Source organism: Mya arenaria, chromosome 16, assembly GCF_026914265.1.
Source record: "Mya arenaria isolate MELC-2E11 chromosome 16, ASM2691426v1".
Classification (NCBI taxonomy): domain Eukaryota; kingdom Metazoa; phylum Mollusca; class Bivalvia; order Myida; family Myidae; genus Mya; species Mya arenaria.
In genome coordinates, this window is record NC_069137.1 from 29,227,649 (window position 1) to 29,371,827 (window position 144,179).

The 144,179-nt window shown below is 36.4% G+C and overlaps 5 protein-coding genes across 12 annotated transcripts; 4 read left to right on the forward strand and 1 right to left on the reverse strand.

Annotated features, from left to right (window-relative positions):
• Positions 1-717: 717 nt before the first annotated feature.
• Positions 718-28,375, forward strand: LOC128222182 (tropomodulin-like). 4 transcript variants are annotated; one of them, XM_052931065.1, is made up of 10 exons: positions 718-783; positions 9,756-9,948; positions 10,201-10,357; positions 12,228-12,368; positions 12,742-12,828; positions 20,237-20,367; positions 21,003-21,110; positions 21,474-21,617; positions 22,060-22,207; positions 24,959-28,375. In XM_052931065.1, exons 2-10 carry the CDS (start codon positions 9,805-9,807, stop codon positions 24,994-24,996), a joined length of 1,098 nt encoding a protein of 365 aa, XP_052787025.1. In that variant the 5' UTR covers positions 718-783; positions 9,756-9,804; the 3' UTR covers positions 24,997-28,375. The 4 variants fall into 4 exon arrangements, with proteins under 4 accessions (XP_052787025.1, XP_052787024.1, XP_052787027.1 ...); XM_052931064.1 differs by lacking the exon at positions 718-783 and adding an exon at positions 4,497-4,607; XM_052931067.1 differs by lacking the exon at positions 718-783 and adding an exon at positions 4,497-4,607 and having other exon boundaries at positions 12,255-12,368.
• A 619-nt stretch (positions 28,376-28,994) lies between these two features.
• Positions 28,995-34,764, reverse strand: LOC128221256 (uncharacterized). Its single transcript, XM_052929795.1, has 7 exons — positions 34,464-34,764; positions 33,625-33,768; positions 33,225-33,311; positions 31,989-32,183; positions 30,809-30,958; positions 30,335-30,455; positions 28,995-29,923 (listed from the first exon to the last, which is right to left on the reverse strand). The coding sequence occupies exons 1-7, from the start codon at positions 34,674-34,676 to the stop codon at positions 29,820-29,822; spliced, it is 1,014 nt and encodes a 337-aa protein (XP_052785755.1). The 5' UTR covers positions 34,677-34,764; the 3' UTR covers positions 28,995-29,819.
• A 5,955-nt stretch (positions 34,765-40,719) lies between these two features.
• LOC128221958 (cytoplasmic aconitate hydratase-like) lies at positions 40,720-69,385 on the forward strand. Of its 2 annotated transcripts, XM_052930675.1 has the most exons (23): positions 40,720-40,796; positions 41,639-41,734; positions 44,998-45,166; positions 47,833-47,970; positions 49,820-49,990; positions 52,080-52,149; positions 52,569-52,752; positions 55,097-55,236; positions 55,906-56,077; positions 56,431-56,531; positions 57,419-57,547; positions 57,961-58,108; positions 58,560-58,695; positions 59,289-59,373; positions 60,360-60,516; positions 61,220-61,284; positions 61,782-61,841; positions 62,546-62,650; positions 63,001-63,143; positions 63,418-63,565; positions 64,320-64,442; positions 66,218-66,403; positions 68,002-69,385. In XM_052930675.1, exons 1-23 carry the CDS (start codon positions 40,778-40,780, stop codon positions 68,119-68,121), a joined length of 2,865 nt encoding a protein of 954 aa, XP_052786635.1. In that variant the 5' UTR covers positions 40,720-40,777; the 3' UTR covers positions 68,122-69,385. The 2 variants fall into 2 exon arrangements, with proteins under 2 accessions (XP_052786635.1, XP_052786636.1); XM_052930676.1 differs by lacking the exon at positions 49,820-49,990 and having other exon boundaries at positions 40,721-40,796.
• Positions 69,386-76,730: 7,345 nt separating this feature from the next.
• Positions 76,731-81,864, forward strand: LOC128221542 (cytoplasmic aconitate hydratase-like). Its single transcript, XM_052930148.1, has 3 exons — positions 76,731-76,736; positions 78,523-78,708; positions 80,448-81,864. Exons 1-3 carry the CDS (start codon positions 76,731-76,733, stop codon positions 80,565-80,567), a joined length of 312 nt encoding a protein of 103 aa, XP_052786108.1. The 3' UTR covers positions 80,568-81,864.
• A 3,363-nt stretch (positions 81,865-85,227) lies between these two features.
• Positions 85,228-103,555, forward strand: LOC128222444 (uncharacterized). 4 transcript variants are annotated; one of them, XM_052931448.1, is made up of 3 exons: positions 85,228-85,291; positions 88,736-88,868; positions 100,546-103,555. In XM_052931448.1, the coding sequence occupies exons 2-3, from the start codon at positions 88,737-88,739 to the stop codon at positions 102,235-102,237; spliced, it is 1,824 nt and encodes a 607-aa protein (XP_052787408.1). In that variant the 5' UTR covers positions 85,228-85,291; position 88,736; the 3' UTR covers positions 102,238-103,555. The 4 variants fall into 4 exon arrangements, with proteins under 4 accessions (XP_052787408.1, XP_052787411.1, XP_052787409.1 ...); XM_052931451.1 differs by lacking the exons at positions 85,228-85,291; positions 88,736-88,868 and adding an exon at positions 97,001-97,307; XM_052931449.1 differs by lacking the exons at positions 85,228-85,291; positions 88,736-88,868 and adding an exon at positions 97,317-98,674 and having other exon boundaries at positions 99,052-103,555.
• Positions 103,556-144,179: the final 40,624 nt, after the last annotated feature.

The following is a 144,179-nucleotide window of genomic DNA, read 5'->3' on the forward strand; positions in this document are numbered from 1 at the left end:
TTTTAATTTTCATTGATTTTGCGCAGAAAAATGTTAGATTGGAAGAGGATAAAAAATAAAAGAGAGATACAATAAAAAGGTTATTCAGAAATTGTTGTCAATCAAAATTTCTCACGCAATAAACATATTTTAATAATAATTATTACATAATTATAAACACAATTTGCAAAAAGCAACGTGATGAACTCTTTTGGTTGAAGTTACGTGTACATGTAAACAAACATAACTTTTTAATGTACAAAACAAATGAGTTAATAATGGAAAATCTTTATTTATCTCTTTCTGGAAAATGCAAATATTTTTATTTTCATTAAAATTTTGTCGAAATGATTTGCTATTATAATTAGTTAATTTAGGCAATGTGTGTTCAAAAGCTGAATTCACATTTGATAAAAGTTTGATAGACTATAACTGTCGAAACTTGGAGAAATCCAGTGTAGCGACAGTTCTCACGAATTAGTCTTGATTGTTCATTTTATTATTTTATAATAAAATATTCAAAAACGTACTCTGAAAAATCGTGTTTAAATTTGCATTTTTAATACACATAAGGTCAATAGAAATTATTTCCATTTGAATAAAAGTTCAACCCTAGAAAGCGTTTATATGCGCACAATTATACAGTGGAAATATAGTACAGTCAGGGAGATTAACACTGTTTTTTCCGTTGTGTTTTTTAATTATTCACGTTAAAATATGGTAGTCTGTTACCGTTGACTTTGCTACACCCACAAACAAAATTATTGCAAAGGTGAAGGCTGGTTGTGCATTTCCGGTTTGAAGGTAAATATTTTTCTTCTTCGACAACAAATGCTTAGAAGTTACATATCCTATAATTGTAAAACTAAGTATTTTAAAAACCTCCATCCTTTATTATGTTACTCCAATTGATAAACTTCTATCATTGTTCGCAATTTTGCTGACAATTGATGTTTACTGCAGGGGGTCTGTTACTGAATTATTGCCTTTTATGGTTAATTATTACTGTTCGGGATGGGAAATCATCGACAAAAGTGTGCCCTGATATAACACAATGTGGTTTGTGATATATAAATATGTTTATTCAACGTATGGGGATGCCTGTTCAATAAACTTTAGCCCAAAATGCTAATCAAATCATCAGTTAAACATTGATTGCAATACTAGTTTGCTTTAAAGGCATTTTCAGGCAGTCAGTTTCAACTCCTTAAACTACCTTTGTAACTGCTTGGTTAGTGTGCTACAATTTTTGGGACAGTTCAGCAAATTGTAAATGCATAAACTGTTAGCTGCGTGATCAAAACACTTTGCCGTTGGATTAATATAGATCAAGACTGTACCAAATAATACTGTGATCATAGGACACACTTTTATGTACTGCACTGCATTTGAACAAAATAATTCAATTTCCTGCATCCTATCTAAAGTATTCTTCTTCTGAACATGTATTCCTTAACTCCATTTCAGGCAGAGTTTTGCTCAAAATTCAATAAATGGAAAAAAGGGTGTTTGTTTTAACTTCAAAGGGATATTTCTTAATTGACTAGATTGTTTATATCGGCAGCGGAAAATCAGGCTATATGGTTCAATATTGTACGATGTAATTTATGTAGTGTGATTCCCTTTTGATATTATTATTAAGAATCATGCTAAACATACTCTAAAGTGGCATCATTTTGCGCCATCAACTCCCCCCCCCCACCACCACCAACAAAAAAATAAAATCCCCCTCCCAAAAAAAGGGAAAGACCTGTTCAAAAGTCCGATTATATAGAAATGGCACCCATTTTGCGACGTCTTTTCTGTCAATATTTTTTCCGCGATGTGGCAATTCGTAAAAGGGCTCTAGAGCCAGTATTGCCTATTTAGATAGTCATTGATACAAGCTTAATTTAAATGAGATTCTCTCAGGCACTATATGTAAACCCCATCAACCTTTGAATATATTTCCGCCTAACTGTCAAAGTGAATAGACTTCGTCGATCGATATATTTCATGATCCAAAGCATCCACGCTACATTTACTGTTGCTTTTATTTCTTTTAAATTTATAATGTTATTGTTTTTCATACTTATAGACTTAATGAAATCTGTAGCGTGCTTGCCGAATGGGTAGTACCCGATGGTGAGGGTAAAAATACACGGTGAACAATGTCAAAATTATTGGACAGCTTTGTTATCAAAACGGGGCCAGCACCTGATGAGTCTTTCCGTACCCCCCAAAAAGAATAAGCAATCTTAAAGTTCTAGTAGTCGACTCACTCAAGATTGATACTTTTTAATATTTATAATATGTCTTAGGTGTAAATTTCTACTGTAATAAGACAATATTATAAATAATAAAATTGCAAGTTGATTTTTTTGTTTTGCGAGTTGCTTTGAACTCCTCAAAGTTAAATTCGAACCCTGGATCCATTAAAAAATCATAAGAGAAAACAAATATGGTGGCTTCTGATTTGTTGTTGTTGTATAAAATATGAAAGTGGTTCGGAGAAAACTGGTGTTTATTCTTACAGTCTGAGATGCATTAAATATCACTTATGTTTCAGACTGCCCTGTAATGTCTAGGTGCCTGACTCATGGGTATAAAATTCCGTCAATTGCACATGAAAGTTGTATCTGAAAGTTTGGCATTTTGATGAGACTGGTATTCTGTTCTTTAAATGCGCCTTAATCCTTCAAAAAAAATAATACTCATATGCCACGGCATGCCATTACAGTCGACCCTTGGAACACGGCCATAAGTGACAGGTTTTATGACATGTCATGTGCCAGGATTAAGCATGTCCTTGCAAGCTTTCACAATAGTTTTATTAAAACTAGCCATAAACAGTTATATGAAGCAGGGGTGTAGAAATGGGCCGGAAGCCGGTAAAATAACCCGGCTACTTTAGCATCTTCACCCGGCTATTTTCCCCGCATCAACAAAAATAAAATTATTTTATGGTCATGTTTTTATGTTTACATTCGTTTAAAACCCCGATTGTTGGTATTGTTTATTTTGGTTTCCGCATGTTCGGACTACGATACAGCATTAGCTTGATACGTGACGTCATTAGCCGCATCCCCCTCTGGGATGTTTTCAAGTACTATGGTTTGGGTTTCCCAGCGTTTGGAATACAATAACATTAGCTCGATACATAACCTCATTAGCCGCATCCCCCTCTGGGATGTTTTCAAGTACTATGGTTTGGTTTCCCAGCGTTTGGAATACAATAACATTAGCTCGATACATAACCTCATTAGTCGCATCTCCCTCTGGGGATGTTTTGAAGTTGAAGTTGATTTGTGAAGCAATGGAGGGTGAAAAAAAGAATATTTTTTTCCAGACACCAAAAAGCGTAATAAGTTTGCAACATTAGTCAGGGCTTCTGTTAGTCCTATTTCCATTTTCGCAACAGTCCTTTTTGTATACGCGTGTTACCCGGATGTAAACAAAATGAAACAAGCTTGCGGTGATGTCACTGCTAAACATAATCCATTATTTTGATGAATTTTACATGTACCTTTGAAATTTTGTACACTTTAAACGTCACAAAGTGTCCAGATATTTCTTTTGGTTGTTAAAACGGAATAAGTTAGCTGCAGGTGAAATATCTAGAACCACAGAAAATGAAGTTAGATGTTTAATTTTCAGAGGATCAGATTGATTCAGTGGCTGAAAAGTATATAATTGGTATCCTGAATCTGAATATGACAGTAATTTGGTTTATTAGTAAGCCCTCACTGGTGGTGGTGGTGGTGGTGGGGGGGGGAGGTACTCAGATTCAGTATCATATTCAAGTACATTTATGTTAAGGTTCCCTGTTACAAAATAAACATGCACCAGAAAGAAGACAAGAAATTTTGGTTAAAAAAGGCTTAAATTCTTACATTCATCCCACAAGGAGCCTTGCCCCCTTCTCCCTAACTGGGGGAGGTCACCCAGACCCCCCCCCCCCCCGCCTACTTTCAGGATATTTCCTGCTACTTCAATTAATTTCTACACCCCTGATGAAGCATTTAACTGAAATGCACTGTATTTGGTATGTATCTTGTAAGAAATTGTATGCAACAAAACAATCTAGTCTACATTTTTCCCAATAACAGTCATTTTTCATTTTAAATTTATACAGGGAATGTTCATCCCTAGCCAGTACACTGGGGAATGGATAAAAATCCTGGTATTTCAGTACAAGGATATTTCGGGAAACAATACTAACAATTTCATGATGATATCTCTAAAACTGCAAAATATACATGTTTACAAATAATACCATGCTGTTGCGCATTTACTGCCATCACACAATCATGATGTTAATAACTAAAGTACATTATTGAAATGATATGCAAAACTAGCGTATCAATATTCCAAATAAAGCTTATATTCATGTTGTTTTTTTCTAACAAAATCTCTAATGAATATAGATGAAGAAAAGCTTGGTGATTCATTTAAGTATTTTAAAACAATCAGGATGTTTGAAACAGACACTATGAAGGCAGTTGAAATAAGTTAGAAAAAAAGCTGTTGTTGCAATGGAAACTTGAGTTAAGTACCGGTATTTGTCATAAATTGTCAAGAAAATGGTGTTCTAATAACAATTCTTTTAAAGAAAGGAGTTTAGAAGAGTTGAAAGGGAACAGCTCATGGTTTGTAAATTGCACTTTTTTATTAGGAAATAAAGTGTGGCAAATAAGATAATGACAGCTGGAACCCTAATCGGCAAATGTTGATATTCACTCATTTAGGTATCATCTTTGAAGACCTCAATTTTCAATTGCGTTACTAAACAGAATTCAGATTTCTGTATGGGCAGAGATTCTCTGAATATTATAAGTCATGTTATAAAAGTATGTGTATTACTGTTAAAACTCAAATCTAGGTCTAGTTTGGTTTTTAGTTTTTCAGGAATTGCTTTAGTTTTCACAATATTAAAGCTCAAATGTCTTCATAAAATGTTACTTCCTTGTTTACAAAATTGGTAATTATTTCGCTTTTAATAATGACATTTTCCAATATTGAAATAGCTGATCTCATGGCAGACATATGATATTGGGATCAAAATGTCTGTTCTCTAACAAGTATGGATAATTGTTATCCAATATTTACCAAAGATACAATGTCTCTGGCTGAGGCATCACAATTATTACTCAAGATATACATTTATGGCACTTGAAATGTCGAAATTTAGCCAAATTCACTTTTAACCATATTCATTTTGTCCGCTCCATACCCTGATAGTTTCTTATTCAAAAGCTGAATGCCTATACACTGTACCTGTTATTTCCAGAACATGCCATCTTAATACAGCTTAGCTATTACCTGGTAATAAACATCAAGTATAGTAAATATATACACATGTGTACATAATAGATTACATATAACTGTGCGTGTGGAGACATTGTGTTTTCAACTTTTGAGATACAATTATAAACGGATTAATAGTAAACTTTTATAAGAGGCATTATATTATCAATATTTGCTGATATTTGTGCTAGGGTAAAGTCAATTCTTGATTATGCTTTTGTTGTTATGTGACTAACTTAATGGATATTCCACAATATTGTATGTATGAACTATCAAACTTTGTTATGTACAGAGGTATAATATTGTACTACATAAATATATGCCTACATCAATATACCACTGTCAATATACCTCTTAAATAATATTTGTTTGTCAATATACTTTTTGAGAATATTTTTCTGTATTAAAGATTGAAACGAAAAGTAAGAGCCAATTTTAAATTATATTGATATGTTGTATTCATAATAAAAACATTTGCATTAAGGAATGAGTTAATTATTCTCAAAACATTAAGTTTATCGTTTGTTGTTCTTTTCAAAGAAACAAGTGAAGCCTTTGTTTACTGAAGGCAGCTGCATGCAGTAATGATGTTATTACTTAACATATTGGCCATAATCCCAAACCATAAACCGTGCATTTAAATGAATGGTGTTACACACAAGTTGCAAACAAATTAACATTAACATTAAACAAATATGCAAATGCTTATCAAGGCCCAATGATATGGCTTACATAATAATCTCTGGCCTGACCTAATTGTGAGTTATGCCCCTTGATAATGATTGTTAAACAGATGAGCATCTACTTGGGGTACCCTTGATTTGTTTGGATTTTTAAAGCATTTTTCTCTCCACTCCTTTAATGCAGTGTTGTCTTCCTATTTCTTTCTGTCAGATTTTAGCCCTGATTTTAGTGGCCTATATCGTAATTTATCAAATGTCTTTTTTTCTCACCACATGTCAAAAGAAATTGGGAGTTCCAATTTTGCCTAAAAATGTAAACAAAACAGATAAAACAATGTGGTAAGGTTTGTTTAATTATGGACAATGTCATGTATACACCAATTCTTCCATACATAAATTGTTTGAGGGTGTAAATCCCTAATGAAATAAATGAAATCAACAAAAAACATCTTAACAGTTATCTATTGGAGATTCATCGCATCTCGGTATTAAATCATAGGAAGATTGCTTCAAATCTGAAGCCAGTAGAGCCAACAAAAGTACTATCTAATAAGCCTGTTTTGCTTCTGTTGCCAAAAGCTTCTTCCCCAATGACCCCTTGGGGGCCTGAAGCACCCCCTCCCCAAACCTCTTACCTAAATATATTCAGCCCTTTAGCTGCCAGGTCAATCATCCCTGGTTACGTTTGCACTAAGATTGTCCTATGAAAATCATGGAGCAGGACCATGACATTTTTAAACAGTGTAACTGGCTATTCACCATTCATCACAGCTTGCCAAGACCATTACAAAATAATGCTGTATCCTTTATGACTATTTCCACAGTTTGTTAAGATTCACCTGTTAAAATCAAGAAAGTAAGAGCCTCTGTAAGAGGATTCACTTAAGTTTTAACAATAAACTTAAGCTGGCTATAGTGTGATCTATGATTATGATGTTTGTTATAGTTAGTTTATTATAATAATGTTACGTTTGCATTTTATTATTATGTTGCAGGCACTCTTTTAGAATAAATGAGTTTCATTGGTAGTACATTATCATATAGCCTTATATATATGTGTGTGTGTTTCTTTTGGACTTTATATAATAAATAATTAGTAAAATGAAGTCACACATTGTAACTCTAATAGAGGCTAATACAAGGATGGCCTGTGTTATACCGGGTAATGTTGGTTAAATATGTTGGTAAATAAAATTTGCATGAAAACTGAGGTGGGGGGGTGTTGGTGAACATACATGATACTCTGGGCTAGACCAACATGTGAAACACTCAGGTGAAACACTTAATGTGAATCACTGTAATCATTAATGGACATTCCTGGCTGATATGTAACATGTATCACTTACAATATTAATGTAGAAATTTACTAAATACCTGAGGACCTGCCCTCAATGAGTCAAAGGTTGTGTTTAATTAACTGGACTTGTCTTTCTACTAAGGTTTAAAAACATCAATCCAAAAGAGCTACTTGATTTTATTTTTACCAGTACTTATATTTGTAAACTTGTTACTTTGGAAAATTACATGAATATTTAAGTTTAATTTGTGTTACTTGATGTGTATATTTTACATGTTGCATTATAAGCCTTACATGTTAGATGGTGTTGGTGATTAGTAGGTCATAATTAGGCTACATGGGTGGTTAATTAATTACATACATGTAACTATCACCATACATTTACATTGCTCTTCATATTGCTTAAGTGTGTGTAAAGGATTTCAAAGGATTTGTAACAGGCAAGATTATACTTATTATTTATTTATAATATTCATAGAGAAGACTTGTTTGTTTTAATCTTTAAGATTGCAATAATTCTTTTTGAATTTGTGTGAGCATCAACAGTTATATTTCACATGTAGAAGATGGTTTTTATGTTTTCCTAACAGATTCATTATCTGTTTTGTGTATTCACATCCTTTATATTATTGATAAACATGTACGTGGGAGCTGCCGCTAACATTTTTTTACTCATTTAATATATTTGGTATTGAAAACTTGCTATATAGTCTACTGTCTTAAGGGCCTGTACAGTAGCAAACAAATTTTGGGATGGGTACAGAATGGCAGCTAAAGGGTATCATGTCACTGAGTACACTGTCAGGACAAGTTGTCAGATCATAGACGAAAAACAGGCATGGCGGATGAGAGTATTAATTTTTGAACATACTGGAGTGAGCTTGATGAGATTACACTGCAGTATAACAGCAGCACACCAGCTTGATGAGATTACACTGCAGTATAACAGCAGCACACCAGCTTGATGAGATTACACTGCAGTATAACAGCAGCACACCAGCTTGATGAGATTACACTGCAGTATAACAGCAGCACACCAGCTTGATGAGATTACACTGCAGTATAACAGCAGCACACCAGCTTGATGAGATTACACTGCAGTATAACAGCAGCACACCAGCTTGATGAGATTACACTGCAGTATAACAGCAGCACACCAGCTTGATGAGATTACACTGCAGTATAACAGCAGCACACCAGCTTGATGAGATTACACTGCAGTATAACAGCAGCACACCAGCTTGATGAGATTACACTGCAGTATAACAGCAGCACACCAGCTTGATGAGATTACACTGCAGTATAACAGCAGCACAGCAGCTTGATGAGATTACACTGCAGTATAACAGCAGCACACCAGCTTGATGAGATTACACTGCAGTATAACAGCAGCACACCAGCTTGATGAGATTACACTGCAGTATAACAGCAGCACACCAGCTTGATGAGATTACACTGCAGTATAACAGCAGCACAGCAGCTTGATGAGATTACACTGCAGTATAACAGCAGCACACCAGCTTGATGAGATTACACTGCAGTATAACAGCAGCACAGCAGCTTGATGAGATTACACTGCAGTATAACAGCAGCACAGCAGCTTGGCTTCGTTTATGTCGATAGAGCACTGGTAGGGTCCCATAATGGATTCTCAGCTCTCTGGTGGCCTCAGTGTGTACCATACTAGTACAGATGAACTACCATAGTCCTGCCGATGTACTTACAATGTTTTACCTCTCTTAGCCTGTTCTTATATAGTACAATGGCAGCTCAACAGTATTACTCTGGTAGGCACATCGGTAGAACAACGACGGCACCTCCGTATAACATCGGTGACAGAAAACTTGTATTTCAGTAGAACATCAGCTCTTGTGCTGGTACTACAGTGTACATGGGTATTGTTACAGTCAGTTGAGAGTTTTCAAATACTTTCTCAACGGAGCCCTGCCGATTTTCTTGCCATTGTAAATTGTGCGCTCCTGTTTAGTTCCGGCGAGGTAGTGTGTAACAGGCCCTTTATGTGGGGGCATTTCCTGTTTTCTAGTTTTTTGCCACAGAAGAAGAAAACAGTCAGTGAATATTGAGGACATTACAGTTAACAATTAGAAAGTTGACAAACATACATATTTTCGTTTTGTTGTGGTGTATAAAACACTAAAATGATGTTCAATTTAACAATGATAATTATATATACACTCAAACAAAGCTGGATTGAAGTTGCAGGTAAACATACAGTCAATTGCACATGGCATTTTATATATAGACTGAGAATTACATGTCCAAAACCAAGCTGTGAGGCGACAACCCTCCCGGACTCACCTCATTCGTGACCTTATTGATATTGCATTGAACCTTCCAATTGACCTGATATATAAATAAATCCCACCCTTAAGTCTGGTTATATTACAAGATTAACTGATGATGCAATCTCTAGATTATGTTCAGACTGAAGAGCCTGAATTTTTTATCATTTATTCCAAGGTAAACAAAGGCAATTTCCTTATTTTCAGATCCTGAGACATACAACATCAGAAGACACCCACCTAGCATCCAGTAAACATGACAGATTCGGCAGAATTTCTAAAACTGACAGGTCAGAAATCGGAAGATGTGCCCGATATTGACCTGGACAATATTGATGAATTACTTGCTCAACTCACACAAGAAGAACTGGATGAGCTTAACGGTGACTTTGATCCTGATGTACGTTGAAGTTTTCTCTTCTTTTAACTTGTATGCTTTTCAAAGACATATGAGTAATTCAAGGTGTTGTCATAGCTTTGGTGTTGATGGTGTTGTTATCGGTTGATTTCAATCTCTGAAAATCGATCAATAAAAATAATTTGGTCTCGTTCGCAAGACTAAGTAATGTTGAAACCAACATAATATATATATATATATTTTCAGTTTTCATTCACAACATCTTATGATACTATGTTACTTTGTACATTTTAGAATTCCTTCTTGCCCCCATCAGAACGAATGCGCTCTCAGACAACTAAGGATCCTACCGGTCCATTCAGCCGTAAAAAGCTGCTGGCCTTTCTAGAGAAGAAGGCTAAGGACGAAAAGGACTGGGAGAACATCAAGCAGTATGTGAAGAAAGCTCCGGGTAAGAGAAACACAAATATGCTATCCATTTTTTTAACTTTTTTGGGGTTTTTAAAGAAGAAAAAAATGAAGGTATAGAGTTGGCGTTTTCGTCATTTTCGTAGAAATTGTTGAAATTAACTTACTACACATGTTGTCAGAGACATTACACACTTGCACAGCAAGGCTGTTTACTCTGACTTGAATGAATGTTGAGTTATGAGCCTTTTTTCGACCAATAAAAATACCAGACAAGTGTTGGCATTCAATCTTCAGCACTCCTGTTGGTTGTTGAGTGTCAGTTTAAATTATTTTTTAATTGAAAAAAACTGTCATTTCGAGGTCTGTTCGGATATTTGTATATCTAAGATATGAAACATTAGAGGGAGTGGGGAATATTAGGCATTTTTGTAGATTAAACCTGTAGGAATGAATGATTGAAAATGACTTAACTCTTTCTCTAGCTGTTTGAATAGATTAGGATAAATATTTTATTAATATTTACCTTTTGTATTGAATACTTAAGATATTTACAGCATGTGTCCTTTCAGCTGAGATTTATCGATTCAATTTTGTGAAAACTTTAAAGATAATAGAGTCAGGACTATTAGGTGGTCCTGACCATTTCCTTTGGTAAATATTGAGCATGATGTGTCACTTCCATTGTAGACGAGATATTGATAATATGTTCATGAAAGGGATGAGTTTTGGCACAACTACTAGAACTAATGCATGAACATGATTGTGGTAGCTTTAATTAGACAACTTATTTATATGGTTATCATAAGTTGTATTAATAAGGTTGATGTTGAATGCAATGTTTTTGGAATGAAAGGTTGTTAAACATTAAGTTATTTTTATCATTAATACATGGTGGAATGAGATTTTACTGGACTTGTGTTTAACATTAAAAGTTTATGTCTGTTTTGAGGCCTGCCTTTTTGTATTTAACCCTTGAATTATGTGTTAACAAGTTAAACATGGTTGATAAATAATGTTTAATCCAGAGCACAACCCCTTTGAAAAATGTCCAGAATAATTTCACATGAATCACTTTGTATTTCCCCGACTTTTCTCTCCATCAGATCTCTTTGTCAATAAACATCTGACATTTAGCATGCCTTAAACGATGATGCAATCATTATATAAACTTGGTGTGATATGCAGCATAGTTTAGTTTTTCAGCATTTTACAATTTTGAGTGTTAGGACACAAAGCTTAAAGTGTTTTAGATAATAAATTATTAAACAATACTTGCTATACATATCCATTTTGACATAAGTTTGACTAGTTTCATCACTCTACTTTAAACAGTTTTACAGGTATACTTAGTATGCTTTGCAACAGTTGAAAATGACACTGATCTGCTTTAATAACAAAAACATTTTCAAATGCATTAATATGGATCCGCATTAGTTTCTCTTTATTCCATAGTAACAAGATGTTTCAAATGCAAATGTCCATTTTGAAGGATAATTATTTGGACTTACCCAATCCACCTGCCATTGCCATATCATAGCTTGCATGACATCATAACATTTCCTGACACACTATTATTTGGACTAAATGTACATTCCAAGGGCTCCAATGTATATTTTTTCCCCTGGCACTGTGTTATTGCCTTCCATGAATTGTCCCCCATGCATCAAATCATTTCTGACATACAATTACAGGTATTTGGACTATATTACATGATTTGTCCCCTTATGCATCCTAAACCTCACACATCTACTAATGTAAAAAAAATAATAATTCTGAGTTGCAAAATGATTTATACTACATAAAAACTGTATGTTTTGTGTTGCATTTACCGGTAACATGCTTTGTGTTCCCCAATGCATCTTGTGCACGCCCCCCCCCCCCCCACTAACCATTAACCTTTGCTCACCCAGGGTCTTCAGATGTGGCAGATATTTCAGAGAAGACCTGGAAAGCTAAGGAAGTGCCAAAGACTCAGGAGGAAAAAGACATAGATACAGAGTGGGACGACATTCTGACACAGGCTACAGAGGATGAGCTTGTCGATTTAGCAGGTAAACACTGTGTATCTAGGAAATCAAGTACATCCAGCATGTTAAGCAAGTTTTTTTAATCACAGACCACTCACCTTCTAAAACTAGAGATGGTCTGATGTGGTGTAACCATGCTTTGATTCAGTGATTTTGAACATTAATAGAATGCATGTTTCATTTTTGCGAAGTTTTGTGCCTCATCACCAGACAATCATACTTATTTTAAATATTATTGAAAAGGTTTATTTAATTTAATTTTTGCACATTGTTATAAGTTTGTTTGTTATCCCGTCTCTAGGTTAACATTTGAATTTGTTGTTTATGTGAATGTAAATACCTCAAGATGACTCATTTTCACAGACACCATCCAAATAATGTACTGACCATTTTTCAGCTGTGTTGGGATTTCATGGGATGCTGAATCAGACCCAGTTTTATGCCTCGGAGAATAATGAGAAACTGGAGAGTGGGGGCTTTGCAGGTAAGCTTAATGTGTACGACTTCATACAAGCATACATTGTAATGGCAGACTGTTATACATCTGAATGCCAACTGACTTCATACAAGCTTACATTGTAATGGCGGACTGTAATACATCTGAATGCCAGCTGACTTCGTACAAGCTTACATTGTAATGGCGGACTGTTATACATCTGAATGCCAACCGACTTCATACAAGCATACATTGTAATGGCAGACTGTAATACATCTGAATGCCAACTGACTTCATACAAGCATACATTGTAATGGCGGACTGTTATACATCTGAATGCCAGCTGACTTCATACAAGCATACATTGTAATGGCAGACTGTAATACATCTGAATGCCAACTGACTTCATACAAGCATACATTGTAATGGCGGACTGTTATACATCTGAATGCCAACCGACTTCATACAAGCATACATTGTAATGGCAGACTGTAATACATCTGAATGCCAGCTGACTTCGTACAAGCTTACATTGTAATGGCGGACTGTTATACATCTGAATGCCAGCTGACTTCATACAAGCATACATTGTAATGGCAGACTGTAATACATCTGAATGCCAGCTGACTTCATACAAGCATACATTGTAATGGCGGACTGTAATACATCTGAATGCCAACCGACTTCATACAAGCATACATTGTAATGGCGGACTGTTATACATCTGAATGCCAACTGACTTCATACAAGCATACATTGTAATGGCGGACTGTTATACATCTGAATGCCAGCTGACTTCATACAAGCATACATTGTAATGGCAGACTGTTATACATCTGAATGCCAACTGACTTCATACAAGCTTACATTGTAATGGCAGACTGTAATACATCTGAATGCCAACCGACTTCATACAAGCTTACATTGTAATGGCGGACTGTTATACATCTGAATGCCAACTGACTTCATACAAGCTTACATTGTAATGGCAGACTGTTATACATCTGAATGCCAACTGACTTCATACAAGCTTACATTGTAATGGCGGACTGTTATACATCTGAATGCCAACTGACTTCGTACAAGCATACATTGTAATGGCAGACTGTTATACATCTGAATGCCAACTGACTTCATACAAGCATACATTGTAATGGCAGACTGTTATACATCTGAATGCCAACTGACTTCATACAAGCTTACATTGTAATGGCAGACTGTAATACATCTGAATGCCAACTGACTTCATACAAGCTTACATTGTAATGGCAGACTGTAATACATCTGAATGCCAACTGACTTCATACAAGCTTACATTGTAATGGCGGACTGTTATACATCTGAATGCCAACTGACTTCATACAAGCTTACATTGTAATGGCGGACTGTTATACATCTGAATGCCAACTGACTTCATACAAGCTTACATTGTAATGGCAGACTGTTATACATCTGAATGCCAACTGACTTCGTACAAGCATACATTGTAATGGCGGACTGTTATACATCTGAATGCCAACTGACTTCGTACAAGCTTACATTGTAATGGCAGACTGTTATACATCTGAATGCCAACTGACTTCATACAAGCTTACATTGTAATGGCAGACTGTAATACATCTGAATGCCAACTGACTTCATACAAGCTTACATTGTAATGGCGGACTGTAATACATCTGAATGCCAACTGACTTCATACAAGCATGCATTGTAATGGCGGACTGTTATACATCTGAATGCCAACTGACTTCATACAAGCATACATTGTAATGGCAGACTGTTATACATCTGAATGCCAACTGACTTCATACAAGCTTACATTGTAATGGCGGACTGTTATACATCTGAATGCCAACTGACTTCATACAAGCTTACATTGTAATGGCAGACTGTAATACATCTGAATGCCAACTGACTTCATACAAGCATACATTGTAATGGCGGACTGTTATACATCTGAATGCCAACTGACTTCATACAAGCATACATTGTAATGGCGGACTGTAATACATCTGAATGCCAACTGACAGCATACATTGTAATGGCGGACTGTAATACATCTGAATGCCAACTGACTTCATACAAGCATACATTGTAATGGCAGACTGTAATACATCTGAATGCCAACTGACTTCATACAAGCATACATTGTAATGGCAGACTGTAATACATCTGAATGCCAACTGACTTCGTACAAGCATACATTGTAATGGCGGACTGTAATACATCTGAATGCCAACCGACTTCGTAAAAGCATACATTGTAATGGCAGACTGTAATACATCTGAATGCCAACCGACTTCGTAAAAGCATACATTGTAATGGCAGACTGTAATACATCTGAATGCCAACTGACTTCATACAAGCATACATTGTAATGGCGGACTGTAATACATCTGAATGCCAACTGACTTCGTAAAAGCATACATTGTAATGGCAGACTGTAATACATCTGAATGCCAACTGACAGCATACATTGTAATGGCGGACTGTAATACATCTGAATGCCAACTGACTTCATACAAGCATACATTGTAATGGCAGACTGTAATACATCTGAATGCCAACCGACTTCATACAAGCATACATTGTAATGGCGGACTGTAATACATCTGAATGCCAACTGACTTCATACAAGCATACATTGTAATGGCGGACTGTAATACATCTGAATGCCAACTGACTTCATACAAGCATACATTGTAATGGCAGACTGTAATACATCTGAATGCCAACTGACTTCGTACAAGCATACATTGTAATGGCAGACTGTAATACATCTGAATGCCAACTGACTTCATACAAGCATACATTGTAATGGCGGACTGTTATACATCTGAATGCCAACTGACTTCATACAAGCATACATTGTAATGGCGGACTGTTATACATCTGAATGCCAACCGACTTCATACAAGCATACATTGTAATGGCGGACTGTTATACATCTGAATGCCAACCTGACTTCATACAAGCATACATTGTAATGGCGGACTGTTATACATCTGAATGCCAACCGACTTCATAGAAGCGTACATTGTAATGGCAGACTGTTATACATCTGAATGCCAACCGACTTCATAGAAGCGTACATTGTAATGGCGGACTGTAATACATCTGAATGCCAACCGACTTCATACAAGCATACATTGTAATGGCGGACTGTAATACATCTGAATGCCAACCGACTTCATACAAGCATACATTGTAATGGCGGACTGTTATACATCTGAATGCCAACCGACTTCGTACAAGCATACATTGTAATGGCGGACTGTTATACATCTGAATGCCAACCGACTTCGTACAAGCATACATTGTAATGGCGGACTGTTATACATCTGAATGCCAACCGACTTCATACAAGCATACATTGTAATGGCGGACTGTAATACATCTGAATGCCAACCGACTTCATACAAGCATACATTGTAATGGCGGACTGTTATACATCTGAATGCCAACCGACTTCATACAAGCATACATTGTAATGGCGGACTGTTATACATCTGAATGCCAACCGACTTCGTACAAGCATACATTGTAATGGCAGACTGTTATACATCTGAATGCCAACCGACTTCATACAAGCATACATTGTAATGGCGGACTGTTATACATCTGAATGCCAACCGACTTCGTACAAGCATACATTGTAATGGCGGACTGTTATACATCTGAATGCCAACCGACTTCATACAAGCATACATTGTAATGGCGGACTGTTATACATCTGAATGCCAACCGACTTCATACAAGCATACATTGTAATGGCGGACTGTTATACATCTGAATGCCAACCGACTTCGTACAAGCATACATTGTAATGGCAGACTGTTATACATCTGAATGCCAACTGACTTCGTACAAGCATACATTGTAATGGCGGACTGTTATACATCTGAATGCCAACCGACTTCATACAAGCATACATTGTAATGGCGGACTGTTATACATCTGAATGCCAACCGACTTCATACAAGCATACATTGTAATGGCGGACTGTTATACATCTGAATGCCAACCGACTTCGTACAAGCATGCATTGTAATGGCGGACTGTTATACATCTGAATGCCAACCGACTTCGTACAAGCATACATTGTAATGGCAGACTGTAATACATCTGAATGCCAACCGACTTCGTACAAGCATACATTGTAATGGCAGACTGTAATACATCTGAATGCCAACTGACTTCGTACAAGCATACATTGTAATGGCGGACTGTAATACATCTGAATGCCAACTGACTTCATACAAGCATACATTGTAATGGCGGACTGTTATACATCTGAATGCCAACCGACTTCATACAAGCATACATTGTAATGGCGGACTGTTATACATCTGAATGCCAACCGACTTCGTACAAGCGTGCATTGTAATGGCGGACTGTTATACATCTGAATGCCAACCGACTTCGTACAAGCATACATTGTAATGGCAGACTGTAATACATCTGAATGCCAACCGACTTCGTACAAGCATACATTGTAATGGCAGACTGTAATACATCTGAATGCCAACTGACTTCGTACAAGCATACATTGTAATGGCGGACTGTAATACATCTGAATGCCAACTGACTTCGTACAAGCATACATTGTAATGGCGGACTGTAATACATCTGAATGCCAACTGACTTCGTACAAGCATACATTGTAATGGCAGACTGTAATACATCTGAATGCCAACTGACTTCGTACAAGCATACATTGTAATGGCAGACTGTAATACATCTGAATGCCAACTGACTTCGTACAAGCATACATTGTAATGGCAGACTGTTATACATCTGAATGCCAACTGACTTCGTACAAGCATACATTGTAATGGCGGACTGTTATACATCTGAATGCCAACCGACTTCGTACAAGCATACATTGTAATGGCGGACTGTTATACATCTGAATGCCAACTGACTTCATACAAGCATACATTGTAATGGCAGACTGTTATACATCTGAATGCCAACTGACTTCATACAAGCTTACATTGTAATGGCAGACTGTTATACATCTGAATGCCAACTGACTTCATACAAGCTTACATTGTAATGGCAGACTGTTATACATCTGAATGCCAACCGACTTCATACAAGCATGCATTGTAATGGCGGACTGTTATACATCTGAATGCCAACTGACTTCGTACAAGCATACATTGTAAAGGCAGACTGTAATACATCTGAATGCCAGCTGACTTCATACAAGCATACATTGTAAAGGCAGACTGTAATACATCTGAATGCCAGCTGACTTCATACAAGCATACATTGTAATGGCAGACTGTAATACATCTGAATGCCAGCTGACTTCATACAAGCATACATTGTAATGGCGGACTGTAATACATCTGAATGCCAACCGACTTCGTACAAGCATACATTGTAATGGCGGACTGTTATACATCTGAATGCCAACCGACTTCGTACAAGCTTACATTGTAATGGCGGACTGTTATACATCTGAATGCCAGCCGACTTCGTAAAAGCATACATTGTAATGGCGGACTGTTATACATCTGAATGCCAACTGACTTCGTAAAAGCATACATTGTAATGGCAGACTGTAATACATCTGAATGCCAACTGACTTCGTAAAAGCATACATTGTAATGGCAGACTGTAATACATCTGAATGCCAGCTGACTTCGTAAAAGCATACATTGTAATGGCAGACTGTAATACATCTGAATGCCAACTGACTTCGTAAAAGCATACATTGTAATGGCAGACTGTAATACATCTGAATGCCAACTGACTTCGTAAAAGCATACATTGTAATGGCAGACTGTTATACATCTGAATGCCAACTGACTTCATACAAGCTTACATTGTAATGGCAGACTGTAATACATCTGAATGCCAACTGACTTCATACAAACGTACATTGTAATGGCAGACTGTAATACATCTGAATGCCAACTGACTTCATACAAGCGTACATTGTAATGGCAGACTGTTATACATCTGAATGCCAACTGACTTCATACAAGCTTACATTGTAATGGCAGACTGTAATACATCTGAATGCCAACTGACTTCATACAAGCATACATTGTAATGGCAGACTGTAATACATCTGAATGCCAACTGACTTCATACAAGCATACATTGTAATGGCAGACTGTTATACATCTGAATGCCAACTGACTTCATACAAGCTTACATTGTAATGGCAGACTGTAATACATCTGAATGCCAACTGACTTCATACAAGCATACATTGTAATGGCAGACTGTAATACATCTGAATGCCAACTGACTTCATACAAGCTTACATTGTAATGGCAGACTGTAATACATCTGAATGCCAACTGACTTCATACAAGCGTACATTGTAATGGCAGACTGTAATACATCTGAATGCCAACTGACTTCATACAAGCGTACATTGTAATGGCAGACTGTAATACATCTGAATGCCAACTGACTTCATACAAGCGTACATTGTAATGGCAGACTGTTATACATCTGAATGCCAACTGACGTTTGATTGCCAACTCATCTCAGGAAGGATGTTGAAGGATTGCCTGGTGTGTCAGTGCTATGCCCTACAACCTTAAAAGACTGGTTCTGTCAATGGATAGTTTTGAAGTTTTATAATATCATTAGACAAACTTATGCATCTCCACATACATATAGTTCACCGGCCAAGCTTTGAGCCTTTCTCCCACTTTATTTTCAACTTGAACCTGCTGAACCTGGTGTCATCCAATAAACAAACATATAGCGCCAAATGTCAAAATGTCAAGGCATGCAGAACTTGGAAGATAATACTTAGATATAGTGAATTATCAAATAGATTTTACAGATTTAGTAAAGATTTATGATTTATTAACCTACATGATCTCATTAGAATATGCATTGGCATTCAACAGCCATACCTAAGGTCCTATATATATATATATATATATTATAAATATCATATGGCAGCATGTGTGACATTGATATTGTCAACCCCATGGCAGAATGTCACTTGAGGCGTATTATTTTAATATACCGAACACAATTAAGTACATAAAAGGTTTAAAAATGTTTCTTAATTAATTTAATTAAACAGGTTTAACAAGGTCAACAAAATATAACATAATAAAATAATTATATCTAGAACAGAATTCCACCGTTAATTGTGATAAAATTTCTTAAACTGACAGTTCCTTTCGTCTGAAGTTTTTTTGTACACATTGATGTGATGTGACAGCTGTATGTGTATAAGGGAGGCAAATTTAGCTCAAATATTGATGCTGTTATTTGCCCTTATATGACATTCAAAATATCACTGCGGTCACATGTGAATTTTGCTTGGTCACATGTCAAAAAGGTTGAAAAAATTTCTGACAGTCAAAATATCTCTTTTTTCGGGTAATGGGATTTTACCATTGTAGACAAAAGTGAGGTATAATGAATATATATATAGATATATATGTAATGTATTTCATCTGTATTACAGGTTTGGCAAAAGCAGAACAACTGAAGGTCGCCCCGTTTGAGCCACCAAATACAACAGACGTCGAACAGAGCATAAGACTCATCAAGGATAACGACTCTTCGCTTAAACATCTGAATCTGAATAATATTAAGGTAGGGGGCATAGGATCATTAAACCAAAAATGTCTTTGAAGATGCTTAATTTGAGTGAGTTACATGATGTCCATCGTTGGTTTTACATTGTATTCCTGTGGGTAAATTTACTGAAAAAATCTTGTTTTTCATGAATATTAATGAGGTAGGTACTCTTTGACTTAGATTTACCTTGACTTATGGAAGGATGATGCTACTTAATATTTAAAAGTAATTTCATTGGCTTAGATTCCGAAAATGCCTCGTTAATTTTTCATGATTAAGAAATTTTTGTAGTCAAATGTCCGAAGGTACTCAGTGGAGCATATTAACGACCATATTTATTACAAAAATATGTGACATAAAGTTTCCTGTTTAACATTTATACATCACACCATGCATAGTCTAAAAATTAAGCAAGATTTTTTCTTATTATTTAAACAAAGGCTTTTCTGTAAAGCTAAAATGTTAATCATGGTTTTACTTGAGAACGAGTCAAGATATACTCCCTGATGATTAATTTCAGTGATACAACATTTTAATCATAATATGGGATTTATTGTTCTGACAATGTCTTTGTTTGTAAAATTTTCGAACATATTTGAAGTATTTTGAGTAAACTACACAAAAGCATTCACATTCTTTTCTTTCTTTAGAATATTTCGTATGAACGTTTGGAAGCTGTGTGTGACGGACTCAAAACAAACACACAGTTAGAAACCCTTGAAATGGCGAGTGTTGCTATGACAGACAGAGTCGCAAAGGTAATTTATTTGTTCAGTTATAATATACCGATTGGCTAACATAATTGTTCATTATTGTGACCGTTTAGTGGTGAGAAACAGAGAAAACGCCAGCAGTGCTTTGACAGACGGAGGTTTTTTTTTTTTCAGTTATGTCAGACAGAGTTGTTGAGATAATGTATTAGTTGAGAACATTTCACATGAATGTTTGGAAGCTGTTTGGGTGGATTTAAACTGATTAACAGCCATATTTTCTGAATTACAGAAATTGAAGGTACAACAATGTACTTCACTGGCTGGCTAGTGAGTTCTAGGGGATTATGATTGATTTTTGTAAAAGTTTTCTTATTTTTAACTTAAATGTACAAGTTGTTCTGTTTACAGAGACTTAGTGAAGCATTGAAAGAAAACAAAACGCTTACTTCACTGAACATAGAGTCTAATTTCGTCACGGGAGAGTTGATAGTGGAAATACTGAAGTCCATAAATGTCAACAAGACTGTGACAGAGTTTCGAGCCACAAATCAGGTTAGAATCAAAAGTTTTATACAGAGTTATGGACAAGTTTGATGGTAATTGATTGATTTTAAATTGGTTGATAGTATAGATCAATAAAAAATGATCAGTTTGATACCATAAGCTGACGTGTTTATTAAAATGATCTAGGCTCATATCTCAAAAAAAAAAAATGAGAAATTTCATCCAATTTCACCTTGTTATTCAATAATGATGGGCGTGGATCAGTTGTGTATTTGGCCATATACTTTTATGTTTTACTCTGATACAAACACTTTGTAAATAATGAGCTCAATAACTTTACATGATTATTTAACAGTGGTGAAAATGATTTCTACTATTTACAGTATACATTGTACTGATTTGAAAAACACTTGCTCAAAATAGGAATTTTTAGCAGATTGAAAAGAAAGTATTTTTCATTTGATGAAATATTTGAAATAATTATTTTCAGAAACCAGAAGCCCTGGGGAATAAAGTAGAGACTAAGATTATAAAGTTGGTCCAAGAAAATGACAAAATGATGAAGTTGGGACTTGCTTTCGAATTCCCGGAAACTCGGGTGAAAGTCACAGAGAAACTACAAAGCAATTATGATCAAGGTGAGAGCATTAGCTCCCTTTGTTGTGTTAAAATCTCTTATAAGCAGTAGTTTTTAGGTGTGTTATGTCATTGACAAGCTTGTCTGCAATCCCAAGAAAAAATATTGAGGTATTGTCATAGTTATAGTGTTTTTGAAACTTCATCATCAGCATTGTTGTGAAGTCAAAACTTGGCTAAAACTAGAAAAACTTTCTAACTATTGACATGAAACTTTAAAGACATGTTCACACAGCCAATAGCGCTAAATAGACATAATAATGAGGACAGCTTCTAGAACTTTTATAAGATTTTTGAAAAACATGGCGGAGCCTTTTGACAGGGAAAATTTGAGTTGCGAACTTCTAAATTGCAAATATTAAAGTTTAACATAACTGGTTATTCTGCGACTTTTTTATCCCCCGCCTTGAAAAGGCGAAGGGGATATAGTAATGGTAGGCGCGATGCCGTGCATGCGTGCATGTGTGCGTGCGTGCGTCCGTCCGTCGGTCCCACATTCATTTCTTTGCATCTCCTCTTACATTTCTCATGCGATTTCTACCAAACTTTCACAGATTGTTAATCATAAAGTGAAGCAGCGCATATTGTTGGGCTTTTGCGATTCAACCATTTTTGTAGGAGTTATTGCCCTTTGCTTATTTTACATTTAAAATTGGTTTCTTCGCAACTCCTCTTTAAGTTTTTTATGCGATTTCTACCAAACTTTCACAGATTGATGATCATAAAGTGAAGCAGCGCATATTGTCGGGCTTTCCTGATTTGAACATTTTTGAAAGAGTAATTGCCCTTTGCTTATTTTACATTTAAAATTGGTTTCTTCGCAACTCCTTTTATGTTTTTCATGCAATTTCTACCAAACTTTCACAGATTGATGATCATAAAGTGAAGCAGCGCATATTGTTGGGCTTTCCCGATTCAACCATTTTTGAAAGAGTTATTGTCCTTTGCTTATTTTGCATTTAAAATTGGTTTCTTCGCAACTCCTCTTACGTTTTTCATGCGATTTCTACCAAACTTTCACAGATTGATGATCATAAAGTGAAGCAGCGCATATTGTCTGGCTTTCCCGATTCAACCATTTTTAATAGAGCTATTGCACTTTGCTTATTTTACATTTAAAATTGGTTTCTTCGCAAATCCTCTTACGTTTTTTCATGCAATTTCTACCAAACTTTCACAGATTGATGACTATATAGTGACGCAGCGCATATTGTCGGGCTTTTGCAATTTGACCATTTTTGAAAGAGTTATTGCCCTTTGCTTATTTTACATTTAAAATTGGTTTCTTCGCAACTCCTTTAATGGTTTACATGCGATTTCTACCAAACTTTCACAGATTGATGATCATATAGTGAAGCAGCGCATATTGTCTGGCTTATAAGCGATTTGACCATTTTTGAAAGAGTTATTGCCCTTTGCTTATTTTACATTTAAAATTGGTTTCTTCGCAACTCCTACGTTTTTCATGCGATTTCTACCAAACTTTCACAGATTAATGACTATATAGTGATGCAGCGCATATTGTCGGGCTTTCGCAATTAGCCATTTTTGAAAGAGTTATTGCCCCTTTTTTTACATTTAAAATTGGTTTCTTCACAACTCCTCTTACGTTTTTCATGCAATTTCTACCAAACTTTCACAGATTGATGACTAGATAGTGACGCAGCAAATATTGTGGGATTTCGCGATTTGACCATTTTTGAAAGAGTTATTGCCCTTTCTTTATTTTACATTTAAAATTGGTTTCTTCGCAACTCCTCTTACGCTTATGACTATATAGTGACGCAGCGCATATTGTCAGGCTTTTGCAATTTGACCTTTTTTGAAAGTTATTGCCCTTCCTTAATTTTACGCATTTCTTATGTTCCTGAGAAACTACCCTTACCATTGATTGGCTTTCGTTACAAAAAATGCCCCCCATGAGGCGAGGGATATAGCTGTCTGTGACCGCTCTTGTTTCAGCAGTTTCTTGAGCCATTTCTGCTAAACACTTGTCTCATGTACAGAACTAAATTATATACAGCATTGCTGACCTAGAGTATTGAGTTAAAAAGTTGTTTTTGCTTAAGTTGACCTTTTGTCATTCCATCAGTCTGTCCATTATAAAAGGTGTCTGCTTCATATCTCTTGAACCAATTGGTTATAAAATAAACTTGCCACGAAATGTTCAAACAGTTTAGGGGGCATGTAAAAACTAGCTTGGTTTAAGATCAAGGTCACTCTTAAAAGTCAAAGGTCATAAGACTATAATATGACTATATTTCATGTCTGATGTGAGGATGTGCAGAGAGCATGTTACATCAAGCTTGGTTTAAGTTCAAGGTCACATTTAAAGGTAAAAGGTCATATGACTACACTTCATGTCTGCCCCTCTCTCATGAACCTCTTGAAATAATTGAAAAAACTTGCCACAAATGTTTTTCATATTGAGGCAGTGTGCATGTTACAACCAGCTCTGTTCATGGTCAAAGGATTATGACTATATTTTGTGTCTGAAGTTCACCATATTGAGAATGAGACTGTGTCAATATGTTACAATCAGCTTGGTTCAAGGTCAAGGTCACACTAAGAGGTCAAAGGTCTTATGAATAAACTGTCTAGTTTAGGCCTGTTAATATTTCCATACTCTCTGTTATTATAACTACTGCTGTACTCCTCTGTTGTACCACTGGTTTAGCTTAAAATAGGTTCCTTGAGTTTTAACATGAATATTGTTTGTATTAAATATTACTACTATTTTGATATTTTTTCAGTACGCAAGAAGCGAGTATCAGACAAAGGAGAAGCATAAATAACATAACCACGGAGAACCTTAGTCAGTGTGGCATGATAACTACCTTTTGTGTATCTTGATACCCGTGACTGTGTCCTTTATTCTTCTGGTTTTATCCTCAAGTCATTTTACACCTGTGGACAAAAACCGTTTAACACTATTTGGAAATATACCTAGAGATACAAATTATGGATGACTGTGTACAGTTATATGGATACTAAGATATAAACAAAGGAATACAAATTATTGGACATCGATTCAAACCTGTGGAAAAAATCTGAACATTTGGCTAATACATTTACCCAATAAGTGCTGTCTATACACCTGTGGGCAAACTTTTGAGGACACTTCCATCAGACATCTTCAAAGAGATACACATTGTGAAATTGGTTCACAACTTTGGTCTGTGAACATTATCCAGGATAGAAATTAGCAAAGAGTCATTGATTTACACCTTTGAACCAGTCTGAAAACTTTTACTCTTGAAACTTTTTAATAAAGAAAGTGTAGTTACATCACATAGTATGACATGTATTGGATGTGAGACCTTTTTTTGAATAAAACTGTTTTGATTGTTGGCACATTTAGAAGTATAGTTTACACACTTAGATGAAGATCCCATTATTTGTTGTTATTATTTCGATAGAACCTTGAAATAGATCAGCATTTATTAAGACTTTGACAATTTTTGCCTGATATTTGTTTAGTTCATATAAAGGATATCAAGTCTCAGATCAATGAATTTGGTAAATGTAACTGGGATTTTAATATCATGGTTAGTTAAATGTATACACCCAAGTTTTTTGTTTTTATTTTTTCTATGAACAATGCCATTTTCCTTATATAACCTGTACCAATGTATTAAATCAGGATTCTGTGTTTAGCTTTATATGAAATCATTTATCTCATTACAAGAGGATTCTTGTTTTTAATTTATACTCAATGTCATTAAGATGTTTTATAAAAATTAAATTTAGATCTTATTTCTAAACTAAATCATGTTAGTAAATTTGTCTTTTGCGTCATGAACAATTATATTGCACTGACATTTAATTAACATGTATTAAAATATTTTAAATATGATTGAGAATACAATTTAAAGCTGCACTCTCACAGATTGAACGTTTTGACAATTTTTTATTTTTTTTGTCGATTGTTTATATTTTAACGAGCCGATTTTTGTGAACATCAAAAGAAACCAGTTATATAAGACTCCTGACAAAAGAGTAGATCACAGATTTTTATATTTAAGTTCAAAAATTGATGTTTTATGCATTTTTCTTAAACCATTAGTAACGGTTTAAGCCATAAAACTATAATTTTCGAACGGATATATGAAAACCTGTGATCTGATCTTTTGTCAGCAATCAATTTTATCGTTGGTTTGCAGGTATTTACGCCAAAAATTGCTCTTTCCAAGACAAATAATAAAATTTGTATTAATGGTAAATCTGTGAGAGTGCAGCTTTAATGAATATTGTTATTTTTGTTAAGCTTGTTGTTTTTTTTAAGATGAAAATGGTACTGCCGGTTATATATGTATTGCTTAGGATTACAGAGCTTAGATGTATTGTATTAATTTGCTTTCTGTAAAAAAAAATAATAAAGATTATATATTAATAGAGAAATAATTGCCATATTATATATTATTCATATATATAAATGATTATAAAAGAGGTTACTTTATTATAAAAGAGAGAAAAATATAATACTTTAATACAATCTCAAATCAATGAGGCTAACTGATTTTGTCATGTTTGCTGTGGTTATTACTTTGAGGTTAACTAACTAATCTTTAATTCAGATAATTGTAAAAGTATATGTTTGATATATGTTGTTTTTATTTTTTTTGGACATATTTACTCTCAATGTTTTTAGTGAACTGCATTTACGGACTATAATTCACATAAAGTCACAGGTACTCGTTGTGATATGGGTACTCTGGCACTCATTGTGACACCAGTACTCAAATGTGAAAGGGTACTTCTTCGACCCCAGTACTCATTGTGAACTGGTACTCCATGTTAAATATTGCTTAACTTAAAAGCCCACAGAATATGTCTCCATTCTTTTATAGTAATTTCTCAATAGTGTATGCCTTAATCTGTGATCCAATTCTCTGAATTATGCCATAGGACTCAATCAAGATTTTACAATGTTTAATATGGTCAAATGTCAGAAGATATTTTGGAGCTGCTTCATCAAGTATCCTTGGAGTGTCTTTACCCAGAAGGTATTGTCACCAGTGCCATTGAACTGTTAAAAAGATCTCACAGGGGAGCTGTGTATCATTCATAAACTTAATTAATGACTGTTTGCAATATTTATGAAGATAGCTAGGTTTGTTTGACCAGCATCTGTCAACACACACACAAGAAATTGCACCTTAGCTACATTTATAAAAAAATATTTTAATGTAAGGATTTTCATAACTAGATAGTTCTCATTTCTATTATTGAACATAGTAGAAACTTGATTGAGTTTTAGATTTATTCTGGTGAGCAATAAGTATATATTCTTTTAGTTTTAGCGCCCATATTGTACAGGCTTTACATGTTCACACGTAATTTTGCATGAAATGTGTACATATATTTATTAAAACATCCTTCCATAACATGTTTATTTTGATTGATCAGGTAATACTTTACCATTTTTGTATGTCTTTATTCAGTACTGTAAGTTCATGAATTATTTGTTGTCGAAAAACCCAAAAAAGGTTTTATAATGTACAGTCTATCTGTACCGAAGAAAAAAAGCAATTATTTTGAAAAATAATTATTTCAATATCTACTTGGAAGTTACTTGTTTGGTAACACCCACATTCCTTGTCAATTGAAAAATCTGAATGTTTTTTAAGGTCTTAATACTTGACCGTATACATATGTGTCTTTGCTTAAATCTTGCCCTGTCAAGGGGCTAGTTAGTCGCTTTGTGTTAAAAGCAATTTTTTCATTGTAAAACAGTCAATCGATTATGTGTGTATCAGTCTAGTTAGTAGCCAATTAAATACAGCGTTAGATAGCATTGTGTATCACATGTACTCTGCTAGCCAATCATAATTATTGTTACTATGATTTTCAGAACAATATCTTACTATAAACATTGAACGAGAAAAAAGACCTAAAAACAGGAAAATAAATACCTTATAGAATGATTAAGGAACATTTGGAAACAGCTGTTTTATTGATTAAATAGATGTCAATGTTGTTATAATTATGACAATTCAGATCTGATTTCAATTTTACCAGATGTGTCATAACAGTTAAACTTATATTCACACGTTGTTTTTTTTTTCCATTGTTGCTGTTCTATATATAAACCTTGTACCATCATGATTTGTGTTTTAATAGGTGAACCTAGGAAAAGATTTTTTTAAATAAATAAAAACTTAAAAATATGCCTCTCATTTTGTTTCGTTGTATGCCTATTGAGTCATAAAAGTTTATAGGTAAGATTAGAATAAGCACATTGATATTCCTAATAAGGAATGTAATTGAGTTTCCTGTGTATGGGAGTGGTGTTGATGATGAAACTGCTCTTCTGAACAGAATGACAGGTATCAAGATAATATAGCACACTTCAGAAATGAGTGTATGGTTGAGTTTGACCTTGACATTCTCATCACCTTAACATTTTGTATATTTCCATTTGTACTCATGACCTTGGCATACAGTGTTTTCACTGTTTAACTCAAGTATGAACTTAACATTTAGAATATTCCCAATCATACTCCAAGCATGACATTGACATTCGTTTTTTTTTCACTGCTGTACTCAAACATGACCTTAAAATTTGGTAAACACCCGTTGACCTTGACATTTGGCGTGTTCACCTTTGCTCTTTCAGTATGACCTAAGCATTTGGTATTTTTACATGTGTATTCTTAGTATCTTCTCTATTAAAGGATAATGAATTCAATAATTAAATATGTCTATTTTAAAGCATTAAGGGGATTTGTCCGAGGCATATAAAGGAATTCCTTACATTCGAATGGGGTTAAATATATTCAACAAAAAGCCAAAACAGCAACTTTTATTGAAACTATTTATTGCTATAAAATATACAAGCATGACATTTAGATTTACAATAAAAACTGCACCACAATTATTATAGTTATCGATAAATGAATGAATGGTTATTAAAACAAACTCTGGGTGAAAATGTCATCCATTTGTAAATATGTGACTTTGTTTCACGCTTTGTGTGATTCATCCAATATTAAATGTTGATAATGATGACACTTCCACTCAAATATAACATTTTTTTATTAAAACAAAAGAACACCTTAGAATTATTAAAGACTTTGTGAATGTTGTAAAGACATTAATTATTAAGAACATAAATAATGATTTTAAAATTTATCATTACAAACAAAACTGTCCGGTAAAAATTATATTAAAAATTTAATTAGTGAATGTCATGATTTTTTTCTCTACAATGAAAAGATATAAAATATTACAGCTGCCTTTATGCTAGCACTGGAGAACACATTATATATAATGGCAAACTTTCTTTGACAAATGTCAAATATCAAATATCATCATTTTTGTTAAAATATGGTTTCAAAACACTAACAAGAACAGGACTTGAACAAACTCCGTCCATGATGGTACTCAAGGAAAAAGAACTATTAAACAAAATGTTACAAAACAGTAAGGCAATTCTGTCTTGCATAGCAATTTTTCAATATTCCTGGTTTTGACAACATTCTAGTCTCCAATGTCTCATCACTCTTTCCAAATACTCTTCTCATCTCCAATCATCCTTTCCGAATACTCTTCAATCTCATTTTACCAATAGGCTCCAATCTCCCTTTTCTAATCTTTACACTGTTATCACCCCTAGACCCTCTTCAGCTTGAAGGTGTTGCAGATTTCTCCAGGAACGGCCTTGATCTTCGGGAGGAGAACCCTCTGGAACACGCTTAAGTCGTAGTCGAGAGCGCCTGTAAAATATCCAAAACCCATGACACAGGAAACTGCCAAATAGTCTTGTCATTTTCACACTTAAAACTGTCACCATTTGAAAGTTTGTCACTTGGTAATTAAAATGTTTTGTTTATAATTATACTTTATTTTAGTTAATCATGAAGACAGCTGTAGGCTGACGTGAATCACTCTCCAGTTTGTTCCGAGTGCAAACAACTACTGATCTGATATCAATATTGAGAGGCTAAGAATAAATGCCCTTAGTGGGACTACAACCTGAGACCGTTTTGGTAAGAGGCTGACACATTTACTACTTGACCAATCTCATACTTAATCATCTTTGAAACATAGTTTTTAGAATAGATTATTGTGAATATTAAATGGAATAAATGGCATATGCTTAAAAATTGCAGATAACTAAATCATACCAGTTATGTTTGTGATGGCTACAACATCGCTGACGAGTTCCATTACAATCATTCCTGTAGAGACTTGGGCCCAGTTCATGGCGAACCACACCCAATCCATGGATGTTGCGACCACACACAACTAAAACATACATGAACACATTTTGACAGATAAAACCTTTTTCAGCTTTAATCAATTAAATTACATACACAATGAAGACATATACAGATATTCTCCAATAATTAATCCGGACACTTATTCTCATTTGATTGAATTACTGATAAATTTGGGGTTTTAAAAAATTCATATTCAAACATTCAATAAACATACCAGTACATATACTGCCAATAATCATTAAGCGGTCAAGTTTAATCATTTTGTAGGTAATACTGGTCAAGTTTAATCATTTTGTAGGTAATACCGGTCAAGATAAATAATTTTGTAGGTTATATTATTTTATAACTATTTAGCAACATAGGGTGAAGTGAACATACCAGCCAATTAGCAGCAAGAACAGCCTCCTTATCGCCAGTTCGCAGGAAGTTTGGTACTCTTAGGAGGAGAAAGGAAGTCCCAATATTGATGGAACTTGCAGCTCGAGTGAGAAATATAAGCACGGAATCCACCTTCTCAAGGGACGGAAACTGTTGAGGGAAAAACACAACATAAATGACAAACAATGCAAACTGTTGAAACAGACACCCATCCTATTTTAAGGACCAAAATTTAGGGAGGAAACCATCTTTGTTGATTCAAAGGTCATAATGCACCAGTCATGGGGGCATGGTTACTACGTGGCTGGTTATTGATCAGACAGGATTGATTTTAGTTACTTCTATAATTAAAGGGCCATAACTCAGTAGCAAAATGGCAGGTTAACAAATTTGTTGAAGATATTATGGTAATATACATTCTGACCTTATTCTAACCTAATTTGGGGGTGATTGGACAAATGCTTTTTAAGTTATTGATTGGACAACATACTCGCTGCTGCCTGACTGCCTGCCAACGTTTCGCAGGTAAGAGTACAGTATGTCCCATTTTATAAATGTGCATATAAAAGTGACTCCTTATAAGTGATGGCTCTTGCAACATGCATGATAAACACAAGCAAGGAATCCACCTTCCTGGAGAAAAACATAGAATCAATGACAAGAATTAATGCCCTTATATTGATGGGATTTGCAACACGCATGAGAAACACTAGCACAAAATCCACCTTCTCAGGGGAAAGAAACTGGGCAAAAAAGGAATCGATGACAAAAAGGATGCCCCAATATTGATGGCACATGTGACAAGGATAAAGAACACTACCAGGAAATCCAACTTCTCCTGGGACAGATACTGGGGGAAAGCATAGAATAAATGACAAGAAATGACTCCCTAAAATTAATGGCCATTGCAACACATATGAGAAACAGTAGCACAGCTTTAACCTTCTGAATGGATGTAAACTATTAGGAGAAAAATCTTGGAATATATGTGTTTTACCTGAACTTGCAACTTAACCAAACGAGTGACCGTACAGGCATCGTCTTTATAACAAGCTTATCATACAATTTATTTTTTATCAAATTCATAATGAACATGTATACTTATTGTTTAGTCATCTTAAATAAAATTTAACGTGGATATGGCCAGTTAAACCTTGAGGTTATTTTGTGCCTTACTTACCATCATACGTACACACCAGCCTGGCATTGCGTACCCCACAACTGATACAAGGATCATGATGACAAACTGTAGGCGGATGTGGAAGTTTGCCCGTGATGATATTTCTCCGTATCCACCCCAGTCATTTGATCGGAACATGTGAAACAGGGTACCCACAGTGGTTAGCAGCATCATGTAGAACATCTGTGTTACTTCCTGTAAATATCAAAATATGCAAACATATAAATAAAGCCATCACCAATTTATATAAGTTTTGAAATATGAAGTACTACTCTTTATCAAAGCTAATTGCATTATACACAAGTGTAAGGCTGTTGTGCGCAGGTGTATTGAGAAAGGCTGTTGAATGTTGTATAAAGGTGCATTGAGAAAGGCTGTTGAATGATGTACACTTGTGTTTCGAGAAAGGCTGTTGAATGCTGTACACATGTGTATCGAGAAAGGCTGTTGAATGCTGTACACATGTGTATCGAGATAGGCTGTTGAATGCTGTACACATGTGTATCGAGAAAGGCTGTTGAATGCTGTACACATGTGTATCGAGATAGGCTGTTGAATGCTGTACACATGTGTATCGAGATAGGCTGTTGAATGCTGTACACATGTGTATCGAGATAGGCTGTTGAATGTTGTACACATGTGTATCGAGATAGGCTGTTGAATGTTGTACACATGTGTATTGAGATAGGCTGTTGAATGTTGTACACTTGTGTATTGAGATAGGCTGTTGAATGTTGTACACATGTGTATTGAGATAGGCTGTTGAATGTTGTACACTTGTGTATTGAGATAGGCTGTTGAATGTTGTACACGTGTGTATTGAGAAAGGCTGTTGAATGTTGTACACGTGTGTATTGAGAAAGGCTGTTGAATGTTGTACACGTGTGTATTGAGATAGGCTGTTGAATGTTGTACACGTGTGTATTGAGATAGGCTGTTGAATGTTGTACACGTGTGTATTGAGATAGGCTGTTGAATGTTGTACACATGTGTATTGAGATAGGCTGTTGAATGTTGTACACATGTGTATTGACAAAGGCTGTTGAATGTTGTACACATGTGTATTGAGAAAGGCTGTTGAATGTTGTACACATGTGTATTGAGATAGGGTGTTGAATGTTGTGCGCATAATGCGGCATGTGCATTGAGAAAGGCTGTTGAATGTTGTGCACTGGTGCATTTTTGAGCGCAGTTGCATTGAGAAAGGCTGTTAAATGTTATACAAGAAAACCTTACCTTCTCCTCAATTCTGGTTGGAACTTTCTTGCCTTTTGGATTGTGCGTCATGAGATAACCACAGGCCAGGAACTTGCAAAGCATAGCCTGTAAGACAACTGATTGCAAATGAAACATGATCAAGCATACATATATGTACTTAAAGATAAAGGTATCAGGTGTTAATCTGAGCAAAAGTCAAAAACTTTTGTTTGTCAAACAATTCTTAACGTAATAAAAATGGTCCACAAGCCCCAAGCAGAACTGTGGTTGTACAAAAATCTGTTGCATAACATTTTTGTAAATTTCGGGCTTTGACCCTGTCATTTTCATTATAGTATTAAAGTTATACGAACATAAAGAGTTTTCAAACTTTATTTTTTTTCTCATTGACTACTGTATAAATTATGTTACAACATACCACGCAGCAGGAGAGGAGAAAGCTAGTCTGTACGGTGGAGTCAGTGCTGTTTCTCAGGAGGAAGTACTGCAACATCCAGAACATCCCCATCATACCCAGACTCCGGCCCAGAAAAATGTGAGTTCCGTCTATTGGCCCCGTTACCTGCAGAATAGTTATCAACTTATGGGATTAACATCTGTATTTATAGGCAAACAAAATTAACTACAAAAACTTGAGGAACTGTACAACTGGTTTTGGCCTTGATCCTGTCTCGTGCAAGATATGCACCAAATTTTGTTTGAAAACCTTTTTGTAGTTTTGAGTTTTGGCCAAAGCTGAAGCTTTTAACAATGATGCCACTGAAAACACGAAGGCTATGACAAAATTTGCAGAGGAGACTGCATGTTACAGCAGAAGGAAACTCAAGAGAATTACCAAGTATGGTCAGCATGGTTATGAATCGGCAAAACAGTTAGTGCAGTCGAAAAATTCAAGCATTTGTTTGATCAAGCATGATACAGGGTTGTCCAAATAATACGCGGACAGATTGTTTTACATTATCTTTTTATAATATCCAGATAAAAACAAGCTAAGCCTAAAGTACACTTAAAGGTTATTTCATATCAGTTCCTTGCGTTATTTGACAAACCTGTTTAGACATTTAGGGATTAGAATCATGTTTTGATTGTCTTTTATTTTAGACTAGGCCCAGGGCCACTATAAGGTAAGATCTTTCTTTTAAATATATGCAAGGTGCATGTATTTAAACATAAGCTCGTAAAGCGACAGTAGTCTGTAGGCACAGTCGGTCATATCAATGCATTTCATAAAAAAATTCATAGTTTCTCACAACATACCCATAGTGACAGTGCTGTCTCCGGACATATCAAAAATACACCCGCATTGATCAATCCGAAACAGTGAATGCAATCGAACCAAACTCGCTTGCCCTGGGTGATCAGAACCAAAAACACAACGCTCGCTATGATCTCGAACAGTTTCGACTTTGTGACATCAACGAGGTCATCTTTAGCTTCCGTCAGCCAATCAACAACTGTTTTATTGTACATCTTCTGAAATAAGTTAAGAGATTTATGGGGAAGTTAACAATATTTTGATTTTGGCGGATGTTTTGATTTTGAAGAGTGACGCGCAGGTTTGTAGGTCACAAATGCGCCACCTATAGGGATGGTATAGTTAAAAATATATTATGATATTCATGCCGATCGAATCAATATAAGGATGATGATGAAGATGATGATGATGATGATGATGATGATGATGATGATGATGATGATGATGATGATGATGATGATGATATGTATGTATTTATTTCTTTAGACCTTGCGGTCAAGGATAACACGTGAAAGTGCAAGCACTCATTTCCAACGGGGTCCTTTGTTTTTGCTGAAGCACGCGGAAGAGACAGTGGTGGGATACAAGAAGGGCCGGGTGCGATGCACTAGCACTTTTTCGAAGAGACCCCTTGGTTCTATTACGTGCTCGGTGTAAATCACCGATACACGGGATACAACTTTCCTGGGTTAAACCAGTACTGAGTACACCACTTTTCCAAGCACTATACAGTACCCTTTAAATGCCAAGCGCCAGGCAAAGGAGCTACTTGTACCAACTTTTAACGTCTTTCGGTATGACGCGGCCAGGAATCCAACCCTCGACCTCCCGCTCCGTATGCGGATGTCAACCACTGTGATGATGATGATGATGATGATGATGATGATGATGATGATGATGATGATGATGATGATGATGATGACGACGACGACGACGACGACGACGACGACGACGACGACGATGACGATGATGATGATGATGATGATGAAATTTACGCCGTGGGCATGACTGAGTTGCGGGCGATGGCGTCACTCGAAACACGTCACTTTATTAGTTGGTGGAGGACTAAGCCACATTTTGTTAGTTCGGTGGTGGACTAAGCAACATTTTGTTAGTTCGGTGGAGGACTAAGCCACATTTTGTTAGTTCGGTGGAGGACTTAGCCACATTTTGTTAGTTCGGTGGAGGACTAAGCCACATTTTGTTAGTTCGGTGGAGGACTTAGCCACATTTTGTTAGTTCGGTGGAGGACTAAGCCACATTTTGTTAGTTCGGTGGTGGACTAAGCCACATTTTGTTAGTTCGGTGGAGGACTAAGCCACATTTTGTTAGTTCGGTGGTGGACTAAGCCACATTTTGTTAGTTCGGTGGAGGACTAAGCCACATTTTGTTAGTTCGGTGGTGGACTAAGCCACATTTTGTTAGTTCGGTGGTGGACTAAGCCACAATAAAGAGCTTTCATTCAGGTTAACATTTGATATTGATCCATGACTCAACTTTTTTATCATTAGGTCAATTTTATGTTTCCCTGTATCAGTTTTCCCACGTGCGGCAAACATAAAACAAATCGTAAAAGAGACGCCTGCAGTTATATGAATAAGTGGATTCAGTTCACAGCCGCTTTTCCTTTTATATGTATCTACAAAATATCATTATACATAATATATTTACATTTTTTTGTTTTCTTTTTTTCTTTTTGAGACTTCAATGAAGTCCCTTTTATTTTCCCCGAAACATATGTGCTACCAGGGATCGGGGCAACACTTACAATTATACATAACAAATATAATCAATCAGTGTTTCAACAAAGGAAGTGTTTCAAAGAAATATAGTAGATATACATATATATAATTTTATTATATATATAAATATATATGCTATGTCAGTATGATGACCTGTGCATGTAATTCGGTATAGTGGATTGCCGTATACTGTATAGGCTGTATACACAAAAGCTAAAAAAAAAATGCACAACAGAGAGACTAAATTTGGCGATCACACTACAGTTTATAACATAACACAATTCATTCGCAGTATTTAGAATACAACCTACATTTTACGCCAATGAAATTGCAGAAAAACAACCATTAAATAGTATACTTAATCATTAAGAATTTCAACTTTCCCGCGTGTTATTATTCGATACACACTCCCTGCGTCAGGTTTTGCCTTGACAATGTATTAGCCAATGAGGTTGTATTTTAAATCAGTTAGATGACATGAAGTGAATTCTTAATAATTATGAAGGACTCGTTCGCTACGCTCACTCCGCCCATTCTTAATGATTAAGAATTTACTTCATGTCATCTAACTATTACATAGCAATCTTAATCTGTAAATATGACCCTAATATAACACTCAATGGTAGCGTCAGTGCTACATTCTATCTTATCAATTTAAATAAAATATATAATGTTTAAAACATCATACTCTTGTGAGAGAGCAACAACAACGTGACTACACGTGTGAACGACCACGTATATATGAACACAACAAAACGCATATTTTTGATGTTTCCTTTCTTAAAGGTAACCGAATTAAAACAAATCTTTCACCGCACGCCACTTGATTTCGGCTACCATGCATTGTGTTTTTTGTTTGTCATTCTCGATGCTGTACATTTTGTAAATACTCAAAAACAAATCTGGAATCGGCGATACAGACGGCCACACAGTCATATTGTATAACTTTAAAACAATATTGACACGACTAGTTGCAAGTGGTTCCGTTTACCGACCAATTTTGAATGTAGGAGTTAACATTTTAGATTCTGAATAAGGTCAAGGAAATAATAGATTATAAAAAAATAACTATTTCCTTGGTCTTATTTATACAAGACCATCCTCGGCAGCCCAGCGTATCATAACCTATCATATAGGTAATGATACGCTGGGGTGCCGAGGATGATACAAGACTACAACCAATGAAAACAGGTTCCCGTGACAATTTATAGCCTTAAATAATGCTGGGAGAAACACGGGTAACTGTACACGCTCCTACCTCTCTTATACTTATGACTGAGAAAGGCCGCAATGTCCCGTGCCTCTCGTCAAACTACCACAGCCCCCCGAGTACAGCCTGGACACCCTTATAAACCAAACCTAGCCCTTATCACGATATTTAGGCCTAAAAAAAAATATGTCTGTTTCCTGTAACATGCTGAAAAAAAGATGGGTCGGTAGGTAGGGATTTTTTGTTTTTTTGTTTGTTTTTTTTTAAATGTCAGAATGATCCAATATTCAAGTTTATTTCAGGTGAATTATTTTAATAAGAATTCAGTGTGATATATAGATTCAATCTTTCTGCCACTTATAAGCTAAAACTGCTAGCTTGACAGCCATCAAAACATAAAATACATCATCATTGTAATAAATCAAGACTAAGTGATTTTTTCACATCTATATAATATATAGGTGAAGCTTGACAAAGAAACAGCATTGTTTATCAGTTATTTTTAGCCATGGTACATGTATTTCAGTTGTAGAATGCATCCTGTTGAAGGGCAAGCCATGGGTTCGACTCCCAGCGGTGGCAACATTATGTGCAATTTTGAGCATTGTCAGTATGTTCACCAGGGAAGCAGTTCATCTTTAGACTTTGAAAATATAACCCAGTGAAAGAGTGAATCAAAGAACATTTAGACAATTTATTTTTGGCATATGTTTTAAACAAAACTTTCAAAATGCATACATTTTCTAATAATAAAACATGATATTATTGCACAGACTATTTTAAGATAGACTGTGTAATAATATCAAGTTGTATTACAATTAAATGTACATGACAACTATTATAAAATAAAATGCTGTTACAACAAGAACAGGCAAGAATCTCCACAAAACATAATTTTATATAAATCAATACTTCGATTGATAAATGACTAGAATCAATGACTAAACCATTTAACTCTTAGAGGCTGTCAGAATTGTACAGATCTTTGGGACCAGTGTAGCCCCATGGTCTACGCTGTTCACTGCTTGGACACTTAAACCTTACCTGCTGACTCGACAGCGAACAGGGTAAAATAACAGATTGTACTGGAATATGTTTAAATAGCCTAAAATCAGTATCAAAAAAGCTTAGACTGACTAATAAAAAGTAATACCATTTTCTTTTTTAAACAGTAAAACAGCAAAACTAGTACACGTACAGTACCTTAAATAGTTTTCACAACCTATTTTTTTTTTAACAATTTTCAGTGTTTTAAAAAGATCTGCTGTATTAGATCCACTGTTCATTCTGTAAAAATCTCAAGCACGATAATCAATGTAACTTTCAATAGAATACCCTGTTGTTTTTTCCTTTTCTGGACTACGGGGGTTAAAACATTCCCAGAGTCAAAACTTGGTAAAATATGTTCTGACTCTGACGAACATATTATTTAGTTAATGCATCTTCGTTATGTAATCCAGTGCATCCTTGTCAAATTCCAATATGCACCAGCGATTGTTTAGTTGCAACGACATCTTTCTTACTTTAACTTTCACTTTCAGGTTTATCTTTTTTTCCGGAAGTAAACAAAAACATTTAACGTTCCTATTGCCAGTATTGCAACATCGTATTTTTCATAAATGGCAAAACCATAACAGTTTTGTTATAGAACCACGGACCTATAAACCAGGTCCGTGATAGAACTAAACTATAACACTGACAACGATCTACGTAGTTCTCCTTTCACTTTCATTAAAATTGACAGGAAGTTGGCGTGCTCCTGTTTTCCGTGCTTTTTAGACCATGTGGTATGAAAAATGTTTATTTTTCTGTTAACTCATTAAAAACTTATAAGAATATTTTTTAATTAACTGGAGAAATAATAAAAAAAACTTAAAATAAATGAACAAAATATATCCTAGCATTGTTGTTTTTCAAAACCATTGCACTTAGCGAAAAAGAGGAAGGTATCCGTTAATTTGCATAATGGGCGGAGTTAATATTACGTCATTGAGTTTGAGTGCTGCTAATTGACAAGGTTACCGATCAGATTCCAGATCGATAATCACTTGTCACTTCGGGTGTAAATTGCTCTTGCGGGTTAAACAAACATTCAGATCATGCATTGAGGCTCCTTTCAGATGATACCGACTCTCACACCGAAATATCCCGTGTCAAAACTGATGCATATTACAAATGGATGATGCGTTGATTTCGGGTCATTTACGATTCCTGTGCGTCAAAACCCGGGAGATCGGGTCAATTGAAAGCCCTGCAGTTTAATGTCACAGCCATTAAGGTTTTTGCCATTGTTTCAACTTGCCAAACAGGAAACGTTTGTAACTATGCAACGATTCGGACACTACCAAAATACTTAAATTATCGTTGTCATCATAGGCCAGAGATCGCTAAAAATCTGACTTTTCGAATTTTGGGGCATAAAAAAATTGCGGTCGGCGGTAAAAAATTACGGTCGGTCGGGTTACAGGAAACAGACATATTTTTTTTAGGCCTTAATAGTTTCAGCACGAAGTGGTGTACATAACGCTGGTTCGTGGTAAAATATCATCCATTCCATTCGGCTGCGATTATCATTGGATAAGATTGGCTCCGAGCCTCCCTTTGGGACGATGCCTTGCGGCCGAACCAAGATGACACACACAAACCTCTGTCGGCCCTCAATTTGTTAAACCCAGGCTGACTCTTTTCTCGTTGGCGTAATGTTTCGATGTTTTTCGTCGTTACACATCGAATACTTTTTGGGGATTTCATTACCCTCTTAGTGTTTATACTAAATTTAAGTAAGGATGAGGCCCGGTTTATGTTTAAACTTTGGGCTACTGAGCTTGTTTCTGTAGTTTTTCACATAAGTATTCTAAATTCCTGGTTAAAATTTTTAGACAGACCTTAGCCCCTATTTTGGTCTTAATTGGATCTAATATTAATTTAAACTACCGCGTATGTATTACGAACATGCCTCTCAATGGGAATTGAATTCAGAAATGAAAAAAAATGTTATCGAAAAGCTGAATGTTTTTGCATGTTTTTTTGTATAAATTTGGCTACAACTTACTTGGAAAAAATCGTTATAAGCTAGGGAGTCGAAATTGGTCCTTATACCTTCGACCACAATCTGATATAGTCTGTGAATTTAAAAACAGCTTTTCATCAAATGTGGAAATTGTGAAAATCATTGTTTGAAAGTTTAAATTCATCATCTCAGAAAAATCAATAAACAAAGTAAAAATGAAATAAAACAACCGTCGAAAAAAACAACACCAACCAAGAAATTTACATAGAAAAGGTGTGAAATTCGATCGATTTCTTTCACCGACAACATTTTATACCACGTCATTTTGTGCACGTGATTTGATGAAAGTTCAAAATGGCGGACAGCACTACAGGTATTTCTCATTTTTTCTAGGACTTTTCATTTATTATGTTATATTAAAGCACAACTCTACAAGATTTTGTTTTTATTTAACTGCAAATATCCCTTTTTTATCTGACTACAAAGCTAGAGAAGCGTTTTGTTCAAAATTTGGTGACTGGTTGAATAAAGATTGGTCTGAAAATGAAATGATCTGGAGACAAAGTTTGTTTATATGCCATTATCATATGATTATGGTTAACATGTACGTTTACAAAAGGCAGTAACCTATGACTCTGTTTAGCTTGCAAAAAAGCAAAACATTAAAAGTCAATAACAAAGGCATGGAAGCCACAACTACTTTGAGCTGCGGCTTATTTTAGCAGCTGATCATAGCCAGATTTTAACCAGGATTTACCTCAGTCCCTGACTCAAAATTTTCAGGCAACACAAAGCTTTCCTAGGCAGTGTCAGTGGAACCTTGTGCAGATGACTTAATTTAAGTATTTATCATCTAAAACACCGATCATAATGAAACTTAAAAGAGAATGACAATATTTGTAGGGTTGGTTGTGAGTTAAATCAACTCAGTAGTTCAATTTACAACAAAGTTTTTCTTCTTTAAAAATTGTATCATAAATGGTTCAACTAGGATGGATGCTCAGAACAGCAACACATCCAGTTTGGAAAATTTTAGTCAAGCAAGCTAATATGAGACCCCTAATGACTCACTCGGCGTCTTGGGGCTGAAAACAACAACATTCATTGAGTATACACCAAATGTTCAGAAAGCTTGACATTGTATCTGTGTGATAATAGGTTGTATTTTCAGGAAGATACCCTTTGATCCTTCTAACGTATATGTTGTATTTTTAGGACCCAATCCCTTTGAAAAACTCCGATCCCCCCTGGAAGTGGGAGGAGAGAAATTCAGCTTTTACAGCCTACCTGGTTTGAAAGACAAGCGTTATGGTAGGTACAAGTAGAAGTACATCATACTTGTGATGGGATTAGAGCTACAGATAACTTTCTACTGAAACTGTATGGTATGATAATGTAATTTTGTAGTGTAATGTACACCTTGTTCTAATTCAGTAAAGTGTAAAAGTGATTGTTAAAGTCTACTGGCACATTGAAGTGCAATAACATGTATTTTACATACAAAATAGGCTTGATCATAAAAGCATAACTTAATCGATTAAAAACACTGGACAGCGCTTCCTTCCCTTTGCATTATAAATACAGCGTTGGTCAAGGAAAACACTGTGTAGGAGTTGAAGTGATTCAACAAAAACAATTGTTCTGAAAGCTGTCATAAATTGATCATGGTAACAGTACACCCTTTTATCAATTTGTATTCAAACCAATACCAACAGATGTTTGATTTATATAGTAATTGACTCATTCAAGTCATCATTAATCAAACTTTATTATTTAACTTAAAAAAAATAAAATACTCCTGTAAAGTATCATTTGTAGAATCATGACGCAATATAACATATACTGTAAATGACTGGGTATAAGACGATAGGGGGTATTAGACGCAGGGGAAAAAATCTGTGAAAAGTCCGAGAAAAAAACTTTTATGTTTTTGGTTAAAAGACGCATAGAAAAATATCATACGGCATTTTCAGCCACCATGTTTGTTGACAGTGACAAAAAAATTTTTTTTGTGAAAATGGCGATGGTTATCTTTAAAACCATACAACCATACTGTCGAGAATGAAAAGTTATGTTATGCAAAAAATATTTTGACAGTGCCCAACTTTGCTTTTTTATATGTAAGTTTGATTATTGTTTAATTCAATTTATTATTCGAAATAATATTGAATACCGTAATTCACAAGGGTTCGGACACCATAAATTAATTATTTTTTTCGCTCTCCGAATACATAGAAAATTATCATTTTTACATTTTATTTACATGTTTGTTTAACCTGCCTTTTTTCTTCATGTTTGCTTTTTACCACTTATTAATTTATCCATAGTAATCAATGGTCATAAACTTATTTATTACGCCTTTAAGTGTAAATCCTTCATCAAGTTAATTAAAACACCATTTTATACATGCACTGAACTGAATAAACACATTCTATCGGCTTCAGATCAAAGAGTCACACTGTGTGACGTCACATAACTTACATTATACCACGAGGATCTCGTGGAGAGCATGGATATTGCTATGCAGGATTAATGTATAACTGTACGATTATTGCTTCATATAGTCTATAAGTGTGGTACAAGTTTGAAAGCTTATTGGCAGATCGTTTTACAAACATGCCATGTCGATGTTTTCTTAATCCCTTGATTGCCCTTGTTGTTTGTTTAATCCTCAAATAAATATATCACACTTCCTTTTCAACAGGCAATAAATCATTTAGGATGGGTAGTAACTAATTAAATTGTCACAGTGGTGTATACGGTTAGGTAAAGATAAAAATCAATAATATTCGTCTGTGAAACTTGGTAACTATGAAAGTTATGATTGATGTCCTTTGAGTGTCCGAAAATTAGGTACGCAAAATAAATTATTTTGGGAAATAATTATGGGTGTCCAAATATTTAGAGTGTCCAAACTCTTAGGTGAATTACGGTAACTTTAATTGAAAAATATTTTTGTTGAAATTATAAACGTCTTACGATATACCGTATCCCGATCTTCAACTGCCGTTTTAACCCGTATATGCTCGATCAATATGACGCGAGTAACATCCCTTTATACATAAATCTAAACAAACTCTCGGCTTGAAATTGACCTCAGAAAAAAAGTTCAAAAAATTGTTACTGGGTATTATACGCAGGCATTTTTTTTCATCAAAATCTGAAGGAAAAAGGTGCGTCTAATACCCAGTCATTTACGGTATCTGAATTTGTGATATGATTGTGCAATGTAATAAATAATATTTTATTTTTTCATTCAATATGTTGGATCAAATTTTAAATATATATGATGTTCAATGGTTGAATGAAACATAATTGTTAGTTTTTTAGCAATATTTATCCTTTTAGTAATTTCCAATTTGAATGTTGATTATGGTTGTCTATTTTGCTTGATTATCAATTATGAAATTTGTTCTAATATCCAACACTAGTACATTATACAGTGTCCTGCTTCTTAACGGTAAATCGTTTTGGGAACTAAAGTAAGTCCCATCACTCACTTTTGCCCAAGGAAATGAAACATTAGGCCATAGAATTTCAAAACCTGGCCGGAAATTGAAGTGCTATTGAAAATAAATATTTTTCTCATATAAGTATTATATTTTTTTAGTTCCATACATCCGGAAGATTGATCTTATCCCTGTAACTGTTATATATTTTTTGACTGAGATCATTTGTTATTTTAATTATTAAGCCTAGAAAATCATCTTTCTTTATTTGATTTTTTTTGTTTTAAGTTTTTATACATTAAATGTAATTCATAATGTATGGGTGACATTTATTAGGGTTTAATGTGTAGAGAAAGGCTGTGTAAAAAGTATGCCAAAAATATAGTATTGTATATTTTTTTGGCCCTGAAATATTGCAAAATAGGTAATCACATATTTGATTTCAGTTGAAATGAAAAACAAAATCACAAACTGCAATAAATTTGTTAAAGTGACACTCTTTTTCAAAATCAATACTTACACATGTATAACAAACATAATTTTTGAGTGGTGATAAACCTTTAACTACTTTCTAAATATTGCATTTTATGGAAAATAATTATTACTGATAACAAGATTGTAACCATGTATTTAATAGCTGAAAACGCGCAAATATTAAAAGTTTGGTGAGTGTTAAAAGATTTACTGCGATCTGCTATCGTCTCCTGGTAGACATACCGTGTTTTTCTGCACCTTTATTTCATATTAAACTCGGTATTCTTCATAAAAAACATTGCTTTCGACATTTATTTTCATCCTTTTTGGTATATTAAAACAATTATATTACTTGTGGTAAATCTTATTTGGGAGTAAGAGTGCATCTTTAAGGATTATTATTTGTATTTAGGGATTGGTAAGAAATACCCTTTGAATTATACCAAAATTATATGGGGTCACTTTTAAGCATCAATATTTAATATTACGTTGAATGGATCGATAAAACGAAAATCATGTTTGAACATCAGATACCTTAATCATTCATGTTCAAACTCAGTATTTATGCCTGTTCAAGGCAGTGCCACTCCAGGTAGGAGAGTGGCTTAACATTTTAAATCAAGGGTATTTATTCCCGAAATATGTTTTCAGAAAAGCTGCCATACTCAATACGAGTCCTTCTTGAGTCAGCTGTGCGGAACTGCGACAATTTCTATGTGAATGAGTCTGACGTTGAGAAAATACTCGATTGGGAGGTAAACCAGTCGCAGAATGCTGAAATTCCCTTCAAACCTTCCCGAGTCATTCTACAGGATTTCACGTAAGCTTTGCTTTAGAAAACAATCCTTGGTTTTTTGGTACTATCAAATGATGAAAGTTGCCTTTGGCTTTATATATTCTATTATGGCAAAAATATGACTCTGGCGTTATTTCTTCTTCTGTGACGAAAAAGTATGTGCATAGGAACACAAATAACCCACATTATACTGTATTCCTGGGGAGCAATAGCGACCGCTCAAACAAGTTTGTTTAATTTGTAATGCATTAATTATAAATGCCTTGGAAATGCAGATAAGTAGATCGTTAAGTGTGACATCACGGTCCAATAAATTAATTGACTTGATCACAAAAGCCAGTAACCGAAATACTTGGATATGATTGGCCTGTTTGAAGCTATGAATTTTAAGCTAGGGTTGACAAAATCCAGGTTGAATCCTGAATCAGACTATTGTACAGTTGGAAAGTTTTTGGTTTGTTGGAAATATGCATTTAAATAGTTAAAGTACCTTGAAATGGATATATATAGATTGTGTAAGCCACTTCACCTTGCATTTAGTCGAATCTCTCCTTCTCAAACTAAATTTTAAGGATTTTCAGCAGTGGAATTTCTGGAGTGGGATTTTCAGGAGTGGGATTTTCAAGGGTGGGAATTTCTGGAGTTGGGTTTTCAGGAGTGGGATTTTCTGGAGTGGGGTTTTCTGGGATGGGGTTTTCAGGAGTGGGATTTTCTGGAGTGGGGTTTTCTGGGATGGGGTTTTCAGGAGTGGGATTTTCTGGAGTGGGGTTTTCTGGGATGGGGTTTTCAGGAGTGGGGTTTTCTGGGGTGGGGTTTTCAGGGGTGGGATTTTCAGCAGTTGGAGGGATTTTCAGCAGTTGGAGGGATTTTCTGAAATAGGTTTTTCAGGAGTGCGATTTTTAGGAGTGCGATTTTCAGGAGTGGTATTTTCTGGAATGGGATTTTATGGAGCGAGATTTTCAGGAGTGGGATTTTTAAAGGGTGGGAATTTTTGGAATGGCATTTTCTGGATAGGGGTTTTCAGGAGTGGGATTTTCAGGTGTGAGATTTTCAGGATTGGGGTTTTCTGGAGTGGGATTTTTTGAAGTGGGGGTTTCAGGGGTGGGTTTTTTAGGGGTGGGTTTTTCAGGAGTGGAACTTTAAATCTGTAATCATCCCAGTATAAGCAAGCTTTAAGCATTTGAAAAAACTGATTATGTATCTTGAATGACTTCATATATAAGTCAGTCAATTGGAAAAGCGTTGTCTCTTATCCAGTTCATATGAATTTATGATATATGTCTCTTTAGCATGATATAAATCAGGAGTTGGTTGGGCAACTTGTTTGAACAAAACATTGGCTACACGTGCAAACATAGACATATGTAAAAGGTATAATGTTACATTGCTCCATATTGTGGACAGAAATATATTCCTTAATTTTAAACTTGACATTCAGATAAACCTCAAGCAATCATTTGAACTGTAGATAAGTATATAGAACAGTTGGGGTTTCAAAGTAATGACATTGTACGAACTATGTTTGAAATTTTTGTTTATGCTTAAATTGAATAGCATTTTTTTGTTTTAAATATTTTGTTTACAAGCTATGTTTTAAATGACTTGATACCCTCATTCTTTACATATAAAAGTTTGCAGTTTGATTTTAAAGAGACTTTCCTCCATTTAAAGGGGCATACTATAGTTCTACACATGATACATGCGCAAAAGAAATATATTAAATTTAATGCATTCATATGTTTAATTCATTTGACTTACAATACAAATGAATGATTAAAAAGGCACAGATATCAGCCTTTATTTTAGCCTTTCAGTTAATAGCTTCGTAGCCATGAATTGCCCAGGTGAAAAGCTCCAAAATATTGCTTATATTTTTTATCTGTACACAAATCATATGTTTTGTTTTGGCCAATAATCATTTAAGTTAATCTGCATTAAAATTAATACCTTTCTTTTGTGCATCTATCAAGGGTAAAATTATACTGTCTGAAAAACAAACATTATTTGATTATTTTATCTTTTCACTGATTTTGGCCAAAACAGTTCGGCAAGTTACATAAAAGTAAAATTATTTCATTTAGTTTATAAATAGGACCGTATGATGTATCATTTTAACAACTTAGAATGAAAGAGGTCAACAGTTATAACTTTATTTTCCCCTTATTAATTAGTGTAGTTTTAAGGAAATACTCCCTTAAAATACTGTACTCAAACTGGCATTTTATATATCTGTTGGACAGTTGGAGTCTCCGTGAAATCATTGGAGACATAGAGCTATCATGACAAGTTTTGCATCATTTGAAGCACCATTGTTTCACAAGAAAAAAATTTGGCATGAAATATATCAAAATATGATGATCATTTTGATTTGAGCTTTTGGTTGAAAAATAGGAATTATTAAAATACTTCTGACTTTTCAACACAATACCAGGATCAGGTCTTGTAAGTCTGATGAATAAATAATTATCAATTTGGTGTGGCCTCATTGTTATGTTTTTGTCTTAATAACTTGTGCATTTCCTGGATTCAAGGATCATTTTATTCTGCGTGACTTTATTGGTTGTTTTTTGTTAGAGAATTATACTAGAAAGATGAAGACTTGTTCCTATTCATGATGACCTGTTTCTATTACAATATGTTTCTACATTTATTTACCTGTTTCTGTTTATTGTATCAAATTTCCTTTATAGTGGAGTACCTGCAGTTGTGGACTTTGCCGCCATGAGGGATGCAGTACAGCGTTTAGGGGGTGATCCAGAGAAAATTAACCCTGTCTGCCCTGCCGATCTTGTAATAGACCATTCCATTCAAGTGGATGTTTCTAGGAGGTGAGTTATGATCCTTAATTTCGTAAATTTGTAGAAATAAGGTCCCACAATAAACCCTATCTCCCCCTCAAATCTTGTAATAGACGCATCTATTCAAGTGAATATTTCTAGGAGGTGAGTTGTGGTCCTTCATTTTGTAGATTTGTAGAAATAAGATCCCACAATAAACTCTGTCCCTCCTCAGATCTTGTTATAGATGCATCTATTCAAGTGGATGTTTCTAGGAGGTGAGTTGTGGTCTTTGAATATGTAGATTTGTAGAACTAAGGTCCCATGATAGACTCCGTCTCCTCCTTAATCTTGTAATAGATCAATCTATTCAAATGGATTTTTCAAGCAGATTTGTAGACCTTGATTTTAAAGATTGATATAAATTCCCCTGGATGTGAAGGGTAGTTCTTGAATTTATACAGTATTTTTTATAGATATATATAAGTTACGGTTTTAGGAAGGATATGCCATTGATTTTATACAATATTTTTAGAAATAAATTACCCTGATATTTTTTAAGACTATTTCTTTGTATTATTTCTTATAACTTATTTCCATTTTTTATCTTTATCATTTGATCATTAATTTTATATAGACTGTCGTAAACGAGACGATAGAAATCTGTACAGTCTAGAAGATATCTTTGTCCAACTGATTCTTGGTATATACATTTTAAGTGTTGAAAATAATGAATATGCTAGAAGAAGACATGTTTTTGTTTTTAAGTACATTCCCCATGTATACATCCAAATATGTACTCTAGAGCCAGAAGTTATAATCATATCAATTTCATTATAATCTGTGTTCTTTCTCTCTCAATATATATATATATATATATATATATATATATATGAATAAATGTAACAGGCGTCTTGCATAGTTACTTTTTAAGAAAAAAGGTTAGTTATTGGTACTGCCATTGCACAGTGCATGTATCAGCATCATCATCCTCATCCCCATCATCATCGTCAACATTATCATCATCGTCGTCTTCTTCATCATATTATTATCTTCATCAACATTGCCATCATCATCACCATCATCATCATTGTCCTCATCATTTTCATAATCATCCTCAACATCGTTATCATCATCATCATCATCATCATCATCATCATCATCATCCCCATCATCATCATCGTCAACATTATCATCATCATCGTCTTCATCATCATATCATTATCTTCATCAACATTGCCATCATCATCACCATCATCATCATTGTCCTCATCATTGTCATAATCATCCTCAACATCGTTATCATCATCATCATCATCATCATCATCATCATCATCATCATCATCATCACAATCATCATCATCACCATTATCATCATCATCATCATCACCGTCATCATCACCATCACCATCATCATCATCATCATCATCATCATCCTTTCCACCTTGTCTCCGTTCATAAAAAGAGTAATAAAGGTAATAAGAGTAATTATTCAAAACGTGGATGGCATACGATGGTCCACATGTACACGGATATATCTTCTTTAGTGTAGGTGGTAAGACGGTCAATTGTCTTTGCATGTAGTCATCTTTACATGAGTTGTACTGTGTGGATTACATAAGGCCTAGAAAAGCCATTGTTTGTTTCTGATTACACAACCTAGTCATACCAATTCCTTATTGATTTTTTTTTATCTCTTACTTGTATAATACTCCTCCTTCTGATAAGCATTAACATTCCTTATTTCCTACAGTATTATAACAGGAGTAATAGAGCATAATGACCTTATATTAAAAATGTACCATCAATTATAAAAACGCTATTATTAAAAAAGGTTACGGAAACAAGCAATGCTTTTGTCAGGCCTAAATCAAAGACAAATTGCCTTTTTTGTTTTCAGCATATTACTTAATACTCCCAACCCAGGAGGAGGTAAAGTTTCATGTAAAAGGTCACCTGCCACTAGTTCCTTGAAGGTGAAAGGTCAACCTACACCAAGTTGTGAAAAATGCCAAGGTCAAGGACCAATCTCAGATAAAGTGTGTCCATTTCATGGCCATATTACTACAGGGTTGGTACTTTCGTAAAAAACATTATGTTTTAAAGTTACAAAAAATTTGTATTTGGTTTACAAAGTTACAAAGTTTTTTAAAACTGATTTTCAAAATTTTCAAAGATTTTGAATTTGAATTTTTCTAAAGTGACAAATATTTTGAATTTGATATTCTAAAGTGGTCAATACTTTGAATGTGATTGAAAGTTTCGTGAGAATTGCATGTTTTATATTTTGAGAACATTATTTGCATCTTATCAAGAAGTTATTTTGTATTAAGAATCTGTTGGAGACAGAAGCCAATTAATTGTAATCTAAAATAACAAAAAAGTCAACAACAAAAATATTTTAAGGTCAATATTTTCATGTTACTCCATGTTCCAAATTAAAAATGAAGTTTTAATTCAAAATTCACTTTCTGGACTGACAAATCATATTTTGATTAAAACAAGCTCACCATACATTTGTGTTAGATGGGGACTTTTGCTCTCTCCAAATATTTACATTACAGATGGGTTCAAATATTTTTTCCCTCACTTTTTAAAAGATCTCAAATGGAGTATTTGTGTGCACATATTTACATTATATGTAATTTGGAAATATTCGTTTTGCCAATCCCAGCATTATTTTCAGAATTATTACTTTCTAAAAATTTATAAATAAAACATGCTTGAAAGTTTTACTGTACAATGTACATGGAAGAGTGAAACTCACTTTATCTGGGATAGGTTTTGATTCTTACAGTTATACATAGTGGGCCATGTTAACAACATACATATCATGTGATCACTTTTATGAGTCAATATTTCTAGTTGTAATGTCTATTTCAAAACATTCATCTTTATTTATTTACAAAGTCTTTAATTTTGCAAGTCAAACTTTCAGCCTGATTGGTAACACTCGCTAAACCTCTAACTGACATTCTTGATGTTACACTATATTGTGCTACTCTCACTCTCATTGATAAGTCATGATAACCCGACCTCTTACTTGCCCTATGTCCTCTTAAAGACTTGTAACTGTTATATTTCAGATTCAGCTTGTGTTTAACTTTCTTTCCAGCTTTACCAAATGCTTTTACAAGTTATTTTTTTCATTGACGACAGTGTGCTCAAAGTTTATTTTAATCATGATAAAAGATGAAAGTCTGTAGGCCAATAATTTGTTAAACATAAATATCTCTGGACTGTGAATGTTATTTTGACATAAGATTTTTAGCTAAACCAATAAATTAGTTTAATATCTTTAAGCTTAGTAAGTTATTTCAATCATTTCAATGTGTTTAGCTTATAAATATGCACTAACTCATTTTTTTTTTAATGTTTTAAGCTAATATATGAGCTAAATATGTTTATTATTTTCATGTTATAAATTTATTATGAGAACATTTAATTAATTAGTTCAATGTGTTTAGCTTATATGAGCTAAATCAATTAATTATTCTAATGTTTAAAGCTTATTAGAACGCTAATAAAGTGAATAATATCAATTTCTTTTCTTACCCAAATTGTGTTGAACTCCCCAGACCACGATGTTAAGTTATTGAATGTGAAGTCAGAAAACATTTTTGTGTAATTTGGGTTTATGGTTAGGTCATTTGTTTCCAAAGAAAACCAGTTGAGGTTTTGTCATAGCCTTGGTTTAAACATATTTTTTCATGAAAATATACAAGCGACAACATATATTACATTCCAAATATTTAAGAATTTGATCGAAAGCTAAAAGCTTATTAAGATCATCTTTTTCTGTAGAAAGCAGTTCAATATACTAATGTGGTTGTCTTTTAAGGATAAGTGCATTTATAAATAATACATCAAAATACATAATAAATGTATATATCGCAATGGAACTAAATACATGTCTTATATGTTAATGGAAAAAAACATATATGCAGATCCATGAAATTTATAATGTATAGAGTCATGGCCTTGTTGTTTTATTGCGCCGAAAAACATGACAATTACTAAAAACAAATGCATTTAAGATATTGGTATGAAACTCTGGCTTAAATATCTCTTCAATTATGCCCCTTGTCCAACTGAAATAGTCAGACAAGCATTTTCTCACCCTGCCAATCTCTCAATTCTGGACTTGTTCTAATTTCCAGTGCTGATTCCCTGGAGAAGAACCAGATGCTGGAGTTTGAAAGGAATAAGGAACGATTTGTGTTTCTGAAGGTTAGTATGCATGCTAATGTATTTTAATGTATTCTAATGTAAGAGATTGACAGTGGTCAGGTGGTAGAGGTGTGTGCCTCTTATCCAAGAGGTTGTGGATTCGATCCCGGTAAAGAAAAAAGTGGTCAATCGATACAGGTATCCACCTTTTACCCAAAAGGTTGTGGATTCAATCCCTACTAGGGTGAGAGTGGCCAAGTGGTACAGGTATCACCATGAGGAGACTTTTATAATAGTCTCTCAAAAAACACACACACTAGTATTGCTTTCTACCCAGGTAACGGACTCGAGAGTGATTCTATCAGCTGTCAGCTTTCATCAAAAATGAGCTTAAAGAAAAAGAAATTACTATTTACCCAAAACTAAAACATTATTTAAAAAAATACTGGTACCAAATGTGTATTTCTTTTCTTTTCCAGTGGGGAGCAAAAGCCTTGAAGAACATGTTGATAGTTCCACCCGGGTCAGGCATTGTGCACCAGGTGAACCTGGAGTACCTTGCCCGCGTTGTGTTTTCCGAGGGCGGACTTCTATACCCTGACTCCCTTGTAGGGACAGACTCCCATACCACCATGATCAACGGCCTTGGAATAGTGGGATGGGGTGAGTGTTACCAGCAGATAAAGTTTTCCGTAGTCTTATTTAAAGGGGCAAATATGAGGTTGATGCAATGTTGTTGTTTTTTATTTGAATGCATTATTATGTTACCCTCATTTTTAATGTTAAAAAATAAATTATGATTTTTGTATAGATAAAAAAAGAATCAGCTTTATTTTGGTGCTGTTTTAACTGAGGAATTGTGGCCATGTAGCTGTTAATTAAAAAAAACATGAATTTATGAAGACTAACATTTTTTATCTAAACAAATCATGTTTTTTTGTATTATTTTGATCATTAAAGTCAAATAAGTTAACAAAATTATGTAAAATAATATGTCTCAATGTAGGGCTTGTTTATAAAACAACTTTGAATCAACCTATACTGTGCCCTTTAAAATGAAACTGTATGACAGTCAGATCTTGGCAAATTTTGATTATCAGTTCCATGTATATGATATGTCAGGACAACTTATATGCAACAATAAAAGATGGTCTCGGAATTTTCAGCTGGGGTAATGTTTAAACAGTTTTGTACAGATTTAGATTAGCAGTTCTTATCTGCAGGAAAATGACACTTGGGTCTACTTTTACTCTCAGTAGTAATCAGTAATGGTGTGCATTGTGAGAACCTGCAGTGCTCCAGCCAGGATTTGAAAAGGGCAGGGTGGAGTTTTGAAAAGGGCAAGCTACATGAGTCGTGTAGGGGCGATTGGGGGTGGTTGTGGGAGGGGTCCACCCCTGTCACAAGGGTTTTTTTTTTTCTGGGGGGGGGGGGAGGTCTCACCCTAGAATTTGTTTTGTTTTCATACTCATTTTAAATCATTTTCCATGATTTTCAGACTTGAACAAAATGGGGCTTTTTCTCAAAATTTAGAAGGGTGTGTTTTAATATCAAAATTAAAATTTGTCTTATTGTCTGTGGTATAGTGTGATTGTACTTGACTGGAGTCTTCTTTAGTGCAATGTCACATATTTCTCCTAAAAATCATGTAACATGAAGAAAAAAACAAAGACAAACATTTGAAGCAATCAAATAAATAAATACACAAAAAACAAATATGTAAGGGACGAATCTTAATTTGGTACGTTCAGGATTGGGTACGAATGTTACATTCAGCCTGGCTGTTATTTAATTGTCTTTGGTAAAATAATGTTTAATATGCTCATGTTTTAGAATAAAATGACAATAAAAATCACTGCCCTTTCTTAAAAAGTCACTTATAAAACATAAAACATTGATAAAATAATTCCTAAATTCGGTCTGACAAAATGGCGGTTTCGGCGAATTTTGACAAGATCGTGGACATGATAGGTAAACACTAGATAAAGCATCAACATATTTTTGTGGGTTACAAAGAAATTTTCATCATCAATATTTTACAAATAAACTTTCAAAACTTTTACTGAATAAGTGATGTATTTGATTGTGTTAGCGCCACTTTTCCTGTGTTTATAAATCGGCAGAGACCGTCTGCTTCAAATCAACACTGTTTAAAATGGCGAGTCTCGTCTGTACAATACAATAAACAATTATTTAAAAATATTTAATTGTGCTTGACAACATTTTTCACCATCCCCTCACATTTTCTGTCGCATTTTACGAACTTTCATCATTGAATAAACGAGTTCTCAATGTATATTCTGATTGGCTGGTATTCAATAGCTCCGCCTCCTGCCGATGTTCCCTATTTGGCTTTTCCTAATTATCGGATTAAAAGATGACCGGTTATGAAAACACATGTCGTCTGCTTACTACACAAATACACAATTAGCTGTCATATGACTTGGACAAGGCACATGGGAAGATGGAAGGGCAGTACGGCATATTTTAAGCAGTCGGCAATGGGGCAGCATGGTGACACCTAGCGGGAACACTATTATCATAAATATTACGTAATTTGTCTCAATTATGACAGCGGCTGCTGATCTTTCATAATGATTTCAATAGTAAAAAGGGCACTTACGGGATAATTAGCGCTAATAGAGCATTTGTGAAAAGGGCACTACTCAAAAAAGGGGCAGGGCGGTAAGAAAAGGGGCACGGGCGCTGCGCCATTGAAAAACGGGCTAGCTGGAGCACTGACCTGTAAAAACAATAACAAAATGGTGATTGGAACAAAGATACATTGCATTAGGGATGATTTTGGCTGAACTGAGGGTGAAATTGAAGTTGTAAGTTAAATGGGACGTTCCAATCACATTTATCATGTATAGAGTGTATAGACACAGATTGTAGGTTGAGTCCATTTCCAAATGTATATCTTAACTGTTCCAGGTGTAGGGGGTATTGAAGTGGAGGCGGTCATGTTGATACAGTCAGTTTACATTGTATAATTGAACTGTTCCAGGTGTAGGGGGTATTGAAGCGGAGGCGGTCATGTTGGGTCAGTCCATTTCAATGGTGCTACCAGAAGTGGTCGGGTACAAGCTGACCAGCGTTCCACACCCTCTAACAACATCCACGGACATTGTCCTTACTATTACTAAGGTAAGACAATCAATCAAGTGTTGAATACACATAGCACCAAGCCTTACTAGTCAATCATGATATAATATTTTAATACTCAATATTTGTTTGCCAACTTTAATGCAACCATTGACTGCTGTAAGTGGGCAATATTTCAGCGATTTTGTTTAGCTTGTTTGCTTCTGAAGAATAAAGTGAGGTTTTTATCATAGAATTTTGTTTGTGTTGAAGTTTTGTATCGCTCAGTTTAATACATTACTTGGAAGCCCCTGAATAAACCTCATCCATATGACAAAATGACAAATTACACCTTTATGAAAGATTTCTCACTGTGGCAGAAGTATTTGTAGAGCCCTTAACAAACTGAGAAAAATGGACAAAAATGAAAAATGGTTTGGGTTTCCAATTGCACTGTTCTTGTATGGTCATAGAATAACAATAACAGGGCATTTCACCAGTATCCAGTCTGTTAGTATTACTGAGTAAGCACATATCTAGTGGCTCAAATATTGTTTAAGTTATGCCTTGTGTTGATTAAAAAAAAACACCCACAATGCATCAGATTAGCATCGACACCTGCTTTGGAAGCTTTTTAACAAAGAGGGCACAATTTGTTTGAAATAATTTATTAAAAAGCTTTAACATCTACCTTTTTGATTTTATTATTGATATAAGTCTTTTTTATTTCAGCATTTAAGGTCAGTGGGTGTGGTCGGCAAGTTTGTGGAGTTTTTCGGCCCTGGAGTCTCAGCATTGTCTATTGCCGATCGAGCAACCATCTCCAACATGTGCCCGGAATACGGTGCAACAGTTGGATTCTTTCCCGTGGACGAGAAAAGCTTGCAGTATTTACGGCAGACAGGTCCGTTAGTATTTTAAACTGTCTATATTCTGAAGTCAGAATAAGACATTAGATATAAAACAAGCAGTTTCTTTATCATTTTAGATTTCATCACTTCTGTTCATACATTTACTGAATTAAGAATGTTTATGTGAACATTGTTCATTATATAAAAAATATAAGTATGAAAAAATACATGCCATAAGCATTTTACAATAATCATAATGAAACTTGTCAGTTTTAAGAAATGATAGGATATTTGCTGTATGAAGCCTTGTTATAGAGGCTATAGCTGTATGTCTTGTAAGTTTCAAATCAACGTACAAGTCTATAGAAAAACAGAATGACTATCTATGCAAAACATGATATTTCAGGGCGTGACGAAAGCAAGATTGCCCAAATAGAAGCATACTTGAGAGCCAATGGGATGTTCAGGAACTACAACAACGAAGCCCAGGACCCCGTGTTCACTCAGGTATGGTCTTACTTGCTTGTCTGTAAGGGTATTGGGATATCCTTGGTCTTGTTGTCATTGGCGCTGAGGGTGTGCAAAAAAAATCATAATGGCCATAACTCAAAAATACTGCTCAAAATGTTCAGATGAAACTTGGCACATAGGTTCCCAGAATATATAGCAAGGCCATAAACTGTGACTCAAATAGTTGTTACGGCCTTTGTGCGACTGAAAAAACAGAGGTAAGAGTTGGCATTCACTAGTTAGTACTGTATATAACATGTCTGTTTGTGGAAATGAGGTATTATTGAGGTATTTCCACATAATAGGAAATCACCCAACACATCTTGATGATGTCATTAGCGGTCTTGATGTCATGGTTGTAAAGTTGTTTGCAAAATCTTGTTGGCCATAACTTGAAAACTGTTAAAGAGATATTTCCATGAAATCTGGTACACATGTTAACTTTGACAGTACCTACATGAACTTTATTCCGACTTAATATTTTGGTTATGCCCCTTGATGGACTAAAACCAAGCAAGAGTTATAGTCTGCTTGCAGTGCTCATTAGCTACAGATAACAATTTCTAGTCACATGACCCTTGCTGGAAATATATTTAAGATTGGAGAAAAATATCTACACTATTTAAGATGTTGTTTTATTTTGTTGGGAATCATAACTAATAAAAAAGGAAGGTACTTTTTAAGTATCAGATTTAACAGGATGTTGAACCACACTGATTTAAATATTCAATATTATCAACCAATGAAAAAATATAAAACTGTGATGAAGCCCTGGACAATCAATCATACACATGGCCTGGTTTCAATCTATCCTTTTAATAAACAAGATTTACCAAGGGCAACCTTATGCAGATTTGAGCTTCATGTGAATTGTTTTATTACAGGTGATTGAGCTTGATCTGTCGTCTGTGACGCCGTGTTGCTCCGGTCCCAAACGACCACATGATCGTGTGTCTGTTACCGACATGAAGACTGATTTCGGGGAATGTCTTAATACCAGAGCTGGCTTTAAAGTGAGTAATGAGTAATCTTTATGACAAGGCTGGCTTTAAAACGAGAAAGTCTCAATGACATGACTGGCTTTTAAGTATTTTTTTCTCAATGACATGGCTGGCTTTAAATTAAAGAAAGTCTCAATGACAGGATTGACTTAAAGTATGTTTGTCTCAATGGCAGGGCTGGCTTTGATTTGTCTTTAATTTGTAAAACATATTGTAGATTTTTAAATTTTGGAAAGTGTTTTTTTTGCAAATATTCATGATTTCACCATATCACAATTTTTGAATTGAAGCTGAATGATTTGTCTTGAATATTGTAGCCATTCCTATGACCAGGGTGTTTCCATTAATTATTAAGCACTATGTTGCATAATTACAGCCCATTCAGCATGCCTGTTTTCGATACAAGAATAATGTACTTTTTCAAGGGATTTGGTATACCTGCGGACAAGCAAGCGTCAACCGTGCCATTTGTCTATGATGGTCAGGAGTATACACTGCGTCATGGTTCAGTGGTTATTGCGGCCATCACCAGCTGTACCAACACCAGTAATCCTACAGTCATGCTTGGAGCGGGTATGTGCATTTATTTTATGATGTTTTGAGAGTGTTCATTCTGATGTTTTTCACTATTCAAATTTTTTCGCCTCTTGCTTTCATGCTGTCCAAAATACCAGTTTTGAGTGATTATGTGGTAATTAGTGTGAGTTTGGCTTGTTTTATATACTTATGTGCTTGCTTTGTCAGCTTTGTGCAAACTTTGATTTCCCCATTCCCGAATCTGCTCAAGATTATTTTCATGAAAATTAGTATGCACGTTTATTCAATATTCATGTTTGTAAGAGTTGCATATCTCTTAGGCTGAAATTAATACCCCTTGGTTAAAAAGTAAGAGTATATTCACATCTCTTAATTAGTTTTTATTATGTCTTGTATAATTATTAAGCTGGTTGAAAGTAAAACAAAATCTGCTTCTATTCTTGATGTGAGTTTGTCCATTTTTACATTCACCCCTTGTTTTTCTCAGGTCTCCTTGCAAAGAAGGCTGTAGAGGCAGGGCTACGAGTGAGTCCATACATTAAAACTAGTCTTTCACCGGGAAGTGGGGTGGTCACATACTACCTGCGAGAAAGCGGAGTGACGCCATTTTTGGAGAAACTTGGGTGAGCTAATATTTGTTACTTGTTAAGTTAAATATATAATAATTTACAAGCTCTTCTGCCAAACATAGAATTATGATTTCCAGAATTTATAAATTAAAATTAGTCTTTCACTAGGAATTGAGTGGTCACTCAGATACTATAGTCTAAGCCCACACCTAGTGTCGGAGGTGGACAACTTTACCACTAGGCCACTCCCACCCTAGAGGGGTTTGGGCCCAATGTTAAATGTGGGATGTTGACATCTATTATTGATTTTGAGGTCAAGGTCACAACTCATATTTGTAATTAAATTACCTGATATTGGTCATTTAAAATTATGTCATATTTACTTATTCTCTACTGCTTAGAGGATACATGTTTATTTGCAAATATCAGTTTTCATCTGAACATGATTAAAAGCTGTACCTACTATCCTCACACTTTGAATGGTCGTAATCTTAAAACTGGTCCATGCATATTTCATTCAACTGTTCAAATATTCCTGACAACATGGCGCTCAGGGGGGCATAATGTTTGACAAACATCTCTTGTTAGATTGTTTTTGTTTTTTTTGTTTTTTTTCAAAAAATTACACCGTTCAACAATATTTGCAGGTTTGACATAGTTGGGTATGGATGTATGACATGTATAGGCAACAGTGGTCCCTTGCCCGAGCCTGTTGGTGAAGCCATTGAGAAGGTAAGGGGTTTTGTTTACTGTGTAGGCTGTTATCAATGATGGTGTAGTGAGTACCAGATACTGTTCTAAATTTTATTTAAATCTAAAATACTAAATTAATTCATATGTATGCATACCAAACACTTCATCTTCAAAGGCCCCTTACAAAGACCCCTTGTATTTTTACAGCCCTTTACAAAGGCACCTTGTAAATCTACAACCCCTCAGTACCAAAAACTCCCTAAATAATCTCTGATACCACGTACCTAAAAGGGCAAATTCAATCTACCGTAATGAAAATAATTGTGAGTTGAATATAAGTGTTCAGCTTGGGTTTACGAATATTTAAAATTGTTTCATTAGCACACTGAAAAGCATTAAATGATGCTGTATATTTTACCTCTTAAAGGGCATAGAATAGAATATTCAAGTTTTACACAACTATATTTACATTTACCTTGTCAATTGTAGAGACAAATTTGACTTTTATGTTATGTGTGCAAGGGGTTATGACGTTAGTGTTTATTTCAAAATTGCAATCTGATTGGAGGAGTGGGACATCATTTGACCTTTGATCTACAATGTTACAAATATCAGCTATTTTTTTATACAAACATGTTGTTGATGATTATCTCTCTTTAACAATAAATACTCAACTGCAGAAGATTTTACCCTTTAAATTGTGATACATAACTATTTAGAATGTAATTATAAGGACTGATCACATTTTTTGTGTGTGTTTATGCCGTATGATCCCTGGAAGGCACTCTTGCAAATGTCTCGAGAAGCGTTAGTGCTTCATGGAATTTGCTCATGTGCCCTCGTGTGATCAAACAGCATAAAATAACACAGAAAATGTAAACAATTCTTAGATGATCAACTATGAACCTACTCCACTTATTCCAATATAACATTTGTCTGTCCCCACACAATGCATTGTGAAGCAGTTATATTCCATATCTTTTCAATATCATGAAATAACACTGGTCATTATGAATCTTCTACAGGGCGACCTTGTAGCATGTGGTGTATTATCTGGTAACCGGAACTTCGAAGGACGTATTCATCCATTGACGCGAGCAAATTACTTGGCCAGTCCCCCATTAGTCATTGCGTACGCTCTTGCTGGTCGTGTTGACATAGATTTTGAATCCGAGCCACTTGGTAAGTCAATAAACAGTCAAACCCTGTCAGCTTGAACTCCCAGGGACCGGTGAAAATTCCTTGAGCCTTGGGGAATTTGAGCCAAGCTAAAATGCTTACTTTTAGTATTAAAAAATCGGTGCTTTACATCCATTTCTAGCCAACAAGGAAATGGAGCTGACGGGGTTCGTCTGTAGTACATATGTAGTGTTTGTTAACTGTGATAATATGATGTTGATAGAATATTTTTGAAAATGTATCATTTTCCATTGAATTAAGTGGTATTTTATTTTGATTTCCTTAGATTATATGTTTATTAAAATAATGATTATTTGAAGGAAGATACACTTTTTTATGCTGCAATTAAAAGCTTTTGTTATATGCTTGGTATATTTTAACCCTTTTCATCGGTCTAGAGGCTGTCTTATGACAAACCATAAAGAAAGTTTTTTTTACTGCCAATAAGTTATTTTCTGTAAACAAATTTGCACATGTTGAAGTATTCAAGTCATTTGTTTTGTACACATTGATAAAACAGGCAACCAGCAGCAACTCAACAAAATTAAAATCATTGTTAATGACTGAAGTCATTTCTTGAGCATTGTGTCTTTTGGCTTAATTAATCAAAATATTATGTTGAGAGTTTTCAGAAAAATGATGACCAAATGCATATTATAACTACATATACATTGGTAAAATTGTTAATATTGTTAATTTGTTTCAGGAACCAATGCAGAGGGTAAACCCGTGTTCTTGAGGGATATTTGGCCTTCCAGGGAAGAAATACATGTAAGACTCTTTGTCAATGGTAGAATATTTCAAATGGAAATGAAAATATTTTACTTAGATTTTAAAAAGGTGTTTTATATGGGGCTGTTGATTTGCAGAAAATTTGGCCTTCAAGGGAATGGAACAGAATCTGATGGAAACACATTTAATTTAGCGTCAAAGTAACAACATTCCTTGTGTAAGAGCAAACGATTATTTCTTGACAAATAATTCTAATTATTTTCTTGTGTGTGTTTGTTTTTTTTTCGAAGAAGAAAATTTAGATATTAGCCTTTGGGTTGTTGTTGATTTCGCTAACCTCATTGTCACACATGACTCGTATGAAAATTGTTACACATGTAGCCAGAGACAATGCGCACAAGTTTAGCATGGCCAATAACTCTTGCTGTGTTTCTTGCCTTCAAGAATAGACCAGTGTTGGTATCCACTTGCATTGTTTTTTGTTTTTATTCTACAATGATTTGTTGTAATATTTCACCTCTTATTTTGATTGGCAGACTGTGGAAGAAGAGTTTGTCATTCCTTCCATGTTCAATGAGGTCTACTCAAGAATTCAGGTAAACTTGACTTTCATACTGTATGAACTGCAAAAAGGTTATGATGTCATTGTTTATTTCAATTTTGCGCTCTGATTGGTTAAGCGCTACATCTTTAAGCCAATGAAATACATCATTATAACCTTTTAAAAGAAACCAAAATAATATAGAAACTTCAGGCATCCAACATTCACAAAATTGATGATACATTACATGGTCCCATTCAAGTTGGCTCAAACCAACAATCACTTGGATCAGATACAGAAACTAAATCCCATTTAAAACATTGTATAAGTAAATATAGCATACACAGTTTTTGTTACTTTTTTATGACCTGATGATGCCTTTAATTTTGACTCGGTTATTAAAACTTTAACATTTTTAGTTTGTTAAGAACAAAATGGTTTTGTTTTATGTGACAAATTTCAATATTGCAAACCAGGCCTGCCTAATTGTAATGCACAACAGAATTGGAAGATCTATTGTTTAAATGTAATGTAGATATTATGTTCAATTTTATGCTTTTAGAATCTGTGGTTTGTACACCCTTGTCTCATACTGTAATGTCTGGACAACATTGCATCTATTGTAGTAGACTTATGTGTATTTAGAGATTTCTGTATGGTCTATTGCTGCTTTAAGCCTTGCATTTATCTGACAAAGATGTTAACAGTACAATATAACATGTGAAATACTGTACTGAGTGTTCCGTTTCCTCACTTCAGAAAGGCAATGAACGCTGGAATAAACTGGACGCTCCGGAAGGAATGTTGTACCCCTGGGATGATAAGTCCACCTACATTCAAGATCCCCCTTTCTTCCAAACCATGGTGAGTGAGTTCAGGGAGGATGGAGTAGGGGGGAGAGTGAGCAAGAGGGTGTAGTGGTTGAGGAAAAACAGGGGGTGGGGAGGAGGACAGTATGGGCCAGTTGGACAGAAACTCTACAATTGGAATATCTTAACAGTTAGCGATGTCCACAGGGTACAAAAATTTGTTAGACTGTGGGTTGAAAAATCCTCCGAACATTTTAAAGTGGTAGACCTTACATGTAAAACTACCCTTTTTGTCAAACTATGACGGCAGTTTTAGATTAACCGCCAGTTGAAATCTCCTGGTCTTCCTGATGAGGTGAGAGGGGAGTGGTATTTTAACTGTAGGTGTTTCTTCATTTAATACAGACGAAAGACCTTCCCAAGATCCAGGGTATACGAGACGCATACGTTCTGTTGAATTTCGCGGACTCCGTTACCACTGATCATATCTCGCCCGCTGGAAGTATTGCCCGGAATAGCCCAGCAGCCCGATACTTAGCAGGGAGAGGGTAAGTAGTAATGTGTTTTGGTGCTTATTGATAGTTATCGCTGCCCTTTCTGAGAATCGTAAAGTATGTTGATATTCAGTTACACCATTCATTGAGGACACCAATGCCTTGGCCTTCACTTTTGAACTCTTGCCTTCTATAAAAATATATATCTAACTTATTCTGAATTTTTGTTGTTATTACATAGCAAAGTATCACAATTATACAGTTGATATACATTTTTCACATGTATAATGTAACTTTTATGTTTTCACTTCGTTGATTCTTTTTCCAGCCTGACCCCACGTGAGTTCAACTCGTACGGTTCCAGACGGGGGAATGATGCGGTGATGGCACGAGGCACTTTTGCAAATATACGTCTCGTGAACAAGTTTTTGGCCAAGCCAGGCGCAAGAACGCTCTATCTGCCTGCTAATGAAGAGGCAAGTTCTATGTTTTAAAGGCATTAGATTGGGCATATTCTTTAAAGTGTCATGTGGAACTTGATGTGGGCTCATAATCCTGCAAAGCATCCAAATATGTTATTTAAGATAGCTTGCTAGAACAGCTCATTAATGAACGATTGCCTATGAAATGCTGAAACTGAGCTTGCTAGAACAGCTCATTAATGAACGATTGCCTATGAAATGCTGAAACTGAGCTTGCTAGAACAGCTCATTAATGAACGATTGCCTATGAAATGCTGAAACTGAGCTTGCTAGAACAGCTCATTAATGAACGATTGCCTATGAAATGCTGAAACTGAGCTTGCTAGAACAGCTCATTAATGAACGATTGCCTATGAAATGCTGAAACTGAGCTTGCTAGAACAGCTCATTAATGAACGATTGCCTATGAAATGCTGAAACTGAGCTTGCTAGAACAGCTCATTAATGAACGATTGCCTATGAAATGCTGAAACTGAGCTTGCTAGAACAGCTCATTAATGAACGATTGCCTATGAAATGCTGAAACTGACTGTTCAAAGCCATTTTTGGGGAGTAAAAATTGACTGCCTTAACAGAGCAAAAGTGCATTACAATCATGCTTTGTTTTGAAAAAAAAATAGTAAGAAAATTTCTTTACTTGTGCAGAAAGAAGCCAAGCAAGTTTACAAATTGAAGAATATAGTCTTTTTCGTCCTCCTTTTAGCTATCAACTTAAAATTGGAATAAATGTTTTATCTGTTTCTTTCAGATGGACATTTTTGATGCTGCGGAAAGGTACAAGTCTGAGGGAAAGCAGGTTGTTATTCTGGCAGGGAAGGAATATGGGTCAGGTTCTTCCAGGGACTGGGCTGCCAAGGGGCCCTGGATGCTGGTAAGTGTAGGAGTGGGGGAGGGGAGGGCAGGGAAGGAATATGGGTCAGGTTCTTCCAGGGACTGGGCCGCCAAGAGCTGGATGCTGGTAAGTGTAGGGGTGGGGAAGGGGAGGGAGTTTGACGTGATGGGGCAGGGAAGGAATATGGGTCAGATTCTTCCAGGGACTGGGCTGCTACGGGGCCCTGGATGCTGGTAAGTGTAGGAGTGGAAAAGTGGGGGTGATGTGTATATTACACTATGGTATATAGATGTTCTTGATGATTTGAATGTATATATAAACAGCAGTTACAATAATGGCAGCATTTTTAGCTCGACTATTCGAAGAATAAGGAGAGCTATACTACTCACCCAAGCGTCGGCGTCGCCGTCACCCCTTGGGTAAGGTTTTGCGTGCAAGCACACATAGGTAAATATCTCGGCAACTACTTGAGGTATTGCATTGAGACTTGATACAATGGTACTCAACCATCCAACCTACTAAATTAATCAAGTTAAATAACTATAGTTTGCATTTAATGCAAATAATAGGCCTTTATTATTTGACTTAGAAATTTTGATTAACGTTTTGCGTGCAAGCACACATAGGTTAATATTTCAGCCACTGCTTGAGGTATTACATAAAAACTTGATACAATGGTACTCAACCATCCAACCTACTAAATTACCAAGTTAGATAACTCTAGTTTGCATTTAATGCAAATAATTGCCATTTATTATTCGACTTAGAAATTCTGGTTAAGGTTTTGCGTGTAAGCACACATAAGTTAATATCTCAGCAACTACTTGAGGTATTGCATTGAGACTTTATACAATGGTACTCAACCATCCAACCTACTAAATTAATCAAGTTAGATAATTCTAGTTTGCATTTAATGCAAAATAATTGCCCTTTATTATTAGACTTAGAAATTCTGGTTAAGGTCTTGCATGTTAGCACACATGGATAATCTCTCAGCAACTACTTGTTGTATTGCATTGAGACTTTATACAATGGTATTCAACCACCCAACCTAATTGAATAACCAAGTAAGATAACTGTATTTTGCAAATAATGGCCCTTTATTATTACACTTAAAAATTCTGGTTAAAATTTTGCATGTAACCACATTTATGTTAATATCTCAGCACATCATGTATTGCATTGAAATCTAATCTAACAGCGATCCATGCATGTTTCGCCAAAACTTTTCAATCCTTACACTGAAAAGCGGCGGAATAGTCGAGCGCGCTGTCTCTGTGACAGCTCTTGTTAACAATGAAACTAAAGTTGTTATCATTTAAATGTTTAATTATTAGGGTTGTTTTGGTTAGAATCAATATACTTTGGAACAAAATTATTGTTTTTGTCAATAAAAATTTTCTATCAAGGAGTAGTTAAATGACAAGCTTTCGAGAGGCCTATTAAATTTCTTTATTCATTAAATAATTATGACCAAATTAATGAACTCTCTGAGCTTGATAAACCCCCTTTCATGTCCCTTCTAAAAGGAGCAAGCAAACCTCACTATTTTCATTTAAGTTTAAATAGTGTATTTTTCTCCTTAAGAATTTTTAGGCTTTTAAAGGAACTTTAATTCAAGACAGTCATGATCAACTTTGTTTTCCTTTATAAAATCAAGCTTAAAAAATTTGGCTGAATGAAATATAATACTTAAACAGATTACAATTAAGATATTTTAAGAAGTTGGGGCGTGAGTTTATGCTTATCTTTTTTCATAAATCATCTCAATTTTACGATTTATTATGTATTTTCTCTGTTTTTCTGTTTCTCAGGGTGTTAAAGCAGTGATTGCCGAGAGCTACGAGAGAATCCACCGTAGTAACCTGGTGGGGATGGGTATTATACCATTCCAGTACAAGGAGGGGGAGAATGCAACCTCCCTAGGTCTGACGGGAAGGGAGACAATCACAGTGGAACTGCCACAAAACTTGCAGCCTGGACAACTAGTCACTGTGCAGGTCAGTTCAAAGATGGGAGGAATGTTATAACTGTTTTATGGAAAGGGGAGAATGTAATGTCTCTTGAATATATGGTAAGGCAGACCATAATATAAAAAATACTAACCAGTGTTTTAGTTTAAAGAGAAGTAAACTTGAGACTATGGTTGTTACAACAACTTAATAATAAGAAGGGGCGTAGCTAGGCCATTTTGAATATTACGTCTAAGCTATGAAGTCAAGGACCCTCTTGACTCTCAAAATATTGCCTCTGTTTATCAACTTTTGGCAATAATTTTCTTTGACTAATACAACTGAAACTATGCACGTATCTATGTCATTGTTGCTAGCTACACCCCAGTTTGATTGCAGTTTTCGCTAGCTACGCCCCAGTTGATTGCAGTTTTCACTAGCTACGTCCCAGTTGATAGTTACTGTAGTTTTCACTAGCTACTCCCCAGTTGATAGTTATTTTCTCTATATATGCATCAGTTGATAGTAGTTTTCACTAGCTACTCCCCAGTTGATAGTTATTTTCTCTATATATGCATCAGTTGATAGTAGTTTTTACTAGCTACTCCCCAGTTGATAGTTATTTTCTCTATATATGCATCAGTTGATAGTAGTTTTTACTAGCTACTCCCCAGTTGATAGTTATTTTCTCTATATATGCATCAGTTGATAGTAGTTTTCACTAGCTACTCCCCAGTTGATAGTTATTTTCTCTATATATGCATCAGTTGATAGTAGTTTTCACTAGCTACTCCCCAGTTGATAGTTATTTTCTCTATATATGCATCAGTTGATAGTAGTTTTCACTAGCTACTCCCCAGTTGATAGTTATTTTCTCTATATATGCATCAGTTGATAGTAGTTTTCACTAGCTACTCCCCAGTTGATAGTTATTTTCTCTAGTTAATTTCTCTAGAAATTTCTCTAGCTACGCCCCAGTTGATTGCAGTTATTGCTAGCTATGCCCTGTTGATTGCAGTTTTCGCTAGCTACGCCCAGTTGATAGTAGTTTTCGCTTGCTATGCCCCAGTTGATTGCAGTTATTGCTAGCTATGCCCTGTTGATTGCAGTTTTCGCTAGCTACGCCCAGTTGATATTAGTTTTCGCTTGCTATGCCCCAGTTGATTGCAGTTTTTGCTAGCTATTCCTCTGTTGATATTTGTTTTTGCTAGCTACGCCTCAGTTGATTGCAGTTTTTGCTAGCTACGCCCCTGTTGATAGTAGTTTTCACAAGCTAGACCCCAGTTCCTTGTAGGGCTAACTAACAAAAGAATATTTTGTACAATAGCCTTTTCTTATTGATTTTTCATTTGAGTACAATGTAGTTACAATATATCATTTGAAACAAATATAAGGCTTTATTGGTTATTTTAGGCCATGTAGTAAGTAAAACTTTTAATTTAGTTTGTGACATTAGCTTTTCACTTAAATAAAAATCTTAATCTCAGGATATTTTATCACTGCTCATTTATAAGATAGCCCGGCCCCTAGGTGAATATGATTTTGAGTTTCTCTGTTTTGCTGTTTCCTAGTACATATTACTCTATAGTTAAAAATAAACAGTCTGACAATTAATGTCAATGCCAATTCTTGTGTATATGTTTCAGGCGAGTGGGGGAAAGTCATTCCAAGTGATAACACGTTTCGACACAGAAGTGGAACTGGTCTATTTCCGAAATGGGGGCATTCTGAACTACATGGTTCGCAAAATGTTGAATAATGCATAGAAATGTTGGATAGTGCAAAAATAGGTTGAACATGGCATTAAAAAAATGGACAATACCTGAGGAAACAGACCAACTTTGAAAGAAATATAAAAGGAATTTGTTTAGAATGATATGGTGTGAAAATTATTGAAAAGTGCCCATAAAAAATCAGGTGAACTTCAAACTGAAATTAAAGGAACTGCGTGAATGTATGTGAAATTAAAGAAACTGCGTGAATGTATGTGAAATTAAAGAAACTGCGTGAATGTATGTGAAATTAAAGGAACTGCGTGAATGTATGTGCTGAATGGTAGTTTAGATTGTTATTTAATTAGAAAGGTCAGAAAATAATGTTCAAGCTTTTTTTTATGAATGTGATTAAGTGAGAGTTATTTGTTCATGAGGAACATCACAAATCAATCTTAATAGTTGACTGAAAACAACTTTATAAATGTAATAGTAGATTAAACCTTTGTTTACCTTTGTTTTAAAGGAACTCGTTTACAGTTAAAAGGTCAAATACCCCAATTTGAACTCCATCATGAAAACTGTTGGAGAGTTCCTTTAAAATTTAATCATGTAAATGAAGTGTTATTTCGCGTTCAAATTGGTGGATTCCCTATAGAAAATATAGACAATTTGATTAGTGGTCTATTACCTTTTGTGGGCTTGCAAATTGCAATATTTCTGGAAAATGCCCTTTCTAAGTCTCAATTCTTACAGCGAATAATAAATTTACTCCTTTCTAAAGTCCTTACCTCATAAGAGAAACGTAAAACCAATTTTCGCCAATCTTCTGCCATCTCCTTCAGTGCTACAACATACACAATGTGTTTTTGCAAAGTAACATTTTGTTATATCTAATAGGAATGAATGTTCAATAGGTTAGTAATAGTATGTGGTTTGGATGTTAATTCACATTTTGTAAGTATTAAGTCCATGTGTATCTGTGATTTAACATGTAAGTTCAGTGTTTCATACAGTGTGCCATGTTTGTTAAAGAGTGTAAGAGTGAATTAAAATAGTTGAAAATACAAATTTCTGCTGTAATGAATATTAATTTATTTACTAGTATTAATGTTTATTTCTTTTGCCAACCTATAGAAGCCAGGTGATCTGTTTATCATAATTAAAGTTATACTAGAAACAGGTATTTATTGATTAAAAAATAGATTTTGGTGCTATTTTCACCCTCATCATGTGCATAGTTTGATACAGTTGTGTCAAGAGAATAACATGATTGTGCAAATGTCAGTAGTTAGATATATAAAATGCATAAAACTGATGTTTTGTTTTATAGAATTATATATCACCAAAGCCACACACCTAGAAATGCTTGCAAGAACATTTTCTTGGCCGCTACTAAAAATAAACATTCAAGATATTCACTTGTTTTCTGAGACAATAGGCAGAAATAGATCAAGACCCATAACTCTGGCATTACTAATTGTGGAGTTATTGCCCCTTTTTCTAATGAAAAACAACAGGAGGGCTGTGGTGTTCACTCGGTCACGCTCTTCTTTTTAAACATGTTCAACAGAATATGATGTAAATTGTTGACATCAATAACAACTTAGTAAAGCAACAATTAAGTTGCATTTCTTTTTTGGAAATAAAACAATTTCTTAATGCCTTTTCCAACACAAATCATTTTAGAATTGTTTAAATTGGTGGACAATGTCAGTGTGCTTCTGTAAGTTTTGCTTATGCTTGTTATATAAAGGGACTTATAAACAATACTGCTTTGTGACTATTACAGAATACCATTAGGTACTAGGTACATGTATGTTGGCATTACTTTCTCATTCGACCATGACATGTATTGGGTCATTTGTTTTTCAATTATGCCCATTCACTTGATGTTATGTTTCAGATACTAAATATCTATAATCATGTTTTTATAATGTTTCAAGAGTATTTATTTAAGTGAAGATAGAACATAAAACCTGAAAACCTGAAACACAATTCAATTTATCACTTACATACTTTTTCTTATGTTTGAGGTATTTAGGTGATCTGATATTTTCCATTACTATTCAGAGCTGATTGTGTATTCCTGTCGAATGTGTGTATCTGTGATTGAGAATGATGCTTGCATAATTCAATCAAAATAAATATAATTTTTTTTTTTTTTATGCATAGCTTTGGTGCTTAAAGGCCTAGATTAAGGAATATTTGGCATGACAATCCCCTGCTGTGCATCTCCTGCTAATTGCACTGATGTCACAGTAGTGGCCAATTTCCTGTTTATTAACCAGGTTTTCACATAATGAAACCTGGTTATTAGAATGGCAAACGTCATTGTTCGGGCAGGCGGGCGGGCGGCGTCAAACTCGCCTATGAAAGTAAGGGTTGACATATCTTGACCAAACTTGGTCTATAGAAAGAGTTTATGGGTACCTTTCATGGGATTGCGTTTGGGGTCCCTAGGGTCAAGGTCACTGTTACTTAAAATAGAAAATGGTTGAAACTGAATAACTTTAGTAAGGGTTGACATATATTGACCAAACTTGGTCTATAGAAAGAGTTTATGGGTACCTTTCATGGGATTGGGATTGGGGTCCCTAGGTTCAAGGTCAAGGTGACTGTTACTAAAAATAGAAAAATGGTTGAAACTAAATAAATTTAGTTAGGGATGACATATCTTGACTAAACTTGGTCAATAGGAAGAGTTTATGGATACTTTCATGGGATTGCGTTTGGGGTCCCTAGGGTCAAGGTCAAGGTCACTGTTATTAAAAATAGAAAAACAGTTAAAACTGAATAACTTTAGTTAGGGTTGACATATCATGACCAAACTTGGTCAATAGGAAGAGTTTATGGAGACCTTTCATTGGATTGCGTTTGGGGTCCCTAGGGTCAAGGTCTCTGTTACTAAAAATAGAAAAACGGTTGAAACTGAATAACTTTAGTTAGGGATGACATATCTTGACTAAACTTGGTCTATAGGAAGAGTTTATGGAGACCTTTCATGGGATTGCGTTTTGGGGTCCCTAGGTTCAATGGCAAGGTGACTGTTACTAAAAATAGAAAAACAGTTGAAACTGAATAACTTTAGTAAGGGTTGACATATCTTGACCAAATTTGGTCTATAGAAAGAGTTTATGGGTACCTTTCATGGGATTGGGATTGGGGTCCCTAGGTTCAAGGTCAAGGTGACTGTTACTAAAAATAGAAAAATGGTTGAAACTAAATAACTTTAGTTAGGGATGACATATCTTGACTAAACTTGGTGTAAAGGAAGAGTTTATAGATAACTTTCATGGGATTGCGTTTGGGTCCCTAGGGTCAAGGTCAAGGTCACTGTTACTAAAAATAGAAAAACAGTTGAAACTGAGTAACTTTAGTTAGGGTTGACATATCTTTACCAAACTTGGTCTTTAGGAAGAGTTTATGGATACCTTTCATGGGATTGCATTTGGGGTCCCTAGGGTCAAGGTCACTGTTACTAAAAATAGAAAAACCAGACACAGGCTGAAGTTCTTCTGTCAATCATTAAAAACCTGGTTTTGTCGCATTGCGGCATTTCTTGTTTGTTTATTGGCACAGGGCCATTTAGGGTCCATTTCTATAATAAAACCTTCAAAACTGCACAACAGGATATTCAGATCAGACAATTAGGCAATTAGATTAAGATCAAAACATAGAGGTTGTGTAAAATACACGTTTTTTTGTTGTTGTTTTTTTGTTTGTCACTTATAGAATGATTTAACTAGGCCCAATGGTAAAGGATTACAATATTGTCCATATATCTACATAGCGGCTGCATAACACAATGACAACATGTGTACACATTCTGCACATTATTAACAGTTCACTTCAAACTTGTTTTTGTGGGCTCCATGATACTTAATCATTAATGATTAGTTTAAACTGACGCTTAAAGATGCACTCTTACTGTCAAATAAGATTTACCACAATTTACCATAAGTATTCTTTAAATATTCCCAAAACTGAAAAGGCTGAAAAATGTCAAAATTAATGGTTTTTATGAAGGATTTGAACCTGTGAGATAAATTATGAATCATTCTCCACAAATATGGTATGTTATAAAGTTAAAACAAACTGTGAGTAAAATTGTATATCATGGTCCGTAATGTCCCGAAATGTGGTCCGTAGTGTCCCCAAATCTGGTCCGTTATGTCTGGTCCGTAATGTCCATGGTCCGTAATGTCCGTGACCCATCTAGATGACGTAGTGCACAAAAGGTAGTCTGTGTGTTATCATACTGGTAGTGTTTCGTAACCTGTCTATTATTAGCAAGAACCATCAGTCTTAGAGATGGTGAGATCCACCGCAAGTCTTTTCAGATACAAAAAACTGGACATATCTGACGATTAAGATAACCTGCCCGACCTCGATAAAACACTCTAGTCGTCAGCACTCTTATTTGATCATTACATGTTTCGTGGCAGCAAGCCATAATGGTAGTACTCCTTTTTTCGGTCATATAAGACAAAATGGACCTCATAGCAATACACACTGAAATATTAAAGTTAAGTCAAACATTTAACACACTGAAATAGTGATGCCAAGTCAAGCATTTGACACACTGATATATTGGAGCCATGACAAACATTTAACACACTGAAATAGTGAAGCCAAGTCAAACATTTAACACACTGAAATATTGAAGCCAAGTCAAACATTTAACACACTGAAATATTGAAGCCAAGTCAAACATTTAACACACTGAAATATTGAAGCCAAGTCAAACATTTAACACACTGATATATTGGAACCATGACAAACATTTAACACACTGAAATAGTGAAGCCAAGTCAAACATTTAACACACTGAAATATTGGAGCCAAGTCAAACATTTAACACACTGAAATAGTGAATTCAAGTCAAACATTTAACACACTGAAATAGTGAAGCCAAGTCAAACATTTAACACACTGAAATATTGGAACCATGACAAACATTTAACACACTGAAATAGTGAAGCCAAGTCAAACATTTAACACACTGATATATTGGAACCATGACAAACATTTAACACACTGAAATAGTGAAGCCAAGTCAAACATTTAACACACTGAAAGAGTGAAGCCAAGTCAAACATTTAACACACTGATATATTGGAACCATGACAAACATTTAACACACTGAAATAGTGAAGCCAAGTCAAACATTTAACACACTGAAATATTGAAGCCAAGTCAAACATTTAACACACTGAAATAGTGAAGCCAAGTCAAACATTTAACACACTGATATATTGGAACCATGACAAACATTTAACACACTGAAATAGTGAAGCCAAGTCAAGCATTTAACACACTGATATATTGGAACCATGACAAACATTTAACACTGAAATAGTGAAGCCAAGTCAAACATTTAACACACTGATATATTGGAGCCATGACAAACATTTAACACACGGAAATATTGAAGCCAAGTCAAACATTTAACACACTGAAATATTGGAGCCATGACAAACATTTAACACACGGAAATACTGAAGCCAAGTCAAACATTTAACACACTGAAATAGTGAATTCAAGTCAAACATTTAACACACTGAAATACTGAAGCCAAGTCAAACATTTAACACACTGAAATAGTGAATTCAAGTCAAACATTTAACACACTGAAACAGTGAATTAAAGTCAAACATTTAACACACTGAAATAGTGAAGCCAAGTCAAACATTTAACACACTGAAATAGTGAATTCAAGTCAAACATTTAACACACTGAAATAGTGAATTCAAGTCAAACATTTAACACACTGAAATAGTGAAGCCAAGTCAAACATTTAACACACTGAAATAGTGAATTCAAGTCAAACATTTAACACACTGAAATAGTGAATTCAAGTCAAACATTTAACACACTGAAATAGTGAAGCCAAGTCAAACATTTAACACACTGAAATAGTGAATTCAAGTCAAACATTTAACACACTGAAATAGTGAAGCCAAGCTAAAGCAAAACTATATTTGTAAGGGGAAGGCCACCAGCCCGCACTATGATACAATTATTTTAACAAAAACGAACGATCACACAGACGCACGCACGCACACATCCCCTAACATACAAACAAGCACCCGCCCGCTTGCACACACACGCACACGCACGCACGCACTCACGCACGCACGCAAACACACACGCAAACACATATGCACGCAAAAACACCTTCGCACGCACGCAAACACACGCACTCAAAACACACACACACTCCCAAATTTAATAACTTTTTTTGTTTGTTTATCAATATCATTAAAATAGAAATCTATGTTTGCCTGATCGTATTTTAAGTATTGCAGACATTTTAAATTTCACCTATTAACCCCGTAACTTATTGTATTGATGAATTATTATGGAAACTACAGACAAACATAACTTTCTTATGCTTTTTGCTAATTTTAGTTTTAATTTCAGATTAACCGACCGCCAATTTTAAGTTCAGAATAACTGAGGACTGCAGTTTTCTTTCAAGTATTCGTATTTTGTCGCATCTGCGTAGCTAATAGTACCACTCTCTTTTTAAGTTCCCCTGAATTCCGCTGCCGAAAAGTTGGGATTCCGCCTCCTAAAAAATTGTTGACAAAACATGCAATGGTTGAGACCAAAATAACCGAAAATGTATTATCGATAGGACATCTTTGAGCTATTTTGATCTAAATCAAAGTGTCTGAATTTTCTATTGCCATTCTTCTTACACCTTAAACTAAGTCAGGCTACATTACAAATACCATCAAACCACTGTGTTCCTTAAAGCTGCTCTCCCTCAGATTTATTCGTATTTACAACTTTTTTTATTTTTTGTCTTGGAATGAGCATTTTTTGCGTAAATATCTGCAAACCAGTGATAAAAAGACTGCTGACAAAAAATCCGATCGCATATTTTCATATTTCCATTCCAAAATTAATGTTTTATGGCTAAAACCGTTACTAAACGGTTTAAGAACAATGCATAAAACATCAATTTTTGAACTTAAATATAAAATCTGCAAACTAATGTTTTTACTTCAGTCTTATTTGACTGGTTTACATGCATTTGAGCAAAAAATGGCTCGTTCCTAGACAACATATAATAAAGTTGTCAAAACGTTCGATTTGTGAGAGTGCAGTTTTAAAAGGAAGACCTTATGTCGGCTAATTATTGCCCTTGACAGCCATGATGTAGTTTTAGAACTATTGTAACAGCTCTGGCACGGAGGTGACATACGCGTTATTTAAAAAACGACTTACGTACGCATTTCGTTTAAACGACTACCTAGTAACTCGTTTGAGTATTCTAAATTCTTATAGAATACAACCTATACGTTTTGCCAATGCAATTGCAGATAAGCAATCATTAAGTGCTAGGCTTGATCATAAAGAATTACAACTTTCGCGCATGTTTTAAGTCCGTATACTGCCACTCATTCAATACGCATTTCCTGCGTTATCTACAATGTGTCAGCCAATGAGGTCGTATTATAAGTTAGTTTGATGGCCTAAAGTCATTTCTTGATGATTAAGAAAGCCCCGTTCGCTCTACTCACTCCAACCCTTCTTAATCATTACGAATTTACTTCATGTCATCTCACTATTGTTTAAGGCATGAAATGAATTAAACATTTGTTTGTTTCAGTATTCGATGGCAAAATATTTCACTTCGTAAAAAGTAAATATTAAATACCAAACAGTAAACGAAAGTAGTGAAAAAAATCGTTTACAGTGTGATACAAGCGCCAAATTTGACATGGAGACTCCTTTGGGTCTACTTATTCGGAAAATCCACGTGAAAATCAAGATGGCCGCTATTTTCAAGATGGCCGCCATTCTACGTAACCATAACTGTTGTTTTATTTATTATTTACCTTGACATGAATGACCAAACTAAACGGGTAATGATAAAAAATATACATATTCACTGTAGGTATATTTACAAAAAAATAAAATAATGTTGTTATTAAAAAAAGAAGAAGCTTTTTTCTAAAAAAATTCTAGTTGTTTTTTCTTTTATTTTCTTTTTAATTAAGAACTAGTCCTTATCTTTGAATTAATTGTAGCCCGCACAATTGCTTTGCCACAGAGCTTACTTCTATTTACTTCTTACACTGAAACAAACAATTATATATATATATATATATCCTCCATTTCTTAATGTTTTCTAGTTTCATAATCAGGGTATCATACTTCTGCTGCAGAATGTCCTTGACTCTGATTTTAGGCGGTGCAATGTGGTTATCGTTAATGGCGTCAGACAGCATACTTTTTATCTGGTTTATTTTGAATCATTCAAGTTGTGACCAACATTATTATCGTCCACTTTGGTACATGCAATTATTTAATCTTTGCCAGAACTGAACACAAAAACAAGCCACATGCAAATCTAATTAACCTAGTAACAAAATACAGAGCTAAAGCATGTTGTTTACGCGTGTTGGTTTCCTACCCTGAGAATTTCGGGCAATTGAATTTTTGAAGGTTATTTGGAAGTTACAATGAAAGTGCAAACTTGGTTGCAAAACAGGAAGGCTTCAAGGTCCCTCCATTTAAAAAAAATGACCCAAGGCTTATTAATAATGATGGGGGAACTGTAACTAGTGATAACTTACTACAATTTTTTTATTTTCTATTTTATTATCTAAAGGGTGTGTCAAAACAATGCACCCTGCTGCTGTGACATGCAGGTAAAAATGGAAATAAAACTCTCCTTGAAAAAAAAAACTACGTTTAAATGATTTCCTTCGAAATCACCTCACCACACCTGACTACATCTAACAAAAGATATTTTTCAAATGAATTTATTGTGCATTTTTCAAATTGCTGTGTTAATTGGAAACTTATCAGTTTGGCATGCATAACATTAAAACTGAGAAACAACCTCACAATGAAGAACAGAACAGAACATTTCGTTAACAGTTGAAACGAAACAAATACACATAACGAAATAGGTCAAATATGACCCTTTATCATTGGTAAACATCATTTTATGCATTAATGCACGAATTATTGTCTATATATAAATAAACGAGATTTGTAGGAAAGGTTAAGAATTAATCAGTTTTTTTTTCTTTTCGAAAAACTAAAACTTCATAGTTAATGTACTTTTGAGCAACGTTTTCATGTGTGTATACTATAACATATGTAAAAGGATTGAGAAAATAGAGAGGTTTTAGCAGTACGATATCTGCAATAACAAATTCAGGGACAAGCCTAGTAGCCAACGAATGAAAACGGCCCTGTTTAAAGGTACAAGGCTTAGGCATAATACCTAGTCAATTAACCACGTCCCCCTCCCCCAGGTCCGGGTAATAGCGGGGACTTTGACTTTTCGTCCAGCCAATCCCAGGTAAAATCCCCGTCCTGCGGGAACAAACTGCTGGTAAAATCCCCGCCATATGCCATCGGGGACATCCTAGGTAAGGCCCATTCCCCGCTATTTTCGGTGCGAAAACAACACCACCGCATTCTCTCGCCGCTCGGGTCCACATGGAAGGTAAAAATACGGCCTATTTCTCCCGCTATTCCCGGCATACCCCTGGACCATGGGGGCCGTGGTTACAATTGACCGGTACATTACTTACACTGAACGAGACACACAACGTTCAGACAACACCGACATACAACACGCGCATCAACGTAACATCTTTACCAATACATGTTGAGATTACTTGTTAAAATGCTGTATGGTGATCTTGGTTGCTAGATACCCTATTCAAAGTTTATTAAAACGAATGATTGGATTTTGGTATGACCATGCAGTCAGATTTTGCGTTGTCAATAAGGTTGTAATTTAAGTCAGTTATTTATGGAGTTATATTCGCTACGCTCACTCCGCCCATTAGTTTTCATTAAGAATTTACTTCATGACATCTAACTATTTCTTAGTTATAAATTGGTTTTATAAAGTGAGTTACGCTAGCTGTGTGAAGTTAGCTAAACATACGACATTGGACATTGGACATTCAAAATCGAATGTTGTGCTGGCACGACATTGGACATTGGACATTCAAAAGTGAAAGTCGTGCTAGCACGACATTGGACATTGGACATTCAAAATCGAATGTTGTGCTTGCACGACATTGGACATTGGACATTCAAAAGTGAAAGTCGTGCTAGCACGACATTGGACATTGGACATTCAAAATCGAATGTTGTGCTGGCACGACATTGGACATTGGACATTCAAAAGTGAAAGTCGTGCTAGCACGACATTGGACATTGGACATTCATAATCGAATGTCGTGCCAGCACAACATTCGATTATGAATGTCCAATGTCCAATGTCGTGTCACTTTGTTTTCCTTTATAAAATCAAGCTTAAAAAATTTGGCTGAATGAAATATAATACTTAAACGGATTACGATTAAGATATTTTAAGAAGTTGGGGCGTGAGTCTATGCTTATCTTTTTTCATAAACCATCTCAATTTTACGATTTATTATGTATTTTCTCTGTTTTTCTGTTTCTCAGGGTGTTAAAGCAGTGATTGCCGAGAGCTACGAGAGAATCCACCGTAGTAACCTGGTGGGGATGGGTATTATACCATTCCAGTACAAGGAGGGGGAGAATGCAACCTCCCTAGGTCTGACGGGAAGGGAGACAATCACAGTGGAACTGCCACAAAACTTGCAGCCTGGACAACTAGTCACTGTGCAGGTCAGTTCAAAGATGGGAGGAATGTTATAACTGTTTTATGGAAAGGGGAGAATGTAATGTCTCTTGAATATATGGTAAGGCAGACCATAATATAAAAAATACTAACCAGTGTTTTAGTTTAAAGAGAAGTAAACTTGAGACTATGGTTGTTACAACAACTTATTAATAAGAAGGGGCGTAGCTAGGCCATTTTGAATATTACGTCTAAACTATGAAGTCAAGGACCCTCTTGACTCTCAAAATATTGCCTCTGTTTATCAACTTTTGGCAATAATTTTCTTTGACTAATACAACTGAAACTATGCACGTATCTTTGTCAATGTTGCTAGCTACACCCCAGTTTGATTGCAGTTTTCGCTAGCTACGCCCCAGTTGATTGCAGTTTTCACTAGCTACGTCCCAGTTGATAGTTACTGTAGTTTCCACTAGCTACTCCCCAGTTGATAGTTATTTTCTCTATATATGCATCAGTTGATAGTAGTTTTCACTAGCTACTCCCCAGTTGATAGTTATTTTCTCTATATATGCATCAGTTGATGTTGATAGTAGTTTTCACTAGCTACTCCCCAGTTGATAGCTATTTTCTCTATATATGCATCAGTTGATAGTAGTTTTCACTAGCTACTCCCCAGTTGATAGTTATTTTCTCTATATATGCATCAGTTGATAGTAGTTTTCACTAGCTACTCCCCAGTTGATTTTTTTAACTATTTTCTCTAGTTAATTTCTCTAGAAATTTCTCTAGCTACGCCCCAGTTGATTGCAGTTATTGCTAGCTATGCCCTGTTGATTGCAGTTTTCGCTAGCTACGCCCCAGTTGATTGCAGTTTTCACTAGCTACGTCCCAGTTGATAGTTACTGTAGTTTTCACTAGCTACTCCCCAGTTGATAGTTATTTTCTCTATATATGCATCAGTTGATAGTAGTTTTCACTAGCTACTCCCCAGTTGATAGTTATTTTCTCTATATATGCATCAGTTGATAGTAGTTTTCACTAGCTACTCCCCAGTTGATTTTTTTAACTATTTTCTCTAGTTAATTTCTCTAGAAATTTCTCTAGCTACGCCCCAGTTGATTGCAGTTATTGCTAGCTATGCCCTGTTGATTGCAGTTTTCGCTAGCTACGCCCAGTTGATAGTAGTTTTCGCTTGCTATGCCCCAGTTGATTGCAGTTATTGCTATCTATGCCCTATTGATTGCAGTTTCCGCTAGCTACGCCCAGTTGATATTAGTTTTCGCTTGCTATGCCCCAGTTGATTGCAGTTTTTGCTAGCTACTCCTCTGTTGATATTTGTTTTTGCTAGCTACGCCTCAGTTGATTGCAGTTTTTGCTAGCTACGCCCCTGTTGATAGTAGTTTTCACAAGCTAGACCCCAGTTCCTTGTAGGGCTAACTAACAAAAGAATATTTTGTACAATAGCCTTTTCTTATTGATTTTTCATTTGAGTACAATGTAGTTACAATATATCATTTGAAACAAATATAAGGCTTTATTGGTTATTTTAGGCCATGTAGTAAGTAAAACTTTTAATTTAGTTTGTGACATTAGCTTTTCACTTAAATAAAAATCTTAATCTCAGGATATTTTATCACTGCTCATTTATAAGATAGCCCGGCCCCTAGGTGAATATGATTTTGAGTTTCTCTGTTTTGCTGTTTCCTAGTATATATTACTCTATAGTTAAAAATAAACAGTCTGACAATTAATGTCAATGCCAATTCTTGTGTATATGTTTCAGGCGAGTGGGGGAAAGTCATTCCAAGTGATAACACGTTTCGACACAGAAGTGGAACTGGTCTATTTCCGAAATGGGGGCATTCTGAACTACATGGTTCGCAAAATGTTGAATAATGCATAGAAATGTTGGATAGTGCAAAAATAGGTTGAACATGGCATTAAAAAAATGGACAATACCTGAGGAAACAGACCAACTTTGAAAGAAATATAAAAGGAATTTGTTTAGAATGATATGGTGTGAAAATTATTGAAAAGTGCCCATAAAAAATCAGGTGAACTTCAAACTGAAATTAAAGGAACTGCGTGAATGTATGTGCTGAATGGTAGTTTAGATTGTTATTTAATTAGAAAGGTCAGAAAATAATGTTCAAGCTTTTTTTCATGAATGTGATTAAGTGTGAGTTATTTGTTCATGAGGAACATCACAAATCAATCTTAATAGTTGACTGAAAACAACTTTATAAATGTAATGGTAGATTAAACCTTTGTTTACCTTTGTTTTAAAGGAACTCGTTTACAGTTAAAAGGTCAAATACCCCAATTTGAACTCATTGGGAATAAGAGATCTCCATCATGAAAACTGTTGGAGAGTTCCTTTAAAATTTAATCATAGAAATGAAGTGTTATTTCACGTTCAAATTGGTGGATTCCCTATAGAAAATATAGACAATTTGATTAGTGGTCTATTACCCTTTGTGGGCTTGCAAATTGCAATTTTCTGGAAAATACCCTTTCTAAGTCTCAATTCTTACAGCGAATAATAAATTTACTCCTTTCTAAAGTCTTTACCTCATAAGAGAAACGTAAAACCAATTTTCGCCAATCTTCTGCCATCTCCTTCAGTGCTACAACATACACAATGTGTTTTTGCAAAGTAACATTTTGTTATATCTAATAGGAATGAATGTTCAATAGGTTAGTAATAGTATGTGGTTTGGATGTTAATTCACATTTTGTAAGTATTAAGTCCATGTGTATCTGTGATTTAACATGTAAGTTCAGTGTTTCATGTACGAAATACAGTGTGCCATGTTTGTTAAAGAGTGTAAGAGTGAATTAAAATAGTTGAAAATACAAATTTCTGCTGTAATGAATATTAATTTATTTACTAGTATTAATGTTTATTTCTTTTGCCAACCTATAGAAGCCAGGTGATCTGTTTATCATAATTAAAGTTATACTAGAAACAGGTATTTATTGATTAAAAAATAGATTTTGGTGCTATTTTCACCCTCATCATGTGCATAGTTTGATACATTTGTGTCAAGAGAATAACATGATTGTGCCAATGTCAGTAGTTAGATATATAAAATGCATAAAACTGATGTTTTGTTTTATAGAATTATTTATCACCAAAGCCACACACCTAGAAATGCTTGCAAGAACATTTTCTTGGCCGCTACTAAAAATAAACATTCAAGATAGACAATAGGCAGAAATAGATCAAGACCCATAACTCTGGCATTACTAATTGTGGAGTTATTGCCCCTTTTTCTAATGAAAAACAATAGGAGGGCTGTGGTGTTCGCTCGGTCACGCTCTTCTTTTTAAACATGTTCAACAGAATATGATGTAAATTGTTGACATCAATAACAACTTAGTAAAGCAACAATTAAGTTGCATTTCTTTTTTGGAAATAAAACAATTTCTTAATGCATTTTCCAACATAAATCATTTTAGAATTGTTTATATTGGTGGACAATGTCAGTGTGCTTCTGTAAGTTTTGCTTAGGCTTGTTATATAAAGGGACTTATAAACAATACTGCTTTGTGACTATTACAGAATACCATTAGGTACTAGGTACATGTATGTTGGCATTACTTTCTCATTCGACCATGACATGTATTGGGTCATTTGTTTTTCAATTATGCTCGTGCTCTTGATGTTATGCTTCAGATACTAATTATCTATAATCATGTTTTCATAATGTTTCAAGGGTATTTATTTAAGTGAAGATAGAACATAAAACCTGAAAACCTGAAACACAGTTCAATTTATCACTTACATACTTTTTCTTATGTTTGACAGTATAAAAGGTTCTATCCAGTAAATGGGAACAAATGAGGTATTTAGGTGATCTGATATTATCCATTACTATTCATAGCTGATTGTGTATTCCCCTCAAATGTGTGTATCTGTGATTGAGAATGATGCTTGCATAATTCAATCAAAATAAATGAAATTATAAATTTTGGTTTTTTCTTATGCATAGCTTTGATGCTTAAAGGCCTAGTTTAAGGAATGTTTGGCATGACAATCTCCTGCTGTGCATCTCCTGCTAATTGCACTGATGTCACAGTAGTGGCCAATTTCCTGTTTATTAACCAGGTTTTCACATAATGAAACCTGGTTATTAGAATGGCGATCGTCGTTGTTCGGGCGGGCGGGCGGGCGGCGGCGTCAAACTCGCCTTTGAAAGTAAGGGTTGACATATCTTAACCAAACTTGGTCTATAGAAAGAGTTAATGGGTACCTTTCATGGGATTGCGTTTGGGGTCCCTAGGGTCATGGTCAAGGTCACTGTTATTAAAAATAGCAAAACAGTTGAAGCTGAATAACTTTAGTTAGGGTTGACATATCTTGACCAAACTTGGTCAATAGGTAGAGTTTATGGAGACCTTTCATGGGATTGCGTTTGGGGTCCCTAGGGTCAAGGTCACTGTTACTAAAAATAGAAAAACGGTTGAAACTGAATATCTTTAGTTAGGGATGACATATCTTGACTAAACTTGGTCTATAGGAAGAGTTTATGGAGACCTTTCATGGGATTGCGTTTTGGGGTCCCTAGGTTCAATGGCAAGGTGACTGTTACTAAAAATAGAAAAACAGTTGAAACTGAATAACTTTAGTAAGGGTTGACATATCTTGACCAAACTTGGTCTATAGAAAGAGTTTATGGGTACCTTTCATGGGATTGGGATTGGGGTCCCTAGGTTCAAGGTCAAGGTGACTGTTACTAAAAATAGAAAAATGGTTGAAACTAAATAACTTTAGTTAGGGATGACATATCTTGACTAAACTTGGTGTAAAGGAAGAGTTTATAGATACCTTTCATGGGATTGCGTTTGGGGTCCCTAGGGTCAAGGTCAAAGTCACTGTTACTAAAAATAGAAAAACAGTTGAAACTGAATAACTTTAGTTAGGGTTGACATATCTTGAACAAACTTGGTATTTAGGAAGCGTTTATGGATACCTTTCATGGGATTGCATTTGGGGTCCCTAGGGTCAAGGTCACTGTTACTAAAAATAGAAAAATGGTTCAAACTGAATATCTTTAGTTAGGGTTGACATATCTTGACCAAACTTGGTCTATAGTAAGAGCTGGCACGACATTGGATTATGAATGTCCAATGTTCAATGTCGTGCCGGCACGACAATCGTTTTTGAATGTCCAATGTCCAATGTCGTGCCAGCACAACATTCGATTTTGAATGTCCAATGTCCAATGTCGTGCTAGCACGACTTTCACTTTTGAATGTCCAATGTCCAATGTCGTGCCAGCACAACATTCGATTTTGAATGTCCAATGTCCTATGTCGTGCTAGCACGACTTTCACTTTTGAATGTCCAATGTCCAATGTCGTGCAAGCACAACATTCGATTTTGAATGTCCAATGTCCAATGTCGTGCTAGCACGACTTTCACTTTTGAATGTCCAATGTCGTGCCAGCACAACATTCGATTTTGAATGTCCAATGTCCAATGTCGTGCCGGCACGACAATCGTTTTTGAATGTCCAATGTCCAATGTCGTGCCAGCACAACATTCGATTTTGAATGTCCAATGTCCAATGTCTTATGTTTAGCTAACTTCACACAGCTAGTTACGCTCGCTTTTATAAAGGCATTCGTTGAGAATTGTATGCATAGCATGTTTACTTGTTTTATTATGTATTGTGCAGATTTTGAATAAGAATACATGCATGTGAGTAGAGTGTATGCACAAACAGGTAACCTCATTCAAATGAAAGAAGTTAGATAGATACGCTTTTAATTAATTATTATGTAGCAATTACTGGTAATTATTTATTTATTTATTTATTATTATTATTATTATTATTATTATTATTATTATTATTATTACCACATTTTGAAAAAAATCTGTATTGAGAATTATTTGCTTAAGAGAAACAGAACTGCGACTTACATAATGATAAATGCTTATCTCTGTATTAATGCCTTGGAATATAGATGTGACATATAGGCGCGAATATAGGCCGATGGGCTGGGTGTTACTATCATTCATATTTGTACTGTGAATATCATTTATGTTATACACATATATGTCACTATAATAAACAAGTGATATACTTCTTTACCATAACACCTCTTCGTGACATATGTTACAGTCTTATCGTAAATGTAACAAATTAATTTCAATCAGGGAGTTCAATTGTATTCCATAAGATAAAATTTGTAGATCAATGGATCAACCAATCACTCTTAATCAATCAATCAATCAATCAATCAATCAATCAATCGATCGATCGATCGATCGATCGATCAATCAATCAATCAATCAATCAATCAATCAATCAGTCTTTCAATCAATTCAAGTTTTTGCAAATTTTACGTCAATACAAAAAGCACGTAGCCTGAAAATCGTGCGATTCTCACAGAAAATCTAAGTATATGTTTCACAAAATCCGGGTTAAAATAATCTTCCTTGAACTGGCAATTCAGTGCTACGCATAATCAAGAACAGACACATTTACGATCCAAGGTTGATGACATAATTTATCTGGGTTATTGTGCACCTACCTAGCTCATGATCACACGGTATTTAAGTTCTCTGCTGATATTATAACGTTTATTCCCAAAACTGCACGTTGGATTGTCAGGAAGGTGAGTTTTAGTTTAACAATTTATGTGCTAGAGTTATAAACGCTGTTTGATATTTTTGATAAGTTTATATAATCACCATTGTTACTAATATTCGTCTTAGTATAAGAAACAACATTATTATTATTATTATTATTATTATTATTATTATTATTATTATTATTATTATTGTTTTGTTGGTGTTACTGATGATGTCGCTGTTGTTGTTGTTATTGCTGCTGCTGCTGCTGCTGAAAATGATGACGATGATGATGTTTTTTTATTATTTTGATGATGATGATGATGATGATAATGATGCGGCTGCTGCTGCTGCTGCTGCTGATGATGATGATAATGATGATGATGATGATGATGATGATGATGATGATGATGATGATGATGCTGCTGCTGCTGCTGCTGATGATGATGATGATGATGATTATGTGCAACGGGATGGCAGTATTATTCAAATATGTCGTAAAGTAGCAGTCAGCCGTCATTGTTTTCAATCAGTTGAGACAGAGGTTTGATCAGTAGACAAAATATTATCTCAACACTAAGCTGTTTAATATTCGTCTTTTTATATTTCTTTGTTGTTGTTGTTGCTGTTTTTGTTTTATTCGTCTGACATGCATGCACTGTACAACTTCACATTATATTAATTTCTTAGAATGACGGGCTGTTTTAGCAATGGCCGAAATGACCGCGGCCCAATAGTTTGACAAGATGCGGCCCCGCGGCTGTAGTTTTAGCGTAGTCCCGGCCTTGATATTTGATGGCCTACGGTTCCTGTCCCTTTTCAGAAACTTGTCACTGATTGTTGGTTTTAAAATTATAGTGATCGTATTTTTAACAATGAAGTGCTTGTTTTAAGATACGAACAATCTGATAACTGCAACGCCATTTCAAAATTAAAAAATGCATTTTAATCATTTAAAGCTGCACTCTCACAGATTGAACGTTTTATATATTTTTTTTTGTCTTGGAACGAGCCAAGTTTTGCGAAAATCCATGGAAACCAGTTATATAAGACTGCTGACAAAAAAGCAGATCGCAGAGTTTTATATTAATGTTCAAAAATTGATGTTTTATGCATTTTTTTTTAAAACGTTAGTAACGGTTTAAGCGTTAAAACGGAAATATGCAAATCTACGATCTGATCTTTTGTCAGCAATCTTTTATCATTGGTTTGCAGATATTTACGCAAAAAAATGCTCTTTCCAAGACAAAAAAATAAAAAAAAGTTGTAAAAATGGTATATCTGTGAGAGTGCAGCTTTAACGCCTATGTTGATTGGTCGAAATAGTATTATAAGGCCAGAGGAATAATGATGTGTGTCTATGTTCCTCCTTTACACATTTCTGAATCAGATAGTAATTTGTTCTGCAATACATAGATTTATCCATGGTCGATTGAAATGAAAACGTAAGAACGTGTATCGTGGTCACAACGTTTTAAATGCTGAACGTTAGGGAAATGCGAGATTTGCGTGATTGCGGGTTTTGCGTGAATTGTGGGAAATTCGAATGAAGAAAATATTTAAAATTACTCATTTACTTTGACTAAATATGGATATTTATTGTATAGTATAGATTATATATTCGAAATTTGGTTTAAATTGATTAAGTTATGCTGTTGTTAGAACACAGACTCATTCTGAACAGTATACAAATGACGAAGGTCACTGTATGACTAGTAAGAAAAGGGACCCTTTATGCTGAAAGCACGAACGTTTACAGAACGGACATACAAAATGCGCATTATTTGCATTGAATACTATTATGATACATAAAACACATCATTAGGGAAGCTTTCATTGATTTCATTAATAAATTTCCTGGGGAAATGCAATTTAATTTTGCATTTTTAGTGACTCAATATTTTTTTAACACTGTACAGCAGACTTGTTCTCTGGACGATTTTAAAGGTATTCGAACCACAGAATGAGCATGTTGGATGACTGGTGAACAGCTATTAATTATGAATCATTTAAAAAGGTATTTGTGTGCAGAAAGAGAAAATGTAAAACATTTTTCTATTTTTATGACAAAAATACAGTTTTTCCAGCGTCCAAAGATTGCATGCAAAATATTTAAATTTTACCTCCGATTTCATGTGAAATAAAAACAAACTGTGATGACTTAATGATGCATCATCGTTTAGTTTACATTAACAGCAAGCAAATACCTTTCGAACGATACCAAACCTATATGGGTCAGCAGGCATTAAATTTAACATTATGGTTAATGGATCAGAGAACCAGCGTAGGTCGGACTCTCTAACAAATTAGGTGTTGTATATTGTTTTAAGATATGATTTTATAGCCTTTCGTTCACGAAAAATGTGAGTTAAACGGACCAAGCTTCAATGAAATACACTGAATTGGCACTTGTTTTAAATCTATGACTGAAAATACAAAACCATGCAATGGCATGCATGTTTGAGCCACTCAATTTTAAGCCATTGTTTTTACTCATTACACCGTTTATGTTTATGCAATCTTAAACGAGCAAATTATCTTCTTTTAAATATAGTTCTCATTCCTGTTTCTTTCCTGACTCATAATGCAACCCTTTCTTATTTCACGACGACTAAAACATATTGTAGAAGGACGATGAAACGTCAAAACGACTGGGATAGTTGAGCATTATTTCTATTCGAAAATGTTAAATAACATAAGGAATGTAAACAATAGCCGTGAAACAATGTCAGACTTTATTTGCCGCGTCCAAATCGGCGGGGACATCGACTGGAGGGTCATATTTGATTTTGGTTTCCATGTCATTTTCAGTGTTGAAATGCATTAAGGTTCTCTATTAGAAGTTTGATTGTGAAATGAAATCTCAACAGCCACACCGTAAACAAAATAATTACATTCCAATACCAAAGTTCAACAAACCACAATCGCCATAAGAAATCATAGATTGTTTTCCTGCACACCGCACCGTATAAGCATTTCCGGTGAAAAAAACTATGCTGGAAAAACCGCTCTGGCACCCCAATGCGATTTTAGAGGAACTCTTCGAGAGTTCTAAAAGAACAACGCTACATGGCATCCATAAAGAAACTGTGCGTGTAGACGACGTCGCACGAGCTCTTTGGTGCAATGTTCACAAATGCGTTTCCTATGTAAATTCTTCCACATATTGATAATTTTACGTATGCAAGAAAACAATATCAATCATGTTTTATTTCGGTCCGGATCGGGTCGAATTTTTCTATCCAGAATGGGAACACGTGATAGATATAATTATTCATCCATGGAAACAATAAGAATTGGGCAGTGACTAGCTGAATGTCAATGGGCCAATGCCTGTATCATTATGGTATTAAATCGGTTTATTTTATTTCTGTTGTTTCTAGTTCCGATTTCTAGTGGAAAACGACACTAAAAGCATCATGGATTAACATATAAAGGGAGGCATTTGTTACTGGTATAGTAGTATACATGCACGTGCATCATTACAGGATGCGCCAATTCACAGTGTTGCCGCTACTCGTCCTTTGCGTTTGTACTTCGTCCACTACAGGCGATGATCTATCTTCTAAAGTGTCTATGCTTGAAGAAAAGGTGAAGACAATGGAGTCCTATATATTCCAGGTAAGACAATGGAATTCTATACTATCCAGCTCAGACAATAGAGTCCTATATGTTCCAGGTAAGATAATGGAGTCCTATATGTTCCAGGTAAGACAATGGAGACCTATATGTTCCAGGTAAGACAATGGAGTCCTATATGGTCCAGGTAAGACAATGGAGACCTATATATTCCAGGTAAGATAATGGAGTCCTATATGTTCCAGGTAAGACAATTGAGTCCTATATGTTCCAGGTAAGACAATGGAGTCCTATATGGTCCAGGTAAGACAATAGAGACCTATATATTCCAGGTAAGACAATGGAGTCCTATATGTTCCAGGTAAGACAATAGAGACCTATATATTCCAGGTAAGACAATGGAGTCCTATATGGTCCAGGTAAGACAATGGAGACCTATATGTTCCAGGTAAGACAATTGAGTCCTATATGTTCCAGGTAAGACAATGGTGTCCTATATGTTCCAGGTAAGACAATGGAGTCCTATATGTTCCAGGTAAGACAATGGAGTCCTATATGTTCCAGGTAAGACAATGGTGTCCTATATGTTCCAGGTAAGATAATGGAGACCTTTATGTTCCAGGTAAGACAATGGTGTCCTATATGTTCCCGGTAAGACAATTGAGTCCTATATGTTCCAGGTAAGACAATGGAGACCTATATGTTCCAGATAAGACAATGGAGTCCTATATGTTCCCGGTAAGACAATGCAGCCCTATATGTTCCAGGTAAGACAATGGTGTCCTATATGTTCCAGGTAAGATAATGGAGTCCTATATGTTCCCGGTAAGACAATTGAGTCCTATATGTTCCAGGTAAGACAATGGAGTCCTATATGTTCCAGGTAAGACAATGGAGTCCTATATGTTCCAGGTAAGACAATGGAGTCCTATATGTTCCAGGTAAGACAATGGTGTCCTATATGTTCCAGGTAAGATAATGGAGACCTATATGTTCCCGGTAAGACAATGGTGTCCTATATGTTCCCGGTAAGACAATTGAGTCCTATATGTTCCAGGTAAGACAATGGAGACCTATATGTTCCAGGTAAGACAATGGAGTCCTATATGTTCCCGGTAAGACAATGGAGCCCTATATGTTCCAGGTAAGACAATGGTGTCTTATATGTTCCAGGTAAGACAATGGAGTCCGATATGTTCCAGGTAAGACAATGGAGCCCTATATGTTCCAGGTAAGACAATGGAGTCCGATATGTTCCAGGTAAGACAATGGAGCCCTATATGTTCCAGGTAAAACAATGGAGTCCTATATGTTCCAGGTAAGACAATGGAGTCCTATATGTTCCCGGTAAAACAATGGAGTACTATATATTCCAGGTAAGACAATGGAGCCCTATATGTTCCAGGTAAGACAATGGAGACCTATATGATCCAGGTAATACAATGGAGCCCTATATGTTCCAGGTAAGACTATGGAGTCCTATATGTTCCCGGTAAAACAATGGAGCCCTATATGTTCCAGGTATGACAATGGAGCCCTATATGTTCCAGGTAAGACAATGGAGACCTATATGTTCCAGGTAAGACTATGGAGTCCTATATGTTCCCGGTAAAACAATGGAGCCCTATATGTTCCAGGTAAGACAATGGAGTCCTATATGTTCCCGGTAAGACAATGGAGCCCTATATGTTCCAGGTAAGACAATGGAGTCCTATATGTTCCAGGTAAGACAATGGAGTCCTATATGTTCCAGGTAAAACAATGGAGCCCTATATGTTCCCGGTAAGACAATGGAGTCCTATATGTTCCCGGTAAAACAATGGAGCCCTATATGTTCCAGGTAAGACAATGGTGTCCTATATGTTCCAGGTAAGACAATGGTGTCCTATATGTTCCAGGTAAGACAATGGAGTCCTATATGTTCCAGGTAAGACAATGGAGTCCTTTATGTTCCAGGTAAGACAATGGAGTCCTATATGTTCCAGGTAAGACAATGGAGTCCTATATGTTCCAGGTAAGACAATGGAGCCCTATATGTTCCAGGTAAGACAATGGAGTCCTTTATGTTCCAGGTAAGACAATGGAGTCCTATATGTTCCAGGTAAGACAATGGAGTCCTTTATGTTCCAGGTAAAACAATGGAGTCCTATATGTTCCAGGTAAGACAATGGAGTCCTATATGATCCAGGTAAGACAATGGAGCCCTATATGTTCCAGGTAAGACAATGGAGTCCTTTATGTTCCAGGTAAGACAATGGAGTCCTATATGTTCCAGGTAAGACAATGGAGTCCTTTATGTTCCAGGTAAAACAATGGAGTCCTATATGTTCCAGGTAAGACAATGGAGTCCTATATGATCCAGGTAAGACAATGGAGTCCTATATGATCCAGGTAAGACAATGGAGTCCTATATGTTCCAGGTAAGACAATGGAGTCCTATATGTTCCAGGTAAGACAATGGAGTCCTATATGTTCCAGGTAAGACAATGGAGTCCTATATGATCCAGGTAAGACAATGGAGCCCTATATGTTCCAGGTAAGACAATGGAGCCCTATATGTTCCAGGTAAGACAATGGAGTCCTTTATGTTCCAGGTAAGACAATGGAGTCCTATATGTTCCAGGTAAGACAATGGAGTCCTTTATGTTCCAGGTAAAACAATGGAGTCCTATATGTACCCGGTAAAACAATTGAGTCCTATATGTTCCAGGTAATACAATGGAGTCCTATATGTTCCAGGTAAGACAATGGAGTCCTATATGTTCCAGGTAAGACAATGGAGTCCTTTATGTTCCAGGTAATACAATGGAGCCCTATATGTTCCAGGTAAGACAATGGAGTCCTATATGTTCCAGGTAAGACAATGGAGTCCTATATGTTCTAGGTAAGACAATGGAGTCCTATATGTTCCAGGTAAGACAATGGAGTCCTATATGTTCCAGGTAAGACAATGGAGTCCTATATGTTCCAGGTAAGACAATGGAGTCCTATATGATCCAGGTAAGACAATGGAGCCCTATATGTTCCAGGTAAGACAATGGAGCCCTATATGTTCCAGGTAAGACAATGGAGTCCGATATGTTCCAGGTAAGACAATGGAGTCCTATATGTTCAAGGTAAGACAATGGAGTCCTATATGTTCCAGGTAAGACAATGGAGTCCTATATGTTCCAGGTAAGACAATGGAGCCCTATATGTTCCAGGTAAGACAATGGAGTCCTATATGTTCCAGGTAAGACAATGGAGCCCTATATGTTCCAGGTAAGACAATGGAGCCCTATATGTTCCAGGTAAGACAATGGAGTCCTATATGTTCCAGGTAAGACAATGGAGTCCTATATGTTCCAGAAAAGACAATGGAGTCCTATATGTTCCAGGTAAGACAATGGAGTCCTATATGTTCCAAGTAATACAATGGAGTCCTATATGATCCAGGTAATACAATGGAGCCCTATATGTTCCAGGTAAGACAATGGAGCCCTATATGTTCCAGGTAAGACAATAGAGCCCTATATGTTCCAGGTAAGACAATGGAGCCCTATATGTTCCAGATAAGACAATGGAGTCCTATATTGTCCAGGTAAGACAATGGAGCCCTATATGTTCCAGGTAAGACAATGGAGCCCTATATGTTCCAGGTAAGACAATGGAGCCCTATATGTTCCAGGTAAGACAATGGAGCCCTATATGTTCCAGGTAAGACAATGGAGTCCTATATGTTCCAGGTAAGACAATGGAGTCCTTTAAATTCCAGGTAAGACAATGGAGTCCGATATGTTCCAGGTAAGAAAATGGAGTCCGATATGTTCCAGGTAAGACAATGGAGCCCTATATGTTCCAGGTAAGACAATGGAGCCCTATATGTTCCAGGTAAGACAATGGAGCCCTATATGTTTCAGGTAAGACAATGGAGCCCTATATGTTCCAGGTAAGACAATGGAGTCCTTTAAATTCCAGGTAAGACAATGGAGTCCGATATGTTCCAGGTAAGACAATGGAGTCCGATATGTTCCAGGTAAGACAATGGAGCCCTATATGTTCCAGGTAATACAATGGAGTCCTATATGTTCCAGGTAAGACAATGGAGTCCGATATGTTCCAGGTAAGACAATGGAGCCCTATATGTTCCAGGTAATACAATGGAGCCCTATATGTTCCAGGTAAGACAATGGAGTCCTATATGTTCCAGGTAATACAATGGAGTCCTTTATGTTCCAGGTAAGACAATTGAGTCCTATATGTTCCAGGTAATACAATGTAGTCCTATATGTTCCAGGTAAGACAATGGAGTCCTATATGTTCTAGGTAATACAATGGAGTCCTATATGTTCCAGGTAATACAATGGAGTCCTATATGTTCCAGGTAAGACAATGGAGTCCTATATGTTCCAGGTAAGACAATGGAGTCCTTTATGTTCCAGGTAAAACAATCAAGTCCGATATGTTCCAGGTAAGACAATGGAGCCCTATATGTTCCAGGTAAGACAATGGAGTCCTTTAAATTCCAGGTAAGACAATGGAGTCCTATATGTTCCAGGTAAGACAATGGAGCCCTATATGTTCCAGGTAAGACAATGGAGTCCTATATGTTCCAGGTAATACAATTGAGTCCTATATGTTCCAGGTAATACAATGGAGTCCTATATGTTCCAGGTAAGACAATGGAGTCCTATATGTTCCAGGTAAGGCAATGGAGTCCTTTAAATTCCAGGTAAGACAATGGAGCCCTATATGTTCCAGGTAAGACAATGGAGTCCTATATGTTCCAGGTAATACAATTGAGTCCTATATGTTCCAGGTAATACAATGGAGTCCTATATGTTCCAGGTAAGACAATGGAGTCCTATATGTTCCAGGTAAGACAATGGAGTCCTTTAAATTCCAGGTAAGACAATGGTGTCATATATGTTCCAGGTAAGACAATGGAGACCTATATGTTCCAGGTAAGACAATGGAGTCCTATATGTTCTAGGTAAGACAATGGAGTCCGATATGTTCCAGGTAAGACAATGGAGACCTATATGTTCCAGGTAAGACAATGGTGTCCTTTATGTTCCAGGTAAAACAATGGAGACCTATATGTTCCAGGTAATACAATGTACTACTATATGTTCCAGGTAAGACAATGGAGTCCTTTAAATTCCAGGTAAGACAATGGAGTCCTATATGTTCCAGGTAAGACAATGGAGACCTATATGTTCCAGGTAAGACAATGGTGTCCTTTATGTTCCAGGTAAGACAATGGAGTCCTATATGGTCCAGGTAATACAATGGAGTCCTTTATGTTCCAGGTAAGACAATGGAGTCCTATATGGTCCAGGTAAGACAATGGAGTCCTATATGGTCCCGGTAAGACAATGGAGTCCTATATGTTCCAGGTAAGACAATGGAGTCCTATATGTTCCAGGTAAGACAATGGAGTTTTATATGTTCCAGGTAAGACAATGGAGACCTATATGTTCCAGGTAAGACAATGGAGTCCTATATGTTCCAGGTAATACAATGTACTCCTATATGTTCCAGGTAAAACAATGGAGTCCTATATGTTCCAGGTAAGACAATGGAGTCCTTTAAATTGCAGGTAAGACAATGGAGTCCTATATGTTCCAGGTAAGACAATGGAGACCTATATGTTCCAGGTAAGACAATGGAGTCCTATATGGTCCAGTTAAGATAATGGAGACCTATATATTCCAGGTAAGACAATGGTGTCCTATATGTTCCCGGTAAGACAATGGAGTCCTATATGTTCCAGGTAAGACAATGGAGTCCTTTATGTTCCCGGTAAGACAATGGAGTCCTATATGTTCCCGGTAAGACAATGGAGTCCTATATGTTCCCGGTAAGACAATGGAGTCCTATATGTTCCAGGTAAAACAATGGAGTTCTATATGTTCCCGGTAAAACAATTGAGTCCTATATGTTCCAGGTAAGACAATGGAGTCCTTTATGTTCCAGGTAAGACAATGGAGTCCTATATGTTCCCGGTAAGACAATGGAGTCCTATATGTCCCAGGTAAGACAATGGTGTCCTATATGTTCCCGGTAAGACAATTGAGTCCTATGTGTTCCAGGTAAGACAATGGAGTCCGTTATGTTCCAGGTAAAACAATGGAGTCCTATATGTTCCTGGTAAAACAATTGAGTCCTATATGTTCCAGGTAGGTCAATGGAGTCCTTTATGTTCCCGGTAAGACAATGGAGTCCTATATGTTCCCGGTAAGACAATGGAGTCCTACATGTTCCCGGTAAGACAATGGAGTCCTATATGTTCCAGATAAGACAATGGTGTCCTATATGTTCCCGGTAAGACAATGGAGTCCTATATGTTCCAGGTAAGACAATGGAGTCCTATATGTTCCAGGTAAAACAATTGAGTCCTATATGTTCTAGGTAAGACAATGGAGTCCTTTATGTTCCAGGTAAGACAATGGAATCCTATATGTTCCCGGTAAGACAATGGAGTCCTATATGTTCCAGGTAAGACAATGGTGTCCTATATGTTCCCGGTAAGACAATGGAGTCCTATATGTTCCAGGTAAGACAATGGAGTCCTATATGTTCCAGGTAAAACAATGGAGTCCTATATGTTCCTGGTAAAACAATTGAGTCCTTTATGTTCCAGGTAGGTCAATGGAGTCCTATATATTCTAGGTAAGACAATGGAGTCCTATATGTTCCCGGTAAGACAATTGAGTCCTATATGTTCCAGGTAGGTCAATGGAGTCCTTTATGTTCCAGGTAAGACAATGGAGTCCTATATGTTCCCGGTAAGACAATGGAGTCCTATTTGTTCCAGGTAAGACAATGGTGTCCTATATGTTCCCGGTAAGACAATGGAGTCCTACATGTTCCAGGTAAGACGATGGAGTCCTATATGTTCCCGGTAAGACAATGGAGTCCTATATGTTCCAGGTAAGACAATGGTGTCCTATATGTTCCCGGTAAGACAATGGAGTCCTATATGTTCCCGGTAATACAATGGAGTCCTATATGTTCCCGGTAAGACAATGGAGTCCTATATGTTCCAGGTAAGACAATGGTGTCCTATATGTTCCCGGTAAGACAATGGAGTCCTATATGTTCCCGGTAATACAATGTACTCCTATATGTTCCAGGTAAGACAATGGTGTCCTATATGTTCCCGGTAAGACAATGGATTCCTATATGTTCCAGGTAAAACAATGGAGTCCTTTATGTTCCAGGTAAGACAATGGAGTCCTATATGTTCCCGGTAAGACAATGGAGTCCTATATGTTCCCGGTAAGACAATGGAGTCCTATATGTTCCAGGTAAAACAATGGAGTCCTATATGTTCCCGGTAAAACAATTTAGTCCTATATGTTCCAGGTAAGACAATGGAGTCCTTTATGTTCCAGGTAAGACAATGGAGTCCTATATGTTCCAGGTAAGACAATGGAGTCCTATATGTTCCAGGTAAGACAATGGTGTCCTATATGTTCCCGGTAAGACAATTGAGTCCTATATGTTCCAGGTAAGACAATGGAGTCCGTTATGTTCCAGGTAAAACAATGGAGTCCTATATGTTCCAGGTAGGTCAATGGAGTCCTTTATGTTCCCGGTAAGACAATGGAGTCCTATATGTTCCAGGTAAGACAATGGAGTCCTACATGTTCCCGGTAAGACAATGGAGTCCTATATGTTCCAGGTAAGACAATGGTGTCCTATATGTTCCCGGTAAGACAATGGAGTCCTATATGTTCCAGGTAAGACAATGGAGTCCTTTATGTTCCAGGTAAAACAATGGAGTCCTATATGTTCCCGGTAAAACAATTGAGTCCTATATGTTCTAGGTAAGACAATGGAGTCCTTTATGTTCCAGGTAAGACAATGGAATCCTATATGTTCCCGGTAAGACAATGGAGTCCTATATGTTCCAGGTAAGACAATGGAGTCCTATATGTTCCCGGTAAGACAATGGAGTCCTATATGTTCCAGGTAAGACAATGGAGTCCTTTATGTTCCAGGTAAAACAATGGAGTCCTATATGTTCCTGGTAAAACAATTGAGTCCTATATGTTCTAGGTAAGACAATGGAGTCCTATATGTTCCCGGTAAGACAATGGAGTCCTATATGTTCCAGGTAGGTCAATGGAGTCCTTTATGTTCCAGGTAAGACAATGGAGTCCTATATGTTCCCGGTAAGACAATGGAGTCCTATATGTTCCAGGTAAGACAATGGTGTCTTATATGTTCCCGGTAAGACAATGGAGTCCTATATGTTCCAGGTAAGACAATGGAGTCCTTTGTGTTCCAGGTAAGACAATGGAGCTCTATATGTTCCCGGTAAAACGATGGAGTCCTATATGTTCCAGGTAGGTCAATGGAGTCCTATATGTTCCCGGTAAGACAATGGAGTCCTATATGTTCCCGGTAAGACAATGGAGTCCTATATGTATCCGGTAAGACAATGGAGTCCTATATGTTCCAGGTAAGACAATGGAGTCCTATATATTCCAGGTAAGACAATTGAGTCCTATATGTATCCGGTAAGACAATGGAATCCTATATGTTCCAGGTAAAACAATGGAGTCCTATATGTTCCCGGTAAGACAATGGAGTCCTATATGTTCCAGGTAAGACAATGGTGTCCTATATGTTCCAGGTAAGAATATGGTGTCCTATATGTTCCAGGTGATACAATGGAGTCCTTTAAGTTCCAGGTTAGACAATGGAGCTCTATATGTTCCCGGTAAAACAATGGAGTCCTATATGTTCCAGGTAGGTCAATTGAGTCCTATATGTTCCCGGTAATACAATGGAGTTCTATATGTTCCAGGTAAGACAATGGTGTCCTATATGTTCCAGGTAATACAATGTACTCCTATATGTTCCAGGTAATACAATGGAGTCCTATATGTTCCAGGTAAGATAATGGTGTCCTATATGTTCCAGGTAAGACAATGGAGTCCTATATGTTCCAGGTAAGACAATGGAGTCCTATATGTTCCAGGTAATACAATGGAGTCCTATATGTTCCAGGTAAGACAATGGAGTCCTATATGTTCCAGGTAATACAATGTAGTCCTATATGTTCCAGGTAAGACAATGGAGTCCTTTATGTTCCAGGTAAGACAATGGAGTCCTATATGTTCCAGGTAAGACAATGGAGTCCTATATGTTCCAGGTAAGACAATGGAGTCCTATATGTTCCAGGTAATACAATGTACTCCTATATGTTCCAGGTAATACAATGGAGTCCTATATGTTCCAGGTAAGACAATGGTGTCCTATATGTTCCAGGTAATACAATGTACTCCTATATGTTCCAGGTAAGACAATGGAGTCCTATATGTTCCAGGTAAAACAATGGAGTCCTATTATGTTCCAGGTAAAACAATGGAGTCCTATATGTTCCAGGTAAAACAATGGAGTCCTATATGTTCCAGGTAAGACAATGGAGTCCTTTATGTTCCAGGTAAGACAATGGAGTCCTATTATGTTCCAGGTAAAACAATGGAGTCCTATTATGTTCCAGGTAAAACAATGGAGTCCTTTATGTTCCAGGTAAAACAATGGAGTCCTATTATGTTCCAGGTGATACAATGGAGTCCTTTAAGTTCCAGGTTAGACAATGGAGCTCTATATGTTCCCGGTAAAACAATTGAGTCCTATATGTTCCCGGTAATACAATGGAGTTCTATATGTTCCAGGTAAGACAATGGTGTCCTATATGTTCCAGGTAATACAATGTACTCCTATATGTTCCAGGTAAGACAATGGAGTCCTATATGTTCCAGGTAAGACAATGGAGCCCTATATGTTCCAGGTAAGACAATGGTGTCCTATATGTTCCAGGTAATACAATGTACTCCTATATGTTCCAGGTAAAACAATTGAGTCCTTTATGTTCCAGGTAGGTCAATGGAGTCCTATATGTTCCAGGTAAGACAATGGAGTCCGATATGTTCCAGGTAAGACAATGGAGCCCTATATGTTCCAGGTAAGACAATGGAGTCCTATATGTTCCAGGTAAGACAATGGAGTCCTATATGTTCCAGGTAGGTCAATGGAGTCCGATATGTTCCAGGTAAGACAATGGAGTCCGATATGTTCCAGGTAAGACAATGGAGCCCTATATGTTCCAGGTAAGACAATGGAGTCCTATATGTTCCAGGTAAGACAATGGAGTCCTATATGTTCCAGGTAAGACAATGGAGTCCTATATGTTCCAGGTAAGACAATGGAGTCCTATATGTTCCAGGTAATACAATGGAGTTCTATATGTTCCAGGTAAGACAATGGTGTCCTATATGTTCCAGGTAATACAATGTACTCCTATATGTTCCAGGTAAGACAATGGAGTCCTTTATGTTCCAGGTAAGACAATGGAGTCCTATTATGTTCCAGGTAAAACAATGGAGTCCTATTATGTTCCAGGTAAAACAATGGAGTCCTTTATGTTCCAGGTAAGACAATGGAGTCCTATTATGTTCCAGGTAAAACAATGGAGTCCTATATGTTCCCGGTAAGACAATGGAGTCCTATATGATCCAGGTAAGACAATGGAGTCCTACATGATCCCGGTAAGACAATGGAGTCCTATATGATCCAGGTAAGACAATGGAGTCCTATATGTTCCAGGTAAGACAATGGAGTCCTACATGTTCCAGGTAAGACAATGGAGTCCTATATGATCCAGGTAAGATAATGGAGTCCTATATGATCCAGGTAAAACAATGGAGTCCTACATGATCCCGGTAAGACAATGGAGTCCTATATGATCCAGGTAAGATAATGGAGTCCTATATGATCCAGGTAAGATAATGGAGTCCTATATGATCCAGGTAAGACAATGGAGTCCTATATGTTCCAGGTAAGACAATGGAGTCCTATATGATCCAGGTAAGATAATGGAGTCCTATATGATCCAGGTAAAACAATGGAGTCCTATATGTTCCAGGTAAGACAATGGAGTCCTATATGATCCAGGTAAGATAATGGAGTCCTATATGATCCAGGTAAGACAATGGAGTCCTACATGATCCCGGTAAGACAATGGAGTCCTATATGTTCCAGGTAAGACAATGGAGTCCTACATGTTCCAGGTAAGACAATGGAGTCCTATATGTTCCAGGTAAGACTATGGAGTCCGATATGTTCCAGGTAAGACAGGGAAGTCCTATATGTTCCAGGTAAGACAATGGAGCCCTATATGTTCCCGGTAAGACAATGGAGTCCTATATGTTCCAGGTAAGACAATGGAGCCCTATATGTTCCAGGTAAGACAATGGAGCCCTATATGTTCCAGGTAAAACAATGGAGTCCTACATGTTCCAGGTAAGACAATGGAGTCCTATATGTTCCAGGTAAGACTATGGAGTCCTATTATGTTCCAGGTAAGACAGGGAAGTCCTATATGTTCCAGGTAAGACTATGGAGTCCTATATGATCCAGGTAAGACAATGGAGTCCTATATGTTCCAGGTAAGACAATGGAGTCCTATATGTTCCAGGTTAGACAATTGAGTTCTTTATGTTCCAGGTAAGACTATGGAGTCCGATATGTTCCAGGTAAGACAGGGAAGTCCTATATGTTCCAGATAAGACAATGGAGTCCTATAATATTTATGATCCAGGTTTTAACTATTTCGCAGCCAGCGGGCGTATATGGTTATAACGGTCGAATGTATTAAACTTCTTTATACCATTAAGTTTACTGCATGCACACTTTTATTACGATAACTATCTTATTTCAGGAAATAAATGCTCTAAAACACTCCAGTGGCTTGGAGGATTTAAACAGTTCAAGATCGCAGCATATGCGAATGCTTGAAGATAATGATGTTCTGGTTGATAAAATAAGAGATATTATTCGATCAGAAATGAAAGAGGAAAAGAAACAATTAGACGCCTATGTGGCCAATGAAGTAGATAAAATGATATCAAAGACTTTGGCTGACATTGACGGAATTAAAACTGCTTTAAACATTCAAATCGGTGTCATGAAAGAAAGAACCGTCAGCGAAATGAGAGTTTTAGTCTCCAAACGGTTAGAGGATGTTGATTTAGAGACCCGAAAAACTAGTGCAGCGGTTAACATGAGTGTACAAGCTGCTCTAGATAAGCTTGATGATCATGGTAAACGTATGTCACTGAAACTTGAGGATGAGTTGAATGTAGCTAAAACAAATGTTCTAAATCACGTTCAAAGTCTAAATTTAAACTTTTCATCCAACATTGAAAACCTTTTAGTGCGAACCGATTCCACTTTAACGACCTTCACAAGAGCCTTTGCGAAACAAAAAATAATGATGAACAACGTATCAGCTGACATTGCAAGAAAATCCGCGCTGCTTGAGAATGATGTAAGGCAAGCAGTTAGCGAAATGAAAGAACACATGGAAAATAAAACTTTGGAAATTGAGCAAGTTCAATACATTGCAACTACTAACCTCACATCATTTATTAAAAACGCATCCAGTTTGATCGATCAAAAGGTGAATGTAATGGACGAAAAAGAAGTACAGTTAAACCAGAGCGCTACAGATGCTATTGTGGCTCTTAGGTTTAGTCAAGAAGCTACTTCTGAGTTTGTGTTGTCTTTAGAACGCAAACTGTTTGAAAATACAACAGAAATTCTGAATCAAACAAACCAGAACTCTAACAACACATTGATGGAACTCATAACACAGTTTGAAACGCTGTCAGATAATCTCAACGACCGAGTTAATGTTAGTTTATCAAACGTTGTCAACACTTTAGAAACTATAAATACTTCAGTTCATTACAAAATTGAAACGCAGTTTGGTACGTTAGAAAATAACGTTAATGCAAAGCTTAGCCGAAGTGAAAGTGTTCTGGGAGGAAGAATATCTTCAAACAGACAATACACAGACAGTAGTAAAAGTAGTCTCCAGTCGAGCATAAGTAGTCTCCAGTCAAGCATAAGTAGTGTCCGGTCGAGCATAAGTAGTGCGCAGTCGAGCATAAGTAGTGTCAGGAGCAGTGTAAACAGCGCTAAAACAAACATTGATAAAATGAAAGTGATAATGCGTTTACCAGGGATGCACTTAACAAGTGTGTATTATCCATACAGAGAAGATGTGTTTGATTGGTATTTTCGTTTGACTAACCCTTCTCCTTACGGCTCTTATGGCATACAAGGCATTTTAGGAGTTGGATACAATGGTGAATGGGGCACAGTTTGCGATGACGGATTTTCTGGAACACAAGGGCAATATAACCTGAATGTTCTTGTTAAACAATTCAACTTTATACATGGTGAATATGTTACAAGCGCTGGAATGGGGGAGGGGAGTGGGACGATATTGATGGATGATGTTGAATGTAAGTCAGATTCCACCGATTTTCGAAGCTGCGACCATAGAGGTTGGGGAAAGCATAATTGTGGTCACCATGAGGATCTGGGTCTCAAACTTTGGAGTTAATACTGTATTTTATACTCGCCATTAGTTCACAAAGTTGAGTGATATGTTTACAACGGACAAGGGAATTATTTGTATTAGACTCTTCACTGCTGATATTTTTTGACACCAAAGTCTATATACATATGTTCACTGTAAAGTCACTTGAGCGGATATTATGTCCGTTAGCTGGTTGTTTCCACATTTTAATTTTCAGCAAAACCTTTTGTTGTAAACAACTTTCTAGTCTCCATTTATAATTATCAGACATTGTTTGTGTAATATGTATTTTTGTTTTTAATACTACCCTAACATACTATTATAAATTAATTTTATTTTTAATAACCATGTCTTATGTCATATTTAAGTAAGTGAATTTTTGTACAAGTTTGTTTTTCGTTCCAGATGTTTTACAACTCTTGCATTATGTTATTCATAAAGAGTTGATTGTTGCAATTTTGAACTAACCGACCCTTAAAAGTAAATATCTCGGTGAAATTTGAAGGCAAATGCATAGTTTTGAACTTTAAAAAAAGAACACCCGAAAGTACGATTTGATAGGGCAATGTCAAAGTTTAAGAAATTTTGAAAACAAAATTAGTTCAATATTAAAGTAATAACTTATTTGGTACTGTCTTAAACATGATATTCTTAGTAATTGTATATACACGTATGCTATAGCATGTGTATAGTGTTTTATTTAAAGAAACAAAGTCCATGTCGTGTTTTAGCTGTAGATTTTTTTAAATTCATAATGTGAACACTTGACCATTTTCATGATTTATATTGCTTTTCACCTCCATGTTATAATTTACGAAAAGCCGTAGTGTGAGTCGAGCCTCGAGACCCGAAACTTTGAATGATTTCTAATTGCACATTTCTTTTCATAAAATCGACGACGGTGAAACGTGTTGTATATATTATCAAGAAACTGTTATTAACACAGATGTTGTGGATAGATGTAAATATCCATTAACTTTATTAGCATTTTGACAATGCTATTTCGAGGTTCTGTTGCCATTTCGACGAAAGAAAATTCTTCAACACATTGAATTAATCCCGTGAGAGGAAGATAACTGAACAGTTAACCATGCAGATGGAGATGACCCTTTATCATGTGTATACATCTTTTAGTCATTGTGCTTTTGTAGTTGTGTGTGTACATTTCATTTGATATAATGGTTTTTGGTAATTGAAGTTTATTATTAAATCATTTGTATAATTTGCAATTTGTAGTCTTTTTAGGATTATTTTTGCATGTACAGTAACTTTATACCGCAACAATACACGTGTTGAAAGAACACGTATTTAGAGTGTCAGTTCACTAATAAAGCGCATAAACAATTGGCGTTTTAGTATGATTTCAACACATTTGCTTAGAATAAAGGATCACCTAATACTACAATGTGTATTTCATAATAAAGACTAGCTTTTGTAAAATTGATGGACAGGCAACATTATCTATTTATAAAACAAGAGGCCCGAGATCAAATTCCTAGATTGCTAACAACTTTCATTGCTGTGCATAGGTGTAGTTTCAAAGATAAGAAAGTGACAATCTCGGTCAAGGTAATTTAATATGTATTATTTGATATATTCACTATATATTAATTTGTTTGCACAAAAGTCAAGTCCTTAAATATGTTTTATTTGATATATTCACTATATATCAATTTGTTTGCACAAAAGTCAAGTCCTTAAATATGCATTATTTGACATATTTACTATATGTCAATTTGTTTGCACAAAGGTCAAGGTCATTAAATATGTATTATTTGATATATTCACTTTATATCAATTTGTTTGCACAAAGGTCAAGGTCATAAAACATGTATTATTTGACATATTCACTATATGTCAATTTGTTTGCACAAAGGTCAAGGTCATTAAATATGTATTATTTGATATATTCATAATATATCAATTTGTTTGCACAAAAGTCAAGGTCATTAAATATTTATTATTTGATATATTCACTATATATCAACTTGTTTGGACATAAGTCAAGGTAATTAAATATGTATGTATTATTTGATATTTTCACTATGTATCAATTGGTTTTCACAAAAGTACAACTTGTCTAAGTTTCATTTTAATATGTAGTTTCAAAAGTCCAGGGTCTCTATTGGTTGCAAAACTGTACACATGGTCAAAATTCCTTTCAAGTAAGAAAGTAGGTGAACTGGTCAAAGTTATCAATGGACAACATTTAAATATGTTTGAAAAACTGAATACACGTTGCAAACTTGCTGTCATTTCAAAAATCAGAAAAGATCCCGATGAAAATCCTCCAGTACTGAACATATCTGTTCAACATGTTTTACTATTCGTTGTTAAGACAATAAGTTAAAAGGTCGTTGAATAAGTCATCTAACGACACTATAGAAAATGATTTGCATACTTATACGCAATGTGCTTGTCATTTCAAAAAATAAAAAATTATCATGAAGTCAAGTGAATGTCATCCGATGAAAGACTTACGAAATATATATTGATAACCATGGTATTGACAATCATAGTATTGTATATCAATCATGGTCCAACATGTATCGACATTCATAGTGAAACATATATCGACATTCATAGTGAAACATATATCGACATTCATAGTGAAACATATATCGACATTCATAGTGAAACATATATCGACATTCATAGTAAAACATATATTGACATTCATAGTAAAACATGTATCGACATTCATAGTAAAACATATATTGACATTCATAGTGAAACATATATCGACATTCATGGTGCAACATATATCGACATTCATAGTAAAACATATATCGACATTCATAGTAAAACATATATCGACATTCATAGTGCAACATGTATCGACATTCATGGTGCAACATATATCGACATTCATTGTGCAACATATATCGACAATCATTGTGCAACATATATCGACAAACATGGTGCAACATATATCGACACTCATGATTCTACATCTATCGACACTCATGGTGCAACATATATCGACAAACATGGTGCAACATATATCGACAATCATTGTGCAACATTTGTCGACAATCATTGTGCAACATATATCGACAATCATGGTGCAACACATATCGACAATCATGATCCTACATCTATCGACACTTATGGTGCAACATATATCGACATTCATAGTAAAACATATATCGACATTCATAGTAAAACATATATTGACATTCATAGTGAAACATATATCGACATTCATGGTGCAACATATATCGACATTCATAGTAAAACATATATCGACATTCATAGTAAAACATATATCGACATTCATTATGCAACATGTATCGACATTCATGGTGCAACATATATCGACATTCATTGTGCAACATATATCGACAATCATTGTGCAACATATATCGACAAACATGGTGCAACATATATCGACACTCATGATTCTACATCTATCGACACTCATGGTGCAACATATATCGACAAACATGGTGCAACATATATCGACAATCATTGTGCAACATTTGTCGACAATCATTGTGCAACATATATCGACAATCATGGTGCAACACATATCGACAATCATGATCCTACATCTATCGACACTTATGGTGCAACATATATCGACAAACATGGTGCAACATATATCGACTATCATTGTGCAACATATAATGACAATCATGGTGCAACAAATATTGACAATCATGGTGCAACATATATCGACAATCATGGTGCAATATATAATGACAATCATGGTGCAACAAATATCGACAATCATGGTGCAACATGCATCGGCAATCATGGTGCAACATATATCGACAATCATGGTGCAATATATAATGACTATCATTGTGCAACATATAATGACAATCATGGTGCAACAAATATCGGCAATCATGGTGCAACATTTATCGACAATCATGGTGCAATATATAATGACAATCATGGTGCAACAAATATCGACAATCATGGTGCAACATGTATCGGCAATCATGGTGCAACATATACCGACAATCATGGTGCAACATATATCGACAATCATTGTGCAACATATAATGAAAATCATGGTGCAACATATATCGACAATCATGGTGCAACATGCATCGGCAATCATGGTGCAACATATATCGACAATCATGGTCCAACATATATCGACAATCATGGTGCAACATGTATCGACAATCATGATGCAAAATATATCGACACACACGGTGCAACACATATCGGCAAAAATGGTGCAACATATATCGACAATCATGGTCCAACATGTATCGACAATCATGGTGCAACATATATCGATAATCATGGTGTAACATATATCGACAATCATGGTGCAACATGTATCGACACACACGGTGCAACACATATCGGCAATCATGGTGCAACATATATCGACAATCATGGTGTAACATATATCGACAATCAAGGTGCAACATATATCGACAATCATGGTGCAACATGTATCGACAATCATGATGCAAAATATATCGACACACACGGTGTAACACATATCGGCAAAAATGGTGCAACATATATCGACAATCATGGTCCAACATGTATCGACAATCATGGTGCAACATATATCGACAATCATGGTGTAACATATATCGACAATCATGGTGCAACATGTATCGACACACACGGTGCAACACATATCGGCAATCATGGTGCAACATATATCGACAATCATGGTGTAACATATATCGACAATCATGGTGCAACATATATCGACAATCATGGTGTAACATATATCGACAATTATGTTGCAACATATATCGACAAACATGGTCCAACATATATCGACAATTATGTTGCAACATATATCGGCAATCATGGTCCAACATATATCGGCAATCATGGTGCAACATATATCGACAATCATGGTCCAACATATATCGACAATTATGTTGCAACATATATCGACAATCATGGTGCAACATATATCGACAATCATGGTGCAACATATATCGACAATCATGGTCCAACATATATGACAATTATGTTGCAACATATATCGACAATCATGGTCCAACATATATCGACAATTATGTTGCAACATATATCGACAATCATGGTCCAACATATATCGACAATTATGTTGCAACATATATCGACAATCATGGTCCAACATATATCGACAATTATGTTGCAACATATATCGACAATCATGGTGCAACATATATCGACAATTATGTTGCAACATATATCGACAATCATGGTGCAACATGTATCGACAATCATGGTGCAACATATATCGACAATCATGGTGTAACATATCTCGACAATCATGGTGCAACATATCTCGACAATCATGGTGCAACATGTATCGACAATCATGGTGCAACATATATCGATAATCATGGTGCAAAATATATCGACAATCATGGTGTAACATATATCGACAATCATTGTGCAACATATATCGACAAACATGGTGCAACATATATCGACAATCATGTTGCAACATATATCGACAATCATGGTGCAACATATATCGACAAACATGGTGCAACATATATCGACAATCATGGTCCAACATATATCGACAGTCATTTTGTAAGATAATGTATATCGATAATCATGAAGCAACATTGATGGATATTTTTGATTCAATATTTTTATATAATCATGTTATCACAGGTATCGACATTTATGGTACAACAAGTATTGACAATCATCGTGCAACATATATCAGCACTCGTGGTGAAGTTAATATCCACAATAATGGTGCAACATATAATATCGACAGTCATGATCCACAATGTTTATAGACAATCATGGTGTTCTTTCAGCTTCTGCGTAACTAGGGTAACAGTCTTTGTAAATTTGGACCTGAAACATAAAATATAAGTTATTTATTAATATTAATGCCGAACTTTATTTATGCCTTTATAGACATTCAAGTATGAATAAGTGGATACTTTCCTTTGAACTTGTTTTACTTTTGCTATAAAAAACTGAAATATACATAGAAATCCGAACAAAGCATCGATCCATTGTTGATTACCTTATACTGGTATTTTTTCATTTATTTCCGAAATGCTAAGAATTTTTAAAAACTGGATTGTTTCCGCCTGAAAATTATGTAAAAAAGGCACCCGGTGCTCATTTCTCGACCTGGGCGTAGGTAGTTTTGTTTGTGGTCACCGAGTCAGACAAGTGGGCTTCATACGAATACTCCGGCTTCCTCCACAACAAAATACCACATCCTCGTATCGGTGATTAATGCAATGAAGTAATATCTCGAATCACAATCGTTGCAAATTAAGTATTTTTCGACTTAAGTTTCATCTAGTTTTATACAGATTTACGTGCAAATGTATCCTGCATCTCGTGAAATTCTAAGATTAGCAACCAATCACAAACGTTAGTGGTTTGAAAATAGTGCGCACCTCATCCACACTTCCTGTGTAGTAATCTAGGTCACTTCCGGCTCCGATAACTAATCCGCTTCTCCGCATCAAAATATTACCTAAAATTATTCATTTTATTTACATTTTCACGAAACAACAATTTCTTATTTAAATAAATATTTATGCACTTGTGTCATCTAACTTTTTTTAATATACATACACGGTTCTAAATGACATTAAATTACAACAAATAGCTATCAGTTTTGAATCACACAGTATGCCATCACACAGTAAGGTCGTGTATTATCCATTAATTGAAAATTCATGACTGACCTCTGAGAGCAGCCTGGATCTTTACGCCGTTCACAACTCCCGTCAAATATGAGCCATCATATATGTAGATTATCTCGTTCACCGCATCCTATAAATGACAAGTGAACTAGTATGAGACTTCATATATGTAGATTATCTCGTTCACCGCATCCTATAAATGACAAGTGAACTAGTGTGATACGTTATAAATGAAGATTATCTCGTTCACCGCATCCTATAAATGACAAGTGAACTAGTGTGAGCCGTTATATGTGTAGATTATCTCGTTCACCGCATCCTATAAATGACAAGTGAACTAGTGTGAGCCGTTATATATGTAGATTGTCTCGTTCACCGCATCCTATAAATGACAAGTGAACTAGTGTGAGACGTTATATGTGTAGATTATGTCGTTCACCGCATCCTATAAATGACAAGTGAACTAGTGTGAGACGTTATATGTGTAGATTATGTCGTTCACCGCATCCTATAAATGACAAGTGAACTAGTGTGAGACGTTATATGTGTAGATTATCTCGTTCACCGCATCCTATAAATGACAAGTAAACTAGTGTGAGACGTTATAAGTGTAGAATATCTCGTTCACCGCATCCTATAAATGACAAGTGAACTAGTGTGAGCCGTTATATAGGTAGATTATCTCGTTCACCGCATCCTATAAATGACAAGTGAACTAGTGTGAGACGTTATATGTGTAGATTATCTCGTACACCGCATCCTATAAATGACAAGTGAACTAGTGTGAGCCGTTATATAGGTAGATTATCTCGTTCACCGCATCCTATAAATGACAAGTGAACTAGTGTGAGCCGTTATGTGTGTAGATTGTCTCGTCCACCGCATCCTATAAATGACAAGTGAACTAGTGTGAGCCGTTATATAGGTAGATTATCTCGTTCACCGCATCCTATAAATGACAAGTGAACTAGTGTGAGCCGTTATAAAAGAAGATTATCTCGTTCACCGCATCCTATAAATGACAAGTGAACTAGTGTGAGCCGTTATATGTGTAGATTGTCTCGTTCACCGCATCCTATAAATGACAAGTGAACTAGTGTGAGCAGTTATAAATGAAGATTATCTCGTTCACCGCATCCTATAAATGACAAGTGAACTAGTGTGAGCCGTTATAAATGAAGATTATCTCGTTCACCGCATCCTATAAATGACAAGTGAACTAGTGTGAGCCGTTATATGTGTAGATTATCTCGTTCACCGCATCCTATAAATGACAAGTGAACTAGTGTGAGCCGTTATATATGTAGATTGTCTCGTTCACCGCATCCTATAAATGACAAGTGAACTAGTGTGAGACGTTATATGTGTAGATTATGTCGTTCACCGCATCCTATAAATGACAAGTGAACTAGTGTGAGACGTTATATGTGTAGATTATGTCGTTCACCGCATCCTATAAATGACAAGTGAACTAGTGTGAGACGTTATATGTGTAGATTATGTCGTTCACCGCATCCTATAAATGACAAGTGAACTAGTGTGAGCCGTTATATAGGTAGATTATCTCGTTCACCGCATCCTATAAATGACAAGTGAACTAGTGTGAGCCGTTATAAAAGAAGATTATCTCGTTCACCGCATCCTATAAATGACAAGTGAACTAGTGTGAGCCGTTATATGTGTAGATTGTCTCGTTCACCGCATCCTATAAATGACAAGTGAACTAGTGTGAGCAGTTATAAATGAAGATTATCTCGTTCACCGCATCCTATAAATGACAAGTGAACTAGTGTGAGCCGTTATAAATGAAGATTATCTCGTTCACCGCATCCTATAAATGACAAGTGAACTAGTGTGAGCCGTTATATGTGTAGATTATCTCGTTCACCGCATCCTATAAATGACAAGTGAACTAGTGTGAGCCGTTATATATGTAGATTGTCTCGTTCACCGCATCCTATAAATGACAAGTGAACTAGTGTGAGACGTTATATGTGTAGATTATGTCGTTCACCGCATCCTATAAATGACAAGTGAACTAGTGTGAGACGTTATATGTGTAGATTATGTCGTTCACCGCATCCTATAAATGACAAGTGAACTAGTGTGAGACGTTATATGTGTAGATTATGTCGTTCACTGCATCCTATAAATGACAAGTGAACTAGTGTGAGCCGTTATATATGTAGATTATCTCGTTCACCGCATCCTATAAATGACAAGTAAACTAGTGTGAGCCATTATACATATAGATGATATCATTAACTGCATCCTATAAATGTCATGTGAACAAGTGTGAGACTTCATTTATGTAGATTATCTTGTTCACCGCATCTTATAAGTGCCAAGTGAACAAGTGTGATACATTATATGTGAAGATTATCTCGTTCACCGCATCCTATAAATGACATGTGAACAAGTGTGAGACTTTATTTATGTAGATTATCTTGTTCACCGAATCTTATAAGTGCCAAGTGAACAAGTGTGATACTTTATATGTGTATATTTTCTCGCTCACCGCATCCTATAAATGACATGTGAACAAGTGTGAGACTTTATTTATGTAGATTATCTTGTTTACCGAATCTTATAAGTGCCAAGTGAACAAGTGTGATACTTTATATGTGAAGATTATCTCGTTCACCGCATCCTATAAATGACATACAAGTGTGGACCGTCATACATGTGCCAAGTGAACAAGTGTGAGACTTCATATATGTCCTAGATTATCTCGTTTACCGCATCCCATAAATGAAATGTGAACAAGTTTGAGCCATCATATCTGTAGATTAACTAGTCAAGCGAATCATATAAATTATTACTATACGTTTGTGATACGTCATAAACGTAAGCAGTTTCTGCCTACTCCGCACAAGTACTCCCTCTAAATGAGATGTGAACATGAATGGTTCGTCATAAATGTATTTCACCGCTTCCTAAATAACAAATAAACTTGTGTGATTCGTCGTAATATTCACTCTCTATTCCTAACTAACACTGCGAACAGTTGTGATTCTTTAGGAGTCTATTCACAACAACACATAATTGAACAATTCGTTCAGTCATAAATGAATTTAATTTACTCGTGAGTTATACCGGTGTGTACGGGACGCGGATGGTCCTCATTGTAGTGGGCGTCGAGCCATCAGCAAGGTCCGTCTCGGTGAAGAAGACCACGTTATTACCGTTGAATCTCTCCAGCAGAATGGCAAGACTGAACCTCTGCCCGACAGCGTCGACACAGTTCGTGAAAAGGGCCTGCAAGACGCTGCCTGAAATATAAGGGAACAGTCGGTACAGCAGAATGGCAAGACTGAACCTCTGCCCGACAGCGTCGACACAGTTCGTGAAAAGGGCCTGCAGGACGCTGCCTGAAATATAAGGGAACAGTCGGTACAGTAGAATGGCAAGACTGAACCTCTGCCCGACAGCGTCGACACAGTTCGTGAAAAGGGCCTGCAGGACGCTGCCTGAAATATAAGGGAACAGTCGGTACAGTAGAATGGCAAGACTGAACCTCTGCCCGACAGCGTCGACACAGTTCGTGAAAAGGGCCTGCAGGACGCTGCCTGAAATATAAGGGAACAGTCGGTACAGTAGAAACGCAAGACTGAACCTCTGCCCAACAGCGTCGACACAGTTCGTGAAAAGGGCCTGCAGGACGCTGCCTGAAATATAAGGGAACAGTCGGTAGAGTAGAAAAGCAAGACTGAACCTCTGCCCGACAGCGTCGACACAGTTCGTGAAAAGGGCTTGCAGGACGCTGCCTGAAATATAAGGGAACAGTCGGTACAGTATAATGACAAGGCTGAACCTCTGCCCGACAGCGTCGACACAGTTCGTGAAAAAGGGCCTGCAAGACGCTGCCTGAAATATAAGGGAACAGTCGGTACAGTAGAATGACAAGACTGAACCTCTGCCCAACAGCGTCGACACAGTTCGTGAAAAGGGCCTGCAAGACGCTGCCTGAAATATAAGGGAACAGTCGGTACAATAGAAAGGCAAGGCTGAACCTCTGCCCAACAGCGTCGACACAGTTCGTGAAAAGGGCCTGCAGGACGCTGCCTGAAATATAAGGGAACAGTCGGTACAGTATAATGGCAAGGCTGAACCTCTGCCCAACAGCGTCGACACAGTTCGTGAAAAGGGCCTGCAGGACGCTGCCTGAAATATAAGGGAACAGTCGGTACAGTATAATGACAAGGCTGAACCTCTGCCCGACAGCGTCGACACAGTTCGTGAAAAGGGCCTGCTAGACGCTGCCTGAAATATAAGGGAACAGTCGGTACAGTATAATGGCAAAGCTGAACCTCTGCCCGACAGCGTCGACACAGTTCGTGAAAAGGGCCTGCAAGACGCTGCCTGAAATATAAGGGAACAGTCGGTACAGTAGAATGGCAAGGCTGAACCTCTGCCCGACAGCGTCGACACAGTTCGTGAAAAGGGCCTGCAAGACGCTGCCTGAAATATAAGGGAACAGTCGGTTCAGTAGAATGGCAAGACTGAACCTCTGCCCAACGACGTCGACACAGTTCGTGAAAAGGGCCTGCAGGACGCTGTCTGAAATATTAGGAAACAGTCGGTTCAGTAGAATGGCAAGACTGAACCTCTGCCCAACAGCGTCGACACAGTTCGTGAAAAGGGCCTGCAAGACGCTGCCTGAAATATTAGGAGACAATCTGTTCAGTAGAATGGCAAGACTGAACCTCTGCCCAACAGCGTCGACACAGTTTGTGAAAAGGGCCTGCAGGACGCTGCCTGAAATATAAGGGAACAATCGGTACAGTAGAATGGCAAGACTGAACCTTCTGCCCAACAGCGTCGACACAGTTCGTGAAAAGGGCCTGCAAGACGCTGCCTGAAATATTAGGAAACAGTCGGTTCAGTAGAATGGCAAGACTGAACCTCTGTCCAACAGCGTCGACACAGTTCGTGAAAAGGGCCTGCAGGACGCTGTCTGAAATATTAGGGAACAGTCGGTTCAGTAGAATGGCAAGACTGAACCTCTGCCCGACAGCGTCGACACAGTTCGTGAAAAGGGCCTGTAGGACGCTGTCTGAAATATAAGGGAACAGTCAGTACAGTAGAATGGCAAGGCTGAACCTCTGCCCAACAGCGTCGACACAGTTCGTGAAAAGGGCCTGCAAGACGCTGCCTGAAATATAAGGGAACAGTCGGTACAGTAGATAGGCAAGGCTGAATCTCTGCCCAACAGCGTCGACACAGTTCGTGAAAAGGTCCTGCAAGACGCTGCCTGAAATATAAGGGAACAGTCGGTACAGTAGAATGGCAAGGCTGAACCTCTGCCCAATAGCGTCGACACAGTTCGTGAAAAGGGCCTGCAGGACGCTGCCTGAAATATAAGGGAACAGTCGGTACAGTATAATGACAAGGCTGAACCTCTGCCCAACAGCGTCGACACAGTTCGTGAAAAGGGCCTGCAGGACGCTGCCTGAAATATAAGGGAACAGTCGGTACAGTAGAATGGCAAGGCTGAACCTCTGCCCAACAGCGTCGACACAGTTCGTGAAAAGGGCCTGCAAGACGCTGCCTGAAATATAAGGGAACAGTCGGTACAGTAGAATGACAAGACTGAACCTCTGCCCGACAGCGTCGACACAGTTCGTGAAAAGGGCCTGCAAGACGCTGCCTGAAATATAAGGGAACAGTCGGTACAATAGAAAGGCAAGGCTGAACCTCTGCCCAACAGCGTCGACACAGTTCGTGAAAAGGGCCTGCAGGACGCTGCCTGAAATATAAGGGAACAGTCGGTACAGTTTAATGGCAAGACTGAACCTCTGCCCAACAGCGTCGACACAGTTCGTGAAAAGGGCCTGTAGGACGCTGCCTGAAATATAAGGGAACAGTCGGTACAGTATAATGGCAAGGCTGAACCTCTGCCCAACAGCGTCGACACAGTTCGTGAAAAGGGCCTGCAGGACGCTGCCTGAAATATAAGGGAACAGTCGGTACAGTATAATGACAAGGCTGAACCTCTGCCCGACAGCGTCGACACAGTTCGTGAAAAGGGCCTGCTAGACGCTGCCTGAAATATAAGGGAACAGTCGGTACAGTATAATGGCAAGGCTGAACCTCTGCCCGACAGCGTCGACACAGTTCGTGAAAAGGGCCTGCAAGACGCTGCCTGAAATATAAGGGAACAGTCGGTACAGTAGAATGGCAAGGCTGAACCTCTACCCGACAGCGTCGACACAGTTCGTGAAAAGGGCCTGCAAGACGCTGCCTGAAATATAAGGGAACAGTCGGTACAGTAGAAAGGCAAGGCTGAACCTCTGCCCGACAGCGTCGACACAGTTCGTGAAAAGGGCCTGCAAGACGCTGCCTGAAATATAAGGGAACAGTCGGTACAGTAGATAGGCAAGGCTGAACCTCTGCCCGACAGCGTCGACACAGTTCGTGAAAAGGGCCTACAGGACGCTGCCTGAAATATAAGGGAACAGTCGGTACAGTATAATGACAAGGCTGAACCTCTGCCCGACAGCGTCGACACAGTTCGTGAAAAGGGCCTGCAGGACTCTGCCTGAAATATAAGGGAACAGTCGGTACAGTAGAATGGCAAGACTGAACCTCTGCCCGACAGCGTCGACACAGTTCGTGAAAAGGGCCTGCAGGACGCTGCCAGAAATATAAGGGAACAGTCGGTACAGTAGAATGGCAAGGCTGAACCTCTGCCCAACAGCGTCGACACAGTTCGTGAAAAGGGCCTGCAGGACGCTGCCTGAAATATAAGGGAACAGTTGGTACAGAAGAAAGGCAAGGCTGGACCTCTGCCCAACAGCGTCGACACAGTTCGTGAAAAGGGCCTGCAGGACTCTGCCTGAAATATAAGGGAACAGTCGGTTCAGTAGAATGGCAAGACTGAACCTCTGCCCAACGACGTCGACACAGTTCGTGAAAAAGGCCTGCAGGACGCTGTCTGAAATATTAGGAAACAGTCGGTTCAGTAGAATGGCAAGACTGAACCTCTGCCCGACAGCGTCGACACAGTTCGTGAAAAGGGCCTGCAGGACGCTGCCTGAAATATAAGGGAACAGTCGGTACAGTAGAATGGCAAGACTGAACCTCTGCCCAACAGCGTCGACACAGTTCGTGAAAAGGGCCTGCAGGACGCTGCCTGAAATATAAGGGAACAGTTGGTACAGAAGAAAGGCAAGGCTGGACCTCTGCCCAACAGCGTCGACACAGTTCGTGAAAAGGGCCTGCAGGACTCTGCCTGAAATATAAGGGAACAGTCGGTTCAGTAGAATGGCAAGACTGAACCTCTGCACAACAGCGTCGACACAGTTCGTGAAAAGGGCCTGCAGGACTCTGCCTGAAATATAAGGGAACAGTCGGTTCAGTAGAATGGCAAGACTGAACCTCTGCCCAACGACGTCGACACAGTTCGTGAAAAGGGCCTGCAGGACGCTCTCTGAAATATTAGGAAACAGTCGGTTCAGTAGAATGGCAAGACTGAACCTCTGCCCAACAGCGTCGACACAGTTCGTGAAAAGGGCCTGCAAGACGCTGCCTGAAATATTAGGAGACAGTCTGTTCAGTAGAATGGCAAGACTGAACCTCTGCCCAACAGCGTCGACACAGTTTGTGAAAAGGGCCTGCAGGACGCTGCCTGAAATATAAGGGAACAGTCGGTACAGTAGAATGGCAAGACTGAACCTCTGCCCAACAGCGTCGACACAGTTCGTGAAAAGGGCCTGCAAGACGCTGCCTGAAATATTAGGAAACAGTCGGTTCAGTAGAATGGCAAGACTGAACCTCTGCCCAACAGCGTCGACACAGTTCGTGAAAAGGGCCTGCAGGACGCTGTCTGAAATATTAGGGAACAGTCGGTTCAGTAGAATGGCAAGACTGAACCTCTGCCCGACAGCGTCGACACAGTTCGTGAAAAGGGCCTGTAGGACGCTGTCTGAAATATAAGGGAACAGTCGGTACAGTAGAATGGCAAGGCTGAACCTCTGCCCAACAGCGTCGACACAGTTCGTGAAAAGGGCCTGCAAGACGCTGCCTGAAATATTAGGGAACAGTCGGTACAGTAGATAGGCAAGGCTGAAACTCTGCCCGACAGCGTCGACACAGTTCGTGAAAAGGTCCTGCAAGACGCTGCCTGAAATATAAGGGAACAGTCGGTACAGTAGAATGGCAAGGCTGAACCTCTGCCCAACAGCGTCGACACAGTTCGTGAAAAGGGCCTGCAGGACGCTGCCTGAAATATAAGGGAACAGTCGGTACAGTAGAATGGCATGGCTGAACCTCTGCCCAACAGCGTCGACACAGTTCGTGAAAAGGGCCTGTAGGACGCTGTCTGAAATATAAGGGAACAGTCGGTACAGTAGATAGGCAAGGCTGAATCTCTGCCAGACAGCGTCGACACAGTTCGTGAAAAGGGCCTGCAGGACGCTGTCCGAAATATTAGGGAACAGTCGGTACAGTATAATGACAAGGCTGAACCTCTGCCCGACAGCGTCGACACAGTTCGTGAAAAGGGCCTGCAAGACGCTGCCTGAAATATAAGGGAACAGTCGGTACAGTATAATGACAAGGCTGAACCTCTGCCCGACAGCGTCGACACAGTTCGTGAAAAGGGCATGCAGGACGCTGCCTGAAATATAAGGGAACAGTCGGTACAGCAGAATGACAAGGCTGAACCTCTGCCCGACAGCGTCGACACAGTTCGTGAAAAGGGCCTGCAGGACGCTGCCTGAAATATAAGGGAACAGTCGGTACAGTAGAATGGCAAGACTGAACCTCTGCCCAACAGCGTCGACACAGTTCGTGAAAAAGGCCTGCAGGACGCTGCCTGAAATATAAGGGAACAGTCGGTACAGTATAATGGCAAGACTGAACCTCTGCCCAACAGCGTCGACACAGTTCGTGAAAAGGGCCTGCAGGACGCTGCCTGAAATATAAGGGAACAGTCGGTACAGTATAATGGCAAGGCTGAACCTCTGCCCGACAGCGTCGACACAGTTCGTGAAAAGGGCTTGCAAGATGCTGCCTGAAATATAAGGGAACAGTCGGTACAGTATAATGACAAGGCTGAACCTCTGCCCGACAGCGTCGACACAGTTCGTGAAAAGGGCATGCAGGACGCTGCCTGAAATATAAGGGAACAGTCGGTACAGCAGAATGGCAAGACTGAACCTCTGCCCAATAGCGTCGACACAGTTCGTGAAAAGGGCCTGCAGAACGCTGCCTGAAATATAAGGGAACAGTCGGTACAGTATAATGGCAAGGCTGAACCTCTGCCCGACAGCGTCGACACAGTTCGTGAAAAGGGCCTGCAAGACGCTGCCTGAAATATAAGGGAACAGTCGGTACAGCAGAATGGCAAGACTGAACCTCTGCCCAATAGCGTCGACACAGTTCGTGAAAAGGGCCTGCAGAACGCTGCCTGAAATATAAGGGAACAGTCGGTACAGTATAATGACAAGGCTGAACCTCTGCCCGACGGCGTCGACACAGTTCGTTAAAAGGGCATGCAGGACGCTGCCTGAAATATAAGGGAACAGTCGGTACAGTATAATGGCAAGACTGAACCTCTGCCCGACAGCGTCGACACAGTTCGTTAAAAGGGCATGCAGGACGCTGCCTGAAATATAAGGGAAGATAAAAGAGAACAGTCGGTACAGGTCGTAATAAAGTCCCGCAGGACGCTGCCTGAAAAGTAAGGGATCAGATGTCGATACAATTTCGGAAAAGGGCATGCAAGACGCTAACTGAAAGAACATTTCGTTCGTAGAGGTAAGGAAACGAGTTTGTAGGTTTACATGCTACTGCAGATTTATAACTATGTTATGAGAATAGGTTGATAAAACCGAGATTTGTTATTATAAATTTGTTTCCAAACAACGTCCCCTGGCTTCATGTGATACCATTAAATATTAAAGCATGTCAAAATAAAGACAAACACCGAAAATATCCTGTTTGTTTACCATTCAGCATTACTCAATAAGTGTAAAGGAAGTGCTAACTCAGTACTTACCGGAACTGTGTACTTTGTAATGGTGAACATGTGTATCAATATTCACATTGATATATTTCAAGGTTCTCCAATTATGGAAAACAAGTCTGTTTTGCCGAGGTCGGTGAGAAGGCAATATGAATAACGCAAGAAGGACAAACACACGTGTGCTTTAGTTTTCATTTCTGTCGAACAATGGACACAACTCGACAAATATTGAAGCCAACGTTATAACATTGTTCAACATATGCGTTCGATCTCTAGCAACATATGTCTTAAGTTTTTTTCGAATATTTTGAAAGGCTTAAGAAATATTGTCAAGGTTAGAGTTTTGTTTTGGCACGACGGCGATGTCAATACCGCCACCAATGCCCTCTCCGTCTACCATAATGATAACACCAAGGATAGTACAATACATTGACTTTCAAAGACTTACCCTGACTGGAGGGCGTGGCTTTAATACGAATGACGAGTTTTTCTCCGAAGTCATCATTCGCGAATCGGTAGAGGTTTATGTAGCCGGCGCCATTATATAGAGCCTCGCCATTCGCAAACACAACATTGTCATGGGCGAAATTCCCACCTTGGTTACTGTCGAATGTAAAGTTCCCAGTAGGGTTGCACCCTGAAAGCGTAATGTGATAGAGGTTTAAATAACCGGGGCCACGTATTACCACGTACCTTACAGACTGTCGGTAAGAAGGATGTGTTGCTATTATCACGTACCTTACAGACTGTCGGTAAGAAGGATGTGTTGCTATTACCAGTACCTGACAGACTGTCGGTTAGAAGGATGTGTTGATATTACCACGTACTTCACAGACTGTCGGTTAGAAGGATGTGTTGCTATTACCACGTACCTGACCGACTGTCAGTTAGAAGGATGAGTTGATATTACCACGTTCCTCACAGACTGTCGCTAGAAGGTGGTGTACATATTACCACGTACCCGCCAGACTGTCGGTTTGAAGGTGAAGTAGATATTACAACGTACCTGCCAGACTGTCGGTTTGAAGGTGGTAAAGATATTACCACGTACCTGCCAGACTGTCGGTTTGAAGGTAGGGAAGATTTTACCAGTACCTGCAAGACTGTCGGTTTGAAGGTGGTAAAGATATTACCACGTACCTGCAAGACTGTCGGTTTGAAGGTGGTGAACATACCGCGTTCCTGAAAGACTGCCGGTTCGAAAGTTGTGAAGATATCGCAAAGTACATGTCAGGCTGTCGGTTAGAAGGTTGTGTACATATTACCACGTACCTGACAGACTGTCCGTTAGAAGGTTGTGTACACATTACCACGAACCTGCCAGACTGTCCGTTAGAAGGTTGTGTACATGTTATAATAATAATAATAATAATAATAATAATAATAATAATAATAATAATAATAACAACTTTATTTGACGAAGGTTACATACTAAGTGTACAATCATTACAGCCATACTACTTATTTCCAGCATGGCCTTCACACAAAAAGTATTACAAAAACACATGTACTAAGTTGCATATTAAGCAACATACAAAACATAAAATCACACTATCACTATCATACATTTCTTCGACAAACACAACTCAGTTTAATATGATGATTATAAATTACAATTATTTCATACTGTAAATAATGTAGATATATTCAGTAAAACCACATTCAATCAATATATTTACATATTTGGTAGTATCCATTACAAGTTGTTGCAAGAATGTCATATACGTACATTAACACAATTCATGTAAACAATGAACTATTTATTATAATGTGAATTAAATAAAGTGTCAAGATTTTTTGTTCATGTGATAAAATTATTTTGCCAATAAGTAGCCTTTTAATGCATGTTTAAAGGCTGGTAGCTTATCTTGACATTTCATGTATGTAGGAAGATAATTCCAAATTTTCATTGCTTTATATTTTTGATATAGTTTGTTCTAGGTTTTACAACAAAAAGATCCTTGTTTTCTGAAGAACACAAGTTACAGTGCTCATTTTTGGCAAATGTTAACAATTCTGTGCAGTACGAAGGAGTCAAACATTTCATGCTTTTGAAAACAAGTAATGAAAGATGATAATAGCACCTGTCTTTAAAAGATAGCAATCCAGACTGTTTGAACATGTTTCCACAGTGGCTAGTTCCCGACTTCATTATTAGCTTAATCGCTCTTTTCTGAATATTAGTGATTTTTGTGGTATCTGAGGAATGTGTAAGTCCCCAGACACTACAACAGTACTCCATGTTTGACATGATATATGTGTAACGGGTTCTACCAACTCACTATGACGGAAGTCTATAGCGTAGACTGTTGTGTACATGTAACTACATTTTCCCGTGCTAAAGAAGTTCATCACTTTTATTTGGATTATAATAAGTATGTTTTACAATGTATACTTCTTTCAATTTCATTTAAAGTTTAAGTCATACTTTGTCATATGATTTTATATTCAGAGTTTACTGTCTGCTGTCTATTAATAACTGTATATGCAAATCTTGTTAGTTTCATTTTGTTCGTAAATGATTCATTGGGAAGTGTGTTTATTATTAAATTAAATATGAATGAAATAGTTTTCTTTAAGTAGCTTGTTTGGCATAAAGTATATCATTAAAATGTTTTATAATTAGCAACCTATAGGCTTGTTATAAAGTTGTTTAGCTTTGTCTTTTGGTTGATTTTATAACCAAATTAAACTATGTTACTTGTGTTAATATTCATATTTTATAAACCATGCTTGGATTTGTTTTCTTTCTATTTAAAGACTTACTGAATCAGTTTCATTAAGTTATCTGTCCTTTGACGGTAACTTCACCCTTTTAACATTCTTTGACTCTGTCAAGGTAGTGTGTGGTTTCCCTGTGGGCCACTCACATTTTTCATATAGGTTTTTCAATTTAAAACTTGATAATTGTAACTGAGATGAGAAAGTTTTCTAATTTTTGATAATTAAAAATAAATTACTTGGAGTTTAGCTTTTTAAACTGTGTTTATCAATATTTGACACTCTACAGAATTGTTTTAACCTTACAACATAAAGTTGCATTATGGCTTGCCTGGGCAGCTAGGTGTAGCTAGGCATTTGTTAGTTTCATAGTTGTTTTGTTTTACTGTGATATCTCCATTTGAATATAATTAATGAACTTAAATTCTTGAATAGATTGTATAGAAAAATGAAAACATCTCGGTTGTTTTTCACGCCCAACCTACCTGCCTTTGCCCTTAGTCTAAAATAATAGACGTGTTATACGGGATTCTTCCAATCCCTAACGTCTAAACGGGAATGTGCAAAAAACGGGGGTGTTTTAAAAATATTGAAATTGTTTTAAGTGAAGTATTTTATGGTTGAAATTGATCATAAAGAGTTATATTCATATTTTACCATGTAAGTGAAATGCTATTTTGCACTAAACAAGCATTTAGTGCATTAAAACAAGTTGTTTACCTTTCCAATAAAACGAAAGCTGACTGACACAGACAACAATTATGTGAAGGGGAACAACTCGATACAATCGTAATAGCTCGGCCTCCTCCGACAAAGCTTCGAGATAGACCTCGTTGTACAATCGTAACAACTCGGCCATGGCCGAAATGTTCCGAGCGATTTAAAACTGTGCCCTAAAGCCTTGCAGGTGCCCTTCATGTATATATCGATATGTTTTGACAGAATGAAATGAAAAAAAGCCGTCAAACTCATAATTATAAGTTGGATATTTATTTTTTTGTGTACGGAACTAATATAAAATAACATTATCTGGTAATATTTCTTGTTTTTATGATATTTTATAGACGCTTTATGCTTTAACCCGGAATCCTGATCGGAACAACTACCCACTTTTGATACTAAACAATTTGTACGTGAAGGATTTGCCATATCAAAAATCTAAAAAAAATCCGTCAACGTACAAATATTTGGACTACCTTTGCCCTGTGTCGAACCTGAGGGTTTTTGTAACCGCCCGTGCGGCTTACCACCACTCGTTGAGGTTCGGTTACATATGCATTATAATACAATGATTTCATCTCGTCTGTTAAATAATATGCGTTTCTTCTTAGAAGTGCCAATTTTGCATTAAGCTTATTCAATACAGTCTTAACATGTGTATGCCATGACAATGTCTGATCAACATGCACCCGAGGACCATTTTCTACTGTCACACATTTGATCAGCCCGCAAGGTAACGCTCATTACAAATAATCACGTTTAAAATTACCACGTACCTGCCAGACTGTCGGTTTGAAGGTGGTGTACATATTACCACGTACCTGCCAGACTGTCGGCTCGAAGGCGGTGTACATATTACCACGTACTTGCCAGACTGTCGGCAAGAAGGTGGTGTACATAAAACCACGTACCTGCCAGACTGTCGGCTTGAAGGTGGTGTACATATTACCACGTACCTGACAGACTGTCGGTTAGAAGGTTGTTTACGTATTATCACGTACCTGCCAGACCGTCGGTTAAAAGGTGGTGTACATATTACCACGTACCTGGCAGACTGTCTGTTAAAAGGTTGTGTACATATTACCACGTACCTGACAGACTGTCGGTTAGAAGGTGGTGTACATATTACCACGTATATGACAAGACTTCCGGTATTATCACTTACCTGCTAGACTGTCGGTTTGCGGACTGGTGTCCAGTATATCACACATACAGGATGCCTCATTAAAAAGAGTGCCCGGAGCACAGCGTCTCACGATGTCCCCATGCCCCTCTCCTGGGGATTGAATGTAGTAGTCGGCGTCAGTAGGATGGGCACGCTTGTCGCACTCTGTTAAACAAATGAGAACATGATCATGAACGTTACCCTATGCATTATTGAAATCATCGAATGAATTAGAAAAGTGTGGTTTTACCCTGAATAGTCTATGTCTGCTATTTGTAATGAGCGTTACCTTGCGGGCTGATCAAATGTGTGTCATCGGTTCCTCCGCACGTATCGGTGCATGTTGGGTCAGTGACGCAGCCCTGTCCTGCCACGTAGCGCTCCCTGTTTGGACAACACGCTCGCACGCTTCGCCCACCCGCGCAGAGGACGTACGCGCTGCATACGTCTTTGACGTCATAGGAAATGATTGGCAACGTCTTACACGGATCTGGAAAAGCCGTCGGTAGATCAAAGAAAAGTATATCTAGATGAAATGGCGACCTGTGAATGGTACATTATTTTATAGAATTGTCAATTAGACCAACGTAGTAGTTTTTGAGACAATGTTACACTGATTTTAAATACATATATTGTATATTATAGTTAAATACACATGTACATATATGAATCCAAGTTCTTATCGAAAAGTGGAAGAGGCTAAAATGAAAGTAGCACTTTGTCGTGGTTTTACGTTTTCGGGGCGTTCAATGTAAAACCCGCCAAGCGAAAAAAGAAAATCAAAACGTTTCTGCGGGTTTGCGGGTTTGCCGCAAAATTATTAGTTTATGTTTTCGTCCAGGTTTTACAGCTTTTACCTTAAATTTGGCGTGTTTGCGTGGTTTGGCGAAAACTCGCAACGCGAAATTCTACCACGCTGTTGTGCTTTTAGCTCCGAAATCCGCCAAACAGGCAATGGCAGAAATCATCAAGCATAAAAAAGAGTTATCATACATTGTTAGCTTCGAACACAAACCGACGAACAAAGGTCCTTACCATTTGCGCAGTTGACGTTTTCTGGGAGCCTGCACGTTGTGACGTACTGGTCCCAGAACAGCCCATCCCGGCACTTCCGTACCGTGTATATCCGATTACCCTCGACGTCCTCCGTAATCTCCAGGTACTTATTGCAGCTAGTCGGGTGGCTCCAGAACCCGTGCCCTCCGACAATCATACAGTCAGGACAGTCGAAAGCTGGAGTAAAAGCATATACATATAGTATTGAATAAGTGTGGCAAACCCGTGCCCTCCGATTTTCATACAGTCAGGACAGTCGAAAGCTGGAGTAAAAGCATATACATGTAGTATTGAATAAGTGTGGCACGACAGCCCGTGCCCTCCGACTATCATACAGCCAGGGCAGTCGACCATACATTCAAGACAGTCGAAAGCTGAAATAAAGCCAATCAATATGTGACTATGTTTGCTCCAAAACACGTTACCCAGACAATCATACAGTCAAGACATTCAAAAGCTGGAATCATGTCATTCTTATAAAGTCGAGCCGACTATTTGAATTAGTCACGAATACGTTGTAGGAATGGTTGTAAACTGCAATAATTAAAACAGCAACCTTTTTATATCATTATTCTGAATATTTGTGCTAACCGTTTAATCACCAACATCTTATTTCATTATCGTAAATCAAAACCACCAGCTTACCGTTGTCCGAGCCTCCGGAAAGTCCGTCTGCGTCGGGTGTGGTAACCTCTGGTGCCCCCGTATGTGGCGCATGCGTAGTGGGCGGGCTTGTCTGGTCTTTAAATTACATAAATTAAATTGTATGTATAAATATTGGATAATTAAGATTGTGATTGAAAGTTTCAAAGACTAGAATATCGTTGATCGTATCGATAAAAGGTGGAATAATGGTAACAATATTGTTCAGGGTGCCTATGAATTGGAGCATAGTTGACGACACGGTTGATTTTAAAAAGATAAATGGTTTGTAGATGGTTCATTCTAGAAGAAGAATTGAAACAGCAATTTTCGAATTTCAGGTAAATTTAGGATGTTGAATTTCTAGAAGAAGTTTTTGAAATAAAAATAAGAGGTAATTGACCGTTAATAAGAGGAGTGGTAAATTGACAGTTAAAACGGTAATTAGGTGAGTGTACGGTTAAAAGGTAAAGATAAGGAAATAAAAAGGTGAATGAAGATAATTGGTGGATTAACCGCAAAAGGAAAGGATAAGAAGATAAGTGGTGGCATGACGGTTTAAAGGGAGATGGGTGGATTAACGGTTTAACGGTTAAAAAGGGAAATAAATAGAGTGACGGTTGAAAGAAAGGTAAGAAGATTAAAAGGTGGATTAACGGTAAAAAGGGAAAATAGGTGGAATGACGGTTAAAAGGGGAAAACAGATGAATTAACGGTTAAAAAGGAAAATAGGTGGATTGACGGTTAAAAGGAAAAAATTAGAGATAAGAGATAGATTGACAGTTAAGCAAATAAGAGGTGTATTGTTGGTCAAGGAGATAAAAGGTAAAGGTTAATTGACGGTCAAAGTTTAAAGTTCAAACATTTATTGCATGAAGGCCTCCAGCCATATACACATATGCATACAATCAATTATAAACAACGAGAGTATTGACTCAAAACAAATATCGTATGTATTTGACAAAATGACCAAATTTGCATTTAAGTAGTACCACGATATACTTCAATACTTGCTAGTTGCTATTCACAAAGGTGGTATATAAACTTCTAGTATGACCTGATACAATGGGCATTTGATAGCAAAATGGTATTCATCCTCTACAAGATTTTTACAAAATAAACAAAATCTTAAACCTCTAGCAATTCCAGAATGTCTGCCTGTTTCAATAACCAGGTGGTGCGAAGAGCATCTTAAATTAGTCATACATCTTCGAAACTTGTTGACAGTAATACAGTTCACATATTTATTTACACTTAAGCACGATTTTACATGCACATAAAATTTATTAAGTTTCATATTTTCTTCCCAGTTATGGTTCCATGTTTGAAGATACTGATCCTTTATTCTAGTAACATACTCAGCAAGAAAAACACATTCGTTTTCTACATACTGGTCTTCCCAAGAAGATACGAGATGGAATATAGGTTAAGAAGATAAGAGGTGGGCTGTTGGTCAAGAAGATAAGAGGTGGGATGTTGGTCAAGAATTTAAGAGGTAGATGTAGATTGACGGCCAAGAAGATAAAAGGTGGACTTTTGGTTAAGACGATAAAAGATAGAGGTAGACTTACGGTCAAGACGATAAGAGGTGGATTGTTGGTTAAATAGATATGAGGTAGAGGTTGATTTACGGTCAAGCCGATAAGAGGTTGATTGTTGTTAAAAATGTAAGGGGTAGAAGTCGATTAACGGCCAAGAAGATAAGAGGTGGATTTGCGGTTAAGAAGATAAGAGGTGGACTGTTGGTTAATATATAAGGAATAGAGGTCGATAACGGCTAAGAAGATAAGAGGTGGATTGGTGGTTAAGGAGATAAGAGGAAGATGTAGATTGACGGCCAAGAAGTTAAAGGTGGATAGACGGCTTAGATGTTAAGAGGAAGAGGTCGATTGGCGGCCAAGAAGTTAAGGGTGGATAGATGGTTAAGAAGACAAGGTATAGAGGTCGATTGATGGTCAAGAAGATATAAGGTGGATTGACGGTTATGAAGATACTGTTTAAATGTAAGACGTCGATTGTAGCTATGAAGATAATCAATAGATTGCCCGTTAAAACAAAACAAACATATCAGATTAAAAATAATTGTACGGCTTTAAGATCAGACGTAGGGGAATAGTATAAGTGCTCGACAGGGCGACGTATATTTTGAAAATGTCCACTTATTTCTTAGCTCATGTGGTTTGGTTTTTCAGACATATAAACATATATGTTTCTAGTTTCAATAGCAGTGTGTGTATACCACGTGATAATTTACGTCATATATGCTACGTCGGAAGGCAACATTTTGCTTAAAATGAAGACTTAAATCAAAGATGACTTTTACTACACCATCCATCAAACACTTCGACAAACATTTTTCCAAAACAATGTTTTGACAGTGCTCCGTCAGACGGCCGTATAGTGAAAAGGTTTGTCGAAATGTTTTAAAAAACTAAACTCTCAATCAAACTTTGGTAAAAGACCGAAGGCGGGGCTCTGTAAGCGGCATAGACTGCGCTATGTTTCATTTAAAATGGTAAGGAAAATGAAAAGTTCTCTTTGTTTAAAGTCTTCAATCGAAGCAAAATATTGCCTTCCGACGTAGTATTTATGACGCAATTTATCACGTGGTATACACACACTGAATAATATCTAAAGGAAATTGGGTCAGTATGTTCCTGATAAAAAACGATTTATCAAATTCTAAAACAAATAAAGGATATGAGTCATTGTTACAACATATTTAAAAGAATCATGACCTCAAAACAAGGCCGGCCTCCTGTTCGTGTAGCGTTTATAAACAAAGTCATTGATAGTTACTCTTTCCTTTCTAAATAATTATATTCGGCTTTAGATCTCATCAACTTAGGGTCATCTCCAAGGGTACATACTTTAGGGTCAACACATAATGCAACCAATGGGCGCGGGCAAACATTGTGTACTCAAACCCATCACCACAATCTCTAGAAATATAAATACACACCTCGCTGAATGAAGCCAAATGCCAAAAGGTATTCACGTGACGCTTCCCAGAATTCCATTTCATCAAAAATGGCGGAACTTCCGGTAGAACTTTGTCCAAATTTAAATGCATTTGACGCTGTGATATTCGTACTGCCATCTATTTTATCTGTGAATAGCCATATTTTCAACAGAATATAATGTTCAGTCAATATTAATTTACTGCATATTAGTATATATTTATACAACACTATCAACAGCGTTAGGGAAACTCAAGTAATGCATATGCCTGTGTGCAGTAATATTATTGTTTATAGAAATTTGACTAATTACGTAAACCTTCATTTATATATTAAGCTTATGTATAAAAAGAGTACACAAAAACGTACTGTTTAACACGTTTGCCTTTTTAATCAATACAGCTTATCATCGTTTAAAAAAGAATTCCAAACGTAATGCATAAATGTTTAAATATTGTTGTGAAAGGAAAGTGATTCATCGGATTACCTTCCGCCAATGGCTGATATGCGACAAGTTTGTTATTCAAATACAGCTTGAGTCCAAACTCATCCGTCCACGTGACTTCAACGTTATACCACGTGTTTACATGTATTGATGACGTCACGACTTGCCACCATCTTGTAGAGGTTTCGACTGTTATTCGTAAATTCCCATCGTAGAAGTCAACGCGAATGCCGTTTTTGTCGGATGAGAGATACGTCATACTCTTTTGTAGCTCGAGAAAACTGAAAGTAAGATCGAAAAATTTTCATAGTATTAAACACATCTAGTCGTGTGTGTGTTATACTGTAGAGCCAAGGTGATACATAGGATCGGCAGACGGATTCTCATTTAATCCTTTAGAAAGTCACTGACGAAAACCATCGCTTAAGTTTTATGAAGTCTTTTAATAAGTTTATTTTATGGAATATTCAGTCGTTCATGCATATTCGCTGGCTAGTACAGAGACGTTTGCTCCAACACTAAGGACGTTTATTTCTTTAGCTCGGTTACCGAATTATCTGTTAAAGCAAATCTAGTTAATAACTGTTACTTAGAATATTCTCGTAATTATAAACTAATGCAATATGGGAGAAATATAAAAATAATGAAATAAAAACACTGAAAACTACAAGGATACGCCAAGTAACAAAGCTTATGTTTAAAGAAACAAGCTCTAGATTCACGTAACGTCACTAAACAACAGACACTACTCGACTATATATCGTAAGGAGTAACTGTTGGGGTAGCTGTCTATGTCACGGACAGTGAATACTAAGATATCACAGATTTAATTTAATAATGACTAATAAATGGTGAAATATCCGTTTTTGGTATCATATCCAAAAGGTAAACTACATTAAAAAAAACCATGGACATTAAATTTAAGTCACAATTAATAGGGTTGCCGTCATTCTCTTTTAGTCAAAGAAACTACAGCGTCATATGAAATGTAACTGCTTGTGTGGTTCATCAATTTATAAAAAGTAGACAGCTAAAAATGATAACATTTTGCTAGACAGAAACAAAACCCTCAGTAACACAAACATGTCATGCCTTGTCACTGTATTAAAGATTGTATTTTGCAGTTTCTTACTTAATCCAAAGGTACAATAAAAAGCCATGTCTACAGAAGTCGAGATTGCCATAGCAACCGGTTCCAGGAGATAATTTCGCAGTCCCAGCTCCGGTTATCTTCAAAGCTTGACCTACTTTTCCGGCAACTAACTGTACATCTCCTGTAATTCAATGTATTTATTTATTACATTAGTGCTAATTGAAATATTCATACGAGTTTTCTTAAATTAAAAAAGAGATAATCTTGGTTAGTTTTTATCAACCGTCTATTCATTACCACAACGTAAAGTCCTAGTATCACATTCTAGTCTTAGTATTGCAACGGTAGTTCATAGTATCATATGTTGAAGTCACATCATCACGGCAAGTCATATAACCACAATGTAAAGTAATAAACTCGAAGACAAAAGAAACGTCTCTCCTTAGTACAAAGTAATAACTAAAACTATGCAAGTTGTATATTTTAATAATTCCAATTTCATAGCAACGAAAAAATACCAACGAGTACATACACAATTTATTCGATTTGGTTAAATATCAACGTTGGTTGACAAACTACGTCGGAACGGAGGAGGGGTCAAGTTTTCTCATGAACATTAATAATGAGTATGCCCCCACCCCCCTCTTTGGAGACATTCTTTTACTCTGGACGGTATTTATCGACACAGACGTCGCATCACTTGCCCCGGAATAAGAGTCCATTTCTCTCTCAATGCAGTGGCAAGCTCATTACGTGTCCGTGGGGCTTTGTGATGTCATCGTAAACGACGTCCTAATTCATCCCTAACATGTTCAGTAGGGTTTAAATCCGGTGACTTTGAAGGCCATTCTAGTGTATTAATGTTATTTGTACGTAAGATTTCCATTGTGATTCTATGCGGACGGGCGTTGTCGTGCTGCAAGGTGAGACGTTGACGTCGCATTATTGGGATAACAACAGGCCGCAATATATCGTCAAGCAGTCATATCCCTCAAGTACGATGAGTTCTGACCAAAAACTATGGTTTATGGCACCCCACACCATAACACTCCCCCTCCGGATCAAATAGTTCCCAGAATGACGTTTACCGTCCTAGTATCCATATATCGTCTCACAAGACGCACAATAGTCGATCTACTCACACAAAACCGAGTTGCGACAACAGACTGAGAAACACCAGCATCGAGTTGGCCTAAAATCCTATTCCGATTTTGAAAACTTAAACGTCGCATTTTTAATTTCGCTAACTTTTGATAATTTTGTCGTGTATTCGACTGTAAATCGTTTATAAAACACACTAAGTGGTTAAGACAACACATTCTTTGAGGATTTTTTTTATCATGGGCTCGAACTCCGATGTGCACATGCACGAACAACCAGTGAAGCGTTTAAAAATGCAAAAAAACCTATATGTTTAGACAAGGACAAGTTATGAGGATATGTTTTCGAGTTCCACGATTGTTTAGTGACATATTGGTACACATGTATATATGAGGCGCTTCTTTTGTCCTCAATTCAGTATCACAACAAGTGTCTTACCATTTGAAGAGACGCCATTCAAAGATTCAAAACTGTATTCGTACAAATCTGGAATTCCTGAAGATATAAAATGTCACGAAACACTGTACACATGGTAACATTATTGACTTAAGTATAAGCAACATTGTTACAACATGTTTATGTCATTCTGAAATGTTCTAGAAAAATGGTTTGAACAGAAAAAATAAATGAATTTTAGTGTTAAAGCATGGTTTGTAAAAGATTTTCATCATCTAAGCCTGGTTTGTTAAACAGTTTCACCATCTTGTGGGTCAAAAATAGAGGATTTTGACCAGGTAAACAAACACTATGATCAAAGTTGAATCCCCTAAAATCACTTATTAACATTCTTGACGTCGGATTATGTTTCAAAAGTTATCAAAATCTATCTCATTAAATGATATATATGAATAAGTTAATTTGACGAAACTTAATTTGAACATACCAATTATATTTTCTTAACTTTGTGTTTAATTGGACACCAAAAGATTCATATGAATATGAAATCAATCAATTTTACGATACTTAATATGGTAAACAACTGTTTTTCTTACCCCGTATAATAAAGTCCAGCGCGAGAAGTAGTTCTCTTTGAGCATTGTACACAGTCAGATCGTCTATTTGAACAGCGGCGTAATTCTCTACATCATCGCTGTTACCAAGCCCGATGTAAAATAGTTGAAAAGGCGATGGAGTCGACGTTACATAAACACCGTTGTTAGACGATGCAACGAAAGTCTGGTCTATAAATAGACTAACACCGGAAGTTTCGGTCCACGTGACTTCAATGAAGTACCACAATCCTTCAGCTAGGTCGGAAACTGATGTCATCCATTGATAATCGCCATTTTGGACGGCGACAAACAGGGATAACTGATTTAAATAAATGCTGATGCCATTCGAACCGGTTGAAATGATATAACCGTTTTGAGGAAGAGTTTTAATGTTCAACCAAAACGCTACTGTAAATCCATACATGCACAAGGAAGTGTTTCCTAGACAGGAATTAGCAAAATTGCCGAGATGAATGTATTCGCCGCTTCCAGATAGGTCAAGCGCGTTTCCGATTTTTCCCGAAGATAACCGAACATTTCCGATCATTGTCGTTTCCACTCCGTATGAAATAAGTTCTCCATTGTGAATTTGGTCCATAGGTAAATATATCGTGTATATGGCACCTGAAAACCATTTGGGGGAAATGATTTATTTCGACATTGAAAGAAGTAGAACGCCTTCAAATCAATGAATCTGAATTGGTATTGACATGCATATTAAATCAAATGACTTAATTCCTGGGACCAATAAAATCCTACTCCCAGTTAATTATGAGCACACGAGAAGCACCTCACTAAAAACGAACTAGAATAATAGAAACATAGGTCATTGTGTTTTCGAGTTTAAAAGAACATAATTTAATAAGACAAAAATACATTAACTACACTAACAATGTATTTTTGGCCATAAAGGTTGACTAAGTAGTGACATGGAATACACATTTATAAACTTATCAGATGGTCAGCTCCTATGAATACTATCGTTAACATTAATAAGTGAACTTGCATGCAATTTTATAAAATAAGTTTTCACCTACCCATCTCTCGTAGTTGATCGTACATTAAAATCATTGACCAGAACTGGAATTCATCAACAGTAAGGACACTACTGTCATGTGACATGACACTGTGATTTGATTGGCCAATTTGAAATTCGTTCAAAGATGGCACCGATGAGGATGGACTGAAATATAGGGATTTATAAAAAAACGGTTTATTATATACCGTTTAAAGTTTGGTGAAGTGTAGGCGATACTTTTGATGATACTGACGTTGTTATGTGATATCAATGCTTCAGTGCTTAATGCAAAAATACATAATTATGTTTAAACGATGCCATTTTACATACATATTTCCTGGGTAATTACATAAACTATGTTGCGTTAAGAAATAAGATAATATGCAATTAGATGGTCGAGCTAGTAACCATCATTCCGTTCTATAGCTTAATTTATGTGACATAACAATATTTAATAGAAAAAAATACTCCACAAAAAGTCGCACATTTACCTTAGTACAGACTCGACAATGCCAGCAACTTCCCTGCCATCTATATATAGCGTCAAGCCGTTCGCTAAACTCCACGTGACTACCACGTGATACCATCTCCCGCTTAAAATATTATTTCCGGACACGCTCCAAGTTCTTCCTGTTTTCATTCGGAATATCCACTGCATTCGCCCATTTGTATACAGCATGGATATACCATTGGAATGTGAAGTTGTCGCCCCATTCGATATTAACACGTTTTGAGTCCCTCCAAAGCCGTTAAAGTTCACCCACACGGCGATAGTAAAGCCTAATTATAAGGAAAGGTAATGACTTTGGCATTTTGGCATTTCGTACAGAAGAACATGTCTTAAACCTCAAGAAAGGACTTATGGAAAATTCGCAGCATATAAATACAGGACTTCATGTTCTCACAAAGAACGCCAGAATAAAATAAATGTGTTTGTTTTCTTTTTGTTTATCTTTATTTAAGTGCCTACTTGCTCTTTCAGTACAATATAAGTGATAATTGGCAGGTTCAAAAGTGGAACACTGGGATACTTACCGCTTTGAAATGTTTAAAGTTACATGTTATGATATCATTCAATCTTGAAACAAATATGGTGTTAATCTTACCGTTCGAACAGCTGTCTAAATTTCCAAAACACGTGTTCGAGTTGGCACCAGTTACACGAAGAAAATCAGAGGACGTGTTTAACTCCAGGGCGCTCCCTAAAACCCCCGGGACCAGAACCGGTATACCGGAAATTTGTGGGGTGAGACCGGAGGGGTTGACTATTACACCGTCCTCTATCTCATCCATAGGTATGTAATAGTAGGTGTCATCAGTGGTAGCTATGAATATAAAGAAGGCATAGACTTAACAACATAGTAACACATTCTCCTAAAAACTGTGAATACTAAACATAAATATGGGTTCATCACACATGCGGTATATTGTCTTTCTGTTGTGTGTATCAAAAACAGTGTGCATTTTTTCAGCCAATTGTACATGACGTAGGTGATCTATTGACTAGTTTGCATTCAGTTTGATTGATTAAAAAGAAACATTGTATAACTACTAACTAGTCATAAACATTTTAGTTCCTTTATTTTTACCAAATAATTTACCAGTTTTTTAGACTGTCGGCTGCAAGCCGACAGTCTTTAGAGAGCGGTATTTCAGAAACGCGACTAGTCGCCTGACACGACATATTGAACATCAATATATTGATACACATCACCTGCGTAGCAACAGAACTACTTCCTTGAATGTGGGGGCGTCAAGAACTTGAGTATGTGTATTTAACGCGTAATTGCATTTTTTCATGACAAAACATGTGTGTTACTGTTAGTATAGTTGTACTTGCAATTTGATGAGTTTTATTGAACAAAAAAATGAAAATATAGCATTTACATACGAAGTCATTTTACGCTACAACCAATAGAAAGCTACACCACATGTTTGCACCCCGTGTGACGTCACACATATACCGGCATTCAACACTGACCCGGCAAAGAACATATTTTATGAATGAAAGTTATTAAGAAATAAATCATACGCGGTTCAAGAGTTCATGTCATGTAATATTTTGTTAAATAGCTTTTATGTTTCAAATGATTTTTTTTCAGCAGCAATCGAACTATTGTATTTGTTTGAGTAAGTTATTCGGATGATAACTATCACAGTGTTTCAACGTTATGCCTATTGTTATTCTGTACTATAGGGTGTAGTTTTTAAAGTCATACAACCAATAGTAAGCTACACCACATGTTTGCACCCCATGTTTGCACACATACACGTATGACTAAAATACGAAAAAAACATTTTTGACTAAAATGCGAAAATAAGGTTATGTTTGATGAAAATAAGATTATGATAAAACTCTGAAAATAGGTTGAGTTTTGGCAAAAAGGACATTTTTGACAAAAATATAGTTAGTTTTTGGCGAAATTTAATTTTCGCGAAAATAAGATTTGAATAAAAATCTGAAAATAAGATTTTGATAAAAATCTGAAAATCTGGTAAAATTTTGCGAAAATAATATTATCGCGAAAATAACCTTTTCGACAAAGTCATAGTTAGTCTTTTTTTTGCGAAAGTAAGATTTTGATTTAAATCTTAAAATATGGTTAGTTTTGGCAAGAGTAAGATTTTTTGACTAAAATATAGTTAGTTATGGGCAAAAATAATTATTTTTATTCGCGAACATAAGATTGTGATAAAAATAGTAAAATATACTAACCTTTGTTGTCGTAAATGCCAATATTTTATCCAAACAATTAAAATATTGTTATTTGGACTACATAACACATACACGTCCCCATACCTATCACAGGATACAGGCATCTCTCACTATGAATTTTAGACAATTATGCTAACACAATATTCCACTTAAAAGTTACATGTCTGTCTATGAAATTGATATACTATCTATGAACTACCCAAACACACATACACAATAATCTTATTTTAGCTAACTATATTGATGCCAAAAAAGTTATTTTCGCCAAAACTAACCCTATTTTCAGATTTTTATCAAAATCTTATTTTCGCGAAAATTTAGTCATACCCTCATACAATATGGCGACGATAATGCGAAATGGAATCGAATCTTTCGGATCTCCTCGGCCATTTTATCGAAAACAACCTCGGATGTATGCCGGTACATCAGTAGTTCGCAATTTTTTTAATAATATCATTAAATGTAGTGTTTAAGAGTTGTATTTATTGATCTCAGTTTATGTTAATTGCCAGTGATGTGTTTAATTGCAAACATGATTAAGATTCCCAAGAGTTAAGTCATAAAGATTAACTGCTTAATAAGATTACTACGCGATCTATTTGCAGCGGACTTAAACGTACCACTTTTTGAGTATGTAAACCGTCCAAATAATCCGAGGTTGTTTCGAAAAAAATGGCCGAGGAGCTCCGAATGGGAATTGAATGTTACTTCAAACACGTACCTCTACAACATAACCGACCCGTATTTAGTGTTATTGCTTCAACATCAGTCGAAGCAAAATGGCAGCAATGTGAATGCGTCTAAAGATGTGAAATTTAGATGGAGACAATCCAGAAATGAGCTACAAAGAAGTGATCGATTTCGGACACGAAGGTAGATACATCTAGCTGATATCTCTTTATTAGTCCAAATATTTGTACGTTGACGGACGGATTAAAATAAATAAATATGGCAAATCCTTCACTACCACGTCTTCATGTTACTTTCAAGTCAGAGTTGATTATTCACTAAAATTATTTTGCATTTTTTATTTGTTGTTTAACCTGAAACTTCTCAACCATCAAAAAAGAACATATAATTTATTATGTGCTTCAATAGTCTAAAAAATAGACTTATTATATGGGATTCTTCCAATCCCTTACATCTAATCGGGTTTGTGCAAAACAGGGTGGGGGTTGAAAGATATTGAAGCTGTAGTTAGATAAGTATTATATGTTTGAAATAGATATTAAAGGTTTATATTCGTATTTTAGTTTTTACCATGCAAGTGAAAAGATTTTTTCACAAAACAAGCATTTAATGCATTTAAACACAACCATTTTACCTAGCATAACAATTCGACCATCTCAGGTAAACTTCGAGATACAAACAATGTAAACCAGTCACCTTGAATATATAATCGTAACAACTCGGCCATGGCCAGAAGGCTCCGATTGTTGTAAATCCATGCACCGCAGCCTTGCAGGTGCTATTCAAGTACATGTATAACAGTTTATCATTATGTTTTGACAAACACTCATCAAACTCATAATAATTCGTCAGATTTGATTTTTATACTCATATTTTATATCATTATCTGATAATATTTCTTGTTTTCAGGGCTTCTAAAAACCGGCAATTTGCCGGTCTGGACAGATTTTACCAAGCCAAACCGATTTCAGTTTCAAAAAGTGTCGAAAAAATCGGTCCGAAATTTTCTCATTTTTTTTATAATTCCGGTCCAAAACGACTAAGTCAGTAAAAATTGTTGAAATTGTAATACACAAACATTCTTGGGTCATTCATACCTATAGTTGTGTGTATCCGCAGCACGTTGTTTCCAAGAAGGCGGTAGAAAGTATTTATTAATTCGTGGAGGTTTCCCTGTGAAAGCGTTGATCAGGGAGGTAATTGGTTGATCACTTTACACAGTGAAGGTGAATATTTCGTACAATACTTATAGGAAAGAGGAAATAGCAGACTTCACATTTGTACAAATATTTTACACGAGGTACATTTTACCGGTGCACCGGATATTGCTACTTCGTAATATAATTTCGCGGTACTGAAAATCGCGTATATCTCCTTCCACTGACTCAATTGAGTAGATTTTTGAGTAAGAAAGTATTGTACATGATGGAGGAAGAGGCCTCTCAGTATGTGGGATCAGTGCTAACCACAAACATCGCAGAAAAGGTCGACTGGACCCCAGCTAAACACCCAGACAATCCATGCTGTCGTAAACGATCTCTCTCTGGTGCTAATGAAGATGAAAGTGAGGAACAAAGTAAGAAAATCAAAACCAAAACTATTCAGTGTGATGCCATAACTGTCGAGTCGTTTGATACCAATGCACTGTTACTACAACTTTCTAGAGATGTGAAGTTAGTTGCAGAAACAATCAATCATAGAATAGACATGTTAGAAGAGAAGATCTCAGACTCAGAAAAACGTATAACTGAACAAGTGTCTAACAATATCACAAAGGTCTTTGATAAGCGTATGAGTTCCGAAATGTCAAGAATGAGAAAAGATATGGATAATAAAATTGGAGATTTACGTAAAGAAATATCAAGTGAAATGGAAGGATTAAATGGAAAAATGGAGGAAATAGCCAAAACCCCTCCAAATAATCCTAATACAGAAGACATTTAATTTAATATAGTCATACGTAACCTTCCATTTAATGAACCAGAAGATATTGACAGAAAGTTATCAGATTTGCTTAGAAATGGGCTGAAAATTCAAGACGTAAATCTAGTCAAGGTGGAGCGGAAAAAAGCTTTGTCAGATAGCACCCCTGGGGTGGTAGTTGCAAAATGCAATAGTCTCGAGGATAAAAATCGTACAAAGAGATATAATAGATTATACTTGCAACAGCTATGGTGAAATGCTTTTAGAATTCTTATTTGATGTAAACTTTGCCATGTTAAATGGAAGGGACTGCCTGAAAGATGATATTACATGTGTTCGGCCTCAGTGATGTTCTGTAGTGGATTACTGTTTGGTGAGCCATGAAACGCTACACCTCTTCAGTAATTTTTCAGTAATGCGGGCCAGGGTACTGGTACAAAAGGCAGAAATGCACGGGTTTATAGGTATTCCAGATCACTCATTTCTAACTTGGGAATATAATTTTGATAATACCTATGTTAGGGAATCTGGTGTGCCAATTTCAGGTCAGCCTGATGCAGATAATGTCATTTTTCGGGCAAACAGTATTCCAAATGATTTACTTTTTGGTGAAACTGTAAACTCTTTAGAACAAAGCCTTCAAACTCAAGAAAACATTGACCAATCCTAAACATCACTGTGCTCACTGATAAAGGGTAAATTGTTTGATAGAGTGCCTCATAGGAAAACAAAGTCTCTGAGCTATGTTAATAATAGGAAAAGGAAATTATACAAACCTTGGTGGAGTGAATTTTTAACTGAGTTATGGAATGATGTATGTGTACATGAAAAATATTGGCTCAAAGCCACCGATAGATCTAGAAAGACGACCATGAAAATTTTGTACTGTAGTAAACGAAAATTATTTGACAAGGAAGTACAAAAAAGTAAACGTAGATATTGGTATAAAATGCAGTGTGAGTTGCTTGAATCTGTTGAAAACGATTCAAATACATTTTGGAAAACTATTGGAAAAACTGGTGTGGCAAGTAAAAAGATGCATAGAATACCTATGGAGTTTGTTAATAATGATGGATCTGAATATGATGCTTTAAGAGTTTTAGATCACTGGAAATGTAAATTTAGTAACTTGCTAAATAATGAGTCCTCAGTTGAGAGTTGTAATGATACACTTATAAATGGTTTAAATGGTGGAGATTTTGAAAATAATATTTGTATATTTGAAGTCCGTAAAGCCGTTGAAAAGGCACGGCAGCAAAAAGCTCCGGGGTTTGATAGCATTCCATATGAGGTTTTTAAAAACGATATTGCAATATCATTTCTACACATTTTCTTTAATGTTTGCTACCAAACGGGCAAAACTCCGTCAGATTGGGGCAAGGGGGTTCTGAACCCAATACCTAATCCAGGTATGGCTGACCCAAGGGAACCACTGAATTATAGGGGTCTAAATCTTGCTCCAACCATGTATAAGTTGTATTGTTCTGTTCTCAATGAGAGACTTTCTCAATGGTTAAATAATAGTAGTAAAATTGTAGATGAACAAAATGGCTTCCGTAAGAAGCGAAGCACAGTTGATCATTTATCATCACTTAGTTCTGTAGTAGAGTCCAGGATTAGGAAAAAACAATCAACTTTTGCAGCATTTATAGACTTTAGTAAGGCGTACGACTATGTTAATCTATCTTTATTATTTAGTAAGCTGAAAAACCTAGGTATAAATGGAAAAATGTATCATGCAATACAGGCAGTTTATAAAAATGTGACTTGCTGCGTCAAGGTAAATGGCATGCTGTCAGAATGGTTCAACATAAAACTAGGTTTAAGACAGGGGTGTATTTTGTCCCCAATTTTATTTTATTGCTTTATCAATGATTTAGCTATAAAAATAAAAGCTCTAGACGTAGGAATAGACGTTGGCAACAGCGAAAAACTGTCCATATTGCTTTATGCTGATGATATTGTATTATTAGCCTCTAATGAAAATGATCTGCAACAGATGTTAAATGCTTTATCAGATTGGTGTAAATTAAATAGCATGGTTGTGAATGATAAGAAAAGTAAAATTGTACACTTTAGAAATAATAATATGTGTAAAACAGATTTTAACTTCTTATGTGGTAATATGTCACTTGATATTGTTGAAAGATATGTGTATCTTGGCCTAGTTCTTGATGAACATCTGGACTTTAACGTTACTGCCAAGTTTGTATCACAGGCAGCAAGCAGAGCTTTGAGAGTATTGATTGCAAAGTTCAAACTCCTTGGTGGTATGCCTCATCATGTTTATAAAAAACTATATGACTCCATGGTCTGGCCAGTAATAGCATATGGGGCAGCCATTTGGGGTTCTCAAAAATTTTCATGTATTGAAGCCATCGAAAACCGAGCTATGCGTTTCTTTCTAGGAACAGGAAAATACACTCCAAACTCTGCTGTTGCTGGGGATATGGGCTAGGAACCCGTGTTTGTTAAACAGTTAAAATGTATTGCAATTTTTTGGTGTAGGATATCAGTAATGGATCAGTCAAGACTAAATTTCAAGATTTCTGAATATTGTCTTTCATCTGCCAATAGGAAAAAATTGTAAAAACTGGCATTTTAGAGTAAATAGTATTCTGTGTAGACGTCACTAACCCTTTGAACAAGAATATACTATTAAAAACACTGTTAAATGCCGCAATGGATGTCTGTGTAGATGAGTGGCTTGTATCAGTAAATTGTATTATGGCTAAAACTGGCCACGGTACAAACAAATTAAGGTTGTACCAGAAATTTAAACTTGACTGTGAAACTGAACACTATGTTAATACATTAATGCCATATAGTCATAGATCAGCACTTGCAAAGTTCAGAAGTGGCGTTGCACCAATAAGGTTAGAGACCGGTAGATATAAAAGGCTAGATGTTAATGATAGGATCTGTCCAATTTGTAATATTGAAATAGAAGATGAAATACACGTGATGCTTAACTGTTCGACATATGCTTAAATTCGTCAGTTACTGCTTCAAAAAGCTAGTAGTGTTAACACAATGGTTAACTCCTATAATGATACTGAAAAGGTTTGCTTCCTCTTATCTGATGAGAGAATTGTAAAATATACTGCCAAATCCTGCCTATATGTGTTAAAACTTAGAAGCAATATTTTATATTACTAGATTAGAAATTTGAGTGCCATTAATGGATCTTATATCCTTATCTGTTTTTAACTGTACAGGTACTACCTTTTTAATTTGAAAATAATATGATCTGTAATATGTTGTCTTTTTATATTTTAAATATCCATAAATATTAAATATGTGAGTATGCCTAACATTTTAAGTACTGCGTTGGATTAATCAGAAACTATAAAACAATTCGCATATGCAACTTTTATAGACTTTTAGGTAACAAAAACAGCTTTAATAATTGTTCTTAGGTTTAGTGATAAGTTTTATGTATTCGTTTTATTATATTAACATTTGTGACATAAAAACATTTTAGTTTTTAAATATTGTATTAAGTCTCCTATAACTCTAATCTGAGTGGCAATGTACTCGTGGATATGTATATTATTAGTAATATGAACTGTATACTTGATGTACATTGATGAGACGTAAATAAACTATAAAATCATACATTCAAAATTACCCCAAATAAGAATATCCTAGTTACCATCAGACCAATGCGAACAGCTGCTTTTTCTGCTACGATGAACACTCGATATCTGTTAATTAGCAGACGCTTGCAGTCGGTCCAATCACGTGCAATGGTAGGTCGCAGAAGACGCAATTAAACAAATTATGTGTTAATTATGTGCTTGCAGCTATCCTGATTAGGTGTTAAATCGGTCCATATTTTCACATAGCAATCTGCTATAGCTCGTCGATCATTACATGACATACAGTTTTAAATTATGGGTGTGAAATTTGGGGGTTTGGAAAAAAACAAAGAGATTGAAAGGGTTCATCTTAAGTTTTGTAAATTATTATTACATGTAAAACAGTCAACATCAACAATGTTAGTATATGGAGAACTTGGTAGATTTCCATTGTATATAACAAGGTATACAAGAATTATAAAATTTTGGTGTAAAACACTCAATAACAATAATATCATAGTTCGCACAATGTATAATGATCTTGTATCAGACTCTATGAAAGGAAAGTCCAATTGGGCAAGTCATGTAAAAATATTGCTGGTTTTTCAAATGTTTGGATTAATCCCAGCTGTGTCGATATGAAATCTTTTTATTTAGTTTATAGGGAACGACTTATTGGTCAGTTTAAACAATCTTGGTACAATGCTATTAGTAACAGCCCCGTTTTGTGTACTTATAAACATTTTAAAATATCTTTCGAACGTGCTGAGTATCTCGATAGATTTGCTTCTAAATATCGAATTCCTTTTACTAGATTACGACTTTCGTCTCATCAGTTACGTATTGAAACTGGGCGTTATGGCAACAATAGAATTCCTCATAATCAACGCTATTGCACCATATGTAATAGTGGCGATATTGAAGATGAGTTTCACTTTGTTTGTGTTTGTAAGGTATTTACTGATTTACGTAGACTACATTTAAAACGAAAATACTTTGTTAGGCCTAGCATGATTAAATTCATTTAACTTTTGCAAAACAGGAACCATACCATTCAACTTAATTTGTGCAAATTTATTTCTAAAGGATTCGAACGACGTCATAACATTGTAAATATTGTTTCGTAACCACTATCACCTAGGTAAGGCTTACGTTCAGAATTTAACTCTACTTGATTTATATATATATACTTATAATATTTCTTCCTAAAATTTGATTGTTTACAAAGTACCTGATTGTTATATGATATGCCACTCTTCGTGACAAATAGAATTTAAATATTTTGCTTAACGCTTGTTTCTCCATTCTCTATGTCAATTTTAACACTATTTAGTAAATATCTTATGTGCAAAATACTGATTATTAATAGTGATCATATTATATCTGTCGTGTCTCACATTCAAACCTATTGTGTTGTCATTGTATATATATAATTGAATTATATTTTGATCATGTAATGAGGAATACGATTGTGTTCAAATTACTTAATAAATGTGATGAATCTTGAATCTTGAATCTCATATCCGTTTGTTGATTACCAAACTGTAAATTTAAATTGTATTAAAGTAGCATTGGTGGTTAAAAATGGTTTTAAAGATAAATAAAATTGTCATTGTTAATCTGAGAAAGCATTAAAATTCCGAATTAATTAACCTAGTCCTATAGGATACCAAAAGCGACACGCTTGATTAACTACATAGTCTGAAAGCTGAGTGCGCCGTTTACGTCATTTTAATACACTGTAATGAAAAATTCGTTGGCCACATTGCGAAAATATATTGACAGACTACACATCGCGAAAATGTGTGATATTTCTATATAATCAGACTTGTTGAACACGTCTTTTTGGGTAAGGGGGGCATTTTTTTTTGTTGGAGTCGGGGGATTGTCGCCGGTACCGGACCATTTTAGGTTCCAAACTTTTAGAAGCCCTGCTTGTTTTAATGACATTTTATAGTAGCAAGTTGCTATAACCCGGAATCCCGATCGGAATAACTACCCACCTTTGGTACAAAAAAAAATGTATGTTAAGGATATGCCATTTCAAAATTTGTAAAAAGATCAGTCGAGTTACTTTTATTTTGACTAGTGCTTTAAGTGTTTGATTTATTGTCTTTATAATGCATAATGCACCAGTCAATTGTAGAGCCAAGCTGGGAACTGCCTAAAAACAGTTACCCGGTTAGCTCAGTTTGATAGATTTCCATGCAGTGTTCACATGGATGTGAGTTCAAGCACCATACCAGAAGCACCTTTTCTCACATGTTTACTCTAGAACCCATCATCCAGGGGTTGACAATTATCATTTTTTTATTAGATATTACAGGCCATGTTCTTTTGTAAACTTTCAGATTGAGAAGTGCCTAGCTACAAGGCTAGTATTGTTAACATCATCTGATACAATCAACTGGAACAAAGCTTAAATGGCTGCCTGACCTGACTTAAAAATCGAAGATTATAAGTATTGAGGGATAAAATGAAACCTGAGCCTACCAAAGCTGACAGATTGCACAAGAAACACATAAATGCAGGTATTTGCTGATATATGGTCACAACTCCAATAATGGTCAT

Excerpts from the sequence above, each read along its gene's own strand:
- LOC128222182 (XM_052931065.1), top strand. The coding sequence starts at position 9,805 with ATGACAGATTCGGCAGAATTTCTAAAACTGACAGGTCAGAAATCGGAA. Across the intron at positions 10,358-12,227 it reads GTATGTGAAGAAAGCTCCGG|GGTCTTCAGATGTGGCAGAT; the intron begins GTAAGAGAAACA and ends TTGCTCACCCAG. Across the intron at positions 21,618-22,059 it reads AGTTTCGAGCCACAAATCAG|AAACCAGAAGCCCTGGGGAA; the intron begins GTTAGAATCAAA and ends AATTATTTTCAG.
- LOC128221256 (XM_052929795.1), bottom strand. The coding sequence starts at position 34,676 with ATGTACAATAAAACAGTTGTTGATTGGCTGACGGAAGCTAAAGATGAC. Across the intron at positions 33,769-34,463 it reads AGACAGCACTGTCACTATGG|GTAACGGGGCCAATAGACGG; the intron begins GTATGTTGTGAG and ends ACTATTCTGCAG. Across the intron at positions 30,456-30,808 it reads TTCTTGCTGCTAATTGGCTG|TTGTGTGTGGTCGCAACATC; the intron begins GTATGTTCACTT and ends TGTATGTTTTAG.
- LOC128221958 (XM_052930675.1), top strand. Across the intron at positions 41,735-44,997 it reads TTTGAAAGACAAGCGTTATG|AAAAGCTGCCATACTCAATA; the intron begins GTAGGTACAAGT and ends ATATGTTTTCAG. Across the intron at positions 57,548-57,960 it reads ATACCAGAGCTGGCTTTAAA|GGATTTGGTATACCTGCGGA; the intron begins GTGAGTAATGAG and ends TACTTTTTCAAG.
- LOC128221542 (XM_052930148.1), top strand. Across the intron at positions 78,709-80,447 it reads GACAACTAGTCACTGTGCAG|GCGAGTGGGGGAAAGTCATT; the intron begins GTCAGTTCAAAG and ends TATATGTTTCAG.
- LOC128222444 (XM_052931448.1), top strand. The coding sequence starts at position 88,737 with ATGCGCCAATTCACAGTGTTGCCGCTACTCGTCCTTTGCGTTTGTACT. Across the intron at positions 88,869-100,545 it reads TGGAGTCCTATATATTCCAG|GAAATAAATGCTCTAAAACA; the intron begins GTAAGACAATGG and ends ATCTTATTTCAG.